Here is a 121,959-nt window from a genome sequence, read left to right on the forward strand (position 1 = left end):
ATGCAATTCATGATGCAGACCTATTTGCAGGAGAACATGCAGACATGCAGAGACATGATTACCATCTTACAGCAAACAAACATGACATAAAACATAATATTATGTTTCAAGGAGGCAAATTTCAAGCTAAGTTCAACATAATCTACCCATCCTTCTTAGCAAAACATCCTATTGCCTTAGGAAACAATCTCGTTGCTAGAAAGCCACAGGTGTTGTTTCTGTTTCTCAGTAAGTCAGGTGCATTTCCTATAGCCTTGTGGGATACTGCATGCTCCTGTAGTTTTGTAACGTAGCACAGGCCTGTAACCTCTTAACAGATACTAAATTGTATCATCCAGATGCATCAGCCTTCCAGACTCTAAATTTGCTCAAATACAGTAACTACCAACTTTTAATTTTGGTTTGCACAAGACATTCTGATACATATAGCAGTTGAATCTGCACATATATCTCAGCTCAATTCCCACATGAACTTTTTTGGGACTTTCAATCAGAGGTTGAATTCCTTGTCTTGCTTGTCATGGGCACAATATACAGACTTTTTCCAGAAAAGTGTTATTAAATAAGACTTATGTGCTTCAGAAGGACATTCTGTCTTTCTGTTGGAGCTTTCTACAACATCCAGCTCTATACTCCAACACACAAATCTAATGCTAAACCCTGAAAGTAGGCTGAAAAATGCTACTTCTATGGAATGTTTGCCTCCATTGTAATCCCTTATTCTTTTCTGCTCCAAATCACCTTGCATATCATAACCCAATTTTACTCATGGGAGAGGAGGGAAAACTCAAACCCCACAACTCTACTCTAGGAGAATAACAAGACAAAATTCAGTTTAGAAACACAGAAGAAAAAAAAAGGGGGGAAAAAAGAGTGTTACAGTGCACTTGGGCTATGCCTTTCCCCATTCCCCAGGACCCCTGTGACTCTGATCAGATAAGCCTGGTCCCCTCCTTCCTGCCCCTACGGGGTTGGTGGAGAGCCAAGAAGCCCTCCCTGTCCAGAGCATAGATAAACCCCTGACATTTCCTGTTTGCCCTCTTTTCCCCTGCTCTTTCCCCTCTGGACCTCATGGAATAAAGACCTGGACAACTACATCAGGGTGAGAGCCTCTTCTGGAATCTTTGCCCATCTCCTGATGTTCCTCCCCTCAAGGCCTTGTATCTCTGGGCTAGCCTAATAATTTGGGGCTGAGAGAGGGAGAAGCGTCAGAAGAGAAGCAATTGAAAATATAAGAGAGATCTAGAAGTCCTTGAACACCTAAATTTTTCCCTGCTATGCCTGGTTCATATCTCCAGCTGCCAGTCTGTCAAGTCTGAGAATAACTGCTGTGATTGGAATCTTCTAAAGAAAATAGAATGCTATGAGCAGCCATGTTTAATTAAACAGTGGGAAGTTCACATTAGCAATAAACACAGGAAGTATCAGAAGTCTTGGCAAAAGCCAAGGACAGTGTCACTTCTCTGCTCTGTACTTAAGCGGCCCTTTTTATTGGTTGTCTTTACAACAGAGCAGAGACACTCAGGACTTCTACATAGGGATTCTTAGGTATGCTAATGAAATACCATGTGAGTCCACCTGTCCAGAATAAGAATGCCTAATTCTGCTTTAGATGTTCTGCTCGTAAAGGTTTGATTCACAGAAAGACAGTTTCACAGAAAGAAGGATGCAGACATGGAGAGCTTGATGGACTGAAAAAATGCCTCTCAACTTCTGCTTTGGTAGCAGTAAATCTAGAAAGGAGCACCAAAATAGCCCACTATCTGTTCTGCAATCATGGAAGAGATGCAATTAAAATAATTTCAGATTAGCTACAATATTAGGACTGAAATTATTCCTGAAGACCATAGGGTATCAGAGGCTAAAAGCCCAAACCAACACAAACCTGAGTAGAACAACTGAGCAGAATGGTTTTTTTCCTGTCAGCATGGAAATATGTAGGGACAAGAAGTCACATGCTGGTTTTCTTTTTCACAGTACACGCCACTAAAATGGACACTGTTTATGATTAGAGGTGGATGTGAAAATCAGTTCTTTTCAATTAGCTAAGAGAAGACCAACCATGGAAACACCAAAGAAGTTAGAATATGATACTCAATAAGGATCATAAGAAAGAAAGTTTAAGAAGGAGCTAAACCTGAATGAACTAGAAAAATCATCAGTGGTAAGAATGTACTGAAAACTAACAAACCAAAAAAACCAAAAAAAAAGTCTGGCATTTATTTATTTTGGGGAGATATATGATCAAAAAGGGTTGAATAATTAGTAAGATTAGATTTTATAACAATCCAAAATATAAGAGGTTAGCCATGCTTGGACATCTAGAATCACTTTTTGATGAAAGATATTAATAGTTATTTACCCAATTAAGTTACACGATCCAGCACTAAGCTTATGATACAGTAAACAATATAAAATGCAAAATGCCACAAAACAGATTGACAGAATTAAAAAGTAATAGCATTGGTCTAATGAAAAAGGTGCATGAGACCAAAATTTTCAGAAATTTGGAGGAAAAGCAAGCTCTTCAAGTCCAGGATAATGCCAAAAAACCCCAACAATTCTGCAGGTCCTGCACTGTCCTATGGAAGTTGTTCAGAGAAAAGGCTCAGATCAGATGGATCAGCATCAGTACTCTGAGTAACCGGCAAAAAGATAAACATGCTCACCATAACATTTTTAAAAAGACATACTCTGCTAGAAACCAAGCAAGTATTACAGAAGATGAGGCCTCAAGAAAAAGTAGTCAGTGCCAAATATTTATTTACACTGCATGTGGATAACAGCCAGGTTCTGATGAGTACATCTTGAAAAATAGAGAAATATACATTACATATTGTCTCTCTCAGTGCACTGTTTGCTGACTGTTTCCTGGGATGGCTGATGTTTGGCTCAGGCTTGAAACAACTATGTTTCATTACAAAAACAAGGCATTTTCGATGGGATTAAAAGTAAAATGGTAAAGATGTTTTCCAATATCAAAATCACTACAAAGGCACAACAAAGCAACCCCAGAGAGGAGCAGAACCAAACCAGTACAAATCATCATAAGGCATACTCTGACAATATATCTGCCTCAGGAAACAAAAAAGATTTCATATACATATTTTTAATCAGTTCAAAGGAAATTTCTACTATTTGAAGATAAAGCACCATTCCATTTCACAGCACTTAATTATTTCTTCATGTACTACTATCAGGATGTGCTACCTTGTATTTCAAACTTTGAAAGTTAAGACAAAAGTGTAAAGAGCTGAGGTTAAAATGCACACTGCAAGGAAACTTTATTTAGCATGTAGGGAAGTTACACAATTGTGATATTTAGTGGCCTGGAAAAGGACGATAGGAATAGCAATCTGCAATTTTAAGTGACCAAACTAATTGGGATGAGGAAGTCTGGGAAAGTGCACTACAAGGTCTATGTTCCATTATTCAAGTAAATAATAATAATAATAAAAAAAAAAGTCTTGGAATACAATGCAACTCTTCCAGTCTTACAGAGCAGTTTCTTAATATTAAAAGGAGTATTTAGACATGAAATGAGGAGAGAATTAATTTACCAGGAAATTAAAGGCAGCAGATTAACCAAAACTGAAAAATTAAATACAAAAATAAAGGACAGGGTAGTAAGCAAGTCCAATGCACCTCAACAACAGACAACTTTCTTTTTTGAAAAATCTAATACTTAAAATTCGAATTTAGACTACTTCAGTTAGCCCTTTTTCTTGCTTTTCATTTTTTCAATGTTTTTTGTGTTCTGCAGGACTTCAGTGGCTGGTTGCAGAGTTTTGGGCTCTATTCAGAAACTGAAAAACAATACCAAACAATCACCCTGAAAGTGATTCATTGTTCTGTGATTTTGCATTCTTAAGAACCTCAGTTCCCATTAAAGCCAGCTGCACAAGGGATCACAGCAGTGGGCAGTAAGAAATATGCAGATGTCCTCAAGAGGTCCCTCTTTTTTGCTTTTTCTTTTTTGTCTTTTTAAGGTGTACAAAGGAAGAAAGTATCAGAGATGTTTGGATTAAATCTCTTCTTGAACATTTTTCTTTTGATTTTTTTCCTATTTTCATAGCTGGGAAACAGGTGTTTTCACCTTGATTAGCATAAGGATTCTAATTGCTTACAAAGTATATTGACATTAATGAATCATTCAATTATTCATTATTATTATGAAAACTACAGCATCAGTGCCAGTTAAGGCACTGAATTTGGATAAAACAATCTGCAACTGATATTTCTCTCATATTAAGACATGGGATGCATCTCACTATGCTGGATTCAGTACATAATTCACTGTGTATTTTAACTCTTTGACAAAGTATCATTCTTATTGTACCATTTATGCAATCCATCTTCTCCATTTTCCCTCCCAGGGCCAAGAAGAACCCAAAACAAAATAGTAAGGCACTAAAACCAAGATCTCAAAAGCAGTTGAGACACTTGGACACATAAGACTTGTTTCCATTGAAGTAAACAGTACAAATCCTCAGAAGAAACTGGAAGGAAAATCAAAGTTTGTACCTTGTCACATGTGCAGATCCCTTGGTAGAGAGTTTCCTATGTAAAAGAAGAATTCAATCTTAAATCCTTAAGAGGCATAATCATTACTAAAGGATAAGAATCACTAAAGAAAAATGTCAGTTTTAGAAGATAGCCACTAGATGGAGCAATTTAATATTAAGATTCCCTTTATAAAGATTCTTTCACCTTTCCCATTACCAAATTAATTTTTCCTTTTTATGCTAAGGATACTTAGAAATACTGTGCTCTTGCATATTATACAAGTAAAAGGAAAACTGCATATGAATAAACACGATGTTTCTATATTTTGCCTGTATTGAAGCAAAGACTGGAAACAGTGTAAGGTAAAGTGTAATTCTAAACCACTTCTGTTAAACTGTTAATTTAATTAATCCACCAATCTACATTTCCTAATCTTGAGAAACATTAAGCATTAAGAAACATTAACAGTTTATCAGAATACTATGCTCTCTATTCACCAGACACCAGAACTTTTTCCAGCAGAGATTATTCTATCCTACCCTGAACCTTAGCCTAACTACTATATAGTTAGAATTCTATATTTTAGAATCAAACTGAGAATTAAGAATATTTGGTACTGACACAAAAGAACAAGAGACTTGACCTCATTAGCTTGTATCCCAATTTACATCAGTTGTATCTAAGATGACTGTAGAACTACAGTGCCTTCTGTCAGTGTAAGACCAAAAGTTGAACCTATGTCTATTTGTATTTCTAATTTTATTTTCAAGCAACAATTTACAGTTGTTACTATCCAAAGTACTGCCTGACAACATTGATCTGTATCTTGTGAAGGTGATATGTATGTTTAAAAACAGAGCAATGGTGTTGTTGCAGAATGCAGCTCTGAGGCAGCAAGAAAGTAAATCCTCAATGATTAGATTGGATCTTAAAATCCTTCTTTAATACTGGATTTGCTGGGAAAAGGGGAAGAAATAAACACAGTTAAGGACAGCCTGTGAACAGCAATCCCCAACTGGGCTCTGCTTTTTTGTTTTGAAAGACTTCTGCTATATCATACTAATGAAATATTCACATTTCTGATTGATAAGTGAGATAATCTAAGTACCATGAATGGTCTAGAGTATCTAAAGTCTACAAACATCATAATACAGTATACATTTTAATATCCTTCCTATTACTGAACTTTTCTAACGTTAAATCAACCTCTACCTGCATAGCAGGTGCAAATAGCATCTGGATTTACTGTTGTGCTTAGGTCCATGGTGACAATCCATGCTTTTAATGCATAGATGATGTGCTTTTTTCCAAGAACTGTTACTATTATCTATCATGATTAATGATAAAAAAAAATCCAAACATTAGGCTGTTTATACAACTATTAAGAGAATTGTGCATTTCTCTCTTACAGAATTCAGCCATGCTTCTAAAATTCTGAAGATGTATCATTGATATATTCCCACCATGTCCATCATTATCAGGACCACATTTAGCACAGGTTCAATTAACCTAATCTTTTATATTTCTTATCTCAATCAAACAGTCATTAAGGACATTGCTGTTCAATGGCTTACTAGATGGACCTCAGAATGAAGAGAAAGCATATAGGACAGGAGGAGGGCAAACTTTATTATTTTGTTTTGAGATTATTGCACTTCATTTTTATGCTTTGCTCCATCGCTGCACCACTTCTAGGGTAAAGAGGGGTGTATGCAGGCAAGAGAAGAAAGCAAAGAACAAGCCAAGAGTGCTGCATTAGCTGGAGACACTTCTGGCACTTGTGTAAAAGCTGCCTTCATTAAAGCTAACATGTTAACACTGCAGCAAGTAAAGACATAAATGAACATAAAGAACATCCACACTATCACATTCCAAATATCAAGCCAGTATACCTCAGACTTCTCCTCTTCAGCAATTGCCTGTGGCTGTTTGCTTCTTGACAGGTAGCTACAGAAAACAGATCAAGGCTCCAAAATGTTTTCCCCCACATATTTCAGTGGCTTCTATGCTCATTTTTCTTATAAAGAACAAACAAGTTCATAAACTGCAAACTACCTGCTAGACAAATCAACTTGAAAGTGTTTGAGATTTCATTATGTGATGATGATAATAAATAATTGAAAGCTGACAGACTGACAATGTGGGATTTCAGTGAATCCATTTCAAGCAACTTAACCCAAACTTATTCAGTTTAGTCCTTGAGATCTCCAGTGTTTGCTCTAGAACATAAAACCCATGACATTAAGTCCTTACAAGAAAACACTTTACACTTTAAAAAATCATTGGCACCTATGTATCTAAGCACATTAAGAGAAGCACAAGAACTTAATCTTTCAGACGCCAAATCACTTCAGTTTCCAGAAGAGTCACTCCACAAGTAACTTTGTAATTGGGCTCAGTAGAGAAATCTAACCTAAGGAATCTCACCTAAGCCTTTTTACATTGTGGTTGCTTTCAGAAAACATGAAAATGCAAGCAGATTAATTCACACAAGAGAAAACGACTTTGAAGAACCTGAAATGTGTGGAAATTACAGCTAGTTTAAAAGGTATATCCCAAATGTGATAGGTGCGATTAACTTCCCTGCTCACTTGTGAAATGACCATCTCTCTCCAAGGATGGAGGAGAAAGAAGAAAGAAGGAAAACAAGAAGAAAAAAATAGGAGGAAAAGGAGAGAGAGATATATTAGTCTTACTTCCTTCCCCTTATGTTTAAATAATATTTAATTAAGGGGAATACACTGTAACAAGCCATCTCTGAACCACAGGGTTCATAAGCAGCAGAACATAAATGAAAGCAATGTAAAGTTGCACTAAATTACATGACAGTGTGTTTGCCACAGCCTAAGAATAAAAAAGAACTGAAGGTGAGGGAGTTAAGACAAGGAAGAGTGACAGGAAAGTACTAACATATTTGGTATCAGAAATTTTTGGAATATTTTTTTCTTTATATTGTTTAATGCAATTGTCATTTTCTCAGAAAGTTTTTAAGCTCTCTTCTCTCCTGAGGATTGACATCTCCAGCACAGCAAGAATGCAATTAGAGCTAGCTACAAACCTGCCAGGTAACTCTTGTTCTAAGTGTTCATTAGATGAAGATAGATCTGCCCTTTTAATTCAGAGACATTGCCTACTAAGTACAAGTTAATAAGTACTTAGGACTTCAATCCCTGACAGAGTTACATATGCAGGCTACTGTCTCTGAGAAGAGATAAAGACATGGAGAAAAAAAAACAGCCATCAAGTCAATCATGACCAGAAATCATTACCATCTAAGACTGAGTGTCTGATGAAGTCTGTTTCAGGACCATTCAACATAGTTATTTATGTGTCCACAAACATATTAGAGTGAAGAAAACTCTGATGTATAGATGCTGTATCACTAGACACATCATACAAGGGACTTACTTCCTGGCTTTTTCAGTCTTTGCTGCAGATTTCAAAACAGCAAGTTCAAATTGGTTGAGGACGACCAGAAGTTCACAAGTTACAAACATCAACTTCTGCAACACAAGGTGAGACAAGTCTGTCGATAGCATGACGCAGAGGAAAATGGACACAATCTTCTGACTTCTTTATACCCTGCTGTGAGCTGCTAGCAAATCTGCAGTCTAATATTTCTGAAACCAACAGATTGCCCATAGGCAGGTCAAACCCCACATTACAAGCATGCAAGAGACATCCCCACAGCAGCTTTTCAAGCATAGATCTCTTTTGCTAAGACTTCTCTGGGTGAACCATGTCTGACTCATCCCTTGCAATACATTTCCCTTTCCTCCAATTGCAGAGTGGGATTTCGGCTGAAGTTGTAAAACTTTTTTATATATGAAAAGCTTTTTGGAGGAACTCGATTTTCCTAGAATCATAAGAAGTTGTACGCCTTACTGCTGCAAAAGAAAGTCCTTCAGCTATCTCCTGAGCCTGAATTTTCTGCTGTTTATTCATAGCAACTTTAGGTCACAGCCAGTCACCTACATTCCTTCAGGAAATCAGTCTTTTGCGTAACAGGATGACATAATTGTCACCTTGCCTTGTTTTTGTAACAAACGAAGCTATTTTCCCCTAGTCACCATTAGAAGTAATGTGCTTGCAATTTACAGAAATAAAGCAATGAGACCTGGAATTATCCAGAGGTACAGCTACCTTGTTTGGACTGATCCCTTATCTACATTGTTGGAAAATAAGGTCTTGATGTTACCAGTGCTGCACCTCTTCACTTCAGTGAACAGGCCCTATTCACTTCAGTGCATTCAATGAAAGCATGAGAGTCCATCTGGGCAGTTCATTTGCAGAAACAACATCAAGTATAATAAGCTGGATCCTACAATCAAGATTAATTAGAATCACTGGGACTTAGCATAGGTGTAGAGATTGATAATGTTGATCCACTTGTGGGCTCATAGCCTTAATGTAAAGACATAATGCATTTTGTTATTACTTCAAATAATCCAAGTTGATCTCCTCTAGGGAAATGAGGTCTGATCTTAACAGCTGGCTCTGCACAGGTAGGGCTTTCCTGTCCTCAAGGTACCGCTGACATTAGCTGGCATAAGGCAGACTTCTCCTCATAAGAGAAGGATGGAAAAGAAAAACAGCAGGCCATAATGAACAGAAATGAACCTCTTTTCCCTGGAGCACTCTTTTCTCACCGACTGCAAGTCTTCCCAGGGTCCAGAATTAATAAAACAGATAGTAAGATAAAGTTTCTTGCACTCCACACCTCATAACATATGCCTACACTTAGCCCTGGGTAATAGTATGTAACCATAGAAGACAAATTTTAAGAAGAAAGTGTGCAGCCATTGCTAGGAGGGTTATGATTACATCACAGTAATCCACAAGGAAGTTGTAAGATTAGTTGTGTAATTAAAAGAGTAATAAGGGAATAGTTTAAGTACACATCAAATTTGCAAGCACCACAAGAGCTAAATAAACTTAGGTAGTCATTTTAGTTTTCTGTTTATGACGTGCCATAAACTCGTCCCCTTCACTGCCACTGGTACATCAATAAGAGCCTCAGAGAGCTCTCATGCTCTCAGGAGCCTTTTCTTACATGGATTTCCCCTTGAGAAATCTGAGTGAAAAGCAGGTAATTAATTCCTTAGAAGTGCTATGAAAGAAGTGAGTTTTCAAAAAAGGAAAATTATCCACACTTTTAATTTTTTTTCTATTTTTTATTTTCTCCTTTATGGCATTTTCTTTAATAAACACCAGGAAACTGTTGATCTAAGAAACATAATTATATAAATTTATTTTTTGTCTCAAGTTTTAACCTGACTTAGACATATTTATTCCTAAATCTATTGTAAAATGTAGTATTGGAAGCTTTATAAAACAAAGATTTCTCCTATTCCCACAAGATGGCAAAGATGTATACACTCTCCATCTCATTTTTATGTGCCTCATAATTCCAGAATTTCATAATGTTTTTAAAGGATCCAACTTAGATGGTTAACTATGCAAAAGTAACATTGCTTTGACTAGAAATCAGGGACAATTAATTGCTATGTTATTGAAAATCTGTTGTGGTGGTGGTAGTGGTTTGAGGTTTTTTGGGGTTTTTTAACTAATTTTGGGGCTACATTTCTTTTATATAGTTAGTTGTCTTTATTCCTAAGTGAAAGAACTTAAATTCTATCCTGAAGTTGACTTGAAGTGTGAATTTTAGCATTCCCGTTTTATGAGACAAGGATTTCCTTTAATAGGTATCAATATTACTTGCAAAATCAAATAGCGTTTACCCCACCCCACTAACAACGTCACTAATTCTTAGAACTTGTTCTGTGCTTAAAAAGGTGGTGAGCTGGCCTAGTATTGCTCTGCCCCACTCACCTATTAGGAGCATATGTAGCATCATATCCAATTTCTTGTTTCCAAGAGTTTAATTTTGCCCATATCTAGGCACATCTCTACATTGTTGTCCCTCTAGACCTACATCACTAATTTAAACAAGCAAGATTAACCAGGAGCTTAAAAAAGAAATTACTTTTTTTTTCCTGGTAGAATTTTGCCAGTAGTAAGTATAATAATATAATTAACAGCTATCTGATGCTCTTCACATGTCAATCCTCATTTCTTTATGCATCACTATGTGAAAGTAAGCTCTTTCTTAGGTGATATATTGGACTAGTTAGAACTATCCTAAAAAATACCTTTGATTTTGCTTACAGTATCTCAAACGTTTACATAAAGAGTTCTTTACTGTGCTTAAAAGGTTCACAAGGTGTGTTTTGTACCAGGAACACTGAAAGTCTCAGCTATTCATTTTTCCAGGTCTTTGTGACAAAGACTTTAATAACACAACCTGAAGAAAAGAAACAATTAAAGGCCTTAGCCAATACTACTGACATCCATTTCATTCAGTTTGCTTTTCTAGCTTGCTAATTGACTGCAGGGATGAGCTAACAGAATAATGGCTGAAGGGATTGCATTCAGAGATTTTAAGGCACAGGCTGAACTCAGAATTCCATATAACTCTAATGTTATATGGAATATGTATATATTCCATATATATATTACGTACTTAATTGCCTTCTATTTTAGGAATCATTCAGAATGTTCCCTCTTGCTCAGTAATTCACTGTCACAGTGCTTAAATGCAGAGCTACAGTTGTTCAGGACTACCTTGTACTTTCCAGACTCTGAAGGAAGAATCAGAGTTTTAACTAAGCTAACATTGCTTTACCAAACCAGTTTCTCTTTAGATTCCTGTGCCACTACACTTCCATCAAAGATTCTAGGACTGTGTCCTCCCAAGCTGTGCAAGTAACATTTGGAATACAAAGAAGATTACACGCCTTGTCTTGACAGGAGTAATAATATGCTCTAGGCTACACGCAATAGGCAGGCTAGGTTAAGCATGAACCAAAGCCAGCTGTTGTTTTAGAGAGAATCTCAAAGCTTCACTAACTTTGTTAACACCCACTCATATATCTATGAATTCTCTCTGGTGCACAATCTGTGTTTCCCTCTGACCACATGTTGTAAACTAGACATGCAAGCACATTGATTCTTCTCCTTTGCAATGGGACCAGACAAGCAGATGAGCTGCAGTAATGGACCACATACATGCTGACAAGTACATGAAGTCACTAAGTCACAGCAATCCACTCATTTCTGATTACTTCTTTATATCCTTCAACATCTGCTCTCAAAAGCAGTTGAAATGAAGTTTAAACATTTGGAATCATTCTATCATAGTCCAAATGAGAAATTATTGTATAAAAATCTTTCTTTACCCATTCCCACCGATCCCATTTGTACGCGCTGTGCCCAAAACCACACGGTGTGCCACAAACCAGTTCATGGCTGTGGCCATGGCACCACTAAAATAGCACTGATTCATACCACTGACACTGAAGCTGGGCTAGCACACACTTTACTGGGTAAGACCCTTTCGAAAATAGTGACTTTTAGACAATCAGCAAGTGAAGTTTTCCTCCGAGCCTGTAATTGTCTGGCCACACAGCACAGAAAATAAGCCAGTGTGGACTAGGTCTAGACATAGATTTGGATATTTGAAAGATTATGAACTGTATCAAACAGCAACTTACATGTAAGTCAGTGAAATTCTAATTTCAGTAAATTTGTGCATTGTTACTGTAGAATTATCTTAATATTTCTTTTATGTGAAACTGTGTGCATATGTTCATAAATCTTTTTCTACTGCATGATAGTACCTCAGATTGTCAGGTTTGGTACTCATTAGTGGAAGTATAAGCACACTTAAAATGCTTCAAATTTGCTAAGAATAGTAGTGATTATTTAATGTTGACTTCTGCCATTCCTGTTTCCTAAAAAAATCAAAACAAAATGACCCAACCCTCCAAAGTTTAACTTGCATTCCTAGAGCAAACAGACTACTATTGGTCTGTTGTCATACAGAGATGCAGTAGCATATACAGAACAAATGCTGATGATGCTTGCATGACGTGGAATCTATCAAAAATGCCTCAGATTATGAAATTGGCATGAACTGCATAGACTAAAAAAAAAAAATACAACAAAAAACAAACAGCTATAATTGCTTCCACGGAGCATTTTGCAATTAGCCGAACATAACATAAAATATTAGGGTGGAATGAGAAAGCATGTGGGTATAGAGTCGACAACAGAAAGCACACGTTTAATGGACAGGTGAAGAAAACCACCAACCCTCGACACAGGCAGGAAGCTGAAAAGGTCTTGTCACATGGTGCCACGAGGAAAGAAAAACCATTTCCTCTCAGACACTCAAAACGATTTTGAAGCTCTGACAAGCTTATTACACTGCAGATGATTAACTGAACAGTGTCAACCCCCAAAAAACCTCAACCAAGTACAAATGTTTAGCCCTTAAAACTGTTAAAAACGGCATTTACAGCCCCCACTCACCACAACCTCCTGGGCCACTGCTCCAGGTCCCCAGGGCGGCAGGTGGCTGCTTGAGACAAGCGTGAACTCTCCTTCCTGAGCTATCTGCCTTCGCTACCCAACAAACTGAGGGCTTCACCTGTCTCCCGGGCCCGGGAGAGCCGAGCCCCTGCAGCCCCCAACACTAGGAATGTGACACACGCCCCCCAAACACCGCCAGCACAGGAGGAAACGACAGGATTCCCAGAGATGGAGCCTAAGGGATGGGGGAGCGCAACCAGCGGAGCTTGCAAGGAGGGAGGTAGCGAGGGGATGGCGAGGCGGCCGCGGAGCTGAGGGCAGTGAGGGGCTGAGGGCAGTGAGGGGCATGGGGGGCAGTGAGGGGCTGGGGGCAGTGAGGGGCTGGGGGCAGTGAGGGGCTGAGGGGAGTGAGGGGCTGGGGGCAGTGAGGGGCATGGGGGGCAGTGAGGGGCTGAGGGGCCTCGCGCCCGCCTTCCCGCGCGCTGTGCCTCGCGCCGCCCGGCCCGCGCGGGGAGGCGGTGCCGGGGGGCGCGCGCCGCTCTCCGCCTCCGAGTGAGCCCGCTCTTCCTCCCGCACGGTCACGTGCGCCGAGAGCCGCAAAGCAGCGACGCCTTTGCGACAGGGTGACAGCCAAATGGTGCGACATCGGCGGCGGCCGCAGGCGCAGCAGCCGCGGCGGCCGCAGCGCTGCCAGGGCCGAGCGCCGCGCCCGGGCGGGGAGCGCACCGCGGGCACCGCGCGGCGGGGATCGCACCGCGCCGCTCCGCTCCGCTCCGAGCGCTCCGCTCCGCATCGCGGGGAGCGCGCCGCTCCCTACCGCGCCGCGGGGCACGCGCCGCACCGCGCCCCACCGCCCACCGCGACCCCCATGAGAGTAGAGGGGTCAGCGGCGGCCCCCCCGCGCACCCCCGCCGGCCTGCCCGAGCACGGAGCGCTCCCCCCGCCCCCGATGCGCCCTTAGTCCCGGCCCCGGACCCGCCTCCCTCGCTCCCCTCCCCGCCGGCGGCGGCGGCAGCGGCAGCAGCAGCGCCCAGGTGCGGACTTCAAACCCCGGCGAAATGGCGTCTAACGCGGCCGAGAGGGAGATTCTCTTCACCGAGCTGCAGGTAAGCGGCGAGGGGCGCCGCCCCAGCCCCGCTTCCCTCCCTTCCTGGCGGGGAGGACGGAGGAGCCGCCGCGCCCCGCCGCCCCCTGCCCGCCGCACGGCGCGGGACGCCCACCGCCGCCCGGGCCGCGCCGGGGGCCGGCGGAAGCCCGTGCCCACCCCAGGCCTCTTCCCGCTGCTCTCCTCCGGGAGCGGAGGCGCCGCCGCCCGGTCACGGCCCCACCCCGCTGCCGGCCGCGACCCGCTTTTGTCTGCGCTCGGCTCCCTCCTTCCCCGCCGAGCGGCCGCGTCCCTCCGGCGGGGCCTGCCCGGGCCGCGCCCCCGGCCCCGGCCCCGCCGCCCCGGGCTCTCCCTCCGCCCGCCCCGGAGCCGCTACGGGCGCCGCAGCTCTCGCCCTCCCCCCCGCCCGGGGCACGGCGCTCGTCCGGGCTGGGCCCAGAGGGTTCCCGGTGGCCACCCCGCGCCAGGGTCAGGCGAAGAGCCTCTGCTCTGGACACGGCACCGCGCAGGAGCCGGAGCAGCTTCCTTCTTGTAGGCCTGGAACGCTGAGCTTGGGAAGAGGAGAAAATGGTGCGCTCAACGTTATTTGTCACACGGCAAGGGTTCTTGTCACTATGGAAAAACCATCCCAAAAGACCCCGCAACACTGTTGAAGGTTGAAAGCTCAAGGCTTAGAGGTTTCCATCCCTGTAATTCGACCGGTTTTGGTTGCCCGTGCAACTGTTACTATTCTTCTTGTCAGCTGCAAGGTTAGATGCAATTCCGGAGCTTCACTTACGTGCTCTTATCTTTAAATGTCAGCACAACCTGCTACCTCTTCAGCTTCCTTGTTCCGATGGAAGCTTGCTTTTCTTTTCTTTTTTTTTTTATATACATCACTAAATCCATGCAAGTTGTTATGTTTATCCAGGCAAAAAATGTGTCTCTGAATTTATTAGTTGGACAACGAACCAAAGTAAGAAGTCCATAAATGGAAAGTATTGAATTTAATGGTCAAATAAAAATTAGAAAGGCATGTTTTAAAAAAAAATAATTTTACTTATGTAATGCTGTTAAGTTCTCCTGTAGTTCTGAATGTTGGAGGTGTACTCACTTGAATAGCAAAGGAAGAGAGGGCACAACAGATGTAGGAGTCTGCTTAATATTGTAGCACATGAGATGGCTGAAGGCTAAGAATGCATCTAAAATGCTGAACTTTAATCAGTGGCTCATAAGTGCCTAGGAAGAATCAGTATGTTAATACAAATTTGATACAATGATATATAAGCTCGTAAACCTGTTTGAAGTGGAGAGCTGTGTGAATAACTAACTATAGTAGTGTTTCAACTAAGCTAAATGGAAACATTTCTGTAGAAGTACCCAAAGCAGAGATCCGATCACTTTAAACAGAAATGAGTGGAAATTTTTCTTCGGGGGGATTGGAAAGGTTGATTTTGTTTTTTTGAAAGATGAGACTCACAGTGATACTAATTAAAAAAAAAAATCAACCAAACAAAAAACCCACCAACGAAACAAAAAACCTAGGATGGATTAGATTCTTAGGTTGCACTATCTGTTCCATTATATATGGTAACTTCTATATTAATAAATGCAGTTTATTGCACAAGAATGGTTAAGTTAGCATGGGAATGCCAGTGGAGTTTAAGCTTTGTGAATTGCTAACTTTTAAGTATTTTTAAGAGGAACTTTCCTATCAGAAAGAGCTGCTGTAAAGATAGTGTTGTTTGCCATGCCATATATTAGCAGTGAAATACGAAGGCATCAATATAGTTCTGTTTGGAAATACCTCACAACAAATTGCTCTTCACATACCTGGATGTAAAAGTTCCTTTAGTGGTATGGTCTGAAAGTAAAGGGAACTACAGTGAAGTGTGAGATACGCCATTTCACTCATATTTCTTCAGGAGGGAACTTCCTCAATTGTAAGAACTCTAACTTTAAAAGTGCTTATATGGGAAACGGACTTTTGCTTGCATATTTCAGTCCTGCACAGAAAGATGAGGAAGTTGTAGAATTCATGACTACAGTAAAAGTTTAAAGGGTCAAGTCCATGATCTAGATCATGGGTGATGTGTGGTCTAAATGTTTTGTTAATAGCTGTGAAAACTTACTGAAAACAGGCTAAACCCAGTGTAAATGCCAGGCTTGTTCCTGACACATACTCTGAAGTATCAGTCAGTGGTCAGTGTAACACATTGTTTTGTGCTGTGATCAGGGCTGCGTGCTCCTGGTTATGACAGCCCTGTGTACTCCAGCGTGCTGTAAGGAAACTGTTAGCTTGGGGTGAAGTTGATAGAAGTGGATCAGTAGTTATGAATCAATTGAATGCTCCTGACAGAAAGATTAGCAGACTGTCACAGCTACTGACTAACAGGATGTGAAGTGGATTCTGAGAAAATACGAAAAATGAAAGAGCAAAATAACTAGTTGCTAGTAAGTGGTAAAACATAGATGCAGTACATGTCCTTGTTTCAAAGGCTTAATTAAACTGGCCTTAAATAGAGCCTAGATCTCACTTCTCACAATGACAGTTTTGTATTTTAAATAAGTGATGCCATATCAGATAGAGCAATTTCTTATAAATCTCTGCTAGCCAATATCCACTTGGTATTTCTGTCCTGCTTTTTCTACAAAATATCGTATCCATTCTATATTTTATTTACTTTAAACATTTTACAGACTGATAGTGGGATGTGGAAAGTATATCTTGGCACTTAGCAAGTTTTAAACTTAAGTCTGTTCAAGGTGAAAAATGCAATGCTTATTTCTCCGTAGTTAGCAAATGCAAAGTACAAGGTAAACTTGGCAGTAAGCAAATCCTCTTTTTAGTTTGTTCTGGTAGCTTCACAAGCGAAATTGCCTGATTACTAAAGATTGAAAGATTACATAAAGCCAGATTACCCTTTTTTGCCTCCTTTTATCTCCAGTACAGGTTCTTTAGTAGGAGGAGGAATGAGCTTGGGTAAGAACCAGTATTGCTGATGTTGTCTTCCCTTCCAAAATTCTGCTGTCCTTCTCTGGGCTTGCATCCCTTAGAACTTTGTACACCAGGTAAACTAGCCTCTCCAGTGCTTGCTCTCAGGTTAATTGCACAGTCTTTAACTCTTTGCTTCCTGGTGGAAGTGCCAACTCTGTCTCTTCAAAAAACTTAAACTCTAACATAAAGTTCTGTAGTTTGTTAAATAAGGCATCTACAAAATAAAATATTTTTAAGTTTTGTATGGAAAAAAGTTTGATTTCTTTTTTTTCAAGTCATATTAAAAAGCAGTTTTTTAATGAAGTGTGTATGCATTCTTGGCAGTGATGATACATGTCAGCATAGTAAATTGGTATGGCTGAGTTAACAGAAATTATTGCTTAGAGTATTTAAATTAAACCATTGTGTATGCACAGTGATTACACTTGTGTACTTCTAGGTGTTCACTACCAATTCTTTTCAAGACAGTACTATAAATCTTCTAAACTTGAGGCTTTTATTGTTAATGTTACAGGATTTATTTTACAAAAATTTTCACTTTCCTCAAAGTTGTGTTTTGCAAAGCAATACTTGTTTAATATCAGAGGAAAAGAGTATATTATTTGGGTTTATTTGCTTAAATGAAAGTGTTTGGTCAAGATAGAGAACTTGGGCTATACCCTGAAATGAATAAGCATGAAACAAACCCTCCATTACAAATGGAAATATTAAAGGCTCTTCCTGGAATTAATATTTCAAACTCGACCATCATACATATTTTTGATATTACAGAACATTGTGAAAAATATCTTTATACTGGGCAGCATAAAGGGACTTTTTGAATTGATATTTTAGTTTAATGTCCTGGTCACCTAATTTCCTAAGGTGCTGTACTTAGGGATCATAAAGCATAAATTTCCTGACAGAATCATGTTCAAAGGCCACAGTAATTTATTTTTTTAGTAGTGATGAAGAGTACCACAACTGAAACATATGTAAATTATGATTATATGGTGGCACATCCGGTATATTTTTGGGTTTGTTTTATTTTTCCATTTCACATCTTGGGCAAGGATATCTGTCAAATAAATGTGTATTTGTTAATCTGCATGATACAAATTGAACAGTTGAGTCTGAGGGTATACAACTATGTTTTGTATATAAATGTGTATAAAATTGGGCACTTGTTAACGTACTAGCTGGGACTTTGAAAAAACCTGTATTGCATTCCTGGCTTCTCTGCTTGCAGCTAAGTGACACTAGGCAGATGGCTTTGCTTACTCATGTCTCAGTTTCCTCATCTTTAGAATAGAGGTAATGATGCCTGCTTTTTTGGTGTTAGAAAGTACTGGCTATTTATTATTAGCTGTGGTCAAGTGCCTAAGGACACTCTAAAAAGGTACAAGTAACCTAATTAATCTGTTTTGAAGGAACATTGTAATTGGGCCGAACACTCAGCAGTAAGACTGCCTACAAATAATATTCAGCCAGGACAGATTAGCTTTAAATAATTTTGAATGATTCTTGTTTCTTCAGGAGGAGAGAATGTCACATTCAAGTGAAAATATCCTGAACTAGTCAATTGCAGTTTAGAAATAAAAATGTATGTACAGCTGCTTGGGAATTCTTAGATCCCTGCAAATGTTTTCACAATTGGTGGAATTAGAGAAGCACTTCAGGGTTTTTTTTTCTATTTATGGATGTATATTACTCTTTAAACAGTCTTCTGTCCACATTTTGTATTAGCAAAATATGCATTCTCAGTGGAACATAAACAGTCCTTAATATATCTTTTGGTAGGTGGATGGGTGGAGTTTTTTGTTTTGTTTTGGGGATTTTTTTCCTTTTTGTGAATTCTGTTAGTCTTCCTGTTAACACAGGAACTTGTATATCATGTTGACTACATTTGACTGAATTTTCTCTACCAGAGCAGCTGTCTTTATAGGACCCAGATCTGTTACCTTAACTCAAGATAAATCATTAGTGATGGCTAGTAGAAAAGTATTTAGTTACACTGTATGTAATAGCTCTTCTGGAACAGCTTTATATATTGTGAAGGTCATTCATTACAATGTAACCTAAAATCTGCAGTGGAATAACTAGATAAATATGTCCTTGACATTGGGAAACTGGTTTGAGGATTTCACGTTGGGATTAAGGATTTCTTCATCAGTGCCTCAGTGCTGAATTAGACTAAGACCTCTACATAGATTCAGAGTAACAAAGTCTTGTATATGTTATGTGCAGTAGTGGAGGGCTCAGTCTGCTTGCTTTGCTTGGGTTTTTTTGTTTTGTTTTGGATTTTTTTTGTGTGTGTGTGTGTTTTGTTTTGCTAGAAATTGCTTGTACAACTCGTACAAATTGATTGATGGTAGGCTTTTTGTTTGTGTTGTTTTTTTCACTGCATGGGTCCAGTAAGTGGATGGGTTCAGGAACAGACCGAGCTGAAGCAGCTCTCATGAGACTGCCCTGTAGCGTGGGCAAAACATTTGTATGGTACTTTGAAGCTTTAATTATTGATGCTTGGTCTGCAGTTCCTGGCACAAGCAATAGAGCATCTTTGCTAGTGTTTGGTGTGGGTGGAGGAGGTTCTTTTTACAAAATTAGATTTATGTTGTAGAATTGAATCCATGGCTTCTGTTACCTTGAGACATGATTGAGAATTACTACATCTACATTTAACAGCTACCAGTTACTTACTGTTTGACACCTCACCACTGAATTGAACCACTTGCATGGCAATCTGGGAGTACATCCTATGGAGCAAAGTACTGCTCTCGGTTTTTTCGTGGTTTTGTGGGATGCTTATTCCAAACTTTCAGGAATTCTGTGACTGTATGTCAAACTAAGGAAGTTTTGTGGCATCCATCAGGTTTGCCATGCAAATTCTGGTAGCTGGTGAGGATGAGATGGCCGAGGTTTCTGTGGTGAGGAGACACTCACATGAACAGGATAGTAGTGTGCATTTGCAGGCTTATGTTCAGCTAAATGGGCCGGCTTTGCTGGGAATTCTGCTGCTGTCCTACTCTGCTTAATAGAAGAGGCTGAAATGAGGTTATTCAAGGTAGTGCATTTAACTTCAGTAGGGTGAGCTGAGAGGATTCATGTGATCAGTTACTATGGCTCAGTAGTGGTGAGCTGATTGTTTTTTAGAGCAGGCCACGCCTTACTTTTTCTTGATGTTAGGTATAGATACAGCTTCCTATGCTTTGTATCAACATTATGCCCACTGTGGCTGTACTTCCTGTTTACTGCTGCTGCCGTGTACTGAGCACTTCTGGAGTAGATGCACAGAGATGGCAAGGCTGTGATCTCAGTAGTGGAATTTGCTGCTTCCATTGGGCAGGGGAAAATAGGACTATTAGCAGAAGTGTATTTTCCAAGGCCAAGTATATCTATCCTTAAAAGCCTTGGTTATTTTACTGTAGATACATAGCTAGCTCTCAGATAGATACCAAATAAGAAATTATGACTGGAAAGGGCTGGGCTATGAAAGTTTAATATATGAAACATTTCCCTAGGTTGTTTTTGTGCTGTGAAGAAAGGCTGATAAGTGGCAAGACCCAGGGACAGCATGCTCTGGCCCAACATACAAATCAGGGTTAGTAAAAACCTTAATGTGGACATGACTAAATTAGTTTGCTTTTTCTACCTCTAACTCCTATGGATTCCTTTAAGCCTTGTTTTCTTCACTGGAGATGAATTGGTTTTTAAATGATGGAGAGTTTCTAACGTCTCTAAATAAGTGCAGATAAGAGAGCTTGAATCAGAAGTCTCTAATATCTGGTTCCTGTCTTGGTGTTATGTATGGGAGTCTGGTGTTGAAGCAAAATGCTTTTCATCTTGAGGTTTTTCTGACATTTGTTACCTTGCAACATAGTAGTAGGATTTGTACATTTTAAGTTTCCATTAAATACAAGAACATGTTAGTCTGAAAATTAAAGTAGCAGAATCAGTTCCCTTTCTATTGAGAAGAGCCAGGGAGACAGCTTTCCATTAACTTTCCCCATTTGTTGTTAGGATGCAGCGAAATGCAATAGGCAGAAAATCTGTAGTTAGGAGAAGGTATAATTAAGGCTGTAATACCATGGTACTAATGGATTGTACTAAAGTTATAAGATGAATCTCAGGAATATTGTGGGGCCCTGCTTGTTACTGTGATGAAAGAATTCCAAGCAGATCAGGTCAGAAACGAGAACTTTCCTGAGCTCTAAACACAGAGAATATTACTCAATACTCAGATGCTGATACATCTTGTGGTTGCTTTTTTCCCCTAGCTATTAATACTCAAAGTACTTGAATATCACTGCCACATAAGTTTTCTCTAATGCAATTTAAGAAATAAATACACATATGTGAACTTCGTAAATACATATGCAATAGTCTATGTACTCATATTTGTTAGAATGTTGAAATAAATAGGTTATTTAAATTAATAAGAAGTAATAGTAATTTTTAGTTGTTACCTACCTGAAATAGTACTTGCAAATAATAGCAGTACATAGGTGTTCTGAAATTATTCTTCTGTTCAGCTGTGTGTATATATCTTTTTTCATATATAAACTTCATGTAACTTTTGAGGAGAATTTGAGAGTTGATGTACAAAACATCAGAAAAAATGTCCTTTTTTTGTTTTTCATTTCAAAGTCCTAAACACAAGCTGTCTAATTAACCAGGTAATAGTGTTATGGTTTAGTATATCACTGGTACCATAGCTGGTGCCAGTTAGTAAACTTCGGAACTTTAATGCATGTATTTTTGAAAACTGTTTAAAGTATATTCGGTTTGCTTTTCTTTGTTGCAGTAAGATGTAAGGCAGGTCTGTGACATAAATTTAGGATGGATGAGGTCTAGTTGGTTCATTGATGATGTCATGTGCCAGAATTCAAAGCTTTGCCGATACAGATTGAGTCTGTTGCTCAAAGAAAGTGTCAGACTGTCAGCTAGTACTACTGCTGAAAGTGCGCATGTGCCATGTTATGTTGCTTTACATTTGCACAGGCAGCTATATGGTGAACAGATTTTGTTGTTTTGTTTTTGTGGGTTTTTTCATCCCTAGATTAATTTTCAGCCAGATCAAGTTTATAATTGCTGTTCACTGTGTCGCCATATAAAAGTTTGTACTGCATGTATCAGTGAATGGTCTGGAGCAGGAACAAACTGTTAGGGGAGGTGAGGACTGCTGGTTCTGATTCTTTAGGATGCTTTTTATTGCCTTCAGTGGTGGTTCGTGCAATAAAATGCTTACTGATTACAGATTCACAGCTAAGGACTCGAGTCCAATTCTGCTGCAGGTGAATATGCAGATAATGAGCAGTCCAAGCAGTGTCTGTGACAATTATTTTCTAGCTTGAAATTCTTCAAGCAGAAAGTCTCACAATATGATTGTGAGAGTGAAAACCTGTTTGTCTGAAAAAGCATTAAAAATAGAACTGGTTTGGACATCATGCATAGATGGAAGATGTAGTTATATTTCGTTTGATGTTGAAGGCTGAGAGCAGTCGTAAGGTTTTGTAGCAGTACCAGGTCAGTGTAGGGATATAACCCCAAGTTTATTAACTAACTTTCCAAAGTGGTAAGCCTTTGCTGTTAAACCTTTTATGCACTCAATGCAATAAGTAGTTTTGAAAAATCTTGAGTCTTTTTGTTATTTCTGTAATTTAAATGAAAGAAAAAGTAAGTGTACAATTTAAATGGATGGGATTGAATTTTGGAGTGAAGAGAAAGTACTGTGCAAGTAATACTAAAAATGTATTGCCCATAAAGATAATGAAGAGACTGAGGTAGAATACATTTGTCGGTTAATGAGTAGCTTGATAAGTGTGAGACATTTGAATTTTCAGTGGGAAAATAAACCCCATACTGATGATGTTGATGAGTTGAATGTTTGCAATAGGAAAATATCTCTGAATGGTCACATGAGCATCAATTAAAGCACCACTTAGAGGACTTTGAACTACTGTGTACAAGACAGATTCCATGTTTCAGAGGTCTAGCCAAATTTGGGGGAGGAAAGACCTAAAAATCTGGTGCAGAAGTAAGAAGTTTGAGGTAACAAAGTGATTAAATGTTTTCAATGTTCTTGTGTTGAATTAATTCCAAAACTATCAATTCTTTCTCATTCTCCTTGTACTTACAAACCCTGAATGTATTCTTTTGTATTTGTGCTGTTGAGGTGAAAGATTATGTTTTAAATAAACAAGGAGATTGTTTTTGGCGATTTCAGGTATTCCAAAGCTCTCTGGTAACAGCAAGCTTATTTCTGTAATGTAGGCTAGAAACTTCATGCCAGTCCTTAGAAAAATGTAAAAAAACTTGCTTGGTTCTGTTTTTCTGTCTTTCTTACTTCTCTTCTGCAGGAAGAGGAACATAACCACTTCCTTTTATGATACATTTTAGGACTTGCCCTATTTGCATTACTGAGCTTACAAGATAGGAAATTGAAGTTTCTTTTTCATAATTCTAATACATGTTATCACTTGGATTTTTGAGAAACATAAGCCCAAAAGCATCCAAAGCTATTGCTGAAAATTTAGAAGGAATGCAAATTTACTGTGTGGCCTGTTGCTTTTTACAAGAACAATATCTAAAACCATCCACAGCTTTTCAACTTTATATGTTTATTTATATGGGAAGGCACTGCAAAACAATTAAGTGGGATATGTTTTAAGAGGATGTTTCCTTTATAGATGGATCTGCATATGGCATTACAGGATTCTTTGTTTCCTAATACTTGAATTGTGGAAGCTAAAATTTTAAGATAAATTAGGGCAAAGTGTCAGCTTTTCTGACAAGTGTTATTAATCTTTGAAGTTGTAAAGGTGTGTGCTGCCTGCAGCCCATCCAGAGCATGTCAGGAATTACCTGCACATAATCGGATGGGGAGATCCAATACAGTAAACCAGATTCTAGCAAAAGGTTACAGAAGCCAAAGTCAAAGTTTCAGAGACGTGTATTAACAAATACAAAAACAAGCATACAGATCTACAGAACATTTTAAAATCAGCAAGGCCTTTTTGTAGGCATATTCTAAACTTAGTGACAGCAGTAGAAAAGTAAAATACTGTAAATCGTACATGCCTGACTACTTGTGTAGCATTCTTGAACTGCTGCCCATTTGGGACTCAGCAATCTCCTTTAATGGAAGCATGTTTTCTTCAATATTTGAGTTTGTTTGTTGCTTATTTATAAGCTCATATGAAGCCGTTGTTTCAGGCTGAAAATGCCTGGATGTCAAAAGTTATGATTTCCAAATTATAATATCCATAGCTAGGGGTCCTCAGAAAGATTATTTAAATTTTATTATTGAAACGTAACTCATTATTTAGAGAGATTTCTTCAAGTTGCTATGATTTGCATCTTTGGTTTCTCATCTCCTGAAGAGATAGGAACATGACATTATGAAAATTAAAGCAGACAGTACTTCAGTATAAGGACAACATAATCTTTCAGAGGGTTTTTTAATTGTACTCCTCTATTCACGCAAGTTAGTGTGAGTCAAAATAAGTATTTTTCTGTTGGGTGAAAAATTTAGTTTTAACTATTCATTTTTTACAAGCTGATTCATATATGATTCCTCAGCATATAAACAAGCCACTTCACAAAGGAACACCATAATCTGACTTTTCCTTTTCGTTTTGGATGTGCATTTTTCAAAAAAAATACTAATCTATGGCAAAGTACATGGCATTTATCAGCAGTTATTTTTTTGTTTTGGAGGCCAACTCCTTTCTTGAATTCTGCCTTTACTTGTAATATGCTACATAATGCTGGAACAATTTACAATTGTAAATTTAATTGCTTTAGAAATTGGTCTTTATCTGTATTAGGATTCTGTATAGAAGAGCAAGGGAATATATTCTCAAGTTTTAATTAAACTAATTCTAACAAGAATTTTCTAAGTATTTTTAAAAAATCTAAGTGCAGGAGGGAAAGGATTGATGGCCTGCTGTAGAGGGGTATCCAGTATCATCATATCTTTTTCAGGTTAGCCACCAGACTAATTAATTTGAAGTGTTTATTTTTGGTGGGAGTAGCTCAGTGGTACTGTCAGGGCAGCAGTTTCTGTGCACATGGAAATTGATTTCTTTAACTCCAGTGACATTCTTGAAAGAGATGATCTTGAGTATGAAAGAAAAGCAGGGGAGATACAAGTACTGCTAACGGTCTCCTATTTTTGCAAGTTTTATTTATTTCTACAGCAGACTATACTGTTTTATGAGCTTGAAAGTAGCATTTCCTTTCTTTAACATTTGCCTTCCTTCCCATCTGTTACTTTAATTAATTCAATGTCAATTTAAGGTTCATACAGTACTTGAATTAAACAGATTTTTAAAACATAACTACAGGCATCCATATTCTGAATTGATTCACATACATTTTCTGAACTATTATTCGGAATTATTTTCTTCTTCATTTCTATCTAGCATATAGTTTTTTCTGCAAATTATTCCACTAGTTTTGATCTTGCACTTTGCCAACAATGTACATTGAAAATGTCAGATGTTTGTAATTACTGCTATTAATTTTTCCACTGTTATAAAATAATCTGTCTACTGTCCTGAAAAATATATGTTTCTTTACTGCAATGAATGTATTTAGTACAGAGCAAATTACAACTACTGGGAATTCCTGCAAACCTGAGATACTAAGGCAGTGGGCATTTTAGTGGCATATACTCAGGGTTAGCTGGCTGTGGTTCTGGCATCTTCAGAAAATGGGGAGGACCTGTGCCTAGGCAGAAGCATTGGCTGTACCCCAGAACGTTCACAATAATGCTGGTTCATGGTGTCCTGGCTGGGTAAAACAGTGCAAAGGGCATGAAAAAGAAACCAGTAATGCTCAGAGAGGTCAGAGATGTTTGGAGTTGAGAGGATGGTAGCCTGAGCTAAATATAGTATCTTAGCTTAATTTGGAAAACGATGTATACAGATTGGGACTGTACTTTATTTTTGTAGTTAAATTTTTTTATCATAGAGACTGATTTTTATTTTTCTCCTGTGACTCTTGACATCTTTAATACAATACTTGAGAGAGCATCAAAGAAACACATCCCACCCACTCACAATCAGCCCCTTCCAAGTGGAGTTAGGAAATAGCCACAACCTCCTAACACGTTTCAGAATATGCAAGTCTCTTCCATCAAGTAGGAGTCATCTTCCTGCTGGTATTTTTCAGTCAGAAGTTAATTTGTGTATTTTTGTCTTCTAAAGATGACATGCTTTAGATTAGACAGGTCATTATAGAGGAATATGTTGTAGATACTCTGGGGAATGCAGCAGGTTAACCATAAATAGCTTCTGACTGCAGTACTTTCTTTGCTTAGCTTAAAAGCATTTCTTCATGAAGGTTTTCCTCAATGTCATATCTAGAATATTTTTCGGTAGTTCTTAGTTATTAATAAAGCAGAATATTCTACTTTTGCTTAACAGATTTTTCATGCTACAGTTTCTAGTAGTACCTGGAGATTTTTCTCAGGGTGCTAGCTGAAATGCTTCTGAACTGGAATGAAGTGAAAAACTTCTAGCCTTGAAGAAAAATGCCTTAAAAGTTATGAGCATACTAAAATCAGATTCACATAGGCAACAAATATTTCTAGGATGTTTTTTGAAATTGTGTATATGAAAACTGCTGTTTATATGTGCCCTGTAAAATAGGGTGAGGCTTTTAGTATTAAAAAGTTGATCAATTTAGGATAAACATGTTACATACCACATTCAAAGTTCCATTTACATGATTGTGGCTGGAAAACACATACACTGCATGTGTAACCTTACCCGCTCTGAAAAGGAAGAGTATTGAGATCACTAACAAGTATGTCTCATTGTGGGCTTTCTTGAATACTCAGCAGTATAAAAAACAACATCATTCCCCTAATTTAATGCCCTTGTAAGGTGAGACCTTTTTGCCATTGTTATATATGTAGGTTTATGGGATATCCTTTAAGATTCAGTTTTATGTCTATACATGATGCATTGAAAAACTGTTGTTTTGTTCCGCTTTATTTCTGTTTTGTTACAGGTCACATTGGTGCATTGGTTATTTTGAAACCATTGCTTCACATTGTCTATTTAACTGATATTGAACTGTGCTGGTAGCAAGAGCTAGATAGAGGGGAGTCCTATGCAAGTATGTGTGCAAAACAGGAAACAGCTCACTTGGAAGATGGAGCTGAGGCTAAACATAAAGAGTAGAAATTGTTCAATATTCATTAAGAAGTCTTTTGCTAAAATCCTAGGCTTTTATTCTACACTTTTCACTGGAAACTTCATATGTAAGTCATATGTTCATTTTAGATCATAAAAAAGTAGATTTACTTAGAGTACTGTATCGCAGTCACTGGGGAATCAGGGCTTCTAAAAACTAAGAAAATGTAGAAAGGTTTTAAAATCAAAGGTTTAGTCATATTTGTATTTAGAAATGTATTAAGAATTTTTATAATCCATGTAGGAAGTGAAATCACCTGCCCCTTTTTCATTGCTGTTGCATATAAAGCAGTTAAGTCAGGGCATTTTCTTTTGGTTTCTGTTGTAGGTTAAGACAAGATACTATTTCTTCATTATTCTATAATGCCTAGGGAACTCTTAAATAGAAGATGGACATTAAGAGCCAGTGAGAATCTTTCTACCATATTTTAAGGGTCAGAGGAAGAAGGATTGCAAAAACACTATTCAAATGTGCATCAGTGATGCTCTGTAGAAATCTCAGACAAATGGGACATGAAGTAATGCTTCTATAAATAACCCTCTGTTCATACGTAAACTTTTACTGGAAGAGCATGGAATGAGATGTCTGCATCTCTACAAGTGGAATTTTGGGTGTGGCAGTCCCAATAGGGAGAAGTGATTTTTTCTACTGACCACCTGTAAAAGATGAGGAAGGCATTTAAGAAGACTTTCCCTTCCTTTGACTGCTGGAGGTGAAAGCAGGAGCAGGATTTCCAGCTTGTTGGAGTGTAGGCTGTGAACTTGAGTAACTTCAGCTCAAACAACCCAAGCTACTTTGAAGGAGTTCAGTCCTAGAGTATGAAGACACAGATCTTTGGTATAAATACAAACGTACATGCATCCCTTTCCTGTAATAACAGATTCAGCTACCAAGCTGGGAAGCCCATAAGCTCTGGTGAAACTGCTGTTGCACACAGTCCTAGAAAGCAAAAAATCTAGTTCCTTCACCAGGATCTAGTATTTAGCCACTTGGCCTCTTGCCTTATAAAACAGATGTTAGTATTATCTCTGATATGTATTGCTGCATTTTTTAATGTACAAAATAGTTGGCTGCTAAAGATGATGGCTTAATTAGAGTGGAATGTAGACTCTCAACTCTTCCATTAGTTTTGAAATGCCTAAAAATAGCTCCTGTAAAACATAGTAAAGTAAAATGGACTAACATATCAGTTGTCTGTGCTGAAAGTTGGAATTTCCAGAAACAAGGAAATTTGAGGGGTTTTATTTTCAATTCCTACCTTATCCATTTCAGAAATTGAAATTTCCATACAGGTATCCCTTTATTGTACTTTTCAGATTAAAGAAATTGAGTGTATTGGTCTTCAAGAATGTCCTGATACTTGCATGTATTATTGAAAAAATTCTGTTTATTGTGAGGATTTCTTTTGCATCATGTCAGTGTTTAAGATTTTTAACCTGCACTGAAAGATCACAGAAGTTCCAGCTGTAATGATTTGTTTCTGTAGTAAGACATTTTAGCATTTTTCTCTTCCAGTTTAGTTAAAGTATGTTACACTGGAGTCCCACAACTTAACAGATGTGGCAACAGCTGATATTGTGATTTGTGGATGAGCAGAATGCTCAGTCTGTTGCATTACCCGAGATAGGTAATAATACCTTTTTAGTGGTAGCTATTATCTAATTCATTTTTCATTCATAATATACAAGAAAAATACCTTACCACTGGGGTTGGACTTGATTGTCATTAAGCATTAATAAATTAGGGTTTGGGTTCCTTGAGGTTTTATTTTTGTATTTCTGCATAGTAACTAAAACTCCTCCACAAGCAGTTTACCCACACATTTTTATCTTAATGTTAACATTACACTATAGAAAATGTATGGTTGCAATGATAGCTTCTCTTTAAAGTAAGCATATTTTTGGATGCATGCCCACCAAATTACCACCTTTGTACACTATGTGTTGAGTTTGAGGAGGAGTTATCAAAGTCATAAGACATGATTGTGACTCATGTCTGTTCACTTGACCTTTTTACCTTTGAAAAAATCTTTCTTATACCCAATTAAACACCACATCCTGTAGTTTGGATAATGTAGTGACATTATTTTTTTAAACATCTTGAGCTACGTGTATAATATTACTCTGTTCTGAATGTTAGACAAAACCAGGTAAATGTTTTATATGAAAAAAAAAATGCAATAAACATATTTCTATTGGGGTGATCTAGAACAAAATTATACTAACTCTCAGTAGCAGCAGAAATTTTCAGTTTAGGTGTTTGCTTTAACATGCACTTCAATAAATATCTTACTGGTTGTGGTGGAAGCAGTATGGGGAAGGGGAAGAATGTTTCTCCCTGGTGGACAGATTCATTTCTGTATTACTCATACTTAGAGGCAAATTAACTACACATCATTTGCCTGACCTTACCTTTATCTGAAATAGTTCTGTTTCCTAAGTAACTTACGTTGTACTTCAAGCACTTTCAAAGCATTATAACAACTGCTTGCACCAAACTTGAGCTTAATGTAACAGAGAAAAGTCTTGTGATAAGAATTTCTCTCAAGCCCCCTTCCTTGTTTCAGTCTCTGGCAGTAACTCAAAATGAGTGTATGAATTTCTGAAATAAATGGATACCCCTATGTAGGGTTTGGCAAGTGTATTAAAATACACCGTATTTTAAAAGTACATGCTTTATATATTCAAGAAATAATTTTAGGCTGTTAGGATGAAGCTGTTAATTTATTTATATAGTACTGAAAATTGCAGCTGTTCTCATGTAAAAAATCCCAGTAGCTCTTATGGGGTTTTTGAAAGTGTTTAACAAGCTAAAAAACCAAAATTCACAAATGCCTAAGTCCCTCACAGTACATAGTTTTGCTGTCAGTTCTAAAATTTAAGGGGTTTTTATTTTAAAGAAGGCTCAAATGGTCAAACACACACAAAAATGCTTATTTGTCTACTATTTACTAGTCTTCATATTTTTATGGGATCTCAAATTTTTTTCACCAAGACATTTCTCAAAAGAAGACTATTTTTTTCTGTTCAAATTTAGAAGATGTATAACAAGTTTGTGCATGAAATTCCTGTGTTGGCAGTAGGAGGTAGGACACAGATACCTGTCTGTTTTCGCTGCCCAGTCCAGTACAGTAGGTGTACAACTTCAGGATCTGTGGCTGAGAGACTTAGTCTTGAAATAGTTTGTGCATCTTTGAACTTGCTTCTCTTTCATCTGTTGAACTGTCACTTAATACACTTGTTTTTCTTACCTTTTAAAGGGGAGTGTGTATATTTACCACATTATTAATATATAGTAATGTTACAGGCATTAGATGAGAAATTACCATTTCAGTGCTTTGATTGCTTGCATCTTGGTAAGGCTGCATTTTAGGGGAATTACTTCAGTCTCCTTGGCACAGTTCTATGATACATCATTATTGGCAATATTTTCAGCATGCACTATGGTACTAACATTTCATAAAATCTTTTTCCCTGTATCTTGAAAGGGATTGTTTATATTTTGGCATTTAATAGAGCTTCACCTACCATATGTGGTCTGCTTGAAACCATACTATTTACATAAAAAGTAGATTTCTTCTGAGTATGTTATTCTCTTAGTGATGAGAAGCTAAATGAAAACTAAGTGAAGTCTCATAGAATGGAGAGAATGGAGAAGTGGCATTATTATAGGCATAATTTCATGTACTGATAAGGGTTATGACAGCAGTCCCTGTTGATGGGAACTAGGATTTTGCTATTTCTTTTGCACATCTGCAACAAGAGAGGGGAAGTTTTGTTTCCACTGTACTGGACTGTATTGGAATTTTTTGGCTTGGGATTGGAACTTCAAGTTAGAGATAAAAGTTTGGAAACTGCTGAAGTGTTTGTACCATGGCTGTTGCCAGAACATGTAGTCAGGCTTCTTGGATTCTGTCGCCATTTGCTGATCTCCCATTGGAGTGCTCATCACCTCTGTTGCACCATAGCCTCTGTCAAGCTTTTGTGATTGTGACAAACGTCAGTGTGAAGATTTTCTTTCAATGTCCTATTTCTTTGGAAGCCTCTTTGCGGGTTGTTCTCCTAGTGTAAAACCATCAGGAGGCCCTACAATGAGAAGCAACAGAAGGCAACATTTCTTGAAATGTTTTCTTTCCCTTCTGTAGCAAAGAATCTCTTATGCCCCTTTCTCTCCTTAGTGTTGGCGCAGCACTGCGTGGACACAACTCCTAATTCTGTAAGCAAGTCTTTACTTTTGGGGGTCCATGCTCCATGCGTTAGAAAATTCTGGCTGAGTCAGGGATTTTTGGTGGCTGGAAGCTAGATGATAGCAAGGACTCCCAAGGGAATTTTATTACCTGTTTAGATGAGGTGTTTTGGCTGAGTCAGGCCACACAGATTTTCATATTGAAGCTGTAGCACCAACTGCTGCAGCCCAGCAGCTATTGTGCGAGTGCAAGCAAACATTTCTCCTAAAGTATTCATCAGGACAACAGTTCAAACTGGGAGAGCATAGCAGAGATGACCAGCTGACTGAGGACCTCCCTATTTAAGGAACACGTTTTTCCTTTTTTAAAATCTGTTTCATCTCTTACAGGTGCAGTTGGGCACTTGCTGTTTGTGCACAGGAATTGAACCCCATTTAATCAGTGTCCTACTTGAATTCATCCATGTATAATGTAGTGGACTGTGGCTGTTTCTGCCTTAACAGCCTCTTGTTACAAAGCAGAAAGCTGTGACTTAGATTAAATTTAAATCCTGATTTGTGACATGTTAGCACAGCAAACTAATGCCAAAATCTGTTAAGCCTCCAAGTTGGGGTTTTTTTTCAGTTCTTGACATTGGGTGAGTGCTGAGATCTTGACCACAATTACAGTTGCTTTTGAGTAGGAGGAAATAGTCCATGTAGTTCCAGTAATGCAGACAAGCCGTCACATCTGGTTTTATGAATGACTTCAGGGGGGAAGGGAAATTTGCAATTGATTAACATTATTTGTAAAATAAAAGACTACTCTGGTTTTAGGAATTAGTGTAGAGAGCTTTGGGGACCTTGGCAGTTAGCTCAAAAAAGCAGCTCTTTTTTCTTTTCCTTTTTTTATCTCCACCCTAAAAAAATATTCAGAAAAGTATTCTGCTAAGATACCTAGTAGTTCCAAAGCTGTACTTCTAGCTCTTCAAAATTAAATTACAATTTAATAAACATTTAGTCTTTCTGGGTTATGATAACTTTTTAAATCATACATAAGATGAAAATCCTACTTTTATATGGCATATTTTATTGTATTTGTCAAACAGGTTTTTATTGTCTCATTGTCTATTGAAATGATTACTAAAATTCAAGAGCATATAAAAAGAAATGCTAACACTTTTAGGAAAAAATGTTAAGAGTTTTACTGTGAGTTTTGATAAGGTCTGGTTTGGAATTTTTTCTAAAGGCAGGTTTAGTGTCTACTAGTAGCACATCAGTGTGAAATGTAAATAATATTGTGCTCGAACACTCATCAGCTGTTAAGCATGATGTAGTTTAAGGTTCCACTTACCTTTCTATAACAACTTCTAACAGAAATGAGCAATCAAAATTCTTGCTCTTATCGATATTATCTATAATAAATATATGGTATAGTACAGTGAAGTTGTACTTCGTACTCATGTACTACGTGCTCATAGGAGCAAGACTTCAGGAGTTACTAATGCCCATGGTTTTAGTGTTCTCTTCTAAGAGGGGGCAGTTTTAGAATCACATTTAAAATTCAAAGCTGTTTGGTTTACACAAGTTAAGCAGATTCTCTAGTGTGTTCAGCTTCATGGTACTCTCTTCAGCAGTACCGTTGCCACTGCCATGCAGTTTGGATGTTTTATTCTTAAATGGAATTTTGGGGTAAATGCAGTATGTCAAAGCACCTGCTTCACCAGTTATTTGGTTCAGAATTGATCTGAAGCAAAAGGGCAAGCCCTGCATGGTTTTCATAAACAGTATTACTACTCTCTTTCACCACACCAGCCAGAATAGACTGTATTATTAAAAGACATGCTCTGACCACTACTCATTATTTTCAGCACCTATACTTAAAACATTTCCCAGACCTACAGAAGTTGAAGGCTGGCATCTTGAATTAATCTATGGAAATAGATGGTCTTTGAGCCAGCAATCAAAGTGAGGTTAAGCCTATTGCAGTGGGAAGGCTGCATAAATGGGCTCCTTTTTTCCTTCCTTTTTTTTTTTTTTAAATTAAGTAGTAGTAGCCAGTTTGTGGTCCTTGATAGTTAATTGTGGTAAACATATCTTCAGTCTCATTACACATAGAAATGTTTCAGAAATTTGCAGTGGCTCAGAAACTTGTTTTGCCAAGAGGTGTGCAGTGCTGCCTCTCACTGCTGTCCCTGCCTCCCACGCTGGCTGGGTGACGCTGCCCTTCGCCGCTGCTGGGGCCAAGAGGCAGGTCCCCAGCAGTTTGCTGTGGCACAAGGGGAAAGGATGCTGTGCTGAGTTGTCCAGTACTGGGACTACTCAGCAAAGATCAGCCCCTCTCTTTTAACCAGCAGTCAAAACACTACCAGAATTTAAAAAGGCTGAGAGTCAGTAACTGGCTGCCATTCCTTTGCCATGGATTGTGAAGCAGTGAGACCTGTTCTCTCTTTTGCCAGCACGAGTGGTTTAGTCATTATCTGTTTTAGAGCATTTCCACTCTTAAGATATTTTATGTTAAGTGATTTGGAGAGGGAGAGTAAAGGGAAGAGTTGTGCAAAATTCATTGATAGCTTCTTGGCATAGAGAATGTGAATGGTTTCTTCTATTTTTGCACACTGCCTGCTTGAGCACTGCAAAGCAAAAGACCTGGGCCTTGCCCCTTATTGTTGTTTCTTTTTACACTTAATTTTCAGGTTGAGTGGGTAGAACACCTACAACCTAAAGGATGTAAGGTTCATCCTGGGAGGGATTTTATCCAAATGAGAAAAATAGTTTTTTGAAAGAATATTCAACTCAAGCAGAGACTTGGTCATCTAATAAAGCTGGAATATGCTGTATTTTAAGTAACTTCAGTTTAAAAGTATAGTTTTGAGTTTGGCATTTGGGAGGTGCTTTTCTTAAAGAAAAAATCCTGCCTAATTTTGCTGATTTAACTATTACATGTTCTGTCTTCTTGTGCCATTATCTTAATCTTAAACTGGAACACTTTTGAGGCTGCTCATCTCTGCAGCATGAGGCTCTGTCTCAAACCTTGGTTATATTGAGCAACAAAGCACGTTAGTGCAGGACCAGAGCAGCTTCACTTGCAGAACACCCTGTTGCTCTGCATTCATAATGACCTTCAGGGGTCACTGAGTGCACAGTTGCCTCCTTGGAAGAATTTATTTCACAGGGACCTTTGTGCCAGCTGACACATATGGATAACTAGGTGAGAGAATACTTTTTGCTCAAAAGTATAATTAACTCTGGATGACAGGAGAGACAGAAGGAGTATCGTCTGTGGCTTTTGGGGGGATTTAAAAAAGAATGTTTACGTGTACAGGCAGTGTGACCAGCTTCTGGTGTTATGATCCACACTGGTGAACTCACTACTGCCTCAAAAGCAGATTGAAGAAGACAAGTCTGTCCTGAAACCCTTAAATCCAGAGGCAAAGATGCTGCTGAGACTGCTCAGGCTGAGTAGAACTTCAACTCAATTACTGCAAATTCCGAAGGCAATTTACTAATGATTATGGAGATTTAATTTCATTGAAGGCTTACTAAGGACTCTGTCTGGAACAAGGGCTCCAAAAACCTTTTTATGGAAGAACATAACATGACTTTAACAGATGGGATATAGGGCTTGTAGGGGGATAAAAACCTGCCTTGTAACAAAATACATTATTGTTCAATGGATGAACCATTAACTGAAGTATCTTTGGTAAACCCCAGTGAATAATATTTCTGAATTATTTATATCTTAATTACATTGTTCTCTTTGAGAAGTGTACATTCTTGGCATAATTTTGGCAAGCTTCAGGTGCTATTAAAGCATAGGAAAAAAGGTTTTCTTTTGGGTTTTGGTGGTTTTGTTATTTGATTTGGGTTTTTTTGCATTTCTCATTTATCTTTCTCCTCTGAACTTTAAAATAATATCCTGCTTTAAGGAAACATGTGATACATAAGTTTGTTTCTAGAAAGCTTGCAGAACAGGCATGAATAATTGTGCTGTAAGAATAAATGCTTTTTATTTACCAACATTTTTAATATATCTTTCTTTAAAAGCTGAGTTGTAGCATACTAATCTTGATGCTCTATTTTTGATGTCCTTAATTTTTGTGTTAGATAGGGAAATCAAAGATCTTAATCTGATTTGGATATACTTACTGCTTAAACAGCTTGCCATACAGTTGTTAGATCAATTTATTTTCAGTTTCGGTTTTCTCAAAACCTAACACTCAACTTGTGGTGGATTGCTTCCTTCATTTCATTTCATGACCCTTTGTACTAGTTGCTCATTGCTATTGATTATTCTATTTTTTAAAAAAATCAATTCTATTTTATGTGCCTATATATGGAAACAATGCCATGTACTTCCCAGTACAGCTATTAATAGCCTCTCTACATATGCATAATTATTTATTTTAATCTGCACTGACAAAAAAGCACTCACAAGTGCACTTAAAGTAAATTTGCATGGCTTTTTCCCCTTTCATTTCTTGCTCACTTTTTCATTTCCAAATTGCTTACTTGTTCTCTTCTACTGATAGTCAAATTCTGTGGCAAGATGGCAGTTCTCACTACTTTAAATATTTAAGAATCTTTGAGTTGTTGACTTTTTGTACTAAAAGTAGCATCTATGGGTAGAAAAAATTTAATGAGAGATTACGGAAACTTTTGAAATTATAGTTGAGGACTAGTAGATTTCATCTTGCTTATGGAAGGCAGTATTGCTGGAATATGCACAGATTGAAATAGTTTGACCAACATTATCTGTTGACATGTAGGGCCCAGGCACAACCTTTGTGATCCAAATTATTTTGCAAACCAAGTTACTGTAGAGTATTGGTAGTGGTTTTGTGTTCTGGACATTCTTCAGTTTATTAGCCTGATGCTGTGCTCGTGAACTCCCTCCTGAACGTTTGCTTCTACCGTTTACTGTGGTGATAATTGATTTTATGACACAAACTTTCTACATTTCAGTTATGCCTTAAAATACCTTTTTGTTCACCCCAGTTTTCAGAAGTCAAGGCAAATTCATCATAGTGTTTAAGAAAATTTGATGGAATTTTGATCTTTTGGGTAGTTACATGCAAATCAGGCCAGACATTTATTAAATAAATTCTGAATTAGGATGGGATCAAATTCAAGTTCAGGAGAGCCCTTCTTTGATATGCACTCATTTACCTCTAGCGGGAATTTTTTGGGTGGGACCTAATGTCTGCTCATTGTCCGGGGTCTGTGCATGAGGCACACAAATCTTGTCACATATGTAATTAATTGTATATGATTTTCACTGGTGTAGGTTCTACACTGGTGTAGGGTTCTGCCCTTAGTGCTCTCATTTCTCAATGATGTGTGAATGTGTAGTAGGCACGATTATGACCCCCTGTGTACTGGGGGTCTAAAGACTTTTCATCCCCTGCTCCTTTACTACACCAATTCCTGTTTGTTTTTTTTTAAAGTCCTTACTTGCAGGATTGAAAAATAAAAAGACCTGGTAAATGTATTTCCAGTAATAACTCGACAAATCTTTATAGATATGCCAATATTTCTTTTAAAAACTGCAAACATCACTACAATTTTTTTAACAATCTTTAAAAGGAACCTATTATAAAGAATGTATAAAATTTCATCATAGATTATAATTATTAGAAGTTAGTCTTCTTTCCTCTATCCGTCTTGTCTATTAAAACACAAATTAAATCTATAAAATTACAAACATGACTCATTAGCTCTGAGGCATATAACTGCTAGGCAAGCAGCCATGACAAATCCAAAAGTATTTAAATCTCTTGGTGTTAAAAATAGGCATAGTAAAGATGTCACAAAATTTAAAATCAAACCTGTTTTAAAATGTACCTCCAGTTAACATCGTATCTTGTGATATTGTTGCTTTAGGTCAATGTGAGTGTAAGCTGATAGCGAATGGCCTTACAGAGTTAACGTCCAGCGACCTGAGTGCTGGGCACTGTAAGTGTGTGTTGTCAGAAACAGTGTTGCCTGGTGATTATATTACTGTTTTTCTTCCTAGGGGGATGCCAAAGGCCTTGTAACCTCTGAGAATGTGAGTACTGGCCAGAAGTTGGACTTCCCAGATACAATGGTACAGCAGAAGCTGGATGAAGTAAAGGACCAAATCAAGCGAGAAATAAGAAAGGAACTTAAAATCAAGGAGGGAGCAGAGAACCTCAGGAAGGTCACCACGGATAAAAAGAACTTGGCATATGTGGACAACATTTTGAAAAAATCGAATAAGAAGTTAGAAGACTTGCATCATAAGTTACAGGAGCTAAATGCACACATTGTTGTAACAGATCTCGAAGATGTTGCAGGTACCATGCATTACTGTGAAATCAATTTTTCTTTGTAGCTGAGATAAGCTCTCCCCATTTCACATGAAAAAATTGCTTTGTGAATGAGCAAATCCAAAGCTGGTGAGCTTGTTACCTATGTATGTCTTTTCATTTTGACTTACAAATCCAGTACCTTTCTAGAGAACAGTGTCTTTTATGGACTATGAGTTCTTCACTTTTAGTTCTTAGCATACTAAAATATTTTCTGTTACTGTAATGTTTCCTAGTAACTTTTCACTGTGTGAAAGCAATTTTCATGAACTCTTCCAGTGACTTTCTCTTAATTACACTGTAGACATCAGCATTGATACACCTTTTTACTCAATGCAGGAAAAATTACATTTATACTTAGAATTTTTGTTAGTTTTTGGTTTTTTAAACTTAAAACATAACTTAGAAAACGTTTTTTCAGTTGTGCTGTTATTTAACTTATCAAACATTTCTTACAGTGGCATTTCTTATAATTTGTTTAGTTTCCAGCCTTTTCCATAGCAAAGCTACTATTTTAAAGACAATTTGAAATAGTTTTCACAGAATGGTTGTAGTTGATGGTTTTAATTAGTATTTTCTGTGGCATGGCAGTGAGTCAATACTAATTTTGAATGTATTTTTTAAAAATACCAGGATTGGTATTTTAAGATGGAATGTTGTGAAAGTAAACAGTCCTCTTTCAGCTTTGTGGAATGGCCTGGGAGATACTGCCAGCCCGGTGATTTCACATTGCACAGACTCCTCTTGGCAAAATGTTAATAATGTGCACAAGCCGTCGCCGATTCATGTGAAGTGAATGCCAAGCCTAAGGAAGCTTGGGCAGTAGAATAAAAGTCTGCATCATCCTTGTGATGAAAGGTTGCTTACAGTGAGAATTTAGGAAATAGTGGTGGGTGCTGTCAGCAGTTCCTAGTCTGGCCCAGTGACATTCTGGAAAGGTGTTCAGGTGTCCTTGGTGGCCTGTGCAGTGCTCTTTTTTGCATTTCATCTGTGTGAGGGTACAAGAGGTGGAGCAGGGACACAGCTGGAACTAGTAAGGCTAAGTGGTTGCTGCAGCATGAAATGGAAGTGAATCCAATCATGTATGCTTTTAGATAGCCATTGGGCTTTTGGTAGGCATGAAGCATTCTGTTCCATGTCAGCTAGGGTTTATGAAAATTTGCTTCAGTGTTGACAGGACAGTAGCTTTTAAAGGAACAGGAAGAGTGGAACAGAAAAAGAATTGTATAAAAACTGTATATAGGCCAAATATTAAAAATCTGTACAGATATAATTTGCAAAATTAATCTAGCAGTAGAACTTGAAAAGTAGATAAGCACAAAAATACTCTTGTTGGAATAGTTCCTTCCAGTGTAGCATTTTTAAAAACCTTACCATAGTGAGTTAATGAGCAACATTGTCATTGTGTAGGACTTGGGAAATGCAGCAGAGATGCAAAGGATAAAAGATCATGGTTGATCTTATGTGCTTTTACATGCTTTTGATGCATGCTAAACTTCTTAGGACTGTGTTTTTAAATTCCATTCTGTTCTAGGTGTTAGTGGTAGATAGCTTGTACAGTCTTAATCATGGAAATACGCAAGAAAAAACTTGCAAGTTCTGTTGAGATCTTTATATTCTCTGTAAAGTATCAATCAGGTATTCCTGTGCAAGACCCATTTTAATAGAATATTTAGTATAATATTCTTAAGGAAAAAAATAGTCTTTAATTCTGTTAATACCTCTTTATAGGTAAAAGATTTGGAAGCACCCACCCTCTGAAGTTGAATTTTTTTGTGATGTTTGCCTTGTAATTTAAGTGCTTGTCTGCTTCCTCATTTGTGGTCAGTAGTACATGGAGGGGGTGTACTATCAGTAAATGTTGCCTGTCTTGAGACAAATGGCTGGAAGTCTTCTTGGTGATATTTTTATTTTTAATAGTGAAGCCTTAGGCTTTGCTTAAGGTATTGGTGAGCTTGGCCTTTGCAAAATAAAGTTGGTAATATAAAAGTTATGACAAGCCACACACACATGATATTGAGGAAGTACATAGATACATAGCCCTGAAAGTGACTGCCATCTAACATAAGATACCTCAGTGGAGAGGTTACAGATACCTCACTTGGGGAATTCTTGCTTTTGCTAAAATAGCCAGTGAATTTAGTAACCACTTACTGGTGCATATGGGAGCTCCCCAAAAAGTGCATTGTTTCCAGAGGTTATCTTTAGTGGTTGTTAGTGCTTTTCACTTTAGCTTATGTTCGATCTTCTGGTCACTTAGTAACAAGTTATTTAAAAGAGAAAAGGAAATATATGGAAATTTTTTCGACTGTGCAGGTCATGAATGCTGAAAATAAGGTAAAGAGGGTTCAAGAGCTGTAGGAGTCAAGGTCTGTGTTCTCTTTGTCTACCTTAATACATTTCAGCACTAAAGCCCTGTGGTTTTCTCTGTCTAACAGAATATACTGTGTAGGTTTTTTCAGGTTCTAAGTAGCAAAGTCAGGATTGAGATTCATTGAGCTGATCCCTTTCACTTGTCAGGCCTGAAGTCTTGAAGATTTTTTGACTGTTCTGTTGAGTGGTTGAAAGACCATTTTGGTAAGTTAGAACAGTCATTTAATCTTCCCATGTTGCTGTATCTGAAAAGTGGGTGTGAAAATATATTTGTAAAGTGCTCCCAATATAGAGCTAAGAAATGCTATACAGGCTGTTGTGACTCTGTGGTATCAAGCAGTAACTTATATTACTTTTTAACAAGCCACTAATTTTTAGTGTAACTGCTTTGTAATCAGCAAAGTGTAACCAATACATGTTGAAAATACATGTTGAAATCATTAAATATAGCATTAATTAATCTACTGTAGAAAAATCTGTTTTAACAACATTCCATTCCAAGCAAGTTTAGATGTTTTTGTGGTAGTTTGCCTAGAGCTGAAAGCTCACAATTATTTGAAGAATTGGTACTAAACTTTAACCAGAAAAGTACAGTTTGTCAAACAGCTTTATTACATACAGCATGTAAGGGTAGATTTGACAGTAGGTATGTGATTCAGAAACAACTTTTAACACAACATAGGTGTACTTTACCTTATAGGGATTGCTGATGAATCTAAGTTTGTTTTAGAAGTGGGACTTTGTACCCAAGTCTGCCCTTTCTGTGCAGTGTATTAGTCATACGAGGATGCGGAATTTAAAAATTTGTAGGTCAACACTTAAAAGTGAAGCAGAATCCAGCAACATAAAACGAGCAGGACAAGCCTAGCGACCATCATTGCTGAAATTCTGAGAGATGTAATGTGCCACATGAGGAAGATTACTTCGGTTTCAGAGATGAAGGAATTTTGTGTCTAGAAAACATACTTCTATACAGTAGCAGAGATTAAATTGGTGGTTTTGTGTTTGTGTCAAAAATAGCAGTACAGATTGTGGTTTCTAACAGGACTCAGGGAAACAGCTTACCTACAGCAACTTACTGATTTAAGTAGACTTATAATACATAGAAAATCCATAAATTGGCAGATTGGTCTGTTTCATAGAGCTGAAGTTAAGGAGGATAGAGAAGTGCAATGATAGGAAAACCTTTGAGCGAATTTATAAAATTGGATAAAACATGGACAGAATTAACTCAAAGACAAGTTCATGCCTTTTCTTCCATCCTGCTAACTGACATGGAAGCTATCTGCTTTACATGAAGTCTGGCTATAAGCATTGCAAAGAAAATAAATTATTTTGTTACAGAATATGATTAGTTGGCTGTTTGGGGGATTTCTTTGTCCTTACAAATGGCTAAGGTAATCTGCTGGACACTGAAGTGTCCACATAAGCCCAAGTACTGGAAACTGATAGAGGTAGCAACCAAACTGGTAATAGGTAGTGACTTTTTAGACAGCAGACTCCACCTACAAGCTCATATCCATAGGAATTTTATTATCACTTTGGGAGCTTCAATGTACTATATTATTATTGATGCAATTTGAAACAATGTCCTGTCACTTTTTTAGTAGTTAAAATTAGCTGTTACCTAATGGAAATTCATTTGAACTTCAGAAGTTTCCAGGAGGTCAGCACTGGATGGTTTCTGAGTGCAGAATGTCCACTGCTGCCTTGGACCTACTGGTGATTTAGTTCAAGTGCTGATCCAGCCTTCTGACTCCCTGAGAAAAGCCTGACAATGCATCTTTCTTCCTCTCTTCAGCAATGCCTAAATGCATTGCAGGTATTTCTGTAGGGTATGACACCGATGAGGCTAACTGCAATTACATATCCTCAAATAAGATTAAAATTAACTATTTACCAAAGGGTACTTGCTGCTAATTGAGTACTTAAGCAGCACGCTGCATTACCATCTGGGAACCCAAATTCAGAAACTTATATGGGATCCTCAATTTCACACTGAGCTTACTGAAGAAATAGTATATGTAGCATCTGGGGAGGAGATCCCAAAGGAATGAGCAGCAGTCTCAGAAGAGTAGAGTTATGTAACTGCTCTTTATAAATATAATTTAGATGGCAGTGATGGGTAAAAGGCAGTTTAGAAGCAAGAAGTTTTTGCTGGTGAGCACTGTACAAACTCAAACTGAAAAGGTTTTCAGAAGAGCAAAGATCACAGTTCAGATAAGCATTTCAGACTGAAAACTGCCATTGTCCTCATGTAATCCAAATATTAAATGAAAAACCACCCCTATTAACTTACTTGAAGTCTGGTGAGTATATTTTTATGGAAACAGGATATTTCAGGTGCTGGGGAAGGAGCACTGCAGCTCTTCCAGCAGCCTGGATGTGTGCTAACAAGCTGCACAGAACTCACTAGTGTTAAGCAACAACATTCATAGTGGTTCAGCATAATAAGACACCTGTTTGCTTGAAGTCGAGTTCACTTGAAATGCATTTGTTACTTCACTTTATACTCACTGTCAAAAAGAATATTTGGGCTTAGGAGCCTGAACCTGTACCCCAGCAAAGCCCTTGCTGTCCAATGCAAAGCTGTACTGGAATGTATCCAAAATGGCAAGTCTTGTACTGCCCTTATTAACCAACAAATGGGGCAAACTGGAGAATCTCTTCTGTTCCCCAGTCCCTGCTTTGAATGAAATATCAATTTGGTATCAGTACTTAACTCTTGTCTATTTTTAGGCATATACATAAATTCCATTGATTGCAGTTACCTGGATGAATTTATTACTTATTTGTACTGTGAAGATAACTAATGCTTTCAGAGATTTGACCCCTTCTGTAAAGTGTTTTATATAAATAAATCTGAGATAACTAGCCATGCAAAGTCATTACAACCTTCCAGAACAAAGAGAAAAGGAAACACCTAATACAGATGTAGCTTGTACTGTTGCTGCTAAGACTGTCAATGCTTTCTGTAATAGAACCGGTTTGTCTGGCTGATTTAAAAATTAATCTGAATTCTGTAAGAAGGTGCCTCGAGCTGCTTACTGAGTAGTAATGGGGAGATTGGTTGGGGGGTTGGTAGAAGGAGTCCCTTGGAAAGCATCTCTGAAAAGCTATTGGTAATTTTTTTTTTTTTAACATAATATGTTAAGAAGCATGTTGTTCTATATTTGGGAGTTTAGTGAGCAATCCTTATGCCTGAAGGCAAAAAATTACTTCTTCCTAGCAATTAGTCCCTATTGCAGAAAAGTTTCCTTTGCTATTAGTTATTAACAAAGCATATAGTACAACAATTTGAACTAAGTAGTAGAGGGTAGGTTACACCCACAAGTACAGACCAACTCTTGAGATGACCCAGGTAAGTGGTGTGGTTACACCTTCACAGCAGAGACATGCAAAAGCAGGTAATAACAGCTGCCTGGGCAGCCTGAAACATGGTATCTCTAATTAGTCCTTAACTTGCAACTTGTGTGTTGTTTTAATGCAAAGAAAGGCTGCTTGTGTACATCTTTAAAAGCTGTGAAAGCAGACTTTCGGAGCCCCACAGCCTTCACAGGGGTCATCAGAAGGCTGGGATCTTTAAGTGGTAGAGGCTTGTATCATATATATATATATATATATGTATGTATATAAAGTTGATATATATTCATTTATATGATTAATCTACGTTACAAGGAGACTTGGCACTGTGACTTTCAAGTTCATGTTTGTTCTCATTTTGAATAGATTATTAGATGAGGTTTAGTTGAAACTGAAGACATAAGTGATAGAAAAGCATTTTGTTAATCTTTGTTTTACTAATAACAGATTTAAGGTAAAGCTGTTCAAGTGCAGTTCCACAAAGGAACCAAGCCAAAACATTGAGGAGAAGATCAATGACAAAACAGCTGAGCAGTAATGCAGATATTTTTTTTAACATCTGGTATTTTCTGTGCTACCTTTAAGTAGTGAGGATGCAGTAAGAGACTTGAAAGGGCTTGAAGTTAAGAGTGAATTAGCAGCAGAGGAAATTAAAACTCCTTACTTGAAATCTGTATGTAGCCTCAGCAAAGATTGCAATTTAGGAGGAAATTACCCAGCAAACTTGGAAGCAAAATGTATTAAATCTCCAGAAGTAGTTATCAGAAGCTTTTACAAAAGAAATATGAAATGGCAGATAAGACATCTCCCCTTAACACCTCATAAGTAAAAATTTGTAAGTTATTAGAGCACTGCCTGTGTTTTCTGGTAATTGAGGATTTCAGGATTCTTAGCCCTAGTTTTAATACAAGGAAGATTATTACAACTGGAAAAAAGATTTTACTGTTTGTATTCAGTAAATACTGTCTTCCAGAAAAGCAGTGCTATTTGTCCATAGAGAAGGTATTCTCTAAGTTCTTGGGGTAGAAGAAATAATTTTTTAAAATTATTATAGTGGAAATAATTTGTCCTCTTTTACCAAAAGGTTGGAAGAGAAGTCATTGGGGCTGCTAGGGAATATAGTTAGCTCTAAGTACAGCTGTGTTAGAATAGTCCAGTAGCCACTTATTTTCAGTTTACTAGCAGTTCATGTTGCAGAAGCTGAAATACGAAGTTATATAATAGACTGGTTATGAAAAGTTAAGGAGTTTGACTTTATAATTTAATTGATAAAACTAACTTGTATTCCGTGAAATTAATGCAACAAGAGGGAGACCTAAATACAGTAATACTGTCAAATGAAAAAGCTTTCTCCTTCCCATAGATCAGTCAGTTGTCCTGCCTATATCTGCCTATACATACAGTTATCCTAGATTTCTGTTAGTGGCTGCAGAGCAGAAAACAGCCAGCTTTACAATAAGAAAAAGGCTTATTTTATCTGTTCTTAATTTTTGCATAAACAGTGTCTGCAGTATTCAGACTAAAATGGATGAGGATCTACTCAAGAGCTGTATTCAGACAGTGCTCATTAGTATCTGATACTATTATCCATATCTTTTGTTAAAACACTTTGATTTAAAATTGAGAGTATAAGGAACTTAATGGAAAACTGCATTTTTTTAATTGACTCAAGACGTTGTAGAAGAATTAAATCTCCTTTGAAATAAAAATAGGCTTAGCAGCAAACCTGCGGGTTTGCCCACTCCCGGAAGTGATTCATGTGAAGTGGGACATGTGTAGGAGTCACTGGGCTCTCGGGAGGCTTTGCAGGTTAAGGCGCATTTGCAGTGATGTTGGAAAGCAGCTCTGGACAGGAGGGTCACTTAATTCTCAAGTATGATGCTCCAGTTCTGTTCAATCTGTAACTTCATGGAATAGAGTGTAAGATGGGTTTTGGGGGAGTGGTTTGGGTGTTTTCTTCCTGTTGTTTTTTTTTTTCCTGCATGCTTATATCTTACCTTTAATTCACAGATTGTCCTAGCACTCCTGATACTCCAAATAGTGATCCTCGGTTTTCTACAAACAACAGATTGATGGCCTTAAAGAAGCAGTTGGATATAGAACTGAAGGTAAAACAGGGAGCAGAAAATATGATACAGATGTACTCAAATGGCTCTTCAAAGGTAAGGCTTTGGAATGCTTAAAGATCATTAACTGAATGTGGGTTTTCACATTGCTGTGACTGTACAATGTATAAACAGTATGCAATTTCAGTATTTTTAGTTTGGGCTATATTTTTGTTAAACAGTTACATCAAATCTGCAGCAAATTACTATACCATTTTTTCTTGTGGTTTGATACTCACTGAAGTGATTGTTTTATCAGTTTGTGCAGATGCAGTTCAACCTAAGTAATAAATCCGGCTTACTAAATTTAGTACATCTAGTAATCTTTGACCATGTGGGATTCACTTAGCAGCAAAGCTTGGTAGGACTGACTGGTGTCTGGTGTTTTTCCTAGCTCCAGTGAAAAGAAAAATATCCATTAGTTTATCATTGTAATGTACATGATAATTAAAACAAAGGCTGTATTGCCAAAGGAAAATTTTGAACTTGTCAAAGTTGTAGTTAGCAGTAAAAAGATCTGTGCCAAATGCTTCAATAGGATGTGTGTAGTATTCTGATAGAGATGTCATAACCTGCATTGATACATACACACATAAAATATACATTGAAATAATTTCTTTTTATGGAAGTGTGGTAATTTAGAGGTAGCAACTAATAGAATAAAGTGAAATTAAAAATAAAGCCACACTTAGTATATCTGAATTTTAAGTACTTGCACTCACTCTCTCTTGATAGCACCAGAATTTTTCCAAGGAGGTGGAGGGAAAGTGTTTGCTAGCTTCTAAATGGGTACGACTTATTACATATTCTTTTCTGTGTAATAAAATTCATCATACTCCAAGGATCCCTTAACTCAAGTGAAAGACAATCCAAAACTTTGAAATTAAGGAAAACAAAACAAAATAAAAAAGTCAACAAAACTAAATCCAGAAACTAACAAAAAAAACCCCCAGCAACACATTTTGTTGTGTGTAAGGCAGTCATAGTTCTCAAATAAGAAAAAAGAGAGGGAAAGACCCTCTATTTACATTCCCCTTCACCTTTCATTCATTATTCATGAGCTATTCTTTTTATTTACTTTTATTAAATCATTAAGGAGATTAATTTCCAGACTATGGGGAAACACAAGATTAGATCAAGAGTAGATCTAACAAATAGTGTGTAGTAGCTTGGTTAGATGTTTTTATGTCCAGATAGTAGTAAGTAAAATCAAAATGTTTTAAGATCTTAGCTGAGCCAGCACCTATCTGGGTCAGTCAACTTACTAAAAAGAAGTGTTTAGCTAGAAGAGTAGGAATCTGGGAATTACACTGCTGCCCCTTAGAACTGATTTTAACTAGAAATTATTGGAAAGGATCTTCATATTTTTGACTGAATTTGGGCTAGGTGTTGGTGGAGAGGTAGATGACTATGTGTCTGCCTGTTGTATTACTTCCTTATACCTTGAAAAAATAGAAGGGAGCTCTGCTTTCTCCAGAAAATGAGTTCAGACTCGATGGACCAGAGGTATCATCAAGTTCCTTCTGTCCCAGGCAGCCTTATCTGAAAGTGACCTGTAACATACTAGCTGGGGGCAAATAGAAGAAATATCTGGAGTGCACATTATGACTAAGGTCCTGGGAATGCTGTCCATCCACCACAGTCCCTCAGCTCCTGGAGTCTGCATCCTCTGGGGCCATGTACTTAACATTAGGTACACTTACAACTAATAATTACCTGACCCAAATGGATCAAAAAGCATACATGAATTAGGTTTCTAATAAGCCCTTGGTAAGTAACCTTATAACAGGCTGAAAAACTTAACTAAACACTCAGGCTGTAATATTAGACATTGTTAGCAGGCTTTGATCAGACTAGGTAGAGAAGATAAATTCTGGTTTGCTTTAGATTGAGGTATGTAATTAAAATCTATGATTGAATCTTGTATTTGTGATTGGTAAATGCTTAAATAAGCCTACCACATTGGGACTATATAGTAACTGGGCTAGAGAGAGCAAGCTGAAAAGCACAAAAGCATTGCCAGCCACTTCAGCAAACAGGATAGAAATGGTGGGTATTCATTCTTTCTTTTTTTTTTTTTTTTCTGCTCAGTAGTGAGTTATTTGGCAAGTTTGAACTGTAGCATTGAGCATGTTGATTATGTTTTAAAAAGCAGAGCTTAAAAGAATCCAGACATCTGGATGGGGTGGGCAAAAAAGGCAGGAAATCTGCAGTTTGAATCCAATCCCAGTAATCCAGTAGTTCTTTAAAAAGTAGTCAGTGGATCATCTTTAAACAAATTAAACCAATTTGTGACCTTTCTGCAAGTGTACTATATGATCTAATTTCAAATCTGTTGTATTATTTTGAGACCTAAATTTAATGGAGGGGAGGTTATAATCTGTTTTCTAAAAATGAAAAAGCAGTCTGTTAATAAACCCATCATCTCATGGGAAGCTTTTCCCTCTGTACTTTACTTGCTTCAGTAACATTCAGCTCAACCTATTTGGTCTTAAACATTTCTGAGATAACCATCATCTGTCCTTGGGTGTGTGTAGGTTCTCTGAGATCCCATGACAGCTTTGCAGATCAGTTTTACAGGCACTGTCAGTTCTTCTGTACTCAGAAGATGCATTGAAATACTTTGTATTCAGCCTCCAACACTAAGAGAGCTGCTGAGCATTACACATACATTTTGATTTGGAAGATGTGATCTTCTGTCTCTTTAAAACGTAAGGATATCTCTGTAACACTGGATTGCCTCTGCTCTACACACTGAAGGGCTAATGTTACTCCTGAGCAAGCAAATCCATTCCAGTAAGAGACTATGAGGGATAACCAAGAGCAGCAAGATCAAAACCGAGATACAAGTGAAGATACAGACAAAGAAACACTTTCAGCATATTTATACATCAGAATGCATGGATAAGGTTTCATACAGGATTTTAGAGTGACTTGTAATCTGTTACTTAAATCCTATACTCTGCTAGAGTCAGTGATTATTCCAAAATTTCACATCTGTATTCGAGAAAGTATTGATTTAGGAAAGTCAGTGTGATCTTTAATTGAATAAGAAACATAAAATCTTAAAATCTGAAAACTTTGGTATCTCCCTGTAATGTTGATTAATACTCAAAATCCAGAGTTGTGAAACTATGGTATGCAGAGGGGGCAAAATTTCTTTCCATGAAACCAAACTCTTCTTATGTGTAAATCTTGGTGTATCTACCCTGCAGAACAAAGGGCAGCATTAAAATATTTGAGTGAGTAATGTGTCAAGGTGTGAGGTCAGAGAGGAACTCTGTGAAGGTCAATCTCTCAGCATACAGATCTTTCTTACAGTATGTGTCATGGTGCCAGTATTTCCAGCTCTGGGATCTGAGCTTCACTGCAGTTCTTTCTCTTGGATATGGCAAGGGAAGAATTTAATTTCTTTAGCTTCTTCAATAGTTGATAACTTCATTATAAAATAAAAAATACAATTATAAACCATGTCCATGGGAAAGTAACTTATTGATGAGGTTATAGAATGGCTACAAAATGAGCAATCCAAAACACCCTTTGGGTTGTAGGGGTGGTACACATCTGCCCTGTCTGCTGTTAATTACTGTGATTGACTGGTACTGCAGGACAAATACACTGCCTTAAATTTTCTTATACCTTGTTTTTGTTGTTGTTCACACTGCAAGTCAGATCACCTTTAAGCTACCTGGTAATTCCCAGAACATAGAGACAGAGCCACATGGCAGACATAGAAGTTTATGAAAGTTCATCTTTAGGAATGTTCTCTTCTAAACAGCTTCTTGTGATACTGCTTTTGAAAATGAAGGTTGATTATCTTAATTTATTTAGATGAAAAAGTGCTGTACTCTACTTAGTTTGCTGATGAAATAGCTAATGAAGTAGCCCTTTTTTTTTTACATATTTATTAATGAAAAAAATCTTCAGCATTCATTTGTTCAGAAAAATGTACTGCAGACTTAATGTGCTGTTTAAGCAACATCATATTTCTAATTTCAGTATTGAAAATCAACTCAGGAAAAATAGTACAATTTCTTTTATGTGGTCTTAGTCAAGCAAATTTGTCTATTACAAGAGTTTTACAATGCTCAAAGTAAATTGAGAGATTTTACATAGTTTTGGAAGTATTTTGCACTTAATATATTTTCCTTTCTTTAGTATCAGATTATGAAATATTAATTTGCACATGCAATGTTTCTAGATCATTCCTTCTTTACTCACCTTGAAACACATACATTTTCCCTGGGAGTGGCTTACAGTCTTTAATCAACCAATGCCTGTGTCCTAACTTAATTTTCACTAATATCCTAATGTGGTTAGTTTGCCTAATGCTATACTAAATGAAATGCATAGATTTAGATCTTGTTGCTAAGTATGTGTGTTTTGAAACTCTCAGTGTGTCTTATTCCATGAAGAAGTTTCTGATTTCAACTTGTCTGTTTGTTTTAATAGGATCGAAAACTTCTTGCCACAGCTCAGCAGATGCTTCAGGACAGCAAGACAAAAATAGAAGTTATAAGGATGCAGATTCTTCAGGCAGTCCAGACCAATGAATTGGCTTTTGATAATGGTGATGGTGTAGAAAGGGAATATGAATCATTAATGTCAAAATGCCATATAGATATATACCCATATGCACACAGACTTATTATAAATTTCTGGTAGGAATGTTTATATATAGCATATATAATCTTTATATTATGATCCTAAAAAAAAAAAAAAAATCTGATGTCAGTACAAAGCCTGTCATACTTTAAAAGACTGACCTTATTATTTGTAGTGGTAGGACAGATGGAGGAGAATTTTTCCTGGTTTTATAGGTATTTAGGCTAGATTGAGTGCTAAACAACTACATTTACAGCAACAAGAAAAGTGTTATTGAAATGATCTGGCTTGAAATACTCACACTGCATTTCAGAAGTATTTTTATATTTATATTTTGTTGAAAATCTTCAATAATAAAATTATTCTTGAGCTCTAATAGCATGAGTGTACTAGAAACTTACAGTCATATGGGTATATCTCTTGAACTTTATTTGTGTGCATTTCTGAATATTGACATTGTGTGACAATGCTTGTAGTCAGGGCCTCTATATATCCTAGGTAATGAAAAATGTGTGTGCATGTTCTGTTTTCTGCTGTGTGAGTTGTTTGGTTTCTGTGTTTGTTTTTCCACACCCCTTTTTAACACCCCATTTTAGCACATGGATTATGTATATAATTTGTTTAAAAGAGAAAGAAATTCAAGCTAAGGCTTTCAAATGCTTTTTTTGTTCCTACTACTCTTAGTGCTTTAAACAGAAAGGAACATACTCAGGAAGAGTATTGGTTGGGATATCTAAGCACTCTAAGATGTGGATATTACAATGGCCAACCCAGACCATTTGGCAAAGGCAGAGTATGGAATCTCTCACATCTCTCTGTGCTGGCAGAAGCCAGATTCAATGGGATTTCAAGTGAACCAGGGGGATTATCAGAAACTGATCAGGGATCTAATTGGCTACAGAGCAATTTAAAAGATAAATGCTCACAATGTAGTTCAGAAGTGTTGAAGTCCCAAAACTTCCTTGCCAGTTGAATATTTGATATATTTATGTTTTGTCCCATAACTCTGCTGAAGACTTTTTTTTTTTCACATCTTCTAGCAATTATAGCTCTTCAGTAAGTAGAAGCTGTTTATTGAGCTGAAACCCTGATCAATTATTTCTTCATTCAAATGCAGATGCTTAAAATATCACTTTTTACTTTTACGACATAGTTCAAGTTTCTCCTTGGACTAACAAATACACATCTCTCCTGGGTTTTTCTCCCTTTTTCTTCTCCCCTCTGCTTATATGAAGGAGGGGTTGATACTAAAGAAATTAAATCTGGTTGTTATCAATGAAGGTTGTTTGTTTGTATCTCTTTGCAGCAAAACCTGTGATAAGCCCTCTTGAACTCCGAATGGAAGAATTACGGCATCATTTCAGGATAGAGTACGCTGTAGCAGAAGGTGCAAAAAATGTGATGAAATTACTTGGATCTGGGAAAGTTACCGACAGAAAGGCACTTTCAGAAGTAATTTATCATTACAATTTCTGATACTTTGTTTCAAAGGTTCTTTAAGAAAAAAAAATGAACTATTTTTCAAATTTCTTTTTATTTTAAAAAGGCGCAAGCAAGATTTAATGAATCAAGCCAGAAGTTGGACCTCTTGAAGTATTCACTGGAACAGAGATTGAACGAACTTCCTAAAAACCATCCCAAAAGCAGTATTATTATAGAAGAGCTTTCATTAGTCTCCTCACCCACATTAAGTCCTCGTCAGAGTGTAATATCTACTCAAAACCAGTATAGTACACTGTCCAAACCAGCAGCTTTAACAGGTATGATTTAAAGAGATTTTTTGTTTTTCGTATTTGATCTTAATTAATGATTTAAAACAAGCCTTTAATGCCAACTATATTTCTTACTGGACATATGTAATTGTTGTTCTTTTCCTAGACAAAGACATTTAGAGTTTCCAAGTGTCTGTACACTGCAAAAAATGCAGATAAGTTTCTTTGATTTATTTGTTTACCTTTTTTATAGTGTTATTGAATATGTGACGCTCTGGCATTAACGAGCTCCCTATGGAATGATATTGCTAGCATTTACCAAATACCTTCCATCTTGAGATTATCAAGTGCTTATCATCAAGGTGGATAAGTATCATTATACCCATTTTACAGACAGGGAAATTAAATTGCAGAAGGGTTCAGTGAGTTGCCCTGATCATACAAGAAGTAGGTGACAGAGCTGGAGATGGGCACCCAGCTTTTCTCACAGTTCTATTTTATCCACTGGACCTCATGGATTGCTGGAAGGTGAGATTTATTACTACCAAATCATGCCTTATATTTGTAATCCAAAGAAGGAGGTTCTTACAAACATACATGAAACCATGGGAGACTCTTGTTTGTTGGTGTCAGCTGTTTTCCTTGCAAATAAGATTGGGGTGGGGTTTTTTTAAAAGATTTAGCCTACTGTGAGGAACCACATTTATATGTAAATGTGACTTAGGAACGTCTCACAGTTTGGGTTCACCTGGAATTGTCCTTCATTGAAAGTAAGGTTTCAATAGATGAACAATTTTTTAATAAAGGTCTTGAACATTTGCCTCACAGCCTTCTTAAAGAAAAAGATGCTTTTGACTACTTGGGGGTATGTTGCTGTTCTAAATTTTTTTAGTCAGTGGTCTAGAATTCCTAGGTTTGATTTTATGTTTTGTTTCCTAACACATTTTGCATGTAATTATTAAGCCTATTATTGACAGAGTAAGTTTATAAGAAAATTAATGTCTGTAATTCAAATGTTACTCAGGATATACATGTAGAAATGAAACAATTTAATTTTGAAGTATCTATGGGGTTATATTTTGAATCAAAAAGAGGAATTATTCTGTAAAACTATAATAATAATAATAATAAGGAGCAAGTCTATTTCCTGTGCATTGTGGTTTATCAGGATCTCAGCCAAGAGTCCTTGTAAAGTTGTGTGGTAAGAACAACTTCTTTCATCAAATGAAAACTCAAATGATCATTGACTGTAGGCAGGAAGTATCATGCCTTAAGGTTTAAAACAACTTGCTTTTTTCTGTTTCCTGTAGCACATAATCAAGAGTCAGATACCTTACAGTGACTATAATTTCTCTTTAAATGTGATTTACTGATATATTTGAAAACATTTTACTAGAAATTGACAAAGCTACATGCTTGTGAAGTTCTTAATAGTTGCACTCTCATATTGCCTACACAAAGAGCTTTTGTATTGAGCTGGGTTTAAATGAACAGTGTCTCTGTGTTTTGCCTCTAATGCTGAGAAATAGAGCAGTGCTACTGTCATACATTGTAAAGTGCATCAAGATGACTTTCTGATTTGCATCCATTCCTTATACAAGAGTATAGCTTTTCTGCTTATTAATATCTTTTTTTTTTCTAAACAGAGTTTGGGAATGAAGTATTCTTTTACCTTTTAACCTGTTTCTGAAGCCAATAGCAGCTCTTTGTCTTCATAGCCTAATGCTTAGCTGTCACTTACGGCTGTTAGCTTCCTACAGGTCGGGATTTTTTCTTAGACTGGTTTCTTGCTGTTTGTTCTGTGGGCTATGATGTTGCCAGATCATTTTTAGGTTTAAGTCTGACTTAAGTTTCTGTTACAAAAGAGTACTTTTTAAGTGTCATGATTAAGTACATTTGCTATCAAAAGAAGACTGCATTTCAGAGCTGCATTTCTAACTGACATTGATTATGAACTGGCTAATTTCACCACTTCTAGTAGCTGATTTGTCAGTCAGTAGTGTCACAATTTTATAGATGTTATCTTGTACAGGATGAAGCCAGCCTACCATTCTTGTAACCATCTGTGGTGTTCAGATGTTTTTGTGCTGCTGGAGGAAACTCTTCCATTTGAACAGCAGCCTCTATACCTCATTTGGTTAAAGATGCAGAAGATTTGGAAGAATAGCTTGTTGAAGAGTAGCTTCTTGTCTCAGCTTTTATATATCCAAATTCAGTCCAAGTTGGAACAATTGAATGATTTTAAATTACGTACAGACACAAATTTGACTGCGGCATGCAGCAGGCAAATGTGATTTCTAGTGTATGATTTCTTACACAAATCTGTAGTCTCGATAGTTTGTTAATTTTAGTTATAGAAAACTCATTAAAAATTGTTATTGCTCCATCTGCAAGATCCATTACTTTAATCAGAAACTTGAAATTTGTCAGTCTTAAAATACAACATTGTTAATGATTTGAACCCAAGTCAGTTAGGTTCCCAAGTGAAGAAAACAAAAAGACTTCTGAGACACAGAACAAAAACTTATTTTCTTTTATTTTGGTGAACTGTTGCTCTTTTCTAGAAGGTTGAGTCCCACATAGTTGACTTTTAATACTTTTATTTTCAATATATATGTATGTCCTGGATTTGTCTTTTGATTTCATCTGATCTTTCTGTTATACCCTGTGGGAGTCAGAATGTGAGCTATTGCCATCAATCAGTCATTAGTCATTCACTTGATTTACTTAAGAGCAGAAAACTTTCATAAATCATTGTCCATCTTCTTCTAGGTACCCTGGAAGTGAGGCTGATGGGCTGCCAAGATATATTGGAAAATGTCCCTGGTCGATCAAAAGCCACATCAATTACATTACCTGGTTGGAGTCCAAATGAAGCCAGATCGTCTTTTATAAGCAGACCCAGTAAAAGTAAAAGTGGCAGTAGTAGAAACCTTCTGAAAACTGATGACTTGTCCAGTTCAGTATACCCTTACTTATCTTATTTTTATGCATTATCTTTTATTTAAATTTTCATGGGCGTGATGTGTTCTGTAATTTTAAATATTAAATTGATTCCAAGCTTTAAACTTTAAATGTTTCTTCACCTGTTAAGCTGTTAGCAAAATCACAACCACACTATTATGCCCATAAGAACCAATTAAATATGAGATTGCAGTTCTAAGGGAAACTTCCTGGAGATTTTTTTGTTTGAGGAAAATCCTCTTAAAGATTTAAGCTGAGTTTGTGTACTTTGCTTACAGATGAAGTCTGTGCTGTACTGAAGCTGGATAACACCGTGGTTGGTCAAACTAGCTGGAAACCGATTTCCAACCAGTCATGGGATCAGAAATTTACACTGGAACTAGACAGGGTAAAAATGTTGTCTGATTTCATTGACACTTGTAGTTGATTCTTGTATTAATTTCATGTCGCTTTTTTCCCCTGTTGCTGTCATTTTGTCCAAATTCTATAAATGCAGTATTCCTGTCTTTTCTAGAAAGAGCTCCCTGGACTTAAGCTGTTGTGCTGGGCCAGCATTCTAGAAAACATACCTTTTCTGACTTACAAACTGATGTAATATTTTTGCCAAGATCTAACCCTTAGTGGGTTTTCAGAAATGGGAGACGGGAGAGATGGTGTTTATTTTTTTATTTGGATTATCATCTTTTAACTATTTATCAGTAAAGTGTGATATCAGATCAGTTTGGATGTTTTGGTAAAACCATGTCATAGAATTTTTAGTATTTTTATAGCAGTGCTCTCATGTAAAGTTGGTTTCAGTCCTTCAGGAATAATAAATTCATTAACAGTTCTTTCTTATAACTTTAAATGTTACTTAGAGGGCACAAGTATTGAGTTTATACTTTTGAAGTAGAATTTATGTTATATAGATTTAATCAAGTATTTTTTAGATACCTGATAGTCCTAGTATTTTAAGGTACAAGGTTTGTTTCTTTTCTGAAAATCATACTATGTTTTAGGAGCTTAAATGTTCTCTCCTGTACATGCTTACTCCAATACATGCTTTTCATATGAGAAAAAATAACAGCCCCTTTCCTGTTTTTTGCTTTTTCCCCACCAAGCCCCAGTCCAGATTCCCTCCATCTAGGAAAGAAGCAATTTTAGACTTTCAGGTAGAGAAATTCAGGTTACAGTTAGGAGTAGTGCAGAAAAAAAACCAAGCAGCTGTGGAACCCTGAAGCCTCCATTATTTTCAGATTAAGACTAGAACTACACAGAGTTGTAGCTGTTCCTGCCAGCCTCGTATGTGTTGTGGGCTCTATTTAAGAACTGAGGTTTTGGTGCCAGAAAAGGACTTTGCTTCTGCTGTTCCTGACCACGTATCCTGAGACTGGCTCAGAAGGTCAGAGCATGGTGCTAATAACACCAGAGCAGGGGTTCAATCCCCATATGGATTATTCACTTAAGAGTTGGACTTAATGATCCATGCAGGTCCCTTCCAGCTCAGAATATTCTGTGAATCCTTCTGTGTTTGAAATGCATAATCCAAGCCCCATTATTCTTTAATCTGATGCCTCTTGACTTTTACTTCTTCTAAAACCTATCATAGCTATGGTAGACAGTAAATTGATGTATCTTGTTGGAATTGAAGTAGTAACATATGATGGTGCTGTTACATTGCAGGATTTGTCACTTCTGGGACAGGTTTTTGTAACACACATATAAGACTCTCTAAGAATACATAAATCACATCAGCAAGATAGCAGTAGTTCCTGGTAGTTCAAAGTTTTTGGCCCCTCTTTACAACCCTGTTAAAAAAGGTGTATGCATTTCTAGAGATATTCTGTAAGATTTTGCTTCATCATGTGTATGAAGATACTAAAAAGTTTGCAGGCATGAAATGAAGTTGGTACTTCAAAAAATACAGAAACCACCAAAGGTTTCTAGGTGTAAGTTAAGCTTTGTTGTCAGAGCTTGAGCTAAAGCATCTTGAACAAGCAGTGTTATTAGACTGACCCAGAAGGTCTGGTGACTGTGGCTCTCTGCTTCTGCTCTCAGGGAAAATTTTACACCTATGCTTTTATTTGTACACTGGAGATCTCATCTGAACTGAAGTGCTGTGATCATCAGAGCTTCAGTCAGACTGGTTAGCCCTGACAGCCTTTTAAAATAACAGCTCTGCATCTTGATCCTGGAGTTCCTTGATCTTACAATTGTACTGTGGTAACTGTTGCAGAACAATTAGTAATAAGTGATTTCCTGTGTCTGTGTTTCCTGTCATAGTCACGTGAATTAGAAATCTCAGTTTATTGGCGTGACTGGAGATCTTTGTGTGCAGTGAAGTTTCTGAGGTTGGAAGATTTCCTGGATAACCAACGGCATGGCATGTGTCTCTATCTCGAACCCCAGGGCACTCTGTTTGCAGAGGTAAGAATGTTTCTTTGAAGCACTTGAACATACTTCAAAGTATTACATGGCTGAATAGTTCAACAAGTTTTCCTTGAACTTTTGAGAATGCATTTTGTTCTGAAACTTGAACTGTAACACATGTTATTTGAACTGCAGGTTACGTTTTTTAATCCAGTTATTGAAAGAAGACCAAAACTCCAGAGGCAGAAGAAAATTTTTTCAAAACAGCAAGGTGATTCTTTAATATAAAAGTGTAAAGCTTAAAAATACAGATCTGTTAAATTTTTTATAGAGAGGTCTAATGTTTGCCTTTAAATAATGCTGTTTATAATGAAGGATTTGGCCTTGCATTTAGAAATCTTTTGTATTAGAATTCCTTATTATGCATCAGCATTTAATTGTGAATAATTAGAAATTGCTAAGGAAAATTAGAAGTTTAGTTTGTTTTTCGTAAACTGTAAATTAGTTAATGTGGAATTTTTTTAATTATTTGCTTTGGTAATGAGTAAGGAAATTACTTGCACTGTGTTCTTTTTTCACAATATCTATAGGCAAAACATTTCTCAGAGCTCCTCAGATGAATATTAATATTGCCACTTGGGGAAGGCTGGTAAGAAGAGCTATTCCTACAGTGAATCACTCTGGCACCTTCAGCCCCCAAGCAGCAGTGCCTGCCACGGGGCAGGTGGTGGATCCCCAGCTCGCTGAACTGACCCTGCCAGCCAGGTAGGTCACCTCTGCAGTACCCTGAGTGCAGGAGGGAGCACTGAGAGCCTTCTGTCCTCACGTACAGAATGTGTGCAGATCTGGTTATCCTGCAAGGCTGCACACCTTCCCATGTTTTACTTGTGGAGAGCTATTCTATAGCTAGATCCAGACACACAAGGTTTGGCTTAGGAGAAATCTACAAGTATTAAAATAGTCCCTGCTGTACACTGAGGAGTTATTTATTTTCTTGTCAGTGACTCTCCTGTAGCCAAATTGGACTTTGAACTTGAGCCTGAGCCTCCACCTGCTCCACCCCGTGCATCTTCCCTTGGGGAAATATGTGAATCTTCCTCTGAGATAAAGGCTCCTGATGTGCCTTCTCAGGCAAGTAACTTTTAAGAATCTTGGGTTATACAGTTTAACATGGTGGTAATATTGGCATCTCTATGATGAATTTCTGCTTTTATAAATCAGCACATGCTCCCTTAACTTCTACACACAGAATTGTGTCAATAGAATGCTCTGATTGCTCTTGGTGGCAAACTGTTTCTGTGGTTGGTGTGTTTAACACTCCATGTAATTAGTTCCACCACAGAAAAAAGACAGAGCTCCAGAACTATTAGAGTATTCAGGATAAAATGGTTTTATTGAAAAAGAGCAGAATGAGTGGAGCAATAGGTTTCATCAGTCTGCTAAAATTTTACTTACCTGTATCATCTGGAAGTCTGCCATTTTAGCCTAGGCAATGGGTGTATTAAGAATTTCATGTGCTTATGGTAAAATGTCTGCATTCATTTGCCTTCACAATCAGTTTTAAATTTTCAGCTTTCTTGTTCTTCACAGGATGAAGTAACAACTTTTGATTTTGAAAATGGCAGAAATAGTATTGTTCCAAAACTCCAGCCTGAAATAATATGTGAGTCTGATGTTCCCCATTCAGACATGAAATACACCAACACCAGAGAGCCTGAAGACAGAAGGTAAAAAAGCAGTGGTTTTCCTGTTTTGATCTGAATAATATTTCTTAAAGCTAACAAACAAGAAATTTTGACTAATTTTTATTTATATAGATCACAACAAAGATTCCAGTTCAGTCTGAAGGATTTCAGATGCTGCGCTGTACTGGGCAGAGGACATTTTGGAAAGGTAAATGTCAAAAGATTCTTTTCAACTGTCAAGGCTTTGTCAAAAAGAATATAGAGCTCTTAAATTCATCTCCTCTGTTTCAGGTGCTGTTGGCAGAATACAAGAACACAAACGAGATGTTTGCTATTAAAGCCTTAAAGAAAGGAGATATTGTGGCTCGTGATGAAGTAGACAGGTCAGTCTGTACATGTGGATTCCATAAAGCACTTATGTGCAGTTGTTGCATAGAGTGGGAGAGCAAAGTCAGTTGTGATCTCCCTGCGTAGCTGGCTGCTGTAGATGTGTATTCTTGTTCTGGGCCAAGGAGGGAGCAGAGTAACCCCTAGTTTGTTTTAGTGCCCTTCTTGTGCCTGAACTACAGCTCTGACTTAAAGCTGATCCTGGTTTTTTATTTTCAGGTTCTCTTGCAAGTATTTATTCTAATTATTTCTTATTACTTCCATCACATTAGGGGATAACAGCGACCGTTTGCTTTACTAGCAGAATCCGTGTTGCTATTTCTGAACCTGTAACCATATTATTATGCTCCGTCCGTCATATTTTCCCTTTGTATACTGCTGGGTGTTCTTCAATCTTTTTGACCCGAAACTCAGGTTCTGGTTTTTGGGTTTTTTTTATTTGCTTGAATGTGAAAGGGCCATTACAAAATTTTTGGTTTTAGTGCAAGAATGTGTTACAGTTGCTTAAGAGTGACTGTATTCATTTGCAGGAAGAAAGATAGCTGTATTAACAATAACCTGCAACTTAAACAAATGGTTTAAGGAGAAATAACCAGGAATTACTACAGATAGATAGCTGTAATACTGTCACTGGATTTCCACTTTATGTCTTGTAAATAATTAAAATTAAAATTGATTTAAATGAATGTCACATGATATCAATGCATAGTTAATGCAATCCAAGTATTTGGAAGGAAAATTGTCGGCACAGTTTTCATGGACTGCTTGGTTTCCTCTTTTCATTTGGGAAAGCTAAATATAAATTCATGAAATCCTGATATTAAAATCTCTCTCTTGAACAAAAAAAAAAAATTTCTTACCTTATCCTGAGGAATAGAGCAAAAAATATAAATATACCAGTAATTTTTGAGAATTGAAAAACTGTTGTTCAGCACTGAGCCTTATGTTGTTCCTGATTTTGTTTGCAGCTTGATGTGTGAAAAGCGAATATTTGAAACTGTGAATAGTGTAAGACATCCCTTCTTGGTGAACCTTTTTGCTTGTTTCCAAACCAAAGATCACGTCTGCTTTGTAATGGAATATGCTGCTGGTGGGGACCTGATGATGCACATTCACACGGATGTCTTCTCTGAGCCCAGAGCAGTGTGAGTATCCCTCCCTTCCTGTGGCGTTAAGTGAAGGGCGCTTTGCTCAGTGGATAAGAACTAACATGAGAACTAAATTCATCACCACATGCCACCACATTATGCCACTTCAGTAAATGCCACTTAAGTGTTTAAAAGGGTTAGAGATTCTAACTGATTTTGTTGTTAGAAGATGACATGCAGGTTTAATGTTCCTGATCTAAACTGAATTTAAAATCTATATACAAGTATTCAATTTTTATAATACGTTTTTTCAGGATTACATAAAAAAGCTGAATGAAGAGTTAAAATAGTAGACAAGGCTAAAATAGGAAAGTATAAGCCAATTTAGAAAACCTTCAATGCTATAGACGTGAACACTACAGAAAATTTATCCTCCAGCCCAAGCAAACATACTACAGTTTGAAAGCTGCAAGTCTAAGTGTTTTTGCCATCTGGCTTTAAAACTCTGGCCCTGTAAAAAACTATTCTGTACCCAAAAAAAAAAAATTTAGCAATCTTCAGAGGATGGCTCATAAAAATATCAACAATAATGGAGTTCACATTCTGGAAAGCAAGACAAAGTTCCATTGAAATTTTAACTTCAACTTTTTCAACAGATTTTATGCTGCATGTGTGGTTCTTGGACTTCAGTATTTACATGAGCACAAAATAGTGTACAGGTAAGTAGTCATTTCAAGCAGATGAATTTCAGCTGTTCTGAATAGTACTGAAGAAACACATCAAGTGATGCAATTTTGTTCTCAAATGTTCATTTAGAGATTTGAAGTTGGATAACTTATTGCTGGACACAGAAGGCTTTGTGAAAATTGCTGACTTTGGTCTTTGCAAAGAAGGTAATGGCCCTTAAATTTTCTTTCTAGAGGAATTCCATAGTCTGTCCTACTCTTGACTGTTCCTTGAGAGTTTTGGACTGCCAGATGTGCATAGGGTTTACCTTGTGTCATTTGAAGGAAAAAAACACACCTCTGATTGTACAAATATGGAGATAGGAGGAAGTTCCTTAGTAGGGCAATATCAGTATGTGAGCATTGCCCTGTTATTTTTATTTATTGTCAGTTGTGAGCATGACCTGTTCTGATGTTACTCACATCTCTGCTTGTTAACAAGGCACACTGCACATTTTACAAGTAGGAAAAGCATTAGGTGGTTTCCTCATTCTAAACATCTTGACACTGTACAACAAAATCAAGTGCCATTATAATCCATCCTGAGTTCTTGCTTTTTGAAAAACAGATTATCTATTTTTTTAGCTCAGAAACAGTTGCAACTCTGAATACACGGAAATGTGATTCTGTGTGTGATTCTTAGGAAAATGATGTGCAAAGTATGCTACAGCCAAAATTGAGAGATTGTCCCAAAAGGGAAGCCTAGAATGCTACTTTCAAGCATCTCACTACTGGCAAATACCAAATAGAGGTAGCTATTACAGTGTTTTTCTCAAAACCCATTGTGTGGGCAAAGATCAGGTTTTTTTCAGTTTATCTAGCCTTTTTTCATATCTTTTCCTTTAAGGTAGCCTAAGAGGGAATTGGGTAAACTCAGTAGGTCTTAAACACAAGTGCCAGGGCAAGTCCTGTGACTGTAGCTACAAATAAATTCTGTAAATAACAAAATAAGAAGGAAAGTATTTTACTGACTGCTGCAATTAAAGGTTTTCTCAAGTTTTCTGCAGCAGCTCCCCTTGTCATGTCACATCAGGCCTGATGGTGCTGATGTCCCAGACTGTGCCCTCTGGCAAATCCACAGGGCTGATTTTGCTCCACGTTCTTTCACTACACTCCATGTTTTACTCTACTATATGTAATTTGCACTACAGAAGCATCCAAAAGGGCCCGTTTGGCTAAAGTAGCGTGTACTGCTTTTTCTTGTGCTAACTGGTAGAAATGGAGCATAAGATTGTATCTTTCCAAAGAAAGCTAACTGGGTAACAGAGGTGTAACTGGAACCTTAATCTGGCTCATTGCATATAGTGAGGGAGAGAAAAATTTGAACGGAAGCACATGTGAAACAAGGCATGGGGAGGAAGAAGGAGGGAATGTTTTACATCATTGGCCTGAGCCTTCGGGCCCTGGATCTACAGTATCAGTTGAAGTTGCTCTGGAGAAAGATTCTGATTGGAGAAATAGGTTGTGAATGGCAGAAAATACTGCTTGATTTTCATTATCTGTAACTTTCAGGAATGGGATTTGGAGACAGAACAAGCACATTCTGTGGCACACCGGAATTTCTGGCTCCAGAGGTGCTGACAGAAACCTCCTATACAAGAGCTGTAGACTGGTGGGGTCTTGGTGTTCTTATCTATGAGATGCTGGTGGGTGAGGTAAGTTCTAATAAGGTACAGTGGAGTCATAAAAAACAATGTTTAAAGGTTACAAACCTCAAGATAGCAGCCTGTTAACATTTCATATGCCCTACCTGCCACAGTATCAGTATTCATTATACAGCATTTACAGTGAGCATCTTAATGTCAGTCATCAAGAAAAGGAAGTGTGAAATACTGAGCAGCTACTCACCTGATATTGGCTGCTGTAACACTGGAGAATTTGGCAAGTCATGTCTGGAACTTGAATTATCAGAAATTGTAGAAGCCAACAGGTTGTAACAGATTTTTGCTTTACTCTATTTTTATTTACATCATTATGTCTTAAATCAAATTCCAGTAATAGCATATTAATATCAGTGTCTCTGAGTAGAGTACAGTACAGTACATCTGTATGTGTTTGGGGGAGCTACATTTCTAGGACACATCTGTTACCAAATCTGGATGTGTAAAGCAATAGCAATCTTCTGCTTTCAAATGCTTTTGGGGAAAAAATAAACTTCTTAACTGCTGTAGCTTGAACGAAAGTGAACTTTAACACATAAAACTGGATAGCAATGAAAGATTATGCCAAACACACAATAATAGAAAGCCTCAGTTCCATGTAAATGAGCTAAGGTATAAATAAATCACTGCTGAGACGTTTATTTACCATTGTATATAATGCTCTACCTTCTGGTCCATTTTGTAACAGTATCTCCCAGGTGGCACAGTGATAACACATGCTAAAAACTCATGATTTTGTTCTTTTTTAAAAAAAGATGGTCATTCAACGTACTTTCACTTCCTTTCAGGTGAAAAAGGACAAAAAGCTTGTACAATGTCATCTACATCTGTCAGGCCACTTCAAAACAGTTTGAAAACCCTTGAGCTGCAACATGCTAAAGATTTTACAAAAACAAATTAGTCTTCCCCACACTACTTGTGAATGGCAGCTACCCCAAAGAAGAGCTGATACATAATTTCCATGTACAGCTTGAGTTCAAAGAAGATCCCAGTTTTAGGCGTTTCTACATCTAAAAGCACAATTTTAAAACACAATCCTTCAGTAGGAATTATGGGATAATACAAACTTGCCTTTTCTCTCTTCCTTATTGAAAGCCATGTATCTGTTTCTGGCAAGGAAGACACCATTTCAGGCTGTCTAATTTCACATATTCAGCTGAGTTTATGTTGTTTTCAATTGTGATTTTAAGCCTATTTATAGTGGCTTTTTAATTACTTTCATTATAGTCTCCCTTCCCTGGAGATGATGAAGAAGAGGTGTTTGACAGCATTGTAAATGATGAAGTAAGATATCCACGATTTCTGTCTACAGAAGCCATCTCAATAATGAGACGGGTAAGAACATTTTAATAATTATTACAGTATCTCCCTCTTGTCCTGTTTCCAACAATTACTTTTGTGAGGAACAAAATAGTTTAAGAACCTGCACTTGGTATTGTTTTGACAACTAAATTTCAGATTTGCTTCATTTATGCTGTGCCACGCTGCCTGTCACCAAGTTGTTCTTTTTAAAGTGTAGAAGACACTTAAGGCGCTCTGAACTAAATTTCCTAGTTTGACCTAACTAGAGTAGTTCAGCTCTCTTTTCCTAGCCAAACGCTGCTGCATTGACCTATTTGGTAGATTAGCATTGTCACATGAATATTTTAATTCAAAGGCTTCTAAATCTTTTTGGTATCATTCCAGCTGGGGCAGGGAACACTGTACACATGGCATCTGCAGTCCTATTCTTGGCAAGGAACAGCTTATTTTGGTTATGGCTGTTGTGTTATTCCTTAGTGAGATGTGTCTGCTTATTATAAGAAGGCAGTTGAACCTAAGTTAGCACCTTATCACAGTTGATAGAAAAGGTAGTACTGCAGGTGGTTCCAAAGCCTTTGGAATCAGCCTCTCCACATAAATGTCTGATGCTATCAGTTTAGCACCCAATTCAACAATGTGCTGTAGCACAGTAACTACTGTGACATAACTAAGTAATAGCATATTTGGTAACTTAAAACAATTGCTTAGTCCCAGGGAGACAGCATTTGCCTAGAGGAAGCAAGCAGAATACAGTTTTAAGGCAGTACCTGGAGAAGGTTTTTTTGTTATAAAAATTCATGCCAATATCCACAGGGGACAGGGTGCTGCTACACTGCATCCACAATACACTAGGAACTTAGTACTAGCAATTTACTAATTGGAGCTCTGTGCATGCTCTTTCCATCACAATTTCATTCACAATATATTAGACATTAATTTTTGATGGCTGCATCATGGATATCAGCCATGCTGCTGCTGGACCCTGCCTGGAACAGGGGCTGCTCACAGCAATACAATTCAGAAGGGGGAGCATTGAACTTCTGGGGGTAATTAGGAAACCCTTTCCTTTGGCTAAATGTATGAAACAGCTTGAACCCTCTCCTGGTAAATCAACTGCTGTGAAGGAGCTGAGCACTGAGACAGGAGGGTCATTAATCCCTTATCTAAGCTGAGCAAGAACCACTAGCTTATGTAAATCTGTACCCTCACCAGCAAAGGGGAACTTTGCACTCTGTGACTTGCTCCAGATCACCTCCAGTACCAAGACATGGCAGCACAGCTCTGCAGGGACAGATGAGTCTTCTCTGGCACTAGCTTAGTTGCTGCTGAAACTGCTGACAAGCTGAAAGAGCAGTGCTAAAAACTAAGCTTTGTCTATTCCTTCAAGGGGCAAGGACTGCCCACAGGTCAGGCAGTATGACTTTCACTGTCCACCTTATGTTGGTGTGGGCTCTTACACAGTAACACTCATCCTCCCTCCTTCCTTTCCTCCCCCTGAATTTCTCCACTGAAACTCTGCATGTTTTGTCAGCTGCTACGAAGAAATCCAGAGCGGCGTCTTGGAGCAGGAGAGAAAGATGCTGAGGATGTGAAAAAGCATCACTTTTTCAGGGTGAGTACAGACTAGTATTATTTCTAAGGACACAAAGGAGTAGAGATGGGAAACTAAACATCAGTTAATTTATTTTACAGCAAATTGATTGGCATGCTTTACTGGCTAAGAAAGTCAAGCCTCCTTTCGTACCTACCATTAGAGGAAGAGAAGACGTTAGTAATTTTGATGATGAATTTACCTCTGAAGCACCTATCCTCACTCCACCTAGAGAACCAAGGATACTTTCAGAAGAAGAGCAGGAAATGTTCAGAGATTTTGATTACATTGCTGATTGGTGTTAACTTCCACACACTGTGAAGTCCCGGCTGACTGGCTCACAAGAATGCCTCTCTGAAGAATACTGACCCTTCAATTGCTTTCTGTGCCACCTGCAGCTTCTGGGTTTTTTTAAATCACATGAAGATCCTTTCAAGTACTGTTTTAGCACTCTTTTGAAGAGTGGCCTCTTTGTATATTGTTTTTTATCTGAGCACTGGAAAGCAGGTCTATGGCGTTCCTAAGCTGAGTTGATGAACCCAGGCTGTGCTGAACTTCCTGCACATGGGCGCACGTGGATCTGTACAGTTTCTCTCACTCTTCCACAGCAGATAATACCGCTTTTAAAGTATCTGCCTTAAGTGGGAAAAGCAGACTTTGAGCTAGGTAATCTCCACTCAGCCACACTGAAGTAAGTTGGGATACCGGTGGCACACAGAACCTGGTTCTAGTCGGAGAAGGCAAATGATTTCAGCTAAATATTGTGCAGTCTTTAAAACTACACATTTTTATGTACACCTTCATCTTGCGTTCTTAAAATAATGGTATTGAGAACGGATATGCCTTGTTTTGTAAATTTTCTATGATATTTATTAGGAAAAATGTTAAACACCTTGCCTTTGACATAACAACTGTGTAAGTGCTTCCATTGCAAAGAAAAACCCAGAAAAATCCGGAGAGTTTACCAAAGTCACTTGCCAAACAGTTTTGCCTTCAAGCTCCTTAAGCACAGCTTAAGGCCCTGGTTGGGATGAGGAATGTAAGGAGAACACTGTTCAGTGTAACCCCAGAGCAGAGCAGCTGCAAGGCCCAGGCCCGGCCCCTTCCATACTCACCTCGAGCCTTTCCCGCACCCCGAGGGGGCAGAGAAGTTCCCAGTCCGTATCTAACACCCTCCATTCTCCTGTCTGCTGTACAGTATCATATCACTTAGGAAAAGTAAACATTTTCAATGTATACATGCTGTGGACATGTATATTTGGAAGTTGTAATGTATTCTTACCTCCAGGCAAGTAATTTAATTGTACCACTTCACCGATGTTGCGTAGTGGCCAAGTGAACAAAACAAATGTATCCATGTAGGCCACTGAGCTCCAGCCCCTGGATTGGCAGTTACTGAGGGTAAAAAGCAATATGTTGTAATAGAATGTATAAATATTTTTGATAGAAACAGTGTATATTTTATAAACCCCTTAACACTAAAAGCTGTACCTCAAAAGTTGAAAAGTAATTTAGACCAGACACTGTGTGTATTTGTAAACCAGGACCTATTTTTGGCATCTGTTGTTCTGTGAGCAAACATTGACTCTTGGAAAATAAATTTCCCACGTGGTCCTTACCTGTAGCACTATTCAGCACTATAAACCTCACAGGTTCATCCTGGCCAGGGTTTGCTGTTTATGGGCTAAGGCAGCGAGCATCGCACTCAAATGAATTAAAAACTGGTAATTTTATTAATTCAAAGAAGAAACACAAACCACTGGAGTATGCAATGCTAAGGTGGTGGTTGAAAATCAAGATGCTGGACAGACCTGCGGGGTTAGGCAGGGAAGAGGCTTAAAGCAGAAAAAAATAATTGTTACTAGGTCTAAATCAGGCCAGTCCCCCACAGGAATGGGGCAGGCACCTTCCTCACTGCTGCAAATCACGTTGGAAAGAGTGAGTCAACTCCTCAGCATTCCTTGTTTCCAGGTTCTAGATTGACTAGAAACAAATTATGTTCCTGTATCTAGCTGAAACCAATACTTTTGAGGTACAGTCAGCTCATCCATTTTGGTTCCCAAATATATATATACACAAGCATCTCGCAGGGTGCTTAATGCTTATGAAAGTATCCTCAAACATACCTTTTTGTAACTACATCTTGTACAGAAATCTTTTTTTAATCTAAGCAAATCACTAAAAAAAAAAAAAATAGAAAAAATTAGAGGGCAGGGTATGTTCACCCAGTTAAGCTGAAAAAAGCACTAATTTTATCTCTGTAGTTTTTTAAATATTTTTAGGCAGATTAAGATTTAAACCCTAGATTGTAAATATATTTTGCTATACTTTATCTGTATGTGGCTGCTCAAGCACTTTGTAAGGAAATTAGGATATTTTAGAATGGTACACTATGCATTAAATGAAATGTGCCTTTAACAAATGTCATTCTAAGTGTTTTGCAGTCATTAATATCACAAATTAAAGGTCTAAATAGAGTAATTTGTAAATTGTGTCGCAAACATGATTTTGCTGTTTCTTGAAGGCTGGTCAAGTCTTCCCCACAGGTAACTTCGGAAAAGATCTTACTGTCAGGAGGGGACCCAGTCTCTTGGTGGCAGGTCAGTAGGCTTCCATTTTTTTTTTTTTTAAAAAGAACATTAGAAACTGCCTCTGAGCAGTCTCTAGCTTGGAGCAGTCCCAACAGGAGCAGAGTCTTGTCAGCTGTCAGCTGGAGTTTGGTTTGCCTGGCTCAGCATTCTCCCTCCCAGGCTGCCCCTGAGGGCTGGGGGAGACAACTCAGCCCCGCTCCTGGGTTTGTCTTCATCACAGTCTCTTTCCTACCCACCATTCCTTAGCAAGCTGTGTGACCAAACCACAATCTAACCTACCCACCCCTCACTGAGCTCATTCTTTAGACAGTCTAGAGGATGAAGCTTTCTTCTGAGTGCATTTAGAACAGAACTGTTTAAGAGCCAGATGGAATTTTACACAGCCATTTTGCCCAGAGACGGACGCTTCACTTCATACTTGGCTAAACAATCCAGAGAGGACTGGCTCCAGTGTTTCACAGATCTGAACTGCCCTTGAATTACCGCTGGAGATGTTCCCCACACGCTGGAGCGTGGGGCACCATGTCCTGCCTTGTCCCGGGCTGGCTGCTGGGCACCCCCTGGGGCCCACCCCAGCCTGAGCGCAGCCGGTGCCGCCCCGGGCCCTGCCCCGGGCCCAGCTGGCACAGGCAGGCCGGGAGTACCACGGCTCAGAGCTGCCTAAAAATTAATTCACAGCTAGGCCATGTTTTTTCCTGGTGTGCTTCACATTAACTAATATACTGCAGCCAGTAGTAAGAGGCCTTCAGAATATGCCTGCCCCTTCAAGCAGATTCCTAGTTCTGCCTCTTGTGATACACAGTTACTCCCACACCCTGGGAGATACAGGAACTGCTTAAGGAATTGCAGGGTTAAGGCAGGATTGCACTTCCCGGCCTCCATCTGCCACCCTTCAGAGCTTTGCACAGATGTATTTAAATTCCTCTCCAGGCAATCTTTGCTGTATGCAACAATTTCAACTGCACTCACCCGTCACATGTCAAGTGCCTATGCCTAATGCCTGAAAGGATTTAAGATGAGCATTACAGGCAATGTACATTTCAGTCACTTTTAACCTTCATGAAGTGGATTTAATCCACAGATCTATGCTGGAAAGCAACACTTAGAGTAAAAGCAATTTCCACTTTTGCATTGCCAAGCTGTAGCAATGCATCAATGGTCAGGCCCAGCCCATTCAAAGCATCCCACCTTCACTCACAGAGGATGCAAGCAGAACAGCTCAGACCAAGACCAGAATGCCCAGATAACAGAAAATGTTGCAACGAAGTCAAAGGCAATACACCAGACAATGAACACTGCCCTACCAACGACTGAGTATACTCCTAACACCGGCACCAGAAGCTTTTATGGCTGCAACCAACAGCTCCTGTAGTGTAACAGGACTGTATAACCTACAAAAAAGAATGTTCTGTTTTCGTGTTTCCAGTATTTACTGGCAGAACAGGATTAAAGCTCAACTAGCAAACAAGCAGTATGGGCTACTGGCAATTAGTGCGTGCTATTAGCACTGGACACAGCCTTCCCAGCTCGGGCTGCCTAAGGACCAGATGTGCAGCAAGCTGACGCCTCAGCTGTTACTTGTGTAGCTAAACTTCATTTGCACCTGTGATACAAAATCTCGGGCACCACAAGACTCCCAGTTAACTGGGACATTTGTTGCTTCCTAGACAAAGGGACACTGTCAGAAGGCAATCAATCAGTGCTCAAAGCTCTTAGTCTGGGCAGGGCTGAACAACTTCAGGCCTTCACTCAGCACCTGGCCTATCAGCTGAAGCAGCAAGTGCTCACTTAGAACATAACCACAGGCCATCCAGACTGGGCTGGCAGGTCTGAAATTTAACAAACTTATACTATAAATAGTTTTTACTTTTCTTTGTACAGTAGTAAGCATCATGAAGTTACCAGGAATTCAATTAGAGTCCTCATGCTTCTCAGTAGCTGCTTTGTCATTACCTCAAATTCATGGCAGAAAAGCAGAGACAGTGAGAACAGGGAGACTGTGCCAAGGATGAGATTAATCCTTTTGCAACCAGTTTGGAAATATTCTACAGCAGTTGAGCAAAACTTGGAATGGCTTTTCAGCAACTGTTTATACTCTGGGTGCAAGCACCCACACTACAGCTCCCTACAACCAGCAGAGCACTCTAGAAATCAGAAGTTGTCCATAAAGTGAGCATTCAAGCAGCCTTGTGACCAAGTCCACAAGTATGAAGCTCACTCCACCATTCCATGGACTGCATTCCAGTTCTCAGCATGTACAACAGTACATGCATGTCACATTGCAGTCATACCACAAGATGGTGTTTTTGGAAAAGTTTATTTGGTAATTACACAATATTTTAAATTCTCCAAAATACATCTTACTAGATCCCTACAAAAGAAATCTAAATAAGTACAACAGTATCAAATTAAATTTGTTGCAACAGATATTAAATATTTACTTCCACTGATATATACATACAAAATGCCACACAATAAGCTTGTTTACCCTTGGAATGTATGCTGCCTTCCAGCAGTTATGCTCCGTCTCCATATCCTCCAGTTCCACAACACGAAGACCCAATATTAACACTTTGTACATCTTTTATTATAGGCAAAAATAAAGAGTTTGTTTTTGTTGGTTTTTTGAGGGGGGGTTAACAGAAATTAACCCTCTATAATCTCACAGCTGTGGTAGCTTGTCTACTGGGGTATCAAACTTGAAGTCTGCTGGGAAAAGATCTGGAGCTCGAGGATAGATCAGCCTGTATGACTGTCTAATTGTAACATCAGCCACACCAGCAATATCACCAATTTCTACAACAAAAAGCAGAGAAGTGGTTAGTTCTTATTTTTGCCATTTGTATTCAAGAAACCAGCAAGCATAACTTGTCAAGAGCCCCTGGACACTTGCTTCACTTGCAACTCCCCAAAAAGCCTGCTAGAATTGGTTTTAACTGCAGTGACTAGTATTTTGGATACGTAAGTCTGTCTTATGTGCCACAGTTCAGCTTAACCTATAAATTGTGGAATAACAAACGTCAAACTGGATGAGGACTAAGAGCATAAAAGTGATTAGAAACATTTACTACACATGACCACCAATATTTTAACAAATCATCAACTTCCGGATTTTCGTTTTTATGCTTTGATTAAATATAAGCAAAAACAAGCAAAAAACTGAGTCACAGACAAAAACTGGTACCTTCAGTTAAGCATTAAATACATTTACTTTAAAATGCACCAAGAAATAAAGCAGGGGCACACAGCACTGTCTAACAAGCTGAGGGAACACTTATTTGAGATGCACAGAAACCTAAATTTATTCAAGAGTTAGTCAAGTCAGGAATTGAAACCTTAAACTGCATGAGAGCCTTTAGCAATGTCTGAAAACCCTGGAGCACAAGAAACCCTGTGGAGTCATGGCGTCCATGGCAAGCAGCTGTATTTTAATTATCACTCTTAAGAGATCAAATCCAGTGGCTCACAACCAGCAAGGATGAAGGTACTGAACTTCCTGGCCTCCAGATCACTCACAGGCCCAGGAAAGTGCCAACAGGATGGAAGCTCCAGGGACATAAGCGGTTACAAAAGCAGAACAAAACACCACAACCTGACAGATAAATGCTATTCTTTATCCAAAGGGAATGCTCCATTAAAAAAATTGCTACATTTTCAACATTTCTGATCTGGACAACTCAGTGGAGCACTTGCATCCATTTCTCACATCAAGTTCCACCCCCTGAAGCCTAAGCAAACTTCTTTCCCCAGACATTGCTGCCCTGTAGCTTCATTCCCTTGAGCCCCTGGGGCTGATCCATGCTGCCCTGCAGCTCAAGAGCCCTGAACCCCTTACTGGCTCTCCACAGGCAGTGTAGGATGGCAAGGTTTGCTTAGTAGGGTTACCAGCAGGTCCACAGCAGACCTTTCCATCTTTACCAGGCTCACAGTAAGTCAAGGGCCATGTGCTAATGCAGATGATTGTCTGACTGCAGGAATGATTAAAGATTCAGTGTAATCCAAAGCCCAAGTGCTCCCTGCAACTGCCACCAAGCTCCTGTTTGGAATATTTTAGAGGAGCAAAATGGATACACGAACATATTAGCATAGGTGAATTTAAATTATTATGCTCATTTGAATGCACCGGTCCATTACATTCAAGAATCCAACTCCTAATACCAAAAGAAAATGAACTCAGTTTACACTGAGTGTAGCCAATTACTCCATGTTCATTCTGGAGACTGGGAGATCCTGGTTTGGTCCTTGCTGTATGCTGTTAGAATGGAGCTTATCACTGTTTGCACAGACCTCAATCCAAGTTTTACAGCAATACTGAAGTTTCTTTCAAGGAGGAAGACATGGCAAACTAAAAACAAACCAAAACATACCAAAAAAAGTCAAGTTTTACCTTTTTGTGTCCTTTTCTCTGAAGAAGCCTGTGACGCCATGTAAATAGCTGCAGCTGCTACAGAGATAGGGCTTCTCCCAGGAACCAAGTCTAATTCCACAGCTTTACGGGCAATATGTGTTGCTGCCATTTGTACTTGTTTGGGAAGACCCAAATTAGAACAGAATCGTGACATGAAGTCGCCAGTTGTAATCAAATCAACACTGGTTTCCAGAGCTTTTAAGATAAGTTTAAAACACCGGCCTATTTCTTTCTTTGAAATCCTGGACACTGCACATATTTCTGAAAAAAAGAGTATAAAATTAAATCTTAGGCTTCACAGCATTTGCTCCTCCCAAAATAATCAAACTTGATTCTCATTATATTAAGCCTCACAAAGAGAGCCAATGTCCTGAAAGCCGCCATCACTTAATAAACTCCAACCATTAGTGAAAATTCAGTCAGTGCACATTTATCATAAGATGCTAATTAATACAGCTATTATTAGTAATACTATGGGATATTTGGTACTCAGTGATAGAGAATTGCACCTCTGTCAGGGAAAAGCTGCACAAATTTACTACAAAACTGCTGGTTCAAATTCAGTTAAATTCAGTTACAACAGTCTCCACCATCCTCCAATAAAAGCAATGCCTTTTAAGTTTCAACACCCAAAATAACTTTCAAATGCCAAAATCCCATGCCCTAGAGCCTACTCCACAAATATAACAAATTCCCACAGACCCTTCTACCCTTCCCTCAAAGGTGAGCTACAGCTGAGAACAATTTGACAAAGTCCAGGAATAAGAAAACCAACCTCCTACAGTGACAGTAACTAAACCTTTTCTGCATAGCAAAATTGAATCTGTATCACTGAAAACTTACCTTTAAATGTTCTTGGAACACCCTCTTGCCTACAGGCTATGTAGAGACAAGCAGAAGCAATAGCATCATTACTTCTCCCCTTCAGGCTCTTTTGCTCATACACTTGCTTGAATAAATTATTTGTTCGATCCTTCAATGCAAGAAGATGAAATTTAATTAACTCTAGGCCATTTAATTAGCAGCAATATCAAAAATTCATGTGCTCATTATATTATGCTAACTAAGTCAATGCCAGAACAATTTAAGGAAGGAAGACATGAACTTACAACTATATTTCTAGGGAGGTTGATTCTGTCTGCCATGTTTGTAATTTCTTTAAAAGCATTCATCATCGCACGATCAGAGCTGCTCATAGTTCTGCGATTTTGGTACTTTGAATTCCCAAATTCATCAAAACTTGCTGCACCTGTGCCCTAAAAAGAAAAATTTGTATCATCAATAATACAAGCAACTAAGCAACTTCCTCCTCACTTCAAAAGCAAACATCTTCCAGCTTTATACATTTTAATTCAAGGCATCAGTTCCAACAGTTGTGCAAATAAACAACACTGAAAGTAACTCATTCAATCAAGCATTGTTCCACATAAGTTCTACACTTTGCACCTCAAATCGTGAATTGCATCCCAGAGACCATGGATTACACAGGGCTTTTTATTCCCTTACATAACAGTAGTTACAGAGTCAAAAAGAGAAAGATTATTATAGCCAATGTGTACATCTCAATACTCCTATCACCAGTGCTGAAGTCCAGGATGATATTCTGTGCAACTCTGGTGTGTCCTTTAGGCCGCATCTGTGGCAGTCAGGTGAGTCAGAAAAACCAAGAAATTTTATGGTCAGCTGGAGACCAGTTGTTACAATGATAACCATCTTAGTGAAGGCATGGGCAAAGAGAACACACAAACCAATGAGCCAGTCAAACCCAACTTGATACAGTGCCTGTTAGAGGCTGCCAGCCTCAATCAGAAAATGTAAATATCCATTTATTTTGACTTCATGGGAAAATCATTGGCCTCTTAAAAGAAAGCTTGAGGTCTTCAGAGAATTAAGAGCCCCACACTGAAGCTGGCAACTTCAAAACAAGCTTCCAAGATACAATTTTGCTTGCAATTTGTTAGTGCAAATTGCATGCTTCCTATTAAATAGGCAAATTTGTCCAGCCAAGAGGGTCTAAAATGTTTACGGCTTTCAATGTGCCAGCAGTCCAAAACAAGTCTTAACCAAATAATGCCATGTCAGATTAGTGATAGCTGATAATGACATGTCCTGTAGGAGAAGAGCAATTTATATTGTCTACATATGTGTTCACTCCCACAATAGGCAAGGGGCTCCAAATTCTTTCAGGTGGAAACCACTTCTTCACAATTCCATCATGTGTAGAAACATGGATTTCCTGAACCTGCAAGCATTTATTCCTTGCTGGTACCTTCAAACAATTTACGTGAGGTGGGGCATCCAACTTTCACTATAGACAGATTTGGCCATTTAAACAAGCCACTGCAGACACCAGCACCACACTGTCATTTTGCCAAAACCAGTAAACATAAAGCAGGTCTTGATCTGTGACTGACTGACAATCTGGTTAAGCACTTGCACACAGAGTTCTCAAAGTGAATACCCAGCAATGGATCAAGATGTCCAGGCTATATGAAGTGGGGTAAAGACACAGTGAACAAAACATAAAATGTCCTGGCATCACCTTTTCCTTCTCAGCTGCCCAGTTTCTTCATTCCTGACCCATGTTCTTGGGAATTGCCATTCTATTTTTACACAGACTATAACTATCATCTCTGAGGTGCACTTCTGCATTTAACACGTTTTCTGACAGTAGAAGCACTCGCTCTGGACCATTCACTAACACTGTTCCCCTTCCCATGCCCAAGGCCTCAATGGCACCCCACTTCCAGCAGCCCCAGTGGATCCCTCCCTGCTGAGACACCATCTGTGGTGCTCACACACCTTGACTCACTGTGGCAACTGAGGACTTCTGCACAGAACCCTCCTCACAAGTCTCCCCAGCTCCTTCAACAGGTCTCTACAACAGATTCCAGAACCCTTTCTGGCTTTTTCCTACTACTCCAAACATCCTTTAATACAAAATAAGCACCCAGATGTAATCCTGCCACCAACACAATGGAGGGCTACTCCAAAGACAAACCTACGTCCTTGGCCGGATGATCAACTATTCAAAGTTCCCAGTAAGATGAAAAGCTAAACAAAGAGCAAGAATAAAGTACAACAGACTTCAGGCCACAAGGAGCAATACTAGGCCTTCCATTCAAAAATTATGCCAGAACTTCCCTTGGCCCAAAGTATACAGAAGTCTCAGGTCAAAAGATTCCTTGCTGGCATTCAGTCATACCCCTGTACCCTGCAGTGTGTTACATTTTGTTTATCATGGCCTCATGTTATGCACAAATGCTTACATGGAACTGCATGACCTCAAACTCTTGTAGATGCCAGAAGAGTGAGCACAAACAACAGCAAGTCCCCAGGTCCCTGTCTAGTCAGGCTTCATATCAGAGATTAATCTACCAGGAAATACTGATCTGTCCTGGAGCCAGCAAGGATTCCTGTTCATTACAGGGATTTTCCCTGGTATGCTGGTTAAGGAGAAAAAAAAAAAAAAAAAAAAAAAAAAATAAAGAAAAATTTAAAACCACATCTATTAGGTGCTGTGAAGTGGAACTAGACAAGGATTTTACCCTGCTGATGTGAGCCCTCTTCAAGAGTCATGCCCAATATACAACTCACAACTATAAAAAGGGTGGAAGACTCTCTTCCACCTCAAGTGCTTACATAAACCACAGAAATTCTCCCTGCATTTGTTATTTAAATGCACCATCTACTTTCCTTCTGAAGCTCTGAGGGACAATACTTCGTTGATTTCAGCCCTTGACAACCATGTTAAGAGTTCCTTTCCCTTATGAATCATGTGGTTCGCTGTTGTGGCCTTTGAGTCAGTTCTACCTGTTTGGCTTTTAAACAGAACAGAAACCTCATGGACATAATCCTGGAAACACCCTTCAAGGTAACTAGAGTGAAAAAATGCAGCCAAGTAAACAGTGACAATCTCTGAAGGGGCTCAGTGGAGCTCAGACTTAAGGGTGCTGGTATTCAACAGCTTTGTACCCCAGTATTTCTCTACAGCAGCAAAAAGTAAAGTATGACCAGTATCATCCACATCACTGATTTGTGGTTAACCACAGCACCAAGGCATGCCCCCAAACCCAGCAGTCTTCTTGCCCAGTACAACTAGCTCATATGGATCAGTCTGATGGATTCTTTCTGCTTTTTCAATCATCAGCCTCTGATACCGTCTCATTGCTTATCAATACAGCACTTCCAGATTCAGGCCACACAGTTTAACAAAAGCCAGCTTTCTTTCGGAGATATCTGATCAAAGGATAGGTATTGTATGCCAAGAGATTGCATTAGATCTTTGTTCAACCAATATAAAGTTTCTTGGAATTGCAGTTACTACAAAAAAAAACAAATCAATTAACTGGCAAAGGTGACAAAAGATATCTTCCACAAGATAGGAAACAAAACTAACAGTTTGCTTTTAGATTCCTAGAAGAGAGTTCCCTGTATCAAAACAAAACTAAAAGCTGCTTGTTGAGTTATTGTCTTTAATTTTATGTTAGAATTTTAGAAATAACTATATAATGTTCTGGCAATCAAGTCACAACATGACACCTCACCATGCCTCCAACTAATCTGCATTGTAATCAGATCAACTGCAGCACACAGTATCTCATTTCAGAGTTCCAGTTCTGTACCAGTATCCTGAAGACCTGCCTATGGAATTCAAACCACTTCCACCACCGCCAACTATGCTATTCACCCTCCTCTTCACAGGCAAATTAATCTTTCTTGCAGCGCAGGCTGCTGCCTCAGACAGATGGGTTCCTTAAGCATTAAAACCAATTAGGAATTAATCCCTCTGCACAGGCAGAGCAGCTAACACATACAGACCACACATCCCTGCAGGAAGGGGCCCCATAGCACCACCTCCTGCCTCCCCAGAGGAAAGAGACAAACCATTTTGAGAAGCAGAACTAACCCTCTTCCTCTACTCTTACAAAGCAATACTGTTGTAACTGGCCGAGACTCTATTTCCACCTCCATCCCCAGGAATCTACAACAGATCTTTCTCTTCTCTTTTGGATTTCCCACAATACAGGTTGTGTTTTAGGGGTTTTTCTGGTGGGGGTGTTTCTGCAAGGGTGTGGAGGAGGTCAGCTGTAAAGATTTTATTATCTGCAGTCCTACCTCAAGCAGAAAGAAAGAGCCCTGGTCCTGTCCCTATGAAAGGTTAAAGCCATCTCTGGCACACAAATATGGGTTCCACTCCAGGCCATTCTAAAATCTGCTGTTAACTGGGAAGATAATAATCTTAACTTGCTTCATTCTCTGGAATTCACAACGGTTGTTCTGTACTCTGTCAGGTACTACGTACCCTCTTCAAGACCACACCAATTTCACCCTTGCTCAACCACTGTATCTACTGTTCAACCACTGTGTCTATCTAGGTCAATCCACATCCTAACCTACTGCCAGCAGGGACTTAGATGACTGCTTGAGAAACATAATACTTCTTTGCTGCAAACTTCATGCCCTTTCTGCACTGACAACAGATTTCTTCAGCATCTTCTGATAAAAGTCATTTACTTCCTTCCAAACGACTGAAAAAAAAGCAGCCCCTAATACAGAGCTCACATCAAGGAACTGACAACACAGAGCTCCTGCTTACCAGCAAGACAAACACAGGAACTCCTGTGCAGAAAACATCCTGGTTTGTTAAAGGGACTCTCAATCTCCCATAGAAAATAATGCACCTCTTCTATAATTCCTCCCTGTGCAAATAAAGTGTCCACAGCTGGACTGACCGCCCCCTCTACAAACCCAAACACAACCCTGGCAGCTCCAGCACTTTTTACTTGGTTCTCATAGGTTAAATGAGACTCTAAAACTAAACCACACTAACCACACTACAACTCTCATCCTGTCTTTATGGAATGGCACTCTTTGCTACAGCAAGTTTGCTCCTGCCTATTCCAGGATGTTCTGGTTCACAGCAAAACTTTCAGTAGTTGAATGTCCAGCTCTGAAAGGTGTAGTTTTCATGGGCAAACAAACTTTTCATAGAGGTTGTGTGTGTCTTTAATTGTCTCACTAAGGTTGCTATCCCTCTTTATTCTGAACTAGGATCTAAACCTTCAGAGGGAAGGAGGTTAACAGCACAAGTCACTGATCACCTGGACACAAAATCTATTCTTAGCTGAAATGTCTTTTGTCTTTTCCAACACACAGGTTCTAAAGGAGTTCAGGTCATTCTACTGACTGAATCCAGCTGAGCTCCCAGAAACAAACCCTGTATTTATTTACACAGCCCAGAGTGAGAAACAATGTGAACCTGAAGCAAACAGCCCATTTCTCCATCTGATCTTTATCACAGCTGACCAAATCAGCAACAGAAGTCCAAGCCCTCTGAACTACAATCTTTCTGATCCTATATAGGTGGTATTAGAATTCCTGTGACTTCTACAACACCGCTTTACAGAGCAATGTCAATGTTTTAATGAAGCAGTGCAGAAATCTGTCTGAATGTACTCCAAAAGCCACGTATAATCCTAAAAAACTGATAGGCAGCAATGCTTGGAATTGTCCAAAACATAATCATCTACTTGGACAATTCCTCAAACAGAAGATTTCTTTTTCACTAATGGTGAAAATTAGCTGCCCATCAGTATTCACTTGTTGACTTCCTCACTTTGAAGAATTCTTAGATAAAAAGTATGCTGCACGCTGCCCTATACAAACATATTTAGGCACTTCATCCTAGGAACATCACCAGGACAAAAACTTCTGAGAAAACAGAAAATCAGCAAAATGTTTTTAATCAGCAACTGCACCTCTTTTCATTAAACATTCAGGAAATCCACAAAAAATAATTTGGATCTTGCAGTAAAAAATGAAGAAGAAGGTACAATTAAAACTTACCTAGGTCACTACTTCATTAAATGGAATGCATTTGTGTGACTAGTCCTGCTTGCTCTCAGGAAAAATAGCAGGATATGATAGCACCACAAAATTTCAACCCAAGTATAGACTGAATACTTTCCTTTAGGGCACTCACACCATGAGAGAATTTTACATTTAGTGCTTCAACATTAATTGAAAGAACATGTACAATGTGAGATCTGCAGGTCTCCAATATGAATCTGATACAAATATTACTACCAAAAAAAAATGGCAGCACTAGCTATCGAGATCTCAACATTAATTTCAGACTTTGACTTGCCAAGTCAAAATATACTTCTTTTAAAATTGCAATATCAGCTTTCCTATTTATAGCAACATATCAAAGGGTAGCAAGTAACCCCACAGCACTGCAAACGTTTTGGGTTTTTTTTTTGCAAAGGTTGGCCCTTTCCTTCATCCCCAGGAAAGGGCAACATTTTATACACTGTTGAAACATGCAACTTTGGTTCAGGTGAAAATCTGTTCAAAAATACATATATTATATAGTTTCTCTACGGACATACAATCTGGTACTTGAAATGAAAACACTCAGCAAAATTTCCTATTTCCAGTGTTACCTTGCCAATCATTGTACTCAAGTCACCATCACTGAGCAAAGGATTCTGGGTATCCCCAACTCGAGATGGGTCTTTGGTTGCTTTGTCATTGCTGAACGTTCTCCACTCCGACCCCACGTCTATGACCCGGTCACCTGAGAACACAAGGCAACACAAAGTCTGCATTGATACAGTGCTTAATAATATTGCACAAATACATTAAGCCAGGCATCTGAGCTCTGCCCTGTGAGGAGGCAGTCTGCTGGCATTCCCAAACACAACTGGCAGGACAACAAACCAGAATGTTCAGGATCTACAAAGGGAAAAATAAGTGCAGTTAGAGCTGTACAGAAGACATAAATAACTAAAGAAACGCATCCAGAAACCAGGAACTATCACCTTTATGGATAATCCATTAAGAACATCATGGCATTTCCAATACATAAAAGGAATCAAGATCTCGATTTCAAGCTGAAGTCAGGACTGCCTGTGGATTGTTCTCAATGAGTCAGTTGTTGTAACTTAACAAGTTTTATCACACTTGCTATGTGTTAATAATGCACATATGAAGCACCTATCATGCACAATCCCATCAAGCTATAGTAAATTACTTCTCTTGAATCATTTCCGGGTCCTTTGTACTCTCAAACCTTCTAACCAACTATTGATGACATTTCGCAGTTCAATTTTTGTTCTTGAAGACAGTTGTGACCCTGCCCAAATTCATGATGCCTGACAGTATCAACATAAAATATATATACTCAACTGCTTTTTCTTAAACACAATCAACCCTGTTATAACTAGAAGATTTTTCAGTACAGATTCAGAATAAACAGGAAAACCATCACATTTTCTGAACAAAACAACTTTCCTTGCAGTCCTCTCAATTTCACACTCACCTAAACTTTTCCTACAGCAACTTACCAGTTTGAGAAATAATTCTCACCAACATTCTGATTCAGACAAAAGCCCTACAGTAAACACAACAACAGAAACTTGGGTTGGGGGAAGAAACACAAAACACAAACCCCAGCCCCAAACCCAGCACAGTTCATTGTTTTCACACATCTGATAAAAGCTGCATTGCAAAGGTGTTGCCTCCAGAGCAATACTACAGAATTTTTAAGAACACATGTACAAAAGAACACAAAAGGAACACTTTTCTTAGTGTTGTGCAGTAAAGCAGAACACAGGTCAGAAGAAACTTCAGAATAATTGGTACCCTTAGCTAAACCTGAGGAAAAATTCACCATCTTTATCAATGTTTAAGTTTGTTGTGAGAGAAATGTCTGTAAAAAGAAGTAGCATTGACTGCACAGTTTACAATATGGAAGTCTTAGAATGAAATCACAAAGGCTGATTTAACCTGGTGAAAACAGACAGAAAAAAAGCACTCTGCAAACACATGATCTGAAGCTGGAGAAAATGCAGAAGTAATGCAACTGCAGAATTCCCTGAGGAATACAAGGGGACTCTATTCTGACAGAATAACTCAATTTTTAACATCAAATTATGTAAGGAGGATACTTGAAATTGAAAGCTGTGAACCCAAAGGAATTCCTACCACAAAGAAGAATAACTTTAGGTTAAAGGTGTTCTCATCAATATCTGTCAGACCTGCTCATAACTATGGCTCCACCTTTATTTACTGCTCTAATAAAAACCAAGAGGGTGAAGAAAAAAAACAACCACAAAAAGCTACAGGGTTACAGATAGGATAAATCTGTGCTGTCTTTTACTCTTTCTGCTACAAAGGTCAACCCCCACACCCTTGGCAAGCTTGAATTTGCAGACAGTGTGCTCCTCTGACTCCTGGACTCTCTGTAAATATTTGATTCAGTAATGCTCCTTCTATGGCCTAGCAGTAACTTTACTTTTAGACAAACCCCCAATACTGTTTACAGCATCTAAAAAAAGCAAAATGTACTTAAAATTCTGGCATGGTATAAATAGAACACTGAGTACAGAGCAATGATGTAATATTTTTCCACACAAGTGGGAATGACCTAAATGACTCACTCAGGGAGCTGCCTCTTGTGAGTTATGAACCATTCCTGCTCTAACTAAAAAAGTTCTACATCACTGTCTGCTTTGATAAACACATCACAAACTGAAGATTGAGACTACTATGTCAGAGCAATAAAAGATTAAGTAGAACAAATCACTGAATATAAAGCATTTATCTAATTAAGATGCAAATATCTTTGTTTTGCCAAGAAATCTGCTATTACAGAAAAGCAGTTTTTCTGTATACTGTCAGTATCACTGAAAATATACAGAAATCCTAGGCAGCACATTCCATCTTTCAAAAGCTTTCCATAAAAGTGTGACACAAGCTAGAAGTATTAATGAAAATGGAACAAATAAGCCCACAGGTTTCCATAGATGGAAAACATATTCAGCTACAAGCATGACTAGCTGGATTATCCCATTCAACATGAAACTAAAAGAAACAAAAGGCAGCATTTATTATCTTTAATTCCACAATACATAAAAACCACTTTAGAACTGTGATATTAGTACAGATGCAATTAAGCCCCACACTAAGTGGTCAAAGCAAAACTTTAAAATACTAAGTTTAGTCTTGCGAAAAGCAGTGTAAGAAAGCCTTGAAAACTGGTCCTGAATTAAAGGTTAAGTTCTAAACTGAATTTGCTAGGTCATACCCTACCGACTGGCTTTCCTAAACAAGCTGGAATAAGGGCCCAACAGTCCAACAAGAGAGTAAAAAAATCTCCCAATAAGTACACAATACAGTTGTCTCTGCTTTCTCACATTCTAAAACTGCAGCTAGGATAGGAGTGGCCACATATTCACTGGCTACTTCCTTTTGAACAAAAGGGCTTCACTAGATACAGTCACATTATGATACTCCTTTTTGACTTTCCTCTAACAGATGAGTTCACCTCCTCTGAAATACATACAAAAATAACAGTTTATAGAACCAAATCCTTGTGAAATGCATCTCCAGACTGATATCCCAAAGCATCTTTCTGAACAGATTCATTTTTCTCCACTGCTCCATTTCTTTTCATAAACTACTCTTCAAGTATTCAGTTTTTCTTTAAAATACAGTCTAACAGACTAACACAAGGGCTCCAGCACAAGCACATACTGCCAACTTCTCTGGTCAATAACCAAATGCAAGTTACTCATCACCTGAAAAGCTCATTTAGTAAAAAGCAGAAGTGTTATTCAAAATGGAAAACCTCAGGCCAAGCTTACTTTTCTTCACAACTGACACATGCAAAGAGCACACGCTACAGAAATGCAAGACCAAACTCAGGTCAGACTCAAAAATTAAAACAATTTTGAGCAGTTTAGTTTTAAGTATCTGCACATCAAAACTTATGTATGTTTACTCCTCACCTAAAAATAAAGTGATATCTCAGAGGAAAATATTTTCAATCTAAAAGTCCTGAGTTTTCATTTACATATTTTCAGAGAAATAATACAAGCTATTTTAATGTTGCACTCCACTTGCAGTAACTGATAAAACATATGTATTTTCTTCTCCTTCTGCATTTTGCATTATCTGTTACAAGAAGACAAGACAGCTTAAAACTGAAGATTTCTAACCAAAACAAGAAATATGATGACATTCATGAGCAATGTAATCTTCCATATCCAGTCTTGAAACACTTCTGAGAAGGCATGTTCTTAAGTTCTTTTCAGAGGAGCTCTAATGTTAGCTGCACATTGCATTAAGATCTGCATATTATTAACTAATATTTTAATTTTAACATAAACACAGTATTAACAGTCGATTTGCAGTCTGAAGTCCCAAAATACCTACTGTTAGTAGAGAATGCTTCATTCTCACAGTTATTTAGGGAAACTGCTGCCATCTAGTGAGCACATATATTTTTAATTAAAAGCATTTTACAATGCCAAATTTAAACATAAATATAAATATGTGTGTATATATATAGGATTACACTTAAGCTTCAGTCAGCTTCTTACTAAGCAGAGCAAAGAGGTGCTGTGATAAGCAACAGTGAAAAAATTAAGGAGTAGGCTACAAGCTGGGGAGAATAATGAAGACATGAAACTGCACAGAGCCTGGCTGAACACAGTAGATCAAGCTTAAGCTCTCAAGATTCTCCTACTCCTAAATCACTTCTGCAACCTCCTTCTGGACTTGCTCCAGCAAGTCTCTCTCTTTCTGGTACAGAGAAGCCCAGAGCTAGACACAGTACTCCAGGTGTATCTACTCCACATTCTATTTATTAGCTTACATACAGCCCCATGTGGTAGCACAAAACCTTTTTTCCATTTTTCAGCCTTAGAACTTCTATTAAGGACCAGATTACCACAGAATAAACCCATGGGGATGGAAAAAAAAAAAAATCAATGAACACAATTTTACAGTCACCACTTTTTCTACAAAATTTCCAACCCTTAGTAAGACATTAGTATTCTTTGAAAAAGTTATCTTCTTTTCAATGAATTGCCACCACCACAAGTTTATCATCACAACGAGCAACATCAGTCTATTCACAAGACAGTTAAAATAACTAAAGCAGACTTCAGGTGGCTAAGCAAAACAGAAAAACCACCACAAGCAAACAAAAAAGCCACTGATGATTTTAACTAGTTGCCAGATAACAACAGCATCACACCCATAGCAAAAGGCAACTATGGATTCAAACAGACAGTACGACACCGCAGGCAAATGACTGCTACAAGAACAAAGGCTTAGCAGCTCCTGCATATCAAAATGATGACAAATCTAAAAGGACTTACAGGCTTCCTAAGCCATCAGCTTGCATAATAATTTGGAAGAAGCAAATGAGAATAGAAATGCTAATGAACAGGTGGACAAGTCTGGCCAACTGAAGTTACACCTCCCCAAGACTTGAGGCCTTTAAAAGATTAACGGCTCAAATACTTGTGAAGGATGCTCCAAACTACAGAATCTCAATTAAAAATGTGCCTGATCTATTCTACATCGCAGTATTTGAGACTCTTTTTCCATCAGAGGAGTTCAGACTGTTTCCAGCCCTTATTTGCCTGTCAGCCTGGTAAGGAAGCAAGTTGAGAATCCCTCTCTAAATAGCATGATTCAAAATGTTACTGTTACTAGAAAAATCTAGTACTTCACCTAATGGAAGCATTAATGGCCCCCAATACCTTGGGTCACTAGCCAAAAACCCACTAATTAGAAAGCTTCCCCCATCCTCCAGGAAGTGTCATGCTAAGAGCAGTGCTTATTACCAAGCCTGACAAAAGATGCTAACTTTTATCAGTTTCCACTCTTACAGGCATTACTGCTGAACACCTAGAAGCATCACCCTTTGCCTTTAAAGCTGAAAAAGGTTAGAATTAAAACAGACTATTTGAAATGCTGGCTGAGAAAGGCAAGCAGGTTACTTTAAACAGGAAAATTATGAAGAAAGTATCTCTGAATGGTCATGCAAGAGTCAACTATTCAGAATGTCTTTAAGCATCAGTATCCTTTATAATTAGTTTTCCTCTGAATGCAGAGTCTTTTTCCAAGGACCAACTTTTGTCAGACACTTTTTAGTAGTCTGAACACCAAGCATGTAAAGGCTGCTAACATACATCCATATCTAAAGATTTTTGCCTTCTTTTTAAGCAATACTTTGAATAAAGAATTAATATTTTAAAGATTGACAATACTTGCAGAAAGGAATAATATTAAATAATAATAATAATAAATAATAATAAAAATTTTCCCCTATTAATGTAACTGCCCTCTGCTGGATGCAAGTCAGAAGTACTTAAACACCCCCCCCCCGTCCCCCCCCCCTTACTGGATACTACAAACAGCTGGGAAAAAAAAAAGATTTCTTTGGTTTTCAGAAAAAACAAGCAGCTATACAGAAGCAAGCAACCTTATTCCTAATAACACATCCTGAGTAACAAACCAGCCAGTTGAGAGGCAATTGTGAAACCCCTTCCTACTTGTTTATTATATTGCCAAGAAAAAAAACCAACCTGTACTATAGTCAAATCTCACCTATTCTTCATAGACCACATTTGAATTTACAATGCACTATTTTTATCTCAAACTTGTCAGAAGTATCAGGCAAACACTCAGATTTTTGTTAACAGACTTTATACTGACAACAATATTTTTCCCTAAAAATCTTCAACTGAACACCCAGGTATACACAGAATATGGCAGAAATGTCTGAATATTGGTCAAAATTTGATTCAATGTTTTAACAAGTTGATATGTGTCCAAAGATCCTCATCAGCTGGAGACGGACTTCTGCTTTTTAAATCAAAGAAGGCTCCCCAAAACACATCCACACAGGAGCACTGTTCCTCTCAGCCACACCTGCCTAGTGAAGTAGAGCTAATTAGTTAATCACTTACTACACACTGAAAATAAATTCCTCACTGCTTAATTTCTGCACACTAAGACAACATTTAATGAAGCTATCTATATAGAAGTTTAAGGAATGTCTTCAAAAGGTATTCCTAACCTGAGGTATTCCTTATACCTGAGATACTACATAGCAGTACATGCCACCAGACTTGCTCTTATCCTTCTCTGAAATTCACATCACCATCTTACAACATCAAGAAAATTCAGTGCTTTGTCTTCCACTCTGCTTTCTTCAGCCCCTTCTGGCATATGAGCTGATTCCCAGTCTTTTTACTGCCTCTAAGGTAGTAAGCAAAATATTTGCCTGTCAAGAAAGAGGATTTACTAGCCTTCTGTTCTTGAACAACATGCTTGTCCCCCACCAACCCTGTCTGGAGAATGAGATACAGTGAATGTTTTAAATGAACACAGGACTAAGCCCTAAGAACTCTGTCCATGAACTCTCTCACCAGCACATGAGCCCTTACTGTAGCACATAGCTTCCAACGACTGGAGAAAAGCAGGAAAAATAAAACACTATTCTTGTCACAACAAATAAACCTGGACAGAGTTGTTAAGTTTCAAATGCATGTAAATCCAGACTAATATCAAAATTTCAAGGATTATTATAATTTAGGTCTCCAAGTGCCTTTCAAGCAAAAAGCAATTAGCAGAAGGAAAAGTTAACAATTTGGAAATAATTACCATGAAAAGACAGAACACAAACTAACCCACAAAAAGTAATAATGAAAAGGCAGATGAGAGGTTTTAGTAGAATGAAGCAGTATTTTGAAACAATAATATTCTCAACACCAGCTTCAGTCATAACTTTACAAGATTAAATTTTAATACTGCACAGCAAAACACCAGTTTATTTAGAACACATGGAAAATACTGTGCAAAAAAACCCAGCATACTAGATTTAACTTAAATTTCAATCTTATTGAGATTAAGAATAAAACCTGTAAGTAGAAAACAACTTTGATAAAAAACCTTTCTCAAAAATCCCTTTAAAAAGTAGTACTTGGAACATACAGCTCTGCCTAAAATACGAAATCCAACTGATAAAGAGATCAGCTCCTCTGTGTCCTGGCCTCCTGCTCACCCAAAATTTTCTACTGCTTTACCATTTCAACTGCACACCTGATAAATGCAAGATCATTTATAACGATACTGATTTAATCTCCTATTCCCAGAAAATTGATTACAAACCTGAAAACTATCTATGCAACAGCTATTTTATCCTACAACACAGTTTTACATATACAAAGCCTTACACTCTTTCAATAAATATGCAACGTCAGTACTTTATCATAGCAAGCAAGAAAAACATCAAATGCAAATACTCTTAGTTAAGTCAAAGACTATCAGCTATATCTACAGCTAAACTGCACATACACACACTTAAAAAAAAAAAAAAATCCCGTGAACTTAAACCAGTATATACTTTATAGCAGTAAAGCAAGAGCACAAATTCAGCATTTACAATTTACACCAGAAGTGCTCTGCAGACACTAAAAATCAATATTTTTAAATAAATCTGTAGCATTTCTTTGGCTCCACAGTATATTGATTTTTGCGTGAGGGGGGTTAACTGTTCTAAATGATCCCCTTAACTGAAAGATCCCAGTGGCTTCTAGTCCATCCCAAACTATATTTTCAGTGGGCTCTGCTCACATGTGACTGTGACGCATGCAAGCCCTGAAACCAAACTTCTCTATGTAAAAACAGGAAATGAAATCGCTACTCTCTTAAGGGGAACGTGTCTCATGGAAGCTGCCACAAATACAGGAAAGTTGCATTTGGAACACACGAAAGCTAAATTTTGTCTTCACTCCTTTAAAACATCCCTACTTCACAAGCACCTCCAGAAAACAGGCATCAAGGATTGGATCTGGTTTACACCTTCTCTAAATTTCTTATCAGACAAGGTGAGAAAATATTTAGTGCTCACACTTCTCTTTGGTCACTTCAATTACTTAACATCACCCTATTTAATTGGTTTTCCAAATTACCAAGCTAAGGAATTGCTAAAAAGCTGAAGGAATGCAACACAAAATGAGAACATTCAGCACAATGCTGTTAAAACCTTTTGGTGAGAAATGCATAGAATGCTTACCTAAAAAACACTTTTTATCCTACCAGTAATGTAGGCAGTAATCTACACTAAGACAATTGCAAACACTATTATAAACTCAATTCAGAAACAGTTTATACTAATATTCTAATGATCCTGCTCATTGAAACTGCTAACATTCTGAACTAAAGAATTCACCAATGCTATTAATTCAGAAAAAAACAGGATAAACTCTTCAGGAAAATTTCTTGTGACTAGGTAACAGAAGATACATGAATTGAGACTTCTGACAAACTCCAAGTTCCAAAAAATTACATTTATGAAGATAAAGCTTTTCCTCTTCTTCCAATATCAGAACTATCTTAAAAGTTATGAACTGATCAAGATGGGCTTTCCTAAACTTTTGCTCAATATCATGACAGTCACGCAAAGGGCTGAACATGCACCAAACTATTTTTAAGCAGTAACTTAGAAGCTTATGATCATATTTCAGTAGGAAATACGACTGTGGATATTTGAATTTTTAACCATCAAATTTATTCTAATTAATTGACCTTTATCAGAATTAATGCAATTTAAACCTGCCCTTCTTTTTAAAAAAGCAGTTATAAGCCTTCCTTTAGAGGTTTTAAACAGTTTCATAATTTTAAAGTAAACTGGTACTCAAGTTTAAATGTTTTAACATTTACTTTAACAATTTATGTGGAAGTTTGCTTTTGCATAAAAAGACATATTTTAGTTGCTTGGCTAAACTAGTACTACTTTCACCACAAATTCCTTAACTTTCAGCTTTTTATGAAAATTTTTTAAATTCAGCAAGGCAAAACAAAACCAGCACAGTCTAGGAAAGAGGGATATAAACAATTTGAAATATTTAGCACCACACCACTGAATGAATCACACAAACATGCACCCTCAAGAAGGATTTTTTTCACACAATGGCCTAAAACAAATTAACAGAAATCAATGAAGTTTAAAGGATGATCATAATATAAGCTTGGAAAGTTTCCCATGATAAAAGAATAAATACATATAGGTATATGTAAGATGCATAAGGTATATGTAAGATGCTCATCCTAGAAAAGATACATAAAAATGTATATGCAGCAGGCTCTATAGCAACTTCCTCTTTTGCATTCAAACAAAAGACAACGCTTAACAGGCCGTTCATTTTAAATAGTCCATTATACTTAAAAATACAGTTTAGTCTATGGAAGCGGCTGCTACACAACCCAAGTAAAAGAGCACCACAAAATTCCAGTGGGAAAACTTAGGATAGCCTTAAAAGCCTCAGGAGAAGTGATTAACATACACACATGCTGGCAACCATATAAAGATAAATCTTTCGGGGCAGAAGACAGCCTGTAGCTACTGGGAAACTGAGGTTGTTTGGGGTTTGGTTTTATGTTATGTTGATTTTTTTCGTTATAAGCAAGTTATTTCACAGAGAGCTTTTGTAACATCTCTTATACTTTCCTGAATGAAAGAAGTCATGAATGAAGACAGAATATAGGACTAGACAGCACAATACTCTAACTCATATTATAGCACATTTTAAATTTTCAGTCTTTAAAGAGAGTTTGATTATTTTCATAGTGCAATAATTACCAGAAGACAGGCTATTCAGAGCAGTAAGCTTTTAGCAAACAGACAATCACAAAAGAACCTAAGCCCCACACAGAAAAGCAAAAACAAACAAACACTCCATCAAACCTACCACTCACACTTGGACATCAAGAGGGCAGAAACCTACACACACCATTTAGGTTACATGGCAATTTATAAAAATACTAATAATTACTTACCTACTACTAGCCCACACTCAGAACAAATCATATCACCAGCTCTGTAGTCCTCCACTAAAATGGAATCTGGATGATTTGGGCAAGTCACCCTCGGAAGTACATCCAAACTAAGAAACAAATGACAAGTATTCATTACTATTAAACAAGCAGACTGCATATCAAAAGCAAAAGAGTTCCTTGATGATAAGAAAACTTCAGTAATACAGCATTTAAGGATTTAAATTACAGAATATTAACTTGATTACCTGAGCTGCACTTTTTATTTGAATGCTGTAACACTACAATTGGCAATCAAGACTTTAGATCAACTTAAATTCCAATTTTCTTGTAATGTATCTTGTACCAAAATCACTTCAAATCAAGACATTAAAAATCTATGTAACAGACTTGACTAAATGCAGTATAACTCAAACTACTGCTAAATGCAGTTTCGTTTCCCAAGTTAGTGGCAATTTCCTCATTCCAAATGAGCATTTTCACTCCATCTACTAAGAACAATATTATTTACCAGGTTCTTAACTCGGGAAGTAGTGCACATACAACATGTATGCTTGCAAAACTCCCAATTCAAACACTGGTTTATTTTAAAGTATTTGAACAATAAATTCCATTTTAAATTAAGCAATTAATAGCAAAATATTAAAAAATAATCAGGTCCTAAGGCAATTATATGACAAGAAGTTCTGAAAACAGGGATCTCTTTCACACCCATGGATCTTTAACAATTACAGCTTCCCATAAAGCATTAGCATTACTTAATGCAATAGCTTTTAGTTACTGACTAAAGTAACAGCCAATTGCTTCTAACCAAACGTTTTAAAAGTAAATGCTTCATATTAACAACTGTTACATAGTTCTACTAAAACCAATTATTTAAAAATTGTAATAAAAAGTGTTTACAATTGGGATCCATGTATTTCACAAAGCCATTTTGCTCAAAGTTAAAAGCACAAGAGTACAGAAGTTTGATCTCAAACAATTTATCATGACTATTAACTTCCATCTCATTAAACCAAAAAACAATTTTTAATCCATTCAATTGTAAAAAATTTCCCAATAGAATTACTCTGAGTTACCCATTTGCCACTGCTATTTTTGCCATTAATTCAGCCTAACCTATACTTCCCATCTTAATTTTCATTTTTTAGATATTTCTGATGAGTCTAGAATACAAAAAACCCAAACATTTTAATCCACTGACTGTTCACAAAAATGTCTGCAACCTGAAACCAAAACTGAAAATCAACGTAACTATTAATATTAAAACCTCCAGAAAGCACTTGTCAACACAAGATCTTCAGATGTAAATTATGTTCAAAACAGTACATGAAAGCTCTTTAAACTACTTTCCTTCTATTCCCAGCCACAAGTTTCATATGACAACACTGTTGACAAAGCATTCACAATCATCTGACATTTGGCATTACATAAAAGGCAGTGACACACCAAGCAAAAGGAAAAAAGAAATCCAGACACCCCAAAGAATACTAACCATGTTTTGTTTCACACTTTACCTTCGTAAAACATTGCAGAAATTAGTCTTCCCATCCTAATTTAACTCGGTTTATCTACCTACACATATATATTGTATCCCCTGCAATGGGTTCAATTTGCTAAGCCACCTACACGCAAGGAAAATGCATGTCACGTGTGTAAAGGCCCATCTCAGCAAATAACTCCCGAGACGCAGCAAGATTACTCGGAAGCACTTCCTAGATCCCAGGACAGGTTTAGCAGGAGTTACAGAGTCATTCCAGTCTGCTCCGTGGGTCTTTCTGACTAGAAAGAAAAACTCGGCACGTCTCCAGGAGGCAAGAATTCAGAACCCGAAACCCCTCTGGTCACCGACTAGTGGCGGTACGGATTTAGGGTGCGAGCCTAAAAGCAGCTTCCAGGCCCCGATAAGGTGGAGTCAGGCCAGGGAGCCGCTCGGCTCACGGCTCGCCGAGCAGTGGGCACGGGGCCGCAGCAGTCGGTGCCGGCCGAGGGACGCGGCGAGACGAGCCCGGCACCACCTCAGGCCCGCACGGCACGGCCCGGCCAAACCAGCCGCGCTCGGGGGACACACCGGCCCGAGTCGCCGTCCGCACCGAGCTGCGGCTGACAAGGAGCCCGGCGCTCAGGTCATAAATCCCCCAAAAACCTCGGCATCTCCTCCGAGCGCTGCCCACCAGCAGCGACACAAAGATGCGAAGGTGGCGAGCTCGGCCCTCAGAGGCCGCTCAGCCGGGGACCGCCCGGCCCGGCCCACACCAACAGGCGCGGGCGCCCTGAGGCCCGACCGCCCGCCGCCCTGAGGAACGGCCCCGACAGACAGAACACCGCAGAGGGGCCGGCGCACCGTGCACTGCGAGAGCCGCGCTGAAACGGCAGCCCCGGGGCCGGGCAAGAGCGGCGATGGCCGCCGGTCAGTCCCCAGGCGGTGGCGGGGGCGCCGCACCCATCCTCTGTGTGTGCCGCGGAAGGGAGCGATGTCGGAGCAGCTCCCTCTCCTCCCTCGGGCCCCCCGCGCCCAGACCGCGCCCGTACCGGCTGGTGGACGCCATGTCGGCGGTGCTGCACCGGCGCCGGAGATCGCGCGGCCGGACGGCCCCTGTGATTAAATCCCGAGAGCGGCGGGCGGGGCCGCCGGGCGCTCCTACGGGTGCCGCGAGGGGGCGGGCGCACGCGCGGTGCCGGGCGGGGCCGTGCGGCTGCGGGCCCGCAGGACGCGGCCCGGGACCTTCCCCTCGGCCCGGGACCTTCCCTTCGGCCCGGGCAGCAGCCCACAGACCCCCGCACAAAGCCCACCGTGCCGGCCCCGGGGCGTGGCTCCGGCTCAGCTGCTCCTGTGCACGCTCCGGCAGTTCCGTGAATTCCCACGGAAGACAAGCGTGAGCAGAGCTGCCCCAAGTTTGCGCAGAAGTACATGGGCTACAACACGTTCTCGGCTCTGGAACTAAGCGGAGACCAATTCCCAGAAAGGGGAAGTTTAATTTCTCCTTCCTGCTGTCGCCTGCACAGCTGCTGCGGTTTGGCAGTGGGCTGAGGAACGGCGAGGAGAACCGGGCGCTTCTCGGGCAGGGCCCGCCGGTGCCGGGCCGGCCGTGACTCGGACGGCCGCGGCGAACGCGCCGCGCTCACGCCTCGGGCTCACTGAAGCAAACACAAAGCCCCCCGCTGGTGTCCGGGGGCTTCCCTTGTCCCGCCGCACACCTGCATGGTGGGATCAGCTCCCCTTCTGTCTCTCCTCCTCGCATCCAGCTTGGCAGAGAGTATCAGGCCTAAGAGGAGGAGAAACTACAAAAACTGGTCTTTGCAAGACCAAAACCCTTCAGCACTGCACTAGAGTCCTGGTTTTCACTGCCCAAGAGTTTATCTGCATGCGAAATTGGCCTGTAGAATGTGCAGCAACAACTGTTTTTCAAGGCCAATATATAAAACAGTGGAACGTAAATTTATTCCTTTAGAATGAGCCTCCCTGCACTGAAAGAGAAGGATAAATGGGACAGGAAGGCCTATAAATTTTGTAAAGTGCCATTAATGCTTTAAAGTGATCAGTATTGAAGTCTCTCAACAGTTATAAATTTGCTATCTATTTATTAATCAGATACACAGGACTTTTCACACCTATGGAGCTCATGTCTCCACAATATAACAAGAATATTTTTCAATTTACTAGCTTAAAGGAAGAAATCCCCTGTGGTTGAAAAGATCTCTAATACTTATAAAACTGAGTCAAAATAATTATCACACAACCTCCAAACACTTCTCTACCAACTGCAGTTCTATTTGCTGGTTGAAAATGGGCAGGTTTAAACTTGACAGCAAATTCCTTAGGCTAAAATAAATAGAAACCTTTTGGAATATAAGAAAGCTGAACTATTAGAAAATAGAAATGCTGAGATACAAACTTAAAACTTTTTTTCCACTTGCAATAATATTTTTCAGAAATGCTCAGTAAAACCAAAAGATGAAAGAGTAATGAAAAACAAGTCACTGTAACTGTTGGTGTGAATATAGCACATGATATAAGGTTTTTCCATAACCTCTGAAATATGTATGGCGCAATGACTGCAGTAGATGTGCCTCATCACCACAATGTGTCCCTTCAAGCTTTCCAGGTTTGTCTTGGTTTCTTCTGCATTCTGTTCTACAAAAAAGATGTTCTGCTGGCAACCATTGCCAAGCCTCTAAGCCTATTCTCATTAACTTAGAATTGAAAGCATTTCATTTTCACCATAGAAGGACAGTGATTTTCAGATATATTGCAAAACTACAATAGATATATAATGGTTCTTTTATTCCTTGTCTGCAGCAATTTTTCAAGTAGCAGACAAAAAACGTAGTTATGTGGCAGATGGAAGTACCATTAATATGCTCTGTCAACAGATCATTTTAATAATATACAAAGTTTACCTTGCTGTCCCCAGCTGTTCTTTCCCATCACTGTAGTCACAACAATAATCCTATTTTAAAACTTGCTTCAATGGTCATTCTGGAGCTTCTCAAAATTTCACACCAAGTTTCTCATGCTGGTTACTGTCAGTAATAAAAGTATTTAATTAAACTGCAATTTTTGCATTACCAGGATCATTTCAACAATAATGCAGTGGGATATTCAGACTATTTTGCAAACACAATGAACAGTACATTAATGAAAACAAATCACTGGCTCTTATTTGTATGTCTAAAGGATCTTTGTAATGGTTTGTTGATTTATCATGTAGTTCAATAGCCTGTTGCAATCTCAGTTCTTGCAACATCACGGCTCTCCCAGTGCAACTTGTATAAACAGATTGTAAACTTCTTGTAAAAGAGAGTATAGGTTTCACACAAATTTGGTGTCTAAAAAGTAGTTTATCTTAGAATTTAATATAGGAATTTTTAAATTAAATTAATTCTGAAATTTCAGCTAAGTAAATCTAATTACTGAATTGATTTTTCTACACAAAGACTACACACCACTTTCAAAATACCAGCCAACAATCTTCTGGTGAGATCTGGGGAATGGCTATGCAAGACAGCTACAAAGACTGTGGAACTCCCAGCTACTGGAGTCCCAAAAACCCAAGACTAAGAAGTATTAACGAAAATATCTAGCAGCTCTTCTCTCAGGCCACTTTCTATACCTTTTTTTAGGTCCTGGCCATGATTACAGTCTCATGGAACTCAGTTAAGAGTCCAGCTGTGTGATCACAGAATAAGTAAAATGCTGGCAAAACAAGTTAGTGAATTTGTTCAGGCTTTGCACCCATAAGAGCTGTGTCATTGTTTAAGCCCAGCTGTTCACTCACCCACCACCCCAGACTGGTGAAATGGGGAGAAGAATCAAAAGTAAAACCTGTAGTTTGAGATAAAAACAGTTTAATAATTGAAACAAAGTTAAAAAGAACAACAATAGTAATTAATAATTATAATAATAACAAAAAGAATTTTGAAAAAGGAAAAATGAGTAAGGCACAATGCAGTTGCTTACCAGCCCCTGACTGATGGCAGACCCCATTGCTGAGGCCCCGTTCAGCTCCCCCTTGCCAAAAGCTCCCCAGCTGATGTACTGGCCATGACATTCCATGGTGTGAGTATCCATTGGCCAGTTTGGGTCACTTGTCCAGCTACGTTCCCTCACAGCTTTTTTAGTTTTTTTTGTTCCTCCTCACTAGCAGAGCAGGAGACACAAAAAAGTCTTTGATTTAGGATAAATGCAACTTAGCAACAACCAAAACATCAGTGTGTTATCAACCTTATTCCCATGCTGAATCTGAAACACAGCACTGTACCAGGTACTGAGAATAAAATTAATTCTATCCCATCTGAAACCAGGACAGCCTGTGAGAAGAACATAGAAAGACCATGGAGGACATAGCACACAGCCTTAAAAAGTCACCTGCCTGGATTGCTTCTGATAGTGGGAAACACATCCACAGATGAAAAGATTGCAGAAAGAAGTGAAAAAGGAGGTAGCTAGAAAGGAATTCTTCATACTGACTTCTTTTGAAATAAGTCCTTTATCTACTGTGCTTGAAACCAAGGTAGTTGAGCTCCATAGAACAGCATTGGCAGCATTAGGCTAATAGCATTAGACCTCCATGGCCCCCTAGATCTAAAGAGTTTGAAGTTTGGTGTGATACTGCCAATGTTGTAATATAAAGGAAACATAATGACACAAATAATTACATCACTGTACATCTGATTGTAAAGGAGCCTCTAAAGTAAATTTTGCTTTGTACATTCATCCATGTAATAAATACAAGGTAGCCAGAGGTAAATAGAATGCCTATTCCAGATGCCACTTTTATAATTGTATTGAGGACTGAATACTTTCAGAACACCATACATGACTATTGTGGTGAATAAAATAGTAATTATGTAACTTAGCACTTTTCACTTTATTTAACTGATACAATTTCTGCAGCCAGAGAAGGTAGCAGGTATGAAGAGAGTCACTGCAATTATCTAATATGGGCCATGGGTCTTAATCTTCCTCTACTGCAGGTTATTGATTTCACAAACTAAGATGTTTCTCTAAGTCTCTCTCTAGTTCCCATATTATTTCATACCAAAACCACCTCTCCCTTTTTACTTGAAAGCTTTAAAATACCTACATAATTTATTTATTTTACACAGAATCCTAGAAATTTTTCCTTTCAGTAAAAGAAATTAATCCCATTGGGGTTTCTTTAAGAGAAAAGCAATTTATTTTTAAAAGACTGAAAATAACCTCTAGGTTGCATTACACATATTTCAGTAAATCATTGTTTTAGCTCCTTAGCAGGTATCAGTAAAAAGTTATTTACAATGTCATATTAATTCTGTACTGTATTAAGTAATTTTTTTCTTAAATTTCCAATTAAAAAAAAAAAAAAAACAAACTTATATTAGATAGTTATACTATATGGAAGAGTTAATAAGAAAAATCAGCCTGTCTGTTTATTCCAGTTCTTCAGGATCAGTTCAGCTGCATCTAGTGTGCTGTCTTTCTGCAAAACAAGAAACAACACTATTACTTCAAGTATGGAGTTCCTGAAAAGAGTCAGTCATGATTATATCATCTCAAATAAGTATTTGGTTGTTTCAGTTGCATCCTGTAAATATCTTTTCAGCCAGTTTTTCATTGAGAGTTGTTAGGTACAAATCTGAACTATATAAAGAATTCAGTGCTGATTCCTTGAAAATATTTATTAGATATATTTAAAAGATATCAACTCAGCATTCATATTATCCCACTTAATGAAAGCAATATTTACATAAATTCATGGCATTAATGCAGTGATGTAACTTAGCAGCTCTAGTTTAGAGACATGCTAGCACACTCTCCTAATCCCTATTGAGTACAGTTGGGATTTTTTAATCTTCTTGCAACCAACCACGTTATGCTGCAAACTACTTAAACATATCCCTCAAAATTGTGTATCTTGGCTCCAGCCCGGTGAGTCATATAGGCAGTCTAACTTGAGATCAATAGTGAGTTTACACTCACAGGTACAACCAGTAACTGCATCCTGGTTGTTACTGGCTGAGTTTTTACCACATACTTTACACCTCATCAGGAGAAACTCCCCTTCATTACTGTTTCAGGCTAAGGCTCTGATCTTTACACTGAACAGCTCAGGATTTGCACACTCCATTATGCTGACTGTTATAGAACAACGGGAAAACATCTTAGGGCTTTGGGCCAATCAAAGTTTACATACCTGGCCCCAGGTCGTCCAGCCTTTCAAGAACAGACTTAACAGGGGGAAGAGTATGTGCAAAGAAGGTGCTTACAAAATGCCAAAATTCAGCCAATTCACAAAAGAACATGTTTTCTTTTGTAATTTGGAGCTCATGTGAAACCGTTATTTTCAGGCAAGTGAGCTAAATTTGAAGGTGACCACTGTTTTTGCTGTTGGACACTGAATGGGCATGGGGCATACACTCTGCTGTACAGTTATACTCTGCTCTGGTTTCTGGGTGTCACATTAATTGATAGCTTACCTGTCTCAATAATTTTCACTGTCACCACTGGTCAAGAATGCTTTTAAAAATCAATACGATAAGCTTAAAAGGGCTACCCATCCAGTTATTTTCTGCTAGTTGCCCTTCCTAGCCATGCCACCTACACTGATGGTGTAAAGTCCCTCAGGAAAAAGACTTCCTGCTGTACTTTACTTCAAACTAACTTTATGTTCCTAAAATCTTTCAATACAGGAGATCCTGGGAAAATGTAATAGTCAGTCTCTTGCAGATTCCTGTACTGTATTTTCAAGACACAATTTTACCTTAATGAAGCAAAAACGTATGTATTTTTCAAACTGTTTCTTTGTCTCAAGACCACAGAATGCTGAAAGAGGAATTGCTGACAGCTTCTGAAACATAAAACAAATAGCATTTGCTTATTTAAATGTGTATAAAAGATCTGGTTTAAGCATGACAATTTTATTATTCTGTTTCTAGAACTCCCAACACTTGAGGGAAAGACAAGGTTCAGTTTTGTATGCACTAGCTAGGCTTCTACTAAATTAAAATTACTTTTCTTAGGCAAAATATTTCAAAGGTATTTTTGTACAAATAGCACTTAAGCATCCTGAAAGAAAACTGGTGGGATGTAGCACAAACCTACAGTGTACAATTTCAACGTACTTACAATATTTTAGTCACAACATTATCAGCAACACCAAATAATATTTTGAGTAGAACATCTCTACTACATGATTTAATAACTACAGTTGCACTGCTCTTGCTTTCAATAGAAAAGCATTTCTAAAACTAGAGTATGACTAAGACATCTTACCTTAGATGCTATCATCCATTTGACAAATTTATAATCATAAGGTTGTTTCTCATCTAAATCAGAGAGATCCACATCTAAATGTAAAACAAATATGTTGTAAGATTTCCTAGACTCCAATGGAAAGTCATTCATTAACAGCATTTTATTACAGTTAATACTTAAGAATGAAGATATATATGTTATTTTAATATATAATTTTAAAATTACACTCTAAGAAGTAAAATAGGCCAACAGATTGAACCTTTTGCTTCTGATCTAAGCACTTTTTTTCCATCCAAAGCAAATTCAGACATGTAGCTTGGAAGAAAGCCATGCAATACTCCAAGAAGTCCTGAAGTCTATTGAAGTCTATTGGGGGCTACTGGGGGATCAGGGCTATGGAGGGTACTGAAGAGTGCATTTATTGCACGGACAGCAATAATCCCTGAAAATGCAGTTTTCTGATCTGTGAAACTGGGTACCTACAACTTCCTGACACATGATTAAACTGTGATATCCTTCTGTGTTTAAACATTTCTGTCTGAATGACAAATACCATTTAGACCAGTTAATGAAAAATGTGGACCTAAAAAACCCTTCCCCTGTGGGAATTCTTTCTCTGAAGCTACCATAGCCTGAATTTTCAAAAGGTTTATAAATTTTGGTAGCATTTTACAGTGTTTAGAGATCAGAATGCTCCAAAGAACCTTTAGGATGTGACTTCAGATTAGAAAAAACAAATAAAGAAACAGAAAAAAGACCAGAAAGAAGAAAATACAAATGGTATGAACTCAGTATATAATCCAGGGGCTTGACTCTCAAACATTTTCATAATCACAGATGTTTTGCAAATAGGAATGTTTATCTTCCTCCTTTATCCTCCATAAAAACTTACCAAAGCTTTGCAAAACGTGGACAACAAGCTAGGATCACAAATGCTTTGCTGAAGCTCATAAAATCTACCTTACCAGCTAAGGTGAAACTGAAAATGTCAATCCCCATTAGTACTCCTGACAACGTTACGCACACGTATGTGTGTATATGAGATGAGAATATAGTTTAAAATGAAAGCTGAATTTTATGATTAACCAAATTTACTTTCCACATGCTTTTTAATAAACTTTATACTGACTTAACGTGGAAACATCAACAATCATAAAGTATCCTCCATCTGGAATGACAGGCTTTAGTCCAGCCTCTTTCAGGAGCTGAGCCATCCGATCACGCTTGCTCTCCAGCTCTCGAGACAGGGAGTAAAAATAGCAGTCTGGGTCATCCATGCGCTTATAGTCCACCCAAAAAGCTTGTGCCAAAGCCTCCTGGAAACATAAGGTCCAAAGTACCCATTAACACTCAGTAAATGCACAGACACTCCCACTTCCTGCTGAAATCACGTAGATTTTTTTTTCCAGTCCTGGCCCATATTAAGCAAATCACCACACAAATTGCACAAGATACATCTGTAATCTGTTCATTACTTTGTGCTGTGGTAACAACCAAAACACCCAATCTTTTGCTAAGCACTAATCATATACAGAAGTCAGAGTCCTGGACACAAGTGTTTACATGAATTGAAGTTAAATTCAACTGTTTGATAATAATGTACCATAGAATACTAAACACTAGAAGACAGAACATTCATTCGTATTTCCTAGGAAACCATTAAGATTGTCATGTTTTATGCAAGAAGTAGTTTGTAGGTACAAGATTACAGAATCTGCAAGACTGATTTTTAAATGTCTGGTGAGCTGATCAAATTTGTTTACTCTTCTTACACCCTAGAATATGTATCTTGACAACTAAAAATTCATTGTTGTGATTCCTGTTTTATTACATGAGGCCAACAGCTTTCTTATACCAGAAAACAATCTCCTCTGATCCATCTGTACCTACCTGTAATGGAGTTGGGCAAGTATACAGTGTATTTTGGTGAACAACTTGCAGATGCTTAATCAGGTACTCGGGACCAATGGACCAACCAAGCTAAAGGAGGAAAGCATGCATATATTACACTTACAGGCAGTGCTGTTACTAAAAGATAACAGATACTAAAAATTAGCCAATGTCTCAAGTTCTTCTATTTTAAGAATTTGTTTTGATAAATTATTAAGAAAAAGCTGGTTTACACAAAGCTTAGTATATGACAACTTTAAAAATGGTAGATTTGAGACAACAGTTGTAGTTTCCCTCATCCCATTCTCCTATAGGATACTGAGCAAACTTATAACTCTTCATATAACAAGGGTTAGAAATCCAACTGAACATTTATTAGTAATGTTCTTTCTAATTGGTCTAGAACCTTTCCATCTCTTAAGCACCTGTGTCAAAGCCAGTTTGAATATAAAACAAAAGCTCACTACTGCATCATATATGCTGTAGTTCCATTTGAACACAGGTGGTGAAGAATTTAGTTGCTAATTTTTTTTTTTCACTTTCTGATACATATTTAAAAGATGGGAAAACTGGGAAGTTAAAATATCATAGTATCCATATTTTCTCCAAGAATTTTTACAGATTTAGAACAAGTTATACTGTGGTGGTTTTTTTAGTAATTTATGCTCACAAGAGTTTATCAATTAAGGGACAAAAAGATAATTAAGACATGGGTGTTAAAGATAGGTAATTGCTCCAACTGAATGGTACTGTCACATTTTAGAGACATGAAGATTTGCCTGAAACTTTCAGAATACAGGTCATAAAAACAGAGGTGTTTTTAGAGTAATAAATGCATTCTGGTTTTTATATAACTTAACCAATTTATATTGATTCTTCTTACCTTCCAACCAGTTACACTGTATGTTTTCCCAGCGCTTCCTATAGTTACTGTTCTTTCCCACATACCTGGCAATGTAGCTGTACATAAAATAAAATTAATTTGGTAAAAGTGCACTCACATATTCCATGTAATTTGAAGAACTGCACTGCCCTTAGCTCAGAGCTGTATGTTCATTGCATCATATTATGCAAACAACAAGAATATTCTAAAATTGTAGCAATTGTAACAAATGAGAAAGGATGTACGGGCCAGTGTGTTTTAGCATGAAAAGAAGGTAAGGATTAATGAAAGGAGAAAGAAGAGACAGAAAATAAGAAGTACATTTTGAAAACTACTTGTTAGAATGCACAATTCTCCATAAGAAAAATATGATCTAAGGCTACCCATTTGCCCCAGGACAGATTATTTATGATGCCTGGTAATAGTACTATACACAACATTAACTCAGGCACTGCAACCCACTTTACTAGAATTGTCCAGTTCAGTGTCACTGCCTGTCTCAGACATAAAGAAAATAATTACCGAGAACACCAGAAAAATAGCAGACTGAATAAATAAATTATGCTGTATTGTACAGTTTTAACAGGCCTGAGACTGACTGACAATAGCAGTTAGCTAAAACATCTGCAAGGATTAAGGGACTCACAGAGGCCCGTCTCTGTCTTTGCAGTTGTATCTGACAGGAGACCAAAATCCTTTGTTCCCTTTCCAAGCAGATAACAGAGCAAAGTTCTCATCCAGTAGTTTGAAATTTTTTTTCTCTATTCTGCTTCTGCAAAGCTCTATTTGGACTCTAATTTAATTAATTTCAAGAGAAACAGGCAAATCCAGACTCACGTAAGTCTGAGACAGTCAGACAAGGTTGCAATTACAGTAGTCACCAACATCTGACTTCACCTCATTTGCATACTAGAACCACTACCAGTGAATCTGTCAGTTGTTAAATCCCCTCTCTAGCGAGACCAATGAACAAATATTTTCCAAATTAAACCCATGAATTTCAAAAGCAAGATTTTTCAGCAGTTATTTCCATTAGACATGGTATAAGTCTTTCAGTTATTTGAAAACATGTATTGCAATTTTTTGAGCAAACTTACCAAGAAGAGAGACCAAACAGCATGAAAGAAACTGATTTTTCTGTTAGCTTACCCATACTCAACTACTCTGTGACCTTGAAAAGAAGAAGTTTGAACAGATGTATCTTCAACCATGCCAGGCCACCAGTATAGATCACTTTTAGAGGCACCCAAACTAGCTCTCACAGACTGCAAAAAGAATTGGCTTTCAAAGCTAATGGCCTCTAGCAAGCCTGTTTTGCCACACAGGAATTCAACCTTGGAGATAGAATGTGACAGCACACTAGCAGCAGTAAAAGGGCACAGTGAAAGAAGCAGCTCCATTGCTTTTACAAACAAGTTTTAAATACAGAGGGAAATTTCTCCATGCCACGTGGCAACGATATATGACATCATATGACACCATAACCAAGTCTGACTACAATTTAAAAACTAATGAAGTGCAACTAACATATAATAAGCCTGTTACCTGGGACGGTACTCAGCTTATTGAATAGCTTGCTCAGAATCCTCAGTTATGAGGTGCAATCTTTAAATCTGTCAGTACAATCCTAATCATTATGCAGACGAAGTCCACATTTTTACAGAAGTCAGATGATGGGAAACATGATGAAGTGTTATACACTACAGAAAACTGGTTCAGTGACAGCACAAAGACTGTACTAATTTTATGAGATGTGGCTAGCAACCCCTGCTAAATTGTTAGACGAAATAACTATGAGATCCTGTAAATTGATGCAATATGCATTTTGTATCTCCCACAAAAAAAGCGTCTCAGCATTGGATAGAAAATGTAGAGGTTATTATGGAAACACAAGAGTTTATATAGAGAGAAATAACACACTCATTTTTATTGTATGATTTTTGTAGAATTAAAAGTAATAAGGAATATGAGAAACTTAAGTAAAAAAAGAGCAGAGCCTGTTTCTTTTACTGAAATAATGTTATTGTTTACAGTGTTACTCTGAAAGTTCTAGAGTACTTTTAACACTAAAGTTAAAGATGATATGGGATCTGTTAAAGAATCTGTACCTAAACCTAGCTGACTAACTTTCTGGGCTTTAATTTTCATTTTCTTTATACAGTACTTTTACATTTTGTGCTAAATTACAGAATGCCTTTGGTTGGGTGCAATGTTTTGGTTTGAAGCATTAAGATGCTGATGACAATGGAGATACTGCATCTTAAGAATTCACCACCTGTCCATAAGATGAAGTGTAGCTGACAATGTGTTTGGACCTGCTGCTGTTGAAAGGAAAAGGGATTACCTTACACCACACACAGAGATTTTGATTATGAAGACAGGTTTGCATGAAATGCTAAGGCCATGAAACACCTGCTAAACCCATGTAGAAATCTTTAATCCAACTGACTTCACTTTGCAGCTGGGACACCTGATCAGTTACTGTTAGGTAACCTGTTAAGATGCAGTGACTCAGATTACTATCAAATTAATGTACCCAAAATGATCTCCTTCTTCCATGTCTGAAGGTCTTTCAGACAGTATCACTATCAAGGCAACCACAACAGCCATAGAATTAGGTCACTCTCAAAATAAACTCACAGCCTATGCATGGCCAATACAATCAATGTACTGCAGCTGGATGAACAGCAACTGTGCAGCTGAGCTAACAAGTATTGCAAGGTCATTTAGGTATAATTTTCTTTCTATTACTCATAAGATTCAATTTTCACAATGATGTAGCCCCCACCAATGGATTTTATTGTCACTCTACAAATATGGAATTGAAGCCTAGAAGCAAAGTTATTCAGCATTCAACAAGTGTCAGAGCTAGGAAAAAAGGTAAGTTTTTTCATGTCCAATTTAAGTGTCTTGATTTCATTGTTTAATCTTAACTACATGCCTTTATTGCACACGACTGAAATGTGCCTTCAATGCAAGAAGTACATCAGAACAGGTAGTTCGTGCAAGATGCTACCATCAGAAACAAAGTATCTGTACATATGAGAAAGAAATTTTGGACTTTTCAAATACATCAGCAAAGCCAACCCAAGGCCATCAGACTAGAAATTTTCACAGAAATACATAGCTGTAGCATTACAGAACTTGCAAAGGAGTTCAGTAAACTGCACTAGGTTAAATTGTTCTGAGGCAGTGGGAGTGATTCCACTAACTTCAGTGAAACTTGGATCAAGTAAAACAAGAGGATCAGGAACCTGGCATCATTATCTGTTTTTCTGGTTTGTTCTTGCACTGGTGCTTTACCCCTGTAGCAACACTACCTAAAGATTTAACAGCCTTTCATACTGCACTTGCAGGACTTATTTCACTGAATTCAATGTCCAGTATTTAACCCTGTCGCTGTCCTTTGGAGGGACAGTGCTCATGCACTATTTTTTAGTTTTTTATAATTAGTGGAGCAAAAATAATTGTGTTGCTCATTGTCTATTTCCCTCATTGATTATCTTACAAAGCTTTGAGAAGAAGTTCTAATTCCTGTTCCTTCTATTAGTTTTTCAGCAAAGCACTGTCTAATATACATACAGTAACAGCAGCTATACTTGTCATGGCCAACAAAGTAACTGAATAAGGATGGCAAATTCATATGATCATAACTGACTTGCAAGCATCAGCCTCACTCTTTCTATGGATACCTGCTCCAACATCACTTAAGAACTTTGAAACTTCTATTTGGAAATTATTCTTTAAAATAATTTTTAGAAGAGAGGGGGATTCTCCTCCTTAGAGCCTAAACATTGAAAAATTTCAAAGCCTGAAGTATGAGTTTCTTCCAGCAAGCATTATCCTTGGGAGGCAAGTTCACAGCATCATTCCACAATCACTTCTAAAAGGCCATAAAAAATCAGTACCTATTTTAATGTGTTTATTCCCTTTATACACCAGCCATTCATACACCTCATCACTGATGCACAGAGTGTCATGTTTAATGCAGAGATCAGCTATTACTTGAAGCTCTTCTAGGGTAAAAACCTGGGATACAGAAAAAGTAAAGGAAAATGCATTAATCACAGTATTTAAGACATTCTTTGAAATTAAAGTGGTGTTAAAGCAGGAGTCTTACCTTGCCTATTGGGTTGTGTGGGGTATTCAGAATAATTGCTTTTGTTTTGGAATTGAATTTATTTGCAAGTTCAGCAGGATCTAAGACCCAATCAGCACTAGATGCAGAGTTTCCATCTTTTTTCTAAAAAAACACAAAAATACACAAAAAACAAAACCACAATAAATTTATGCGTGACTTTAATACATGCAGCCTAAAAACAGCTGCTGAACTTATCACCCTCAAACACTTTCATAGCCATATGTGACAACCTATCCAATTTGTCTTGCTCACCTAAGAGAAGGTAATTCTAGGAACAGTCAAATTATTATGACAGTGATTGTCCTCTCCTGGCCACTGTCTGTCTTAAGCCCCTGCAGGAATTGGTTTCCAGGATCTTGTTGCACACATGCTGGTTATTATGGTGTGTAATGCAGAAAGTCCAGTCACATGGAAGGAGAGTTTACAGACTTGCCAGACAGTAGAGCAAGTGTGTACTTGCTTGACTGAAAAGGCTGATCACCACTGGGAATTCAAGGTTTTTTCCTCCTCAAACTAATGAAAATGGCCAAAGAGCTACAAATCTGCACTACTGAGTCTTTGGAGTTTATGTACTACACAATACAAGTATCCCTGAGGTATTAAAAATGGTTAAGAAATTTGGGCCAGTTGGTACAGAGAACATGGAGCATGGCTACACTACCCTTGTGATACCTGCAATGACTGGGAGAGGGCCAGACTGAAAACAAGGGTGTGAAACAGAAAATGCTTAGAGGTGCCCCGTAATTCGAAACATCCCTAGAAGATGGACTTCCAGAGGAACAGTCTCACCTACTCCCACTGCAGTCCTGGAGGTTTTGTCACTCTGTGTTGTTCTGATTTAATGGTGTTCCTGCAACAGTGCTGCCCAAAGAGCCCCTCAGCCCTTCCCATGCAAGGCTGCCGGTTGCACAAGGCACAGTTGGCAGACAGAACAATCCTTGCAAGCTGTGGGCATAATGCCAGTAGTACCAATTTGACAATTAACCCATAGCCTATTTAACTATAAAGGAAGCAGTAATTCTTGTATGTATAGCAAAAACATCTACTACATGATCAGTCCTTATTTAGCAACCATATTTTGGAAAAGAAACTGTATTCTGTCATTGTAGGAATTGCTGCAGGGATCAGGAACCAAACCTTTTGAAAAAACAACTGACAGAGAATTTGCACTGATATAGGGACCCTCCTTCCATAATTTGCACTGAAAACTGAAGAAAGTACTTTTAATCAGCTTTCAGAATGCACAAATTAAAGCAAATAAGCAACAATGTTGCACCTTCTCCAACACTAATAAAATATTCTCTTTTGGATTATCATTGTCTCAGACTTACACTAACAATCTATCTCATTTTTATGTAATTTGATATTACAAAACATTATACAGAAAACCATCACATAGGTGTTCATCAAACTGTATTGAATATGGATGAGAAACTTTATATAATTACTAATTTTTAAAAAGTTACTCACACATCTTAGTGGGATAAAAACAGGCTTTGCACCCGCCATCTTTACCATTGGCTCATAACAGTCATAAAATGGCTCTATTATTATTACCTGAAATGACAATCATCAGTATCAGAAACAAAGAGTTTACCATGACAATGCCATCATATTTCTACATTTGCCTTGATGCCATAACTTGATAATGTTTCTGGCACTCCAGGTTTAATGTTATAACATTGCAGAATATTCCTCCTTTTAGAGTACAACACAATAATGCCCTCAGGCTAAGTATGATAAGCACCACTCATTTTCGACAACACACAAAGGCTGTTTTTCTCGTTACACGTTACAACTGTTGAGTTATAATAATAAGAACGTTTGAGTCCTACACAAAGATTTGAAGACACAAGGCAAAGATGCAAAGATAGGAAATTTGCAGTGGCAAATTACTGAACCACAGCAGAGCTGCTCTAATTATGCCCATGAAATTCCAGGATTTCCAAGTATCTAGAAATCTCAGAAGAACAGTTAAGTCTTCAAATTTTATCAGACAAAAATTCTCAGGTAAAGAAAGAGTAAAAACTCAAGAAAAACTGCACAGAGGCTAGACAATAGGAAAAAACAAACAAAACAACCCACCAAAAGCAAAGGCTTATAGAACTATTCCAAACAAAAGAGAAGTGACTATCAGAGCAATAGAAAAGCAAAATGAGAATACAAGTGAAACAAATTAAACACTGAAAGCAAAATACATGACAACACAAAAAGGTTTTGTCCACTATGGATAGAAATATTCCTGTAAAATTACTTTTTATATCATTGTCAAAAGGCAGACATCAGTAATAGTGAAGAGCTGAGTCATCACAACTACCATGGTAACTAACAAGCTTTTTTACTACCTACACTGCCACTGTGCAATGGGCCTAAACAGAACCTGATACACAATGGTTACCCAAACACCAACAATTTTTTGTGCCACCCTTAGTTGTCTGTTGCAGAAAACATCCCACATGTTTTCTCAAATAAGAAATCAGTGTGTATTGTGTCACCTAACAGTTACAGTGACAAAGAAACTGCCACAGATACCCTAAGAATGAAAAAAGGTTTGTAAATTGATAAGTGATAGGAAGATATCCAAAGGATCATCTCCTCATCACAGTTTCTGAAATCATAAGTCAGATGTACAACAGTAAAAAATCAAACCAATAGGGACAGAAAGAAGCCCCAACATTGACTTATATTTAAAGTAGACAAATAAGAAAAAGAGAAAGATTCTCATGTCTGCGAATATACGTGAATATTTCCAGCAAAAACTTACTTCATCTCCCTCTTCAATTAGTGCCTGTATAGTACTAAAGAGAGATCCATAAGCTCCCACAGTCACCAGGATATCTGTGAGAGGATCAATCTTTCTTCCACAAACTTTCTCATAGACTTGAGATAAGGCTTTCACCAGTGATGGATGTCCCTGTTCAAAACAAAAAATAAGGAACTGATTGGAGTGTGCCTGACAATGTATAAAGCTCGTGTTTGAGCTTTTTTCTACATGTATCCAACTATTACATTTTGAAATAGAAAAATACAACATCAGCCCTCAGTCTTAATGGCTGCTAACGGGTGGAGGGTTTAAACTTTCTGAACACTAGGAAAGAAAAGTGTCTTCAATTTATTTGTATCTACTCAGAAATTCATTTTCTATCTGGTGCTTTTTAATTTCTTTCATATTATCACATCTCAGAGTAGGTCCAGATAGCCTACAGTCTAGCTAGGACAAGAGGCAGAAGAGAACAGAATACTCTGACATCAATTCACCCCCACCTCCTTCTGAGTCTCTTTCAGCTCCTTCAGTTTCCCTTCTTATCTTTCAACAAAAAGTATTTGGTGCAAGGAAAATCTTTTTATCGTATTGTATATTGCTGATAAATAGCACTTGTGATCAAAATATTTATTCATATAGTCACATCCCAAATCTCAGAATACCATTCACCATTTGTGTCCCCTTCAGGGACATGGCAGTTAACATACTCTTCTCAAAATGTGCAAGTAAAAAGAAAACAAACATGCAATAAAGAGCATATACAACACAAAAATAAGAAGGCACAGTTCCATTTATTCAGGAAAACTGCAGAAATCCTACCTCAAAAATATTTTTTCTTTTGGGATGCAGGTAGAAAAAATGCAACTATGTAACAAAAACCCTCTCAAATATTGAACATTATATCTTGATACAAAAGGCATTAGATCACGAACCCTTCTTCAAACAAAAACATTACCATAAATTAAGGCTTATAAATCATTGCTGATTCTAATGACAACCACAGGGAGCCAGTCAGCAGGACAAGAATGCTGCAGCACCCAAGCCACATCAGGCCAGTCTATGGTCCTATAGTCATTTAGAGCTCTGAGTTTAGCTGACACAATGACTCAGTTCTCAGATGGATGGGCATCACTCACTGCCATCCCTCCCATGTGTGCTACCACAAATATGTGTGCTCAAAAACCTTAGAAGTGCACAAGTTTGCAGATGAAATACAAAGGTTGAATATGAGAATATGAGTAAAAATTCCTCTTTAATTACTATCTGCAGTATATCTGTCAATATCCATAATTATCATGGGAATTATCAAAGTATTTGGATAAAAAGAACAAAGTGACAGAAATAAATACTGAACAATTGAATGCATTAAGAAAATTGTATTTATGCTTGATTTGCAAATAGTTTTACAGAATCAGTCTGTGAATATTTGTCAGAAGGTAGACTTGGCATGGTTTCAGCTTGAGATAGAATTAATGTTCTTAGTAGCTGGTAAAGTCTGTTACCAGACATGACATAAAGTCAGCATACAGACATGACTGCAGCCCATGTTCTCTGCAACCTTGTCCACTGTGCCAAGGCTCCTCCAAAACTTTGTCTGGTGAGCAGACAAGACTTTTCAGATACCATATTGTTGTTGGTGTACATAATAATGCTTAGACCAGAAGTTAACTTAATTCAGGATATCATTTGCATGTATCTGACATAAAATAATTGCTTTATTCTTTCAAGTCTACATAGAGGGATTTTTTTGTTATGTGTGTTATTTGTATGTATGTATCTCGTACTTGCAGAGACTCTTTGTACATAGCTAAAGGTCCTTGTTGGTTTTGTGGCTTGACCTTAGACCTGCTGTGTCACTCTGGAGCTGCCCATTGATGACTGGGTTATGTCTAACTATGCTTAGCATTGCTGAGCCTGATCTGTGGACTGACTTCCTGGCTTGATCTCAGGTGAGCTGAGCTGCCTCAGCCAGTATCTCTGGGCATGCCTTGCTCCCCAGGGCACAACTGCCCAGACCTCCACTGTGCTCTCTGTGAGAGCTTGTCCTTTAGAGAAGTGCTGGTCACTGCTGCTCCCCATCATTTCTAATGCACGTGGACTCTCAGAGAATAGGCAAAAAAATATGTTGGAATATGCCACAACTACCAACACAGTTTCTGGCCTACTGGCTTACACAATGCTTTTCTGCCCCTGTTGCATAACATGATCAGCTAGAAAAACACTTTATATACTCCTTAGGGTCTTGTAGCAGTCCTGGCACATGATTCTAATTTGGGAAATACTGTTTATCACAAAAGACAGACAAACCAAACAAGGAACCGGTCATACTAAAACAGTAATAGTGCCCTGGAATACCCTGCCTTGGACAATGATAAATGCCACATACTCACACCCAGCTCCAGACAGAAACTCTACAAGCCAGCTTACAGAATGTGTAATAAATATATTCTAGGGGCAAAAACTTCCTGTTTTCATCCCTTCCTAGTCTCCACTGAAACCTACTAAGTTCTGTGAGTGAATCTCTTCTTGATCTTAGAGGTGCTGTCTCAAGTGGTACCAAGTATTTCTTTCTCATTCTCCCATTGTACTGTTTGATTCATGTTCCCACTGACCAAAGTTAGGGGTAAATGTGTAACCTTCACTCTTTAAACTGAATCAACTCCTCAGAGACAGTCTATCCCAGATTTGCTCTACCATTCTGCTCTTGCTAAAGGATTCTGCCTCAAAGAAGCCTACACAGAGGAAGTTCATTAGTAATAGACAAGGCTAATAGATGAACTTAATTTGGGACATAAGACTATGATCCATAGACAAAACTATTTTAAAGTCAATTTTTCCCTGTGGCACATTTTCCACTGAACTTGGGTCCTGGAGTTCCACAATACTTACAAAGCCTCGGGTGTACTGGTTCAGTCTGTCAACTGCTGCTACCTTTGCCAGCTCTTCTTTAACGTAGCTGGGAGGGGATATATCAGGAAGGCCTTGACCAAGATTAACAATTGAGGGATCTGCTGCCACTTTTGTAAATTCAACCCTGGAGGAAAAAAACATCTTAAAGTTAACATACATGATAAAATTATCTTTTTATTCATTAACACTAAAAGGCAAAAAGAAAGTATTTCAGTTTGCCAGATTTACAGCAATGGGAACAGTTTTAAGTAGAATGGAGAGCTGAGGGCTGAAATAATGTTAAGTGATGGCAGGAGTCAGAGGGCACCCAAAAAAAGGTTGCTGTTCTGCATCCATAGGAAAACTTTGCTGGCAGAAGTGTGCTCAGATGTGCAGATACACAAATACACAGTTACTCTGGCTATATGCAGAAATTGAATAGCAGGCACATTAAATGCCTTAAAGATTAAATTCAGTCAATTGAAGGTGTTATTTAAACTACCCAGTCACCTCAGAGTGCTGTAATTTTTTTAATGTAATTTTAGGCAACAGACTGTTTCAGGCTGCCTATTAACTGTTTCTAATAGCCTGTAGGATCCTTGAACAATTTTTCCTTTCTCCCTTCACAGATCAGCTTTACATTTTACTCATTCCTCCCTACCGAAATGTTGACAAGATTTAAAAAACAAAACTCAGGAACCTTCTCCTCATCATAACCCTCCCCACATAGTATCACAGCACTGTCAAAAATGAATAGAAATTGTGAAAAATTAGCGTGAAGCTGAATAATCAAAACACCTCATGTATATGTACACACAACTAATGCAATACATACATACAACTAAGGTAAGCCCAAAATAGTCTTTTTCACCAACTAAGAAAATTCATATTTATCTGTGATGGCAATATTGCTTTAAGACTAATTTAATACAAATAATAGGATGCATAAAAAATAATGAGCTAAATTATATAAAAAATCTGACTTGTTTTGTAAACATAAATCAGGTATAATTGAAACACATTATTCAACAGAATTAACATTTAAATTTGAAAATCAGCTATACTGCCATGCCCATGAGTTATATTTGTCTTACATGGTTTAGTAGATGAAGAGATGCCCAAGCCTAATATTTAAAGCTCAAAAATAACAATCATACCTTTAATTGAATTTAATTCACTGCTTCTAAGCAGGTACTGAATGTATTTCAGCAGAGATAGCAACTGTCATGTACCTTATTATTAGCAATAATTATCTTCCTGGAAAGAAAATACATCAGCCAAGGACATTTTCTGAAATTTGCAGATATTTTTCTCTTACCACACATTGCTATCAAGGCCTTCAATTCGTCTTGTATTTTTGTGTCTGAAGGGCATTGTCTGCAAGATCAAAACGTAGACAGAAAGGTTTTGTTAAGAAAGACAAAGTATGATATTGTTGGATTCAGCATGAAAACCCCCATTCATGCTTTCTCAAATATACCATTGCCAGCTGAATTTGGTAGTTAGACAGAATTATAGACATGTTCTTTCATTAAAGCTTCCATAATAGCTTGAATTCAGACTAACAAGAAATACACAAAAATGTCGTAAATTCTCATTTGTCATTATTTAAATCCACTAAACTTTCAGCAAGGAGGGAGGAGGGGCATAATTTAGCTCAATAGCTTTAAAAAATGACCTTAAAAGAAAATAATTAATGTACATACTTTCTTTTTATTTTCTGCGATATGCTAACAGCTTAAAGACTATGCTATTTCTAGTCCAATTCCTGCTCAATCCATTTTGGAAAGTACGCATTTGCAATGTAATTTTATTTGTTAAATTGATGGGTAGGAAGAAAATAGCAAAGACATTTCCTATTTTCATTCAGATTTTTTAAGCTTTAAAGTATCTACCTTAGAGAACAGCAAAACCACATCAGAATATATTTTTTTCTGTGTATTCAGACCTTAAATTAAGGTATTGGAAAACTTCTGTAAAATAGGTTTCTAATAACTATTCTATATGGAGGCAGAGAAAAACCTACTGATAGTTGTGATATTTTTAATCTAAAAATGGAAATAAAGTTAGGAAAAATAAACCCAAATTAATTTCTATGTGCAAACAAAAAAGGTGCAAGTTCATATCTATCTTTGCAAACTAGCTTGATACCAGAGAAAACATTACATGTAAATTACATATATGTAATGTATGTAATTTACATTACTCCAGACACTCCTCAGCACTCCAGGCACTCCTGTTTCTTTGAGTCAAGCTACAGATTTTTAGTTACTTTTACCACTGCCAGCTATTGATATTACCAGAAAGATTCAAAAACCATATTCTCAGCATATCTGAGATGAAAATGTCTGCATTACCATTACACTCAAGTTTCCACTTTGAATCCATCAAAATGACTCCTAGTAGACTCAGTATGCAGCAGGTCAATGCTTGCACTCAACCTGCTTACAGCAATGAAGCCATCTCATATGTTGTGTTATGAAGAATGGGAAGCTATAAAATTAAACAGAATCTTCTCTGCTCCTATGTCTTCTCAACAGATCTGATTCTGACCTCATTGTGTGACACAACACAGGAGGAATCAAACACAGAACACCTTTTAATTGTCCTCAGTAAGAAAACCTTTAAGATCACTAGAGTTCAAATCAGATTTCTTACCACAGAACAAGAGGGAGTTGAGAGTCCTGACTAGGTAATCTGTATTGCATTCATTTAAAAACACACATATATCTTAGAAGATTAATCTGATTTTACAGTGTATGTTTTGGTAAATATTATTAATAACTTTAAAACTACAAACAACACAGGTAATACTTACACTAAGACATACACGTCTTTTTTTACATGCTAGGCTATTTCTTGTAGAGGAAGGAATAAGACTCACCTCAAATCTTGCTAATTAACAATGACAATTCTTTATGCTGCCATAAGTAAATTTGTTCCATGCACTGCCTCTCCTTAAATTGTTTCAATTTGCTAAAAGCTAAAGGTTTATCAACTGCAGGACTTTTATAATTAACTATAATGTAAATCTTAACTGCACTGAGTAACCTTCCCTAGCTAAAAATGTACTGACAATAAATAAGCCTTCATCTTACTGTTCCATGCTATACAAGTTTAAATTTTTTTAACAATTCAAGTCTATTTCTTTCTTTCTTGTATCTTGGAACTAGTTTTAAAACAGAATAGCAGGACTTGCATTAGTTTTCAGGTTTTCACAGATTCAGATTACAGTGGTGTTCAGGTCAACATTACTACTTTGGGGAAGCCAACTAACTGAGGTTTTAAAATTAAACCTTCATTGCTGTTCTTTTTTCTAGAAGATCATGACAAATCTTAAGAGTCTTCTTCCTTTCAGTCCAGTTATGTCATCAACTGATAATTTCCAATCCATTTTCAGGTGCAGGACTAGGATTTCCTGGAGTCAAAGATGGGTGTTAAGCAGGAGACCCAGGTCTTCATCAAGCTCTAACTGACCTCCTACTTTCCCTAACACTTTCTAACAAGGGAAGTACCTCATGGAAAGCCAGGTGCTGCTTATATTTATCTTTTTTCTTAATTCAGAGAAACTTGTAATGAAATTGAATGTTAATAAGTTTAATAGTGTTGGAAGCAGACACTCTGACATTGTACATAAATAAATTGTAGAATACACTGTCAAAGTGACAACTTAAGCCAAGATCTTAAGCAAATGAAAAAATTTTAAAAAACAAAAAAAACAACCAGTATTGAATTTGAGGACATTTAATGTAAATATCCAACTCAATTACATAGAATAGAAATACATACAGCATATTAAAAACTGACTTAGGCAAAAGCTGACTTACAAAGTGGCTTGCCCATTAAAAGAAACTTCTCATATGAGCAAAATATGTTGCAACTTTCCAGTATAATGACTCAAGTATCTGTTTTGAAGGATCTGTCATTGCCTTAGTTGACCCAATTTGTTGACTTGATGAACTGGAAACACAATTTACATTCCAGTGTTCTATATGGAATGCAGAGTGCCATCTCCAGCTTCCTGCCATGTTGCAAAGCTGTTTTCTTTCAACATAACTGGAAGACTTAAAATGAATTTACACAATCTTATAAGCAGTTAAACTGGGAAACTGAAAAGATTCTATACAAAATTAAGTTTAAGGTACTTATAGATCCCTTGTTGTTGCAGCAAGAAGCAACATTACTGTCATATCATTAAAGGAAAACAGAGATAAAAATAAATAAATTGTCTTACCAAAAGCCTGTGATAAAGCTGAGATTCAACCTGTCTCCTGTATCTCAGGCTTCTCTCTAAAAGCTAGGGAATCTTTCTGGTGTGATATGTGCTAGATGTGACTTTAAAGACTGAAAAGGATACACAAATCAATAATCACCAAATTCTGTTACATTAGTTTGGTTAATATTTGACTGATTCAAATACCTTATTTTGTTCTTTATCTATAACAATAAATAAACCACTTCTAAAGCATATATATTTGCAACATTGCAAAATTATTGCATCTCTAAAGCATTGCATGGAATATGAAATAGTTTTCTTTATGGAGCTGAAAGAATACTTACTGCAGAGGTGGAATGTTTGATGGATCTGGAAAGCAAATCTGTTCTTAGCTTAATGCCCCAGCAACAGAAGTTTCGTGAAGCAAGAAACATGCCTGCATAATAAATAAGTGACCTGAAAAACCTTACCGATTCTAAGGCGTTCCTATACATCACTAAGCAATTTTAAGATAAGATACTCTCCTCTTCCCCCCAGTGATTTTGTTTCAATTAAGTAAGTGTTACTAAATTATTATGTTGTCACAGATGTAAGCATAGAAGATTAAACTCTCTAATTGACAGGGCTGAAAAATGTTTCTGAGTGTCACCTCAAAGGAAGAATTTCTTTATATGACAACACTGATCTTTTCTTTGAATAATAGCTAAGACTAAATGCAATTCAAGCTTCAAAATCTCTGTAAGATTTCTTGTGAAAATATGTGTGTGTAATAAGAATTGCTATTAAAAGTGCTAATATACAATAGAAAAAGGGCCTATTTTTTAAAAAAGTTACACATCTTTAAAACTTGTCTCCATTTCCAAATGTTTCAAATCAGGTATGCTGAAATCAGGATAATTAAGATGACCAGTCACAATGGCAAGGGAGACCTAGGAACTTTATGTAACTACAGTAAGTTTTGTCAGTGACTTGGCAAACATTAAATATCTCCCACAGCTGAAAAGAGCTAGAAAAGAGACTTTGTGTAGAGTAACTTCCTTCACAGAGTGGAGAAAATGAAAATCAATAAAGAAGAACTTGTACTTCATGCAACTATTTCCAGAAGACACTTTAAAACATCTATATTAGATTACATTGCCACAATGACTGAAATGTGTTAGACACGTGACCTACAAATCTAATGTAAGAAACACAGTAGCCACACCAGTATAATTATTAACTTTGTTTTCCATCATTTACTCATTAAAGGGTATATAATTTCCCCCTGACTTTGCTACCTGAGAAGGGGAAGAGAACAAAAAAAGAAAAAGTGATACTATTTGTATTAGAAACAAAGGAATGCCATTGCCTGTTTAAACGATACCATTCAAGTCTCGTGAACAGAAAAAAAAAAGGTAAATCAATAGCACAGTAAAATAAAATGTTTTCATTAAGAAGAATACTTTTAGTCCAACAAGAAAGTGTATATTTTTCTTATTAAGTAAGAGAAAAGGCCAATGCCAATCAAAGATGCCTCAATACATAAGTTTTAAAAGTATGCAGATTTTGCCTCTTACTGCTGTGCTACAAACTTAAGTCTCACTTCTGAAATTAGGGTCTTTCTCACACAATAATGAATTCTGGTTAACTCAATTAGACCTTCAAAATAGCCCCATCATCCCATTGCATTTAGCAATCTGCAAGTAAACAACGGATGTTCATTTACAAGAAGAAACTCTGCTAGTCTGAGGACTAAAAAAAGTAAACATCAACAAAATCTTTGACACTACTCAGCACATACTCTGAAAGACACAGAAGAAATGCATGTGCTTAGAAAAGATCAGAAAATCCATTTTAAGTGATTTCTAATAATACCACTTAGCATATTCAAGGTTATCTTTGAGAATAACTATGCAAAATCAAAAAGATTATGAAGGTCTCTATTGCTCTCTTTGTTTAAGGTTACAAAAACTATTTCTGTAACATACTGATGCTATCTTAAAACATGACCATGGCATTGGTGCTATTCCCCAGGGTCAGACTAAAGACAGCATAACTCTTGCAACCCACTGTGAACACTTGCAGTAGTTAGTACAGAGAGACAAACATGCATATCTTTGCCTGTTTCATTTTGTATTGAGAAATAGAAAACTTAAACCAAAAACGTGCAAGTCTTACATGCAGAACTAACTTGCAAGTAAGAAAAACTACTGACAGTTGTAAATATTTCCAGCATTAGTGCCATGGTGCACTGAAAAACAGAACCATTATTTGACACAAGGCAATCACACAAACCCACCACACTACATGAGCAGCAACACACCTGTGTAATTGTGGTGTGGTCAATCTCTGCAAGTGCCTAAAATACCTGAAGAAAAAATTATATCCACCTTTAATACCACAGAAATGTAGTAACTGTGAAAACTTTATGAGGAACATAATGGAAATTACTTTGATGAACAGCTGCAGTAAGAACAGGCACTGGCATGTAACACTTCTCCCACTGTTTCTCTTTGTGACACTTTTCCAGTGAAAACTGAACACCATTTGTTCAGACTCAAGAGACAAGACTACTGGACATTAAATGACAAAGCCTCCTAGAAAGTACTTTTATGACTTCTTTCATTTCTAAAAATGCCTCTTTTCTCATCTGTAACTCTGAGTACCTTCACTTCGAGGATGTAAAGGGAAATGCCTCCTTAATATAACCAGAAACTCTCCCACACACTGATCTAAAAACAAACAAACAAACAAAAACAAAACAAAAAACTACCAAGGCCTACTCTGTTTTCCAAACACACACATTCCCAGTATAATTTATATGACATGTTAAGACATACCACAGGCTCAAGAGAATTATTTCCTGTTATTTTTATGATGAATGCACTCTCATTTATTACCCCGTATGTGTTTTAGCACAGCCAAGTATGTGTAAGGCACATCAATGAGATGGTTTATATTGTCCTAAACTGAGCTTTTATCATTGGGATACAAAGTTTCTTCCAGATCAGGGAAGTTAGACAATGCCAGGTAGCTAGAGAAGTACTGCAAACCCCATTTCAACTCTCTTCAAAATCTGTAAGGTTCTTCAAGCACGAACATGCACTGATCTTTGTGGGGGAATTAGAAGGTAATAATAATTTCTTGCTTAGTCTTATTAATGTTTCGTTTTCAATCTTGGAGTCAGACATCAGCATTTTGGCCAAGAGTCATGTCTGCTAAACCCAGAAATTAAATTAGGAATTCTTTTCATCCCATTCTAATTTGCAGTGCTCTGAAGCATTCATGTAGTCAGTCCCCTGGAATTCAGGCTTGCATATCCATAGAGAAAACAGGAAAATTAACATGTTAGAGGAAAAGGGATAACAAATGACTACTCCTATAGCTTTCTATTTTTAGGGGAGTGAGAAGCAAACAAGGCTACCAGAAATATGAGCACAGTAAATGTTTTTTAGTGGAACTGGTAGCAACATTCTGGTTTCTAATTGGGTTGAAACTCAGGTTTGGTACTTAAACTAGACTAGAAGATACAATTCTAGACTAGATACAATTCTAGAAGATACAATTCTAAACTAGACTGGAAGATACAATTTAACTCGATCATGGGAAATAGATGAATATATCTGTGCACTAACAATCATTTAGCTCATCCTGTGCTTTTTAACTGTTCCAGCATAGATACAATCTCTGAGTTGTAGGCTTTTCTGCTCCCTTCACAGCTGCCCCACCTCCTGGTCATACAGTAGTACCCTGACAATGGGATGCTGCTGAACCCCTGGGGTATTTTTAAAGAGTTACAATTTTGTAATTTATTTATTTTTTCTCCTTTGAAACAAAAGGCCAAATGTTACTGTTCCTTCATTTTTAAGCTTCAGTTATTCCACCTCTAAAGAAAACCATGTCACAGAGCTTGAACGACACTTGGTCAGACCCCTTAAACTGCTGCATTCTTTCAGGTAACAAATAGTTTCATTTTACTGTGGAGCCTCAGTGACAAACATTACTACAAACACTGAAAGCCTGTCTGCCACCACAGTAAAGTCATAATGTAAATATAATCCCTGTTATATTTGTGCTGAGCTTAATATTTTTTGGGTACGAAAATCTGGAAAATGTTATACCTCAGCTAAATGCTGTCAAGTCTTCGAAGGACTGTCTCTTCTTATTATCTGGAGGATGAAAGGCTTGGAGAAAGAAAAGGTGCCATCTTACCAGTGGAGGGCTCTCCAGGACTTTTTTCCCTACCATCTATATGCAATAGATGGCTATGAGAGCCAAGAGAACAGTTGCTAAAATCACTGTACTCAGGGAAGTTGTACAAAGGCCCTGAACTTAAAATCTTCTGTATGGGAGTTATCATAGTAGTCAATATAATCTACACGGAATGGAGCAAACTGTGTGCAGAGAAATAAATTTTACCATACGGATTAAGGAGCGGCATGAGGTTGCGGAGTTTTTCCTTACTTTTTTTTTTTTTTTTCCCCTCGCAGAGCAGCTCTACCATGTAGCCACTCTGTGCTGCACTTACGATCCCACCCACACGTGTTTGCGACCGGCAGCACGGGGCTGGGGAGGCCGGAACCCGCCGGGGAGGCACCACCGCCGCCCGCCCTCCCCCGCAGGCCCCTCGGCCACAGCCGGGGATCGCGGGCCCGGCCCGGCCGCTCCGCGGGACACCGAGCGCGGCCCCCGGGCTGCGGCTGGGAGCCGCCTCCCCCGCAGGCGCTGGGCAGAGCCCCGAGGGCAGCGCCTCCGCCCCGGCCGGCGCCGCCACACTGCCACACTCACCACCCGACACCGCCTCCACCTGAGCCTCCGCCGCGATCGCTCCCGCGGGGCGGGGCCCGGGCCGCCCGCCCCGCCGCCCTGAGGGCGGAGAGCGCCCGTCCCTCCCGCTGCCCCAGCGCGGGGCCGGGTCCGCCCGCCGCCCTGAGGGCGGAGAGCGCCCGTCCCTCCCGCTGCCCCAGTGCGGGGCGGGTTCCTCCCCCCGCCCTGAGGGCGGAGAGCGCCCGTCCCTCCCTCTCCCCCAGTGCGGGGCCGGGTCCGCCCGCCGCCCTGAGGGCGGAGAGCGCCCGTCCCTCCCGCTGCCCCAGTGCGGAGCCGGTTCCTCCCGCCGCCCTGAGGGCGGAGAGCGCCCGTCCCTCCCGCTCCCCAGTGCGGGCCGGTTCCGCCCGCCGCCCTGAGGGCGGAGAGCGCCCGTCCCTCCCGCTGCCCCAGTGCGGGGCCGGTTCCTCCCGCCGCCCCGAGGGCGGAGAGCGCCCGTCCCTCCCGCTCCCCAGTGCGGGGCCGGTTCCTCCCGCCGCCCTGAGGGCGGAGAGCGCCCGTCCCTCCCGCTGCCCCAGTGCGGGCCGGTTCCTCCCGCCGCCCTGAGGGCGGAGAGCGCCCGTCCCTCCCTCTCCCCCAGTGCGGGGCCGGGTCCGCCCGCCGCCCTGAGGGCGGAGAGCGCCCGTCCCTCCCGCTGCCCCAGTGCGGGGCCGGTTCCTCCCGCCGCCCTGAGGGCGGAGAGCGCCCGTCCCTCCCGCTCCCCAGTCCGGGGCCGGGTCCGCTCGTCCCGCCGTGCGGCCGAGGAGCTGCTGAGGACTGCGCGCAGTGCGGAGCAGCAACGGGGCAGAACCAAGGCTTAGAAATGTCTCTCCCCGGTGTTTTATGGAGCTACACACACACACATGTAGGTAGCATCTCCCAAGTATCGTAAAACTTGCCGCTCCCTTGGGAAAACTGGGCTGGTTGCCTTTCTTGGGCTTTGGACTTTCTGGAGGGAATAAAGTGTCCAAATCGTAAAAAAATTATCTGATGCCTAAGTTAACCACTTATAAGGAAAAGAATGAGATTTTCCAGATTTCTTAAGGCATTTGATAAACTCACAAAATCTGCATTTTTAAAGTTCCCCTTCACAATCAGAACAGAGACTTACTCGATTTGTAAATTAAAAAGTTCCCTATAATCAACTTCTCATCATCACCAAATTTGATTATTCAGTTAGAAATATGTATATATTTGCAATGTCTTTACAGCCTACTTTTCCTGCTCTTATAAATCTTTATAAAACTGGTTTGCCTTAATATCAACACCTTTGTACTGATCGTTTAGACCATCGTATATCATTGTTTAAGAGAAAGGCCATACAACTCCAATTGATTTTTTTATGCTAAATCCCATTGTGATTCTGCAGAGCTGAAAGAACCCACAGGTTCAGATTTTACAAGGGCCTGGCATGATATATTGCCGAATACATTTCTTGTACAAAAATGTTCAATAATACAGATAAA

General features: G+C 38.3%; 3 protein-coding genes across 9 annotated transcripts; 1 reads left to right on the top strand and 2 right to left on the bottom strand.

Annotated features, from left to right (window-relative positions):
• Positions 1-13,822: 13,822 nt before the first annotated feature.
• Positions 13,823-68,038, top strand: PKN2 (protein kinase N2). Its single transcript, XM_021526565.3, has 22 exons — positions 13,823-13,985; positions 37,327-37,627; positions 45,386-45,537; positions 49,933-50,050; positions 51,392-51,537; positions 51,632-51,845; positions 54,570-54,755; positions 55,040-55,149; positions 57,024-57,167; positions 57,306-57,381; positions 57,701-57,875; positions 58,112-58,241; positions 58,701-58,837; positions 58,928-59,003; positions 59,087-59,178; positions 60,151-60,327; positions 60,927-60,989; positions 61,087-61,163; positions 62,508-62,650; positions 63,884-63,991; positions 65,490-65,570; positions 65,651-68,038. The coding sequence occupies exons 1-22, from the start codon at positions 13,938-13,940 to the stop codon at positions 65,852-65,854; spliced, it is 2,958 nt and encodes a 985-aa protein (XP_021382240.1). The 5' UTR covers positions 13,823-13,937; the 3' UTR covers positions 65,855-68,038.
• A 2,400-nt stretch (positions 68,039-70,438) lies between these two features.
• On the bottom strand, positions 70,439-92,811 carry GTF2B (general transcription factor IIB). Its single transcript, XM_021526630.2, has 7 exons — positions 92,724-92,811; positions 90,195-90,301; positions 79,997-80,130; positions 73,658-73,804; positions 73,392-73,521; positions 72,528-72,809; positions 70,439-70,936 (listed from the first exon to the last, which is right to left on the bottom strand). Exons 1-7 carry the CDS (start codon positions 92,738-92,740, stop codon positions 70,803-70,805), a joined length of 951 nt encoding a protein of 316 aa, XP_021382305.1. The 5' UTR covers positions 92,741-92,811; the 3' UTR covers positions 70,439-70,802.
• Positions 92,812-95,523: 2,712 nt separating this feature from the next.
• On the bottom strand, positions 95,524-120,600 carry KYAT3 (kynurenine aminotransferase 3). 7 transcript variants are annotated; one of them, XM_021526613.2, is made up of 16 exons: positions 120,479-120,600; positions 118,014-118,058; positions 116,056-116,147; positions 115,730-115,839; positions 112,814-112,872; positions 111,496-111,640; positions 108,607-108,756; positions 107,313-107,399; positions 105,822-105,944; positions 105,610-105,730; positions 101,702-101,778; positions 100,819-100,908; positions 100,058-100,244; positions 98,947-99,020; positions 98,435-98,521; positions 96,843-97,153 (listed from the first exon to the last, which is right to left on the bottom strand). In XM_021526613.2, the coding sequence occupies exons 5-16, from the start codon at positions 112,867-112,869 to the stop codon at positions 97,091-97,093; spliced, it is 1,260 nt and encodes a 419-aa protein (XP_021382288.2). In that variant the 5' UTR covers positions 112,870-112,872; positions 115,730-115,839; positions 116,056-116,147; positions 118,014-118,058; positions 120,479-120,600; the 3' UTR covers positions 96,843-97,090. The 7 variants fall into 7 exon arrangements, with proteins under 7 accessions (XP_077641561.1, XP_021382288.2, XP_021382250.2 ...); XM_021526575.2 differs by lacking the exon at positions 115,730-115,839; XM_021526597.2 differs by lacking the exon at positions 115,730-115,839 and having other exon boundaries at positions 120,498-120,551.
• Positions 120,601-121,959: the final 1,359 nt, after the last annotated feature.

This window comes from Lonchura striata, chromosome 9, assembly GCF_046129695.1.
Source record: "Lonchura striata isolate bLonStr1 chromosome 9, bLonStr1.mat, whole genome shotgun sequence".
Lineage (NCBI taxonomy): Eukaryota > Metazoa > Chordata > Aves > Passeriformes > Estrildidae > Lonchura > Lonchura striata.

What these genes read in the sequence shown, in the direction of transcription:
- PKN2 (XM_021526565.3), top strand. Translation starts at nt 13,938, where the DNA reads ATGGCGTCTAACGCGGCCGAGAGGGAGATTCTCTTCACCGAGCTGCAG. An exon ending in TGAATTGGCTTTTGATAATG is followed by an intron (nt 50,051 to 51,391) that starts GTGATGGTGTAG and finishes ATCTCTTTGCAG; the next exon opens with CAAAACCTGTGATAAGCCCT. An exon ending in ATGAGATGCTGGTGGGTGAG is followed by an intron (nt 62,651 to 63,883) that starts GTAAGTTCTAAT and finishes CTTTCATTATAG; the next exon opens with TCTCCCTTCCCTGGAGATGA.
- GTF2B (XM_021526630.2), bottom strand. An exon ending in TGAGTGTGGGCTAGTAGTAG is followed by an intron (nt 80,131 to 90,194) that starts GTAAGTAATTAT and finishes TTGTGTTCTCAG; the next exon opens with GTGACCGGGTCATAGACGTG. An exon ending in TGAGTACAATGATTGGCAAG is followed by an intron (nt 73,805 to 79,996) that starts GTAACACTGGAA and finishes TTTTCTTTTTAG; the next exon opens with GGCACAGGTGCAGCAAGTTT.
- KYAT3 (XM_077785435.1), bottom strand. Translation starts at nt 116,205, where the DNA reads ATGTATAGGAACGCCTTAGAATCGGTAAGGTTTTTCAGGTCACTTATT. An exon ending in TAATTGAAGAGGGAGATGAA is followed by an intron (nt 107,400 to 108,606) that starts GTAAGTTTTTGC and finishes TTGTCATTTCAG; the next exon opens with GTAATAATAATAGAGCCATT. An exon ending in AATGGATGATAGCATCTAAG is followed by an intron (nt 98,522 to 98,946) that starts GTAAGATGTCTT and finishes TTTATGTTTCAG; the next exon opens with AAGCTGTCAGCAATTCCTCT.